Source organism: Chenopodium quinoa, unplaced genomic scaffold (genome assembly GCF_001683475.1).
Source record: "Chenopodium quinoa cultivar QQ74 unplaced genomic scaffold, ASM168347v1, whole genome shotgun sequence".
Lineage (NCBI taxonomy): Eukaryota > Viridiplantae > Streptophyta > Magnoliopsida > Caryophyllales > Amaranthaceae > Chenopodium > Chenopodium quinoa.
The window spans coordinates 210747-352580 of record NW_018744693.1 but is presented as its reverse complement, the minus strand read 5'-3'; the positions used below and the strand labels follow the sequence as shown (position 1 = coordinate 352580).

At 36.2% G+C, this 141834-nt stretch overlaps 13 protein-coding genes and 1 long non-coding RNA gene across 16 annotated transcripts in view; 12 read left to right on the top strand and 2 right to left on the bottom strand.

Moving 5' to 3' along the window:
* The first annotated feature begins 25920 nt into the window (after positions 1–25920).
* LOC110702425 lies at positions 25921–34600 on the top strand. The gene is made up of 8 exons (XM_021880127.1): positions 25921–26503; positions 27342–27404; positions 28870–29553; positions 30182–30316; positions 30831–30908; positions 32058–32117; positions 32223–32309; positions 33923–34600. Exons 1-8 carry the CDS (start codon positions 26105–26107, stop codon positions 34202–34204), a joined length of 1788 nt encoding a protein of 595 aa, XP_021735819.1. The 5' UTR covers positions 25921–26104; the 3' UTR covers positions 34205–34600.
* A 3301-nt stretch (positions 34601–37901) lies between these two features.
* Positions 37902–42899, top strand: LOC110702424. 2 transcript variants are annotated; one of them, XM_021880125.1, is made up of 3 exons: positions 37902–38893; positions 39530–41375; positions 42058–42899. In XM_021880125.1, exons 2-3 carry the CDS (start codon positions 39546–39548, stop codon positions 42385–42387), a joined length of 2160 nt encoding a protein of 719 aa, XP_021735817.1. In that variant the 5' UTR covers positions 37902–38893; positions 39530–39545; the 3' UTR covers positions 42388–42899. The 2 variants fall into 2 exon arrangements, with proteins under 2 accessions (XP_021735817.1, XP_021735818.1); XM_021880126.1 differs by lacking the exon at positions 37902–38893 and adding an exon at positions 38933–39124.
* Positions 42900–43230: 331 nt separating this feature from the next.
* On the bottom strand, positions 43231–49215 carry LOC110702423. 2 transcript variants are annotated; one of them, XM_021880123.1, is made up of 10 exons: positions 48977–49215; positions 48568–48628; positions 46702–47956; positions 46432–46550; positions 46099–46223; positions 45588–45687; positions 45413–45490; positions 45072–45155; positions 44499–44584; positions 43231–43724 (listed from the first exon to the last, which is right to left on the bottom strand). In XM_021880123.1, the coding sequence occupies exons 3-10, from the start codon at positions 47921–47923 to the stop codon at positions 43553–43555; spliced, it is 1986 nt and encodes a 661-aa protein (XP_021735815.1). In that variant the 5' UTR covers positions 47924–47956; positions 48568–48628; positions 48977–49215; the 3' UTR covers positions 43231–43552. The 2 variants fall into 2 exon arrangements, with proteins under 2 accessions (XP_021735815.1, XP_021735816.1); XM_021880124.1 differs by lacking the exon at positions 48568–48628.
* Positions 49216–55550: 6335 nt separating this feature from the next.
* Positions 55551–61989, top strand: LOC110702422. The gene is made up of 9 exons (XM_021880122.1): positions 55551–55579; positions 55782–55832; positions 56681–56794; positions 56902–57016; positions 57523–57555; positions 58416–58541; positions 59490–59596; positions 59669–59737; positions 61413–61989. Exons 5-9 carry the CDS (start codon positions 57524–57526, stop codon positions 61793–61795), a joined length of 717 nt encoding a protein of 238 aa, XP_021735814.1. The 5' UTR covers positions 55551–55579; positions 55782–55832; positions 56681–56794; positions 56902–57016; position 57523; the 3' UTR covers positions 61796–61989.
* Positions 61990–67189: 5200 nt separating this feature from the next.
* On the top strand, positions 67190–68319 carry LOC110702269 (transcription factor ORG2-like). Its single transcript, XM_021879976.1, has 3 exons — positions 67190–67561; positions 67826–68206; positions 68302–68319. Exons 1-3 carry the CDS (start codon positions 67190–67192, stop codon positions 68317–68319), a joined length of 771 nt encoding a protein of 256 aa, XP_021735668.1.
* A 4802-nt stretch (positions 68320–73121) lies between these two features.
* LOC110702421 lies at positions 73122–74318 on the top strand. Its single transcript, XR_002507462.1, has 2 exons — positions 73122–73271; positions 74041–74318. It is a non-coding gene; the product is annotated as an uncharacterized LOC110702421 (long non-coding RNA).
* A 3062-nt stretch (positions 74319–77380) lies between these two features.
* LOC110702419 (kinesin-like protein KIN-14J) lies at positions 77381–91549 on the top strand. Its single transcript, XM_021880121.1, has 22 exons — positions 77381–77770; positions 79754–79953; positions 80064–80206; positions 80343–80438; positions 80821–81064; positions 83237–83292; positions 83386–83469; positions 83583–83660; positions 83741–83833; positions 83950–83979; positions 85252–85593; positions 85690–85771; positions 85865–85960; positions 86053–86232; positions 86378–86484; positions 86584–86762; positions 87702–87866; positions 88639–88892; positions 89003–89166; positions 89832–90331; positions 90693–90790; positions 91145–91549. Exons 2-22 carry the CDS (start codon positions 79842–79844, stop codon positions 91216–91218), a joined length of 3177 nt encoding a protein of 1058 aa, XP_021735813.1. The 5' UTR covers positions 77381–77770; positions 79754–79841; the 3' UTR covers positions 91219–91549.
* Positions 91550–93023: 1474 nt separating this feature from the next.
* On the top strand, positions 93024–94387 carry LOC110702268. Its single transcript, XM_021879975.1, has 3 exons — positions 93024–93127; positions 93172–93463; positions 93572–94387. The coding sequence occupies exons 1-3, from the start codon at positions 93024–93026 to the stop codon at positions 94385–94387; spliced, it is 1212 nt and encodes a 403-aa protein (XP_021735667.1).
* Positions 94388–96683: 2296 nt separating this feature from the next.
* LOC110702267 (cucumisin-like) lies at positions 96684–100486 on the top strand. The gene is made up of 9 exons (XM_021879974.1): positions 96684–96694; positions 96784–96884; positions 97085–97331; positions 97567–98074; positions 98568–98668; positions 98789–99010; positions 99113–99224; positions 99506–99719; positions 99821–100486. Exons 1-9 carry the CDS (start codon positions 96684–96686, stop codon positions 100342–100344), a joined length of 2040 nt encoding a protein of 679 aa, XP_021735666.1. The 3' UTR covers positions 100345–100486.
* A 2176-nt stretch (positions 100487–102662) lies between these two features.
* On the top strand, positions 102663–107371 carry LOC110702418 (cucumisin-like). The gene is made up of 9 exons (XM_021880120.1): positions 102663–102864; positions 103368–103468; positions 103575–103818; positions 104536–105052; positions 105359–105459; positions 105546–105785; positions 105988–106099; positions 106371–106584; positions 106667–107371. The coding sequence occupies exons 1-9, from the start codon at positions 102791–102793 to the stop codon at positions 107188–107190; spliced, it is 2127 nt and encodes a 708-aa protein (XP_021735812.1). The 5' UTR covers positions 102663–102790; the 3' UTR covers positions 107191–107371.
* Positions 107372–109144: 1773 nt separating this feature from the next.
* LOC110702417 (cucumisin-like) lies at positions 109145–114938 on the top strand. The gene is made up of 9 exons (XM_021880119.1): positions 109145–110019; positions 110225–110325; positions 110765–110999; positions 111832–112351; positions 112961–113061; positions 113147–113368; positions 113763–113874; positions 113971–114184; positions 114370–114938. The coding sequence occupies exons 1-9, from the start codon at positions 109946–109948 to the stop codon at positions 114888–114890; spliced, it is 2100 nt and encodes a 699-aa protein (XP_021735811.1). The 5' UTR covers positions 109145–109945; the 3' UTR covers positions 114891–114938.
* Positions 114939–127889: 12951 nt separating this feature from the next.
* LOC110702416 (dihydroxy-acid dehydratase, chloroplastic-like) lies at positions 127890–134925 on the top strand. The gene is made up of 15 exons (XM_021880118.1): positions 127890–128074; positions 128883–129524; positions 130061–130132; positions 131541–131588; positions 131754–131908; positions 131990–132184; positions 132267–132378; positions 132502–132571; positions 132669–132727; positions 133197–133320; positions 133694–133764; positions 133890–133991; positions 134105–134185; positions 134300–134458; positions 134598–134925. The coding sequence occupies exons 2-15, from the start codon at positions 128970–128972 to the stop codon at positions 134646–134648; spliced, it is 1854 nt and encodes a 617-aa protein (XP_021735810.1). The 5' UTR covers positions 127890–128074; positions 128883–128969; the 3' UTR covers positions 134649–134925.
* Positions 134926–136523: 1598 nt separating this feature from the next.
* Positions 136524–137555, bottom strand: LOC110702266. Its single transcript, XM_021879973.1, has 4 exons — positions 137394–137555; positions 137247–137297; positions 137026–137172; positions 136524–136886 (listed from the first exon to the last, which is right to left on the bottom strand). The coding sequence occupies exons 1-4, from the start codon at positions 137553–137555 to the stop codon at positions 136524–136526; spliced, it is 723 nt and encodes a 240-aa protein (XP_021735665.1).
* Positions 137556–140167: 2612 nt separating this feature from the next.
* Positions 140168–141834, top strand: part of LOC110702265 — a 1710-nt gene continuing 43 nt past the window's right edge. Inside the window, exon 1 of the mRNA XM_021879972.1 lies at positions 140168–141834. This exon is cut by the window's right edge and continues 43 nt beyond it. Within this exon, the coding sequence (XP_021735664.1) occupies positions 140168–141834 (1667 nt within the window).

Sequence of the window (141834 nt, the reverse complement as noted above, 5' to 3'; positions counted from 1 at the left end):
ATAAAATTGATATTTTTAAAATCGTACAATATACAATAATTGTCTATTCTTCTTCTCCTTCTTCTTGCTCGTCTTCGTCTTCGTCTTCGTCTTCGCCTTCGCCTTCAAGGTCATCGGCTAGTTGCATAGATTGGGAACTAGCCGAACCCGAACCGGAAGCGGAGGTTCCTTCTTCGTTGTCGTTGTGGTCGTAAGAACGGTCTTGTGAGAGATTTTCCGCATCCAACCAATCTTTGAAACACACGCACATTTCTAGTGTTTCGGGTTTTAGACTTGTTCTTCTATCGTCTAAAACCCTTCCGGATGTGCTGAAAGCTCGTTCGGAGGCGACGGAGGAAACTTGGATAGCAAGAATGTCTCGTGCCATTGCCGCCAAAGTTGGATGCTTCGAGCTTTGTTGTTTCCACCATGCAAGGAGGTCGAGGCTGTTTATCTCATCGTCGTCCATGCCTTTGGTGAACTCGTAACTCAGGTACATCTGCAACTCCGAGACGTCGCTTTGCGTTCTCCTGATTAATGAATCACCTGAAAACCTTGAAATCAAGTTAATAGCTTGTGAAAATAAATGTTTGGCCTTCTTACTTACGTTTTTGGATGGTTGGGAAGGCCCTGAGCGAGGAACGGTGCCATATTTGGCTTCATAGACTCTATATAAAGCAAAAAACTGATCCTTCACATTAGTCTTATAGTTTTCTACATCATCGTCAAGAAACATGCATTGAAAGTAAATGTCAACTAACATAAATGCGTTTTCATACTTTTGCCTAGGATCTAATATGGAAGCAAAAATATAAATCAAAGGAATCTCACTATAATATTTACGCCACTTTTTTTCCATTGCTGGAAGATACTGATCATAATCACTTTGATGGCGATGATCAGCGAAAAGTTGGGCGAGTAAGCATGCATTAGAAAGAAAGTTTTGAGCACAAGGATTGTAAACAGTAAAAAACAATACGTCATGTTATATAATAACTGTAAAAATTGCATATATCTTTCACAGTTATTCCAATCATCATCATACAAAGCATTTTGTGGAAATTTTTGGTTGTAAAATAATGTTAACGGGCCCTTGTACTCAATTGCCTTTGTTAACATGTCATAGGTGGAATTCCACCTAGTTGGGCAATCGGTTCTAATTTTTATTACCCTTATCTTTTGTTGTTTTAGAAAACTCTTCCATTCTTGGTATCTCATGTTAGAGCTATTAATAGACATAATAGCATCTCTGATTTTGCTGTAGTATGGGCCAATTGCCCGAACTCCATCCTGTACACATAAATTAAGTACATGGCAAACACATCTAGTATGAAGAGCTTCACCGTCTAATAGTACATCGGTTAAGTTTTGTTTGATAAGATTAGCTGTGTATGTCATAGAGGTTGCATTATCAAAAGTCATAGACATCATTTTATCTCGAAGGTTGTATTCGTCTATTGCTTGCATTAAATGGTGAGCAATGTTAATGCCGGTGTGTGGGTATTCCAGCATTTTGAAATGTATTATTCTTTTTTGTAACATCCATTGATCATCTACCCAATGGAAAGTCACACATAAATAGTGATATTTATAACCACTATCCCAAGAATCGGCTGTTAAAGATACTCTACAGTTAAGGTTACTCAATTCGGCTTGTAACCGGACTTTGTACTCTAGGAAATTTTTCATTGCGGCGGAACGAACGGTTTTCCTAGAGATTCTTTTATGTTGGGGTTGTAGTGCTTTGTTAATGTAGGTGTTGAATGCGTCACTTTCCGAGAAAAGAAAAGGTTGTTCGGCGTGTACTATCATTTTTCCTAGTTCATCCCTATCCCTCTCATAGTTGTATGTAAAGCCGTATGGATGGAATTGGGAAATTTTGGGCTGGGTTGGATCACTAGCTGGTTTTGCACAAGCTTTCATGTGTCTAGATAAGTGTCCCGTCCCGTTTTTGGTAACTGCCGTGAATACACTATTACATGTTTTACATTTTGCCCATTGTTCACCATCTTTACTTAGGACAAAATAACGCCATACCTCACTCCTTCGGTTTTTCAAAAGTAGCATCTCAGTTTCGGTTAACCATTCATGATGTGTGTGATGGTTAGTAGTGGGACTAGTGGGAGTGGCAGTAGAAGGGGTAGAATCGGAGGGAATTCGGGTACTTTCTTGGCTACCTTGGCTAGAACAATAGTTTTGTTGATCACCGATATAATTAGGTGGAAATTGGTATGGTGGTAGTGGAAATTGGTTTAGTGGTGGTGCTGGAAATCCCGACGTATTATATGGCTCATAGCCGGGGGGAAGTAAATGGGGTCATTGGTTTGACTCGTAATTTGGGGGCTCGTTGTATTTGGTGGTTCCCTAGAACTACTACTACGGATAAGTCGGCCTTTCCCCCTAGACCTAGATGATGGGTTGTTCGATGCCATTAACAATTAATTTTTTAATAAAAAGTGGTTAACTATAATAATAATAATTAATAACAACAATTTTAACAATAAAAATATCAATAATAATAATTAATAACAACAACTATAACAATAACAATAACAACAAAAATAAATAATAACAACAATTGTAACAATAATAATAATTAATAACAACAATTATAACAACAACAATAACAATTAACAACAATAATAATTAAACAAGATTATTCTAATAATAACAATAAAACAATAATAAATTTAAGATTAGTTTAGATCTTACAACCGTGCTTCAACGCTCCACTAATTACGATTACGAACTTTTTAATTTTTTCCGATATTAGGAAAATAATTAGAGAATTTAAGAGAATAATTAGAGAATTTAAGAAAATAAGGATTATTAGAGATTTAGAGAATATAAGAGATAAGAAGAAGAGATTGTGATTTTGTGATTTGGGAATGAAATGGAGGTGAGTATTTATAGAATTTTTGGGGAGCAAATTGGCAAAAAACTAGCCGTTTTTTAGCCTTTTTTTGGCTTATTAAGGAGCTAGAATAAACGGTAATATTACCGTTGGCCCGCAGGCCGTTCCGGGCCGTGCCTGCGGGCCGGCACGACGGGCCAGCACGGCGGGCTATGGCCGTGCTCGTGCCGGGCCGTGCCTGGGAATTCTCAACCCTGTCCGTGGCACGGCCCGTGGCACGGGAGTTGATCTTCGTGCCGTGCCGTGCTTGACTTCGGGCCGTGTCGGGCTGCGCCGAACGGCGGGCCGTGCCGGGCGGCACGCGGGCCAACCCGGCCCGTGCCCAGGTTTAACCTATAGTCTTATGACATGCAATTTAAAGAGTTAATTAAAGAAGAAAAACGATATTTTTAATAAAAATAAATAAAACCACCAATAAAAGGGATAAACTGGGGTTTCATGGTATTAATTTTTTTTTATATTTATTTTATGTTAATCTTCTTTAATCTCTTCCTTAAATTACGCGTTAAAGGGTTACAGATCAAGTACATAGAAATAGAGAAAGTAATTATAAAGCAAAACCCAATTTGATAAAATTAAATTTTGGGCAGTAGTTGCAAACTTGCAATTCTCAACTTGCTAATTTGCGCATCCTAAAGTTTATACTAGTAAAACAAATTAGAGGAAAATATTGAAATTAGGGAATCTTGAATTTAGTACTACTCTATAAAAATAAGTGGGTCTTAGGCTACGAGTTAGCCGTGGAATTAGCTGTGGAATTGTTGTACATAAAGTTGCGCCTACTACTACAAATATTTATTTTTGCTGGACTTATGCCCTTCTCACCCAATTTTGAGTACTACTCCCTCTGTGTATTTTTAATGTGTTACATTTTGACTAGCACATAGTTATAGACAATTTAATTGACTTAAATAAAGTAAAAGATAAGTGGGATAGTTGGAGTATTTAAAAATTGTAAAACAAAGATAGTGGGGTTAATAGTTTATTGAAAAGTAATGAATATGAGAGGAAAGACATAATAAAAAAAAATAGTAGTGAGTTTGGGTGGGGACCATGAGAAGAGAACGATATTATATTTTAATATAGTTTTTTGCCAAAAAAAGAAGTATAACACTTAAAAAACACGACCGGAAATAAAAAGTGTAACACTTAAAAAAAACACAGAGGGAGTACTTTTTTTTGGCCCCTTAGAGCATCCTTATTCATGAACAAAAAAAAATTGTTCATGTTACTTTCACAATATATATATATATATATATATATATATATATATATATATATATATCTCACATACATAAATCAAACAAATAATTTTTAATATTCTCCTCTTAAACAATGAACCAAAAAACAATATTGTTCATGTTACTATTCACTTACCCCACCTTCAATTTATTTTTTCCTAAAAATTAAAATACAATATTTATTATTAAAATAATCAATAAAAGTAAGTTTTGTCGGACAAATAATTTTCACAAATGGTTTGGTTTTCCAAACCATTCACATTTGTTCATGTCACTAGTCATCATTTCATATATATTTTTTTTTACATTATTTTATTTCAATAGTAACACAAATAATTTTATTTGTTCATTGTTAAAGATGCTCTTATCCTTGATGGACCCCCGACCTCCTCAGGCCTTCACGGACTCACTGTCCCCAGTAGTTTAACCCATTACGGAGTAGGTTAATGTAACCAACTATTGTATGCTCTCTTGTCAAAAAATAAAATAATGTTCTATACTCTTTTTGGGGTTTTTACGTGTCTTATTAAAACTTAGCAAATATGTCTATGCAAAACTTTGACCAATAATATTTTTAATCACTAATAAGGCCTTGTTCACTTCACCTTAAAAAAATAATATTAAGTAAAAATAAGTTCAGTTCAGTAAAAATAATTTCAGTTCACTAAAATTCAGTTTTCTTAAAGAATTATTATAATACAAAATCAGTAAAAATAATTTCAATTCAGTAAAATTAATTTAACTTCAGTAAAAATAATTTAAGTTCAGCAAATATAATTTTTCTCAGTAAAAATAATTTCAGTTTAGCAAAAATAAGGTGAAATGAAAGGGGCCTAAGTATAAGTATATACTCCCTCCGTTTTTTTTTTAATTTGCATCACTTCCCTTTTATGGGTGATTTTTTTTTAAATGCATCACTTCTATTTTTGGTAACTTTATACTATATTTTATCATTTCTCTATTTTACTTTAAACCCCACTTAAATTATTTTATCAATTCTCTCTCTTCCATGGTCATCACTTAGATAATAAAAAAATATATCATCTCTCACATACTTTCTCTTTCATTGTCATCATCTTACTTTTACTAATATTAATTTATTCACCCACTCACAATATAAGAACGGAGTATAATTTATTTATTAAGTAGATTCCAACAAGTACTCACATGACTATATTTTTCTTATGTACTCCCTCTGTTTTTTAATACTTGTTTCATTTCTCCATACTCCCTCCGTGTTTTTTTAAGTGTTACAATTTCCATTTCCGGCTGTGTTTTTTTAAGTGTTACGTAACACTTTCTTTTTTGGCAAAAAGTTACATTAAAATTCTATATCACCCTCCTCTCATGGTCCCCACCCAAATCACTATTACTTTTTTTTTATTATATCTTTCCTCTTACATTCATTATTTTTCACTAAACTATTAACCCCGCTATCTTTCTTTTACAATTTTTAATACTCTAACTACCCCACTAACCTCTTATTTTATTTAAGTTAATTAAATTGCCTAAAACTATGTGTCGGTCAAAGTGTAACACTTAAAAAAAACACGGTGGGAGTACACGGAGTTTTAGGGGAAAATGGAGAAAGTAATAAGATATAGAGGTAGTGGAGTAGGCAGAAGATTAAAAAATTGGTAAAAGAAAAAGTGTTGGAGATAATTAAAGGAGAGATAATATAAAATTAATAAAATATGATTTATATTGGGTCCACTAGGTGAGAGAAATGAATTAAATATTGTAAAAACTTTCTAAATAAGGAAATTGAGCAAGTATTTAAAAACGGTTAAAAAAGGAAATTGGAGCAAGTATTTAAAAACGGAGGAAGCAAACAATTCACAGATATTGGTCAATGTGAGTCAAGTGAATCCCTACCTACCTTATAAAAAGTGAGAAAATACTCTTATGAATAGTGCATGGACATTTATATCCTTAAAAATATTATTTTACTTATTTACCCTCATTGAATTCAAAAGCCTTAAAATTGTCTCTTGAATCACCAAAATTGATTAATTGATTGCGTTTATTTCAATGTTTAAAGCATTTTTTAGACTCTCCATTTTTTACATTCTCCATATTTTACAAAGTATATAATTATTACTATGCAAATAGATATAATAAAATACCATGCAAATATTCATAAGGTATGCTAATTATATACTTCAAAATGTGCATTTAGATGTTTACCCTTATTAATATGTACAAGTTTTTGTTTTGCCTCCATTAATGTTAATTGTTTTTTTTAAAAAAAAAATTGGCTTTTATTAATGTTAGTTGTTTATATAAAATAAATTTAGAAAAATATGCGAACAATTTTGCTTCTAATGCAGACATTATTTTTGCCTCTAAAAAAATTTTGTTTACATATATTATGTTATCAATGTAACCAAAAACAAAAAAAGCTTTCCGAACAAGACTAGCTATGGAACGCAACGCGCTCATTAGCCACCCTAGTATTGTAAAGAGTCCTAATGGGTCGCTTACAAAACAAGAAGGGGGTATCAAACAGTTATTGAGTACTGCAGTATGGGGTAACTAATTACCAAACAGGGTTAATATGTATGGAGAAATATCTAGTTTCTAGAATATAATGCTCACTTGGTGCATTATTCATGGGAGATTCATGTTCGGTTGCATATACGTAGATTGTTCAATAGTAGATGTTTCGGGTGAAAACAATGGGACCTTGCCGAAGGTCCGATGAAGTGGAGAAGACTAGATTCGGTCCAAGTAATGTTGGGCCGAAGGTTTCCTGCACAGTAAACACACGTAAACTAGCCTCGGGGGTGTTGCCGAGGAAGGCCCCTCCGATGCTAAAGTCAGTACGGTGTGTAGAAAGAGAACACTATGCAAGAGAATTAGTTGCTTGAGGCTTTGCTTGAATATGAATGTACAAATGTAATATTGATGGCTTTTATACCTCTTCATACATGGAGAAGTTGGGTCTTAGCCCAATTGGCTTGCCTTGAGGACTGATCTTTGACTTTAGCACAATTGGAGAGATGAACCTTGACCTTGGGCTTTTAATTGGATCATTTAATGCCTAAGCCCAATTGGACTAAATTGGACCCAAACAACTTGCCCCCCAGACCCGATTTGGAAGGATGACGGGTCGGGTTTGATTTAATCAGAAAAGGAGGGAAGTGAATGATTTAATTAATCCAAAAATTTGAATTTAAACCGTAATTAATGAGATAACAACGGTTAAGGCGGATGATTGTGGAAGTTGGACGGATAATGGGCAGTTTAATCGCAAGGTCGTGTGTTTAACGGTTACTTAGTGGGGTATTTAAGAGAAATTGAAACGCGGACTCCCCGTATTCCCATTTCTGGAGATATAATCAGAGGCGCGTCATCTCTCCTCACTTATTCACCAACACAAACCCAGAATTCTCGAGAGAACCCAAGAACCCGCATCAAAACTTCGCAAATTCCCCGAGCATTAAGCTTAGAAACTGAGACTTGCCACTACCAATTCGTAAATCGACAACTTTCGCTTCAGATTAAGGTAAATTCCTTTGATTCTAGTTTATTTTTCTTCGAATTCGAACTCCTTCCCTTTTTTTTCGACTTTTTTCTTCGAAATTATCAATGGCAAGAGGAGTTAGGGGTAGAGCCCGTGCTCCAAGAAGAGCAAGGCCAATTCCCGATCCCAGGAACAGGATTGGGACCTGGAATGGACGAAGAGCAGAGTCTGACCCTGCTGAAGGGATCAGGGCGACTCCAATTTCCTCGGCTCCTCCTCAGAGAACGGAGGGGCCGAGCGCTTCTGGGCGGGACGATGAAGTTCCCGCTGTTCTTTGGGATATCCTCCCCGGGTTTTCAGAGTGGGAGGATGCCGAAGTAGCTTCGGCCATGATAAAGAACCGCCCCTACTCATGGTGTGTGGAGAATGCCGAACAATATCGGTTTGCCGAGCAAATTGAGTTGCATTACGGCATCCTTGAAGCTGATGGGTATTGGTGCCGAATGCCCGTGGCATCCGATAGAATCCATCGTCCACCCCCGGGGTATGTGGGGGTGTACACATGACAACTTCAGTATGGGCTAAGGTTCCCTTTGGACGTATTCGTCCGAGACTTGCTGATCCATTACAATATTTCCCTATGTCAGCTAACTCCTACTAGCATCCGAAGGGTGATGACATACTTATGGGTCTGCAAGTTCTTCAAGTATGTGCCGAACCTGCACTGCTTCAAAAAGCTTCATCGGCTAGTGCCAAATATTCAAAGTGGGCACGGAAGTCATGGTTCTGGGTGGTACCAGATTGAGTCTCGGCCCCAGTACCTAACCATGTGGCCGAACGACTCTTCAGACAAGGACTGGAGAGGTCAATGGATTTGGGTTAGGGCACCCACGGACCCGGGCCACCCTTGCGTCTTCAGCGCTCCCCGGTACCTTGCTGAGCCTGATCCCGACATGGGAAGTCTAGGTCGCCCCGCAGATAACGGCCCAGATCCGAACCTTAATCAACAGAACATCTTCGGCAAGCTGCCGAACCGGGGGGGCAGCGGCCGAATGCAGTATATCCCGGAGACTTGGCTCCCCGATACGCATTATGTTTTCCAAGAGAACATGCTAGCAGCTGTCGGCCTCAGCCGAAAGTTTAAGGATGGTAAGCTTCTTCGGCTGGGGCCGAGGCTTTTTAATTATCTCTTTTTCTCCTCTCACTTCGCTTTTTTTATGCTGTGCCAACCTAACTGAACTGACCTTTCCCCTTTTCTTTTTCAGAGCGGGACGAGACCAACGTCGGCATTAACTACGCTCGTCTTGGCGTCAACCGAGAACGAGTTGTAACTGATCGGGCCCCCTCTATCACTGAACCGAGGCATAGGGAAGTTCATCTAGACTCTTCCCGCTTCCAAATTGAGGTTGTTGCTCTGTATCAGAGGCAGAAGCCTTGGTGGAAGAAGAGAGATCCCTGGTTTCAGCTGCTGGACGAAGAAGCTGAAGCTGCCCGTACGGCCGAAGAGGTTGCACGGGTTCTTGAAGCTTGTGAAGGAGGAGAAGGGTCCTCCAGGGCTGCTGAAGAAGAAGTTGTAGCTAGGGCAGCTGCAGAAGACGAGGCTTTGCTGAAGACCTCGGTGAGCTTTCAGACTTAACTTTGTCTTTTTTTTTTTTTTTTACTCACATTCTTCCTCCCCCCTTGTCTTTTACAGTCTGAAGAGAGTAACAGACAAAGAGAAGGGAAAGCCCCTGTTCGTCCCGAAGACCAGATACAAGAAGAGTCTTCAGACTCAGACATGGACGAGCATCCGCTTCAGAAAAGGCGCCGAAGAATGGCCATCATCGGCCCGCATGACTTTCAGCGGAGGCCGATGACCATCGGCGTTGAAATAAGGGAACCCGAGGAAGGCAATGGATCGCCGAGGGTTCCCCGGCCACCACCTCAATCACCTCCAAAGACCCCTCCGCCACCTCCTGAGATGGAGGTGGATCAGAAAACTCCCGAATCTAAGGGAGGGGTCCAAGAAGAAGTTCAGGAGAGTGCTGCTGAGCACAAGAATGAGGATGCCGTGATTCCCAGTGCTGAGGGTTTCACGGCAGACATTGCAAGAGAGGTTGAGGCTTTCGTCCTCACCCCTGAAGAAGAAGAGGTCATAATAATTGACTCTTCTGAGAAGGAGGATGCTGAGCCATCCAAAGTTAAAGAAGCTCCGTCATCATCCTTTCCTTCCTTCCAGACTCTGCAATCTGGAGAAATGGGTTTCTCGGCCCCCCGAATTCCAATCCCAGATCACATCTGGGACCTCATATGGGGTCAGAACCGAGAAGGTGCTGCAGCCTACTTCGACGATTTTGCTGGCACGTCCGAAGTAGATAGGGCAAGAATCTGGTCGCTGAAGGCCACTGCTGGGATGGGCGAATCCAGCAGATCAGTTCCTGACCCAGCCAGGTCTAACCAACTGCTGATGATGCAGGTGATTTTCCTTGCCTTTATTTCCTCTAAAATTCAGCTCTATTTTTATTTTTTTATTTTAACTTGTGCTCCTGTTTTCAGTTTGTGCACAATCAGACTCTCACTGTAGAGCTGATAGATACCCTACAAGATAGGGTAGACGCTGCCGAGCACGACAAAAAGGTAGCCGAAGAGGAGTTAAAGCTTGCTAAGCTGAAGCAAGCAGCAGCTGAAGAGAAGCAGCAGAAGGGTGAAGAATACGAGAAAAAAGCTGCTGAAGCCTTCAAAACCTTCTGCGATGCTATGGAGAAGGAAGTTTTTCCCCCACTGATGGAAGGGGAAAAATTCCTCCAAGAGCACATGGGAGTGGACATCTCCAGATTCAAGGCTACCATTGAGAGCCGAATCCAGGAAGGAGCTGCTGCACAAGCTGAAGTGCAGCAACGGCTAGAAGCTCTTGAAGCCAGCAGAATGGCTGCTGAAGAGATGCTCCAAGCCAGGGATGTCCAACTCTCAGAGGCTGCTACTGCTGCTGAAGCTCAGAGAGCTAAGCTCCAAGAAGCTGAGGATCAACTGATGGCCAAAAAGGAAGAAATGGCGCAGGCTCAGACAGAGGCTTCCCAAGTTCAGCAGGAGCTGAATGAGCTGAAAGGTTCCTCCTCCAAGCTCGCCGATGAGCTGAAGAAATCCAAGGAAGACTTGGTGGAGACCCAGAAGAAGTTGGATGATGCTGAGGCTCTACTCAAAGTCCGTGTCTATACCCAGGAAGAATATGAAATGGGTTTCAGAAACGGGTTCAGAGTGTGCCGAAGAGTCTGCCTTCATGCTGAGCCGAAGCTGGACTGGTCCAAATGTGCTGAATGGGTCCAGAATCCCGAAGACCCTCATATGAAGTATGCAACTCCAGTCGAAGCTGAAATCCTTAAGGCTGAGGAAGCCGAAGAAAAAGCTGAGAGAATGGAGTTGGAGGCTGAACAGAGGGAAAGGGAGGCTCGGCAGAGTGCAAAGCCTGCTTCTTCTGCTGCTGGGGCTGAGACCACCATGGGGCTCAACAATGCTGACCAGTCTGATCCTCGGGCTGAAGCATAGGAACTCGGGCAATCGTCTTCATAATCTTGCGGTTCATCATGCGCTCAACTTTAGACTTGCCGCTTTCTGAATTTTTTTGCCTTGTTTTTTTGCTTCAGCTTGCCTTGTCGTACAAAACAGTTTAATTTTTTTGCTTCTGTACGTATTTCGGCAGCTGTTATTTTCCGCTTGTGGGCGGCTGCCGATACAGTTTATTTGAACTTGTAGCTCAATTTCTGAGCATAAATTATTAATTTGATGTTCTTTTCTTCAGCTGCTTTGTTTTTGAGTGCTTTACTGTTTCTTCAATTCTGCTGAACATAAACTTGCACTGGTAGTGCTTCTTGCCCCCCCAGAAATTGAAGTATGACTTCAGCTGAATAAACAATTTCTTTATTTCTTAAAAATGGGTATCCGAAACACAGGGCCAACTGAAGGCAATGCTTCGGATAATGGCTTTCTAGGATACAAGGCTCAGTTAAGGCAATATCCCAGAATTGTCCATGGACTCATTCCCTTGGAGAACAAATCTTACTGAAGCTTGACTTCAGCTGAAAAACTAGAGTTCTTTAAAAAATGGATATCCGAAACACAGGGCCAACTGAAGGCAATGTTTCGGATAATGGCTTTCTGGGATACAAGGCTCAGTTAAGGCAATATCCCAGAATTGTCCATGGACTCATGTCTTTGGAGAACAAGTCTTACTGAAGTTTGACTTCAACTGAAAGACCAGTGTTCTTTAAAAAGACGAGTTTTGTCAGCAATCTGAAACCCAGTTACCCGAAGGCGAAGGTTTCAGACGAGGCTGAACAAACAATTTCCAACTGTTGTTGTTATCCTTGATTTTCTGTCTATCATTGAAAAATGGATATCCGAAACACAGGGCCAACCGAAGGCAATGTTTCGGATAATGGCTCTCTGGGATACAAGGCTCAGTTAAGGCAATATCCCAGAATTGTCCATGGACTCATGTCTTTGGAGAACAAGTCTTACTGAAGTTTGACTTCAGCTGAAAGACCAGTGTTCTTTAAAAAGACGAGTTTTGTCAGCAATCTGAAACCCAGTTACCCGAAGGCGAAGGTTTCAGACGAGGCTGAATAAAAAACCCTTAAAGAGTAGATAGAACCAAGAAAACTTTGAAAGGATAAAAAGTTGTAAACATTTATATAAATGGCGGCTCCAAGGCCTTTCATTAGTTCAAAATGTACTTACAAAGATTGTTCTACCCCGAAGGGTTTACACATGATATTTTTTCAGTACATCAGCGTTCCAGTGATTTTTCAACTCAGTTCCATCCAACTGCCGAAGTCGGTATGTCCCTGGCTGAAGCTCATCACAGATTTCATAAGGCCCTTCCCATGCAGCTGAGAATTTCCCATGGATTCGGCCTTTCTGAACTGCAGCAGCATTTCGAAGGACAAGGTCTCCAATTTTAAGAGGCCTTGCATGGACCCTTCGGTTATAAAATTTGCTGATTCTCTGCTTATAAGCGGCCATTCTGTCTCGGGCTGAGTCTCTTACTTCGTCGAGGAAATCGAGAGATTCCCTCATCAATCGCTCATTCCCAGCCGAGAAGTGGTGCACTCGTAGGCTCTCAGAGCCAATTTCCACTGGAAGAACGGCTTCGGCACCATACACCAGTTCAAAAGGTGAATAGCCCGTTGCCTCTTTTTCAGTTGTCCAAAGGGACCAAAGGGTTTCAGGGAGCTCCTCCAGCCACTTGGACTTTTGATCTTCCACCCTCTTCTTGAGGGCATTTAGGATCTGTTTATTTGCAGCTTCGGCTTGCCCGTTACTTTGCGGGTGGCATACCGCTGAATATGCCAGTTTGATGCCGAACTGATCTGTATACCGCTTCAGCGGTAAGTTATCAAATTGCCTCCCATGATCGAAGACAAATACTCTTGGGATGCCAAAACGAGTGATGATATTCTGCCAGATAAATTTTCTGACAGTTTGCTCTGTAATGTTCGAGGCTGCTTCGGCCTCGATCCATTTACTGAAGTAGTCAACACCAACTATCAGCCATTTTTTCTGGTACACAGCCTCTGGAAATGGTCCTAGTATATCCAGTCCCCATTGGGCAAACGGGAGTGGATTAAGGATCGGCTGAAGATCCCTTGCTGGCTGGTGGATAACTGGAGCGTATTTTTGACATTTTTCGCATTTCCGGACCAGCTCCTTAGCATCTGCGATCATGGTGGGCCAGTAATATCCAGCCCTCAATGCCTTGTGGGCTAAGGTCCTTCCCCCAATGTGGTTCCCACAGATGCCGAGGTGAATCTCCCGTAGGATATAATCTGCATCTGTTGGTCCCACGCATTTCAGCAATGGGGCTGAGAAGGACTTTTTCAGAAGCTCCCCCCTGAAGACAATGAACCTTGAGCTGGTTATCTTCATCTTGGAGGCCAAAGCTTTATCTTCGGGAGTTTCTCCCCGAAGCTTGAAAGCTAGGATGGGGTCCATCAAACTAGGCTCTGGGTCAGCGCAGCACACTTCAGGTGCTTCGTCGACACTTCTCTCTCGACGCACTTCTACATATACAGATCTGTTCAGCTCGGTAAGAGATGAACTGGCAAGTTTGGAGAGTGCAACGGCTTGAGTATTCTGACCCCTTGGGATCAGCTGAACCTCAAAAGTTTTCAGCTCTGCAATGACTGACTTGGTCTTGGCAAGATAAGCTATCATGGAGGGCTCTTTGGCCTCGTAGCTGCCGCTAATCTGATATGCAACTAGCTGAGAGTCTGTTTTCAGGCAGACATGATCGGCTTCCAGGGAGATGCACAATTCTAGGCCGGCAATTGCTGCCTCATATTCGGCTTCGTTGTTCGAGGCCTTAAAACAAAATTTTAGTGCATACTCAAAGGATTTGCCTTCGGGAGAAGTTATCACTACTCCTGCCCCCGAACCGTTTTCGGTGGAAGATCCATCCGTAAACACGGTCCAGACTTTCTTTTCATTGTCTAGCGCTTCTTGGTATGAGCATTCGGCCAAGAAATCCGCTAGAGCTTGAGCCTTAATGGCAGCCCTCGGACGGTAGCTGATGCTGAATTCGGTGAGCTCAAAAGCCCACTTGGCTAGCCTACCAGATTTTTCAACCTTGCCGAGAACTTTTTCCAACGGCTGATCAGTTAAGACCACTATCTGATGGCAATCAAAATAGGGCCTCAGCTTCCGAGCAGCTACTACTACCGCGAAAGCGACTTTCTCGAGTAGAGGGTAGCGAGTCTCGGCATCCGTCAGTGTATGACTGACAAAGTAGATCGGTTGCTGACTTTTACTTTCTTCCTTCAGCAGTACTGCACTGATGGTGGCTGGGCTAACGGCCACAAACAGGTACAAAGTTTCTCCTTCTGCTGGGCTAGCCAGCGTTGGGAGTTGAGCCAGATGCTCCCGAAGCTGTTTAAAGGCGTCTTTTTGCTCTTCCTCCCAAACGAGCTCTTTTGTTTTCGGGAGTTTCAGGGCTTTGAAGAAAGGTAACCCCTTATCCGAAGCTCTGGAAATGAACCTCGAAAGGGCTGCCATTCTTCCGGTGAGCCGCTGAACATCCCGCTTTGTTTTCGGCTCAGGTAGGTCGAGCGCCGCTTTGACTTTGGAGGGATTGGCATCAATCCCCCTTTTGCTGACTATGAACCCAAGGAATTTCCCTGACTTCACGCCGAAGACACACTTCTTCGAATTCAGCTTCATTTGATGCTTTCTTAAGGTGGCGAAAGTTTCAGCCAGGTCCTTAACATGGTCCTCAGGTTTTTTGCTTTTGACGATCGAATCGTCGACATAGACTTCCATGTTTCTGCCCTTTTGATCGGCAAAAACTTGATCCACCAGCCTTTGATAGGTTGCCCCCGCATTTTTCAATCCGAAGGACATCATTTTGTAATTGTACACCCCAGCGTTCGTGACGAATGCTGTCTTTGCTCGATCGTCGGGGTGCATGAAGATCTGATGATACCCCGAGAATGCGTCCATGAAACTAAGCAAGGCATGGCCACTTGTCGAATCGACTAGCTGATCGATCCTCGGCAAGGGATAGAAATCCTTCGGACAAGCCTTATTTAGGTCCGTGAAGTCAACGCACATCCTCCAGGTACCATTGGCCTTCTGAACCATTACCACATTTGCCAGCCATTCTGGATATTGGCAAGGTTCGATGAAGCCTACCTCCAGCAATTTTTTGACCTCGGCTGCGATGTCTCGGTTCTTATTAGCGGAGTAATTCCACTTCTTTTGCTTAATTGGTCGACACGTTGGGTCAACATTAAGCTTATGGGAGATGAGGTCTGGACTTATCCCGGGCATATCAGTTGCCGAGAAAGCAAACACATCTCTGTTGTCCCGAAGGAGCTGAATAAGTTCACAACGGGTGTTCGGATCAAGGTCCATCCCGATTGTTACACATTTCTCAACGTCTCCTTCGGCCAACTCAACTGTTTCAGTCTGTTGGTCCATGTCCATTGCTGATGGACTGAACTCTTCATAATCTGGCCTGCTGCCTATGTCAGCAGGTGTCCCAGTCTTTTTGTTCTTCGGCTGGCTCTCTGAGTCTTGCTGTTCAGCTGAAGAGCTAGCCTTTTCCCTTTCGGGCCCTTTACCTCTGGGTACAGATCCTTGGGCCAAAGCACTTAGGCCTTTCGGCTTTTTTGTGCTTGGCTCTCTTTCTTTTTCTTTCTCCTCCTCATCCTTGTCGTCATCTGGGCGACTACTGGATGGCTTGAGGTAGTATCACCTTCGGACGTCCCTTTGGTTGCCCTGTATCCTTTCGGGGAAGCCGGCGTCTGAGACGTAAATCATCAGCTGATGATAAGTTGAGACGACCCCTTGGATCTCATGAATTATGGGTCTCCCCAAAATCACGTTGTACACTGAAGGAGCGTCAATGATCAAAAATTCAATCATGACGTTCCTGGCTGCCTCATCGCAGCCGATGGTGATAGGAAGTGTCACCTTCCCATCTGGATAAGTTGAAGCCCCGTTGAACCCGGATACCGGGTAGGGTACCGGCGTAAGGTGCTTGGGCTTCAGCTTGATTTGATTGTAGGCCTTTCGGAACAGAATGTTTGCTCCGCTGCAACCGTCAACAAGGACCTTACTGACGTCGTGGTTGGCCACCGTGGCGATGATCACCAACGGATCCTCGTGAGGGAACGTTATCCCCCGGCAGTCGGCGGCTGTGAACGTCATGTTCGGCACCGGCGACTGGGGAGACTGAATGTCAGCGTTGTTCACCTGGTGAGTCAAAGCCCTAAGGTGTCGCTTGTGCTCCCTCCGAGAGCATATTCCTCCCGAGATAACATTGATCGGAGAGAATTTCCCCTCCGGTTTTTTACTGTTCTTCCGGGGGAAGTCGAGGTCTTGCCGAGAGTCCTTTGCTGACTTCTTGGACTCTTTTTTCTCGCGGTAATCCGCGATGTATTTTTTCAAGTATCCCTTCCGGACCATGTCCTCTATCTGGTCCTTCAGTTGGATACACTCCTCAGTGTTGTGTCCCGGAGACTCGTGGAACTCGCACCACTGTTTTTTATTTTTTCGCTGATACCACTCTGGGAGTGGTCTCGGCTTTCGGTAACTCTGCTCCTCCTTCGTCACGTTGTAAATTTTGGCGCGTGGAAGAGAGAGCGGAGTGTAGGACTCGTATCTGCCTGTATATGAGGCAGATTTTTCCTTCTTTGGGTCGCTGGCCGAAGATTGCTCCGAGGCCTTTGACTTTCCCTTTGCCTTATGGCCTTGGCCTTCAGACAAGGGTACTTGTCTTTGTTTCCCTCCCCCGAATTGAGGTTGGGTTTTCGCTTTGTTCCATTCTTCGGCTCGGATGAACTTATCCGAGGCATTCAGAGCTTCCTCCAAGGTCTGCGGGGTATGCATGACCATGAAGTCTAGGAACTTCCCGGGCTGAAGGCCATTCTGCATTGCAAAAACGGCTAGCCCCTGGTCCAGCTGAGAGACGCTGGATGACTCGTTACTGAAACGGGTCAGATAGTCTCGGAGGCTTTCGGTTTCCCCCTGTTGCAGACTCATGAGTTCTGCAGTAGTCTTCTCTCGGCGGTTTGCCGTGGAAAACTTGCTCCTAAATTTGGAGGACAGATCATCCCACCCTGTTATGGAGCCTTGCTTTACTCCCTTGGAGATCCACGCTTGCGCGACCCCCTTGAGAGTGGTTGGGAAATATTTGCACCAAGTCGCTTCGGATCTAGGGCAAAGATGCATATGAGTCTCATACGAGGCCACGTGGTTCTTCGGATCCGAGGTCCCGTCATATGTGATGTGCGACGGTATTTTAACCGTGGGCACGTGCTCTTCCAGTATCCATTGCTCGAATGGCGAACTGGCGGGTAGCATAACGACCTTGCCCTTGTTCCTGGCCGAAGGGACCGCGCTCCGCCCTCTTAGAGAGGTAGGAGTGGTTTTCGTCCCTGGCTGGGAAGTCTGGGCCTCGGCCGCAGGGAACGATAGGCGACTGCGCACGCTCGGTTCCTTGCCGCCGAGTCGGTCGAGGACGCTTCGGCGAACAGTCTCAGGTTGTTCTTGGTGAGTAGATTCTGGCCGAGAAGCTGAGCTGCTGCTCTTATGCGTTTCTGGTTGGGAGGATGAGGATCCTTTGAAAAATTGAGGGTTCTTTTTCCTCTCTTTTTCATTTTTCCAGGTATCCTCTTCCCACTCTTCCAGTTCCCGGAAGGAAGGAAACTTCCCACCATCATGGAATAGCTTCCTCCGTTGATGCCGGGTATACGGAGGAGTTCGATCACGAGGTGGTGGCATATTTTGTGCCCTCATTGCCTCCATGAGCACTGCCAGCGCTCTTGCCACCTCCTCCGAGCTGGGCCCCGTCAAAGGGGTCCTCGACCGAGTATGGGAATGAGGGCGCACAGTCGATGGTTGGCTTTGGGGCACTGCATGTGTCCTATGATCGGACTCACCCCTACTAGACCGAGAGTGACTCAGTGACAAGCGCACATCAGGGCGCGCTTTAAGGCATATAAATGGGTGATTTTGGATGTATTTAGGTCCGTTTTGGTCGTTTAATGCCTTGTTACACTCGTTTCCTTCATATTACGTGCTTCATGGGTTTCGGTCTGTTTTTGGTGTGTTAACAGGTATAGTTGACCAAGTTATGTCGAGTCCCGAACCATTGGTGCGTAATCAGGCTATTATCGATCCTAGTCCACCAAGCTAAGGCTTTGCTGCGGTTCTCAAGGCCTTGAAAGGCAAGTTAAGTAGCAGGCAAGGCAGAACAGTTCACAAATATGACACCTGTTCACTATTTTGCTCACAACTTTCGGTATACAAATGATAATGGAGTGATTCCAATTGAATTAGAAAGTAGACTTGAAGAGCTTTCCAACGATATATTGCACGCCTCAAACGGAGCTCTGGATAAGAAGTTGTGACTGTTTTAAGAAGACCAAAGTGCCTGCAACCTTCCTGCCTATGCTGCACGGCCGTGCCACTTTTAGCACGACCGTGCCAGGCATTAGCACGGCCGTGCCAAGCCAATTTCCATGCCCGTGCCAGTGCCAGATTCAGCACGGCCATGCCAGGCATTAGCACGGCCGTGCCAGATTCAGCACGGCCGTGCCAGGCATTTGCACGGCCGTGCCATAATTGAAGATATTGCGGATCAGCTACTTCCATGCTTGCACGACCGTGCCACTTCCAGCACGGCCGTGCCGATTCACGAAGGGCAGCCTGCGATTTACTTTCCGATTTAAAACATATATATATATAGCCCGATTGTAAGGGTTAAGATACAGTTTTAGAGATAGTTTTGAGAGCCTTTGTAGAGAGTTATTGAAGAACGTTCTTAGTTTTAGATATTCATTAGTTTTCTTAGAGATTATTCTAGCGTTTTAGTTTTCTTGGATTGATTTGAAGCAAGATTTGTGAAGATTCTTTGTATTATTCATTGACGACGGATATCAAAGTTCTGAACTTTTCCATTGATTCGCATCAATACAATTGGTATTATTCATTCTTGTTTATTAATCAAGCTTTATTATTCCTTAATCAGAATTCATGTTTATATCTATTATGCTTTTGGAATTCATTATTGCTTTGATTATGAATATGTGTGAGTAGTCTCCTAGCTAGGGTTTCGGGATGAAACCCGGCCTAGGTAATCTATGTAATTGAGGATTGATTTTGATAAACGGATTGTGATTAAATTGATTATATGCGATTGCATGTTAATTCATTATAATAGGAGTAGCTAACCTAGAATCTTGAATTTGATTGCATGATATCCTTGATTTGAACAAGAGATTGTGAATTGAGTATTTCATTATTGAATGTGGTTTGATTATGTATCGAGTAATGTTAAGTGCATGAGAAATCCAAGCTTAGTATTGCCCGTTGTCTTCCTATCACATGATATTGATCAGACATATAGTCTTTGCATATCCCGTTTGTCCCTGTGATTCCTTGTTGCGTAGTTACCGATGGTTTGGTGAATTCCCGTTCTCCCTAGTGTCTTAGTTTATTGATTTATTCCATCTTATTAGTAGTATTTTAGAACACCATTTTCCATTGATTTCGAACTAGCTTAGGTTTAAGATTGATTTGCAATTACTCTCGTTCCTCGTGGACCGAACCTTTATTTGCCATTGTAATTGGTTATAGGGTGTTCGTATAAGTATTGTTTGATTGAGAGTTAGATTGTAGCGACCGATTTAACCCTTGTCACTCGGCCTATGATGAGATTCATGAATTACGGGAGAAAGGGAATTCTCCCTGTATGATCCTCCCCCCGAGCTGGCACCCTTGGGAGAGTTCCGGTCCGGCGAGGGAGATGGTGTAGGGGTTTTAGGCTTTTTGCCTGCTCCTTGACGGAGGCCTTTGCTCTTGCGGTTCTTAGCCATTGCTACTAAGATAATTGCAAGATGATCTTGGTTAGAAATTTGGCTTAAAGATTTTTGAAAGTCTTCCCCACCGACGGCGCCAAATTGTTTCGGGTGAAAACAATGGGACCTTGCCGAAGGTCCGATGAAGTGGAGAAGACTAGATTCGGTCCAAGTAATGTTGGGCCGAAGGTTTCCTGCACAGTAAACACACGTAAACTAGCCTCGGGGGTGTTGCCGAGGAAGGCCCCTCCGATGCTAAAGTCAGTACGGTGTGTAGAAAGAGAACACTATGCAAGAGAATTAGTTGCTTGAATATGAATGTACAAATGTAATATTGATGGCTTTTATACCTCTTCATACATGGAGAAGTTGGGCCTTAGCCCAATTGGCTTGCCTTGAGGACTGATCTTTGACTTTAGCACAATTGGAGAGATGAACCTTGACCTTGGGCTTTTAATTGGATCATTTAATGCCTAAGCCCAATTGGACTAAATTGGACCCAAACAGTAGATATTCTAATGAAACAACATAATTTAATTTGCTTTCCTCAAAAGTTAATTGGGACTCTCTTAGTCAACCCTCATCCCCCAGAAGTCTACTAATAGATCAGGACCATCAGGTATGGGCTGGTGTCTTGATCATTATATTCCCTATAATCAACAAATGAAGATGATCAGGGAGGGGCATCCTTTGGGAACTCAATTTCAGCTCTACATGAAACACATGCTTGCTTGTCTTCTCAGTTTACAATGAGCTTTAAGACTATCCTTTACAACAAATCACAATTCTTACTCCTTCACATAATGTACTTAGTAGATTTGTTACAGGTTAAGGATGTACGGCAACTCTTATGGACCTTACAACAAATTGTAGATCTTCGAAAGAGTTTCTATTGACTCATGGTGTAGCATCCACAAAGTTGACTGAAGCAGAGTTCACTGGGCACATCAACTTGTGATAAAATATAATGAATAATTCTCTCTGTATTTCTTATTCAACATAAACGGCCACATACAAGTATATATAGAATAGGAAACTTGGAGGGCAAGACCAAATAACCTAAAAGATATGCACAATATATTCTAAGATATATATCCCCAAATATTCACAATATTATCTTTCCTAATACCCACCCTCAAGTTGGAGAGTACGGATCCCGGACGCCCAACTTGCGCAATAAAAACTGGAATTTAGCTTTTCCCAAAGCTTTTGTAAAAATGTCGGCCAGCTGAACCGTCGTAGGAACATACGAGGGTATTATCGTCCCATCTGTAATCGCATCACGAACAAAGTGACAATCTGACTCAATATGCTTTGTTCGTTCATGAAACACTAGATTCTGCGCAATATAAAACGCAGACTGACTATCACAATAAAGATGCATCCCATTCTCATGTCGAACACCTAAATCACCAAGTAATCGGTTTAACCACTTTAATTCACAAGTCGTTGCATTCATACAACGATATTCGGCTTCCGATGAAGAAAGGGCCACAGTAGACTGGTTCTTGGTTTTCCATGATACTGGAGACAAACCAAGAAGCACAAACCAACCACTCAAGGACCGTCTAGAGAGAGGACAACCTGCCCAATCTGAATCACACCAACCTTCCAACTGTAAAGCCCTATCAGATCTCAATAAAATGCCCTGTCCCGGACTCTTCTTCAAATATCTAACAACTCGCAGAGCTGCTTCCCAATGGTCAATCCTGGGTTTTTGCATAAACTGTGATAAAATGTGTACAGAATATATGCTAAATTGGGTCTCGTAACAGACAAATAAATCAGACGACCTATGAGGCGACGATATTTCTCAATATCATGAAAATACTCCCCCTGAGATAAAGCTAACTTGTGATTTTGTTCCATAGGGAACTCTGCAGGTTTAGCATCAAGCAAACCAGCTTCAGTAATAATATCCAGTGCATACTTCCTCTGACAAATAAAAATTCCATGTTTATTCCGGGCTACCTCTAGCCCCAGAAAATATTTCAACACTCCAAGATCTTTCATCTTGAAACAATCTCCCAGATACGATTTAAAATTGAGCATAGCATTTTTATCATTGCCTGCAACAATTAAATCATCAACGTATACTAACACATTAAGCTGCATTTTACCTTTTGTCAGAGTAAATAAAGAATAATCATAGTATGACTGTTTAAAGCCATAATTTTTCAAAGCTGTAGCGAGCTTTGCAAACCAGCATCGAGGAGCTTATTTAAGCCCGTACAATGATTTCAGCATCCTGCTAACTTTGTCAGAATTGTCTTTCTCAAAACCAGGAGGGATTTTCATATGTACCTCTTCTTCCAAATCACCATGAAGAAAAGCGTTATGAACGTCCATTTGATGAACTTCCCAATTTTTCACCGCCGCTACTGCAAGAAAAGTTCGAACAGTCACCATCTTCGCAACTGGAGCAAATGTCTCATTGTAGTCTAACCCTTCAACCTGATGATTACCGAAGATGACTAATCTTGCTTTTAATCTCTGCAAATTCCCATGCTCATCATATTTTTCTTTGTAAACCCATTTGCTTCCAAGTGCCTTTTTGCCCGGTGGAAGTTTCTCTAGCACCCAAGTGCCTTGCTCTTCTAGAGCCTGGATCTCATCCGCCATTGCTTTCCTCCAACCCTCGTGTTTCATGGCCTCCCTGAAAATTTTGGGTTCATTTCCACCTGTAATAGCAGCAATATATGTTCTATGCTTCACAGAAAACCGGTGAGAATCAATAATATGTGTTATAGGGTAAACAGTACCTGAGGAAAGTAATGTCGTAGGTGAACGCTGAGATGATGTAGATGGACTTTTATTTCTTATTGTGTGTGTCACAAAGTCACGGTGCTTCACATTCGAAAATTTCTGTCTCATGCCTTTACCCAAGGCTTCGGTCTCACTTGAGATGTTACTTTGATCACCCTGCTGCACAACATTCTGCTCACTTAGAGCAGTTTGCTCACTGCCATTCTGCTGCCCAGCATGCTCTTCTGTGCTGCTGCACTCATCTGCCGCACCAGAGCGCACAGAAGAGGGGCTGGCAGGCTCCTACGCAGCCTGGTCGCGACCTGTGGGCTCCTGCTGCAGCCCAGTCGTGGTTCCCCCTGCTGTCCCCGCAACACCATCAGCTCTCACACCTCCCTCGTGCTCCATATCATTTCCCTCACCATTCACATTCTCTGCCACACACCACTCATCATCACTCACACTCCCAACATCACGAGTCAACAAGGCATTCATCAAATCTTTGTTCATACTAGAAGCAATGAACGGGAATTCACTCTCATTAAAAATCACATCCCTTGAAACAAAAATTTCATGGGTCTCTAAGTCATAAATCTTCCACCCCTTTTTCCTGAAAGGATATCCTATAAATACACACTTTCGGCTTCGACTCGCTTATCACCCTTAGTTTTTAGATTGTGCGCATAACACAAACACCCAAACACCCGAATATACTCATATGAAGGTGGTTTGCCAAATAACACATCACAAGGGGTTTTATAATCAAGCAATCGAGAAGGAGTTCTATTAATTAAATGACATGTCGCTTGCACACACTCCCCCCAAAATTTTAAAGGTAAATTTGCTTGAAAACGTAAGGCTCTAGCAACATTCAAAATATGTTGATGTTTTCTCTCAACACGCCCATTTTGTTGAGGCGTGCCCACACATGAGGTCTCAAAATATCCCATTGTCAAAAAAATACTCTTTCAAGGAATTGAATTCCGTACCATTATCACTACGGACCACTTTAATTTCTTGAGAAAATTGACGACGAACAATCGCAACAAAATCAAGAAACATATACTCAACTTCCGTTTTATTTCTTAACAAATAAGTCCACACACCCCTAGAGTAATCATCTACTATAGTAAAAAAATAATGAGCACCACAAGAAGATGGAGTCTTGTAAGGCCCCCATAAATCTAAGTGAACAAGCTCAAAAATTCGACTTGCTTTATTTTGACTCAAAGGGAAACTACTCCTATGCTGTTTTGCCCGAGGACACACATCACATGATTTAAATTTAGTACTACTACGACTCACAAATGGAAGCTGTTGAAGTACTTTACCCGAAGGATGCCCCAATCGTTTATGCCACAACTCTGTGGAATGATCCCCGTCTATCTTCATCGCCTTCACCATAGGAACACCCCGAAAATAATAAAGTCCATCTAGTCGTTCACCTGCTCTAATCACGTTCCTCGTTGTGAGGTCCTGTATAACACAAAGTTTGTTAGTAAATTGCATAATACAATTAGATTCGTCACTCAATTGAGTCACCGAAATTAAATTGCAATTTAATTGGGGTACATAAAGAACATTGTCGATTTTTAAACCCCCTTGCAATATCACCGATCCAATTTTTGATGCGTTAGCATTTTTTCCATCCGGCAATCCCACCGGACAATGGCTCACATTGGTCACATCGGTCAAAAGAGACAAATCACATGTCACATGATTCGAGGCCCCTGTATCTATTATCCAACCCAAATCATTTTTATCATGAAACTTGGATTTAATGGATGTCAAGTAGTCTAACAATTGTTGAACTGGAATCGAAGTCACTCCCGCAAGACCACCCACATCAACGTGTGCGGCCTTCACCAAATTCTGATCACCATCCATCAATGGAATCACAAATAATAGTCACTCACAGGTGCTTTGAGAAGAAAAATAAATTAAATGATGTTTGTGAACTCTCACAATCTCTCAAGGTTATGCGTAATAATGAATATTACGTATAATTGCAATTTCTAGTAAATTATTGTTGGATCAAACCTAAGCTCTTGATACCATGATAAAATATAATGAATAATTCTCTCTGTATTTCTCATTCAACATAAACGACCACATACAAGTATATATAGAATAGGAAACTTGGAGGGCAAGACCAAATAACCTAAAAAATATGCACAATATATTCTAAGATATATATCCCAAATATTCACAATATTATCTTTCCTAATAACTTGCATCTATAGCTTCTTCTAGTCTTACTTTCTTTCCACTTTGTAATTGTTAAAATGTTTTAGCCCATGTAAAAAAAATAAAAAAATAAAAAATAAAATAAAAATAAAAATAAAAATAAACTATGTAGTTCACTAGTTTTTATTCATCACTTTAGAGTATTAAACTTTTAGATGCTTTTGTACTTTGTATTCATCAATATAGAGTATTAAATTTCATAGTCTTTTTAATAGAGGGAGTATGTAAAAGACTATGAAATAGGAAGTATATGACACTAATATCTCAAGTCATAATTACAAAAAAAAATATATACGTAATATATAAAGTTGATATTTTGAAGTATATCTCATGAATTATCGTAACAAATTCTCATGAAAGTATATTTTTTCAACACATAAATGATAAATCACTATGTGCTTAAGTAGGAAGTGTGTGCGAGTATAGTGTAAAGATCGATCATATACTATGTATATGATTAGTCGATTACGCACAATTGCAAAACTTATAATTATACGCGCAATTGTCAATTTAGGTATTCGAATCGGGTTTGGTTTGGGTTAAATCAGGTCTCGAGTCATATTCATGTCAAATTGTCAAATCACGTCAAGTCAATTTAGCCTCTAGTTCGCGTCGAATCAAGTTTGCATTTTGATTGTGTTGGGTCGTTTATCCTTTCGGGTGTAGCCCAAGTTTGGTTCGACTTAATTTTGAATTTTGTTTTATTCCGAGTTTAAGAATGATCAAAAGAGTTTGGTTTGGATAGAATATAAAGCGGGTAAATATAGGTTCAGGTTATGTTTTGGTCACATCAATACACATGTTGTGTCGTGTTATAAATAATTTCAGATTTGGATCGGGTCAAGTGCTAGTTTGGGTTCAAATCATAGTCGAGTTAGCATAAATAAGTTACCAGTTAATATCAGCTCGGGTGCAAGTTTGGGTTAAGGTCATTGAGTATCACGTTAAATCAATCATTGGTTAATATCTTAATATCAGGTTGGGTTCAGGTCAATTTTCGAGTCATTGCTAGTCCGTATCAACCATTATTCGGCCATATGTCTGATTCAGATCATTGTCGATTCAGGTCTTCACAAATTTTGACACCTCTTTTACCCCGCAGTTCCACACATACACCCAAGTACTCAACATATAAAATCAGCATCTCCTTAAAAAAAAACCTCGAATTCAGCCAACAATGGTGACACGAAGATTAACAGAGGTATCAACCAGCGACGACGAAGGAGCTCCCAAGCCCTCCAGCAGCGACGAAGACACCATCCCTTTGCACAAACGCCGCCATCGCCGGAGTCGCACCAGCAGCCGCCGTGCGCCGCCACCACCACCTCCTAAGCGCCGGAAAAAGGTGCAAATTCCCGACGAAGATGAGGATGAAGATGAACTACTTGAAGAAGAAGCCGGGAATTTAGAGAAGGAAGTTGAGGAAGATGATGATGAAGAGGAGGAAGAAGAAGAGGAGGAGGCTGTTCAGGAAGATGCTAAGCCTATTGGTGATGTAATTAGGGTTTCTGGGAAAGGTAGAGGTCAGAAGAAACATTATAAGGAGTTTGAATTTGATGGTAATCGTTTTGAGCTGGTGAGTTTTGATGTTTCTCTATTTTTTTTTATTTTTTTTCGACATTTTGGTGATAATGCTTTGTAATTGATGTTTGATTTTTTTGAATTTTTGGTTTTTATTTTGGTTGTGTTGAGGAATTGGTGTGGAATTGATGAATGTGTGATTTTAATTGTGGGGGGTTTAGGGTTAGGTTTTACTTTAGTTTTTGTGAATTTGTTTGATTGGTAATCATTGAAACTAATTTTGTGCTGTTTCTTGAAAAAATGTTATTAGGTATTAATGAATTTAGCTTAGTTGATTGATTTGTGGCTGTTTTTGGTCGATGATGATGGATAGACCCAATGGTTTGGAAGAACTAGATGGAATAGAGAGCATTATAGGATAAATGAAGTAGTTTGATCATATTGCTGAGTAATGAGATTAGATGTTATCCCCGGCATTTGAACTTGTTGGCTTGACGAAACATCTCTTGAAGTTTAAAGTGGTAATCTTTGCCATTTTTTGCTGCTTAAAATCTTCATATGTCGGTGTTGTTTACATTAGATCTCTCTTGAGAATTGATGAAGGTTTTGGAATTATTATTTATTGTTGTATTCATGGGGAGTGGTTGTTTTTCTTAGTTTAGGGTGTGTTCTATACAATGTATTTTGTCTGAACTTCTTGCCAATACTTAAAGTTATTGGGACATTTTGCCTGAAGTGAACTTATATATTGTCTGAGATGTCAGATTATGTTGAGTGGAACACACCCTTAGTAAAGATTGTGAAGTCTCTTCCTACCTTCTTCACCCTCTTTTCCGTAGAAAAATGTTGAAATCAAATTTTATTTTCATGTATGTTGTTAATCTTGGATGCAGGAAGATCCTGTGCTATTGACTCCAGAGGATAAGAGTCAAAAGCCTTATGTAGCAATCATCAAGGTAATTTTCTATCACTCAATAGATCTATCTAGTCTGATTACTCTGATATGATGCATTACAATATGGGACGACATAATGCCTTAAATTTTCTTTCCTGCCTTCTAGTGTAGAAAACATCTGGTAACCTATATTATTCATGTAATTCATGTCCAGATGTACACAAACCTACATATATCTTATTTGGACTCAAAGAATATACACAAACCTAGGATATATCTTATTCATGTTCAGTATGACAATAGTCCAGCATTATTGAATTATCACACTGTAGTAGAATCTTAGGAAATCCAAGTGTAATAATTTCATTGTTCTGTTCGTGGGAGTCATTCTTTGTAAATGAATTTCCATGCTCTATGAATCCTGAAATATGGTCAAATGTTCAATTTTTACACAGTACATGATTAATAAGTTCTTGCACCTGCAAGCAAATGAATAGGATCAATTTATTTATTTATTTTTAAAAAAAAGAAATGAAAAAAAAAACTTTTTTTTTTACATTTACCTCAGTGCAACTTCATTATTGAATTTTATATTGATACAGCTGATTGTGTGAATGCAATGTATGGCAATTAGATTTAGCATTTGTTCTCTCCCATCATCAGTGATTTTGATATAAAGATGGGACCCTAGGAGAGTTTTTCCATGTATACACCTGTTTGTCTGTATATTAAATTTCGTTACCATTGGCTGATTTTAATTATCCCATCAATAAGAAATTTATGCAGAATTAGCTAGTAGTTTTAGAGAGGATTGGGCTTCTATTACATGATTATTTTTTTTTTTCCTTCATGTATTTAAGCTCCCCTGCCCTTCTATCTTTAGTCCCTGCTTCTTTGATTCTGCCATGGCACATTCATTCTTCATTGACTTTAAGTGATATATTTCGGAAGTGGCGATTGTGATAACAATGGGGAAGCCAATATTTCAAATTTGAGGGGGCTAAATTTTAATGAAGTTAGTCCAAGGATTATGACATACATATATGATTGCACTTGTTTGAAAAAATGTGGAACTACATTATAAGCAACTCTCTCTCTCTCTCTTTTCCTTATGGGTTACAGCATTATGATAATTGAAATATTTTTTCTTTTTAACAACCAAATATAAAACCATTACAAGGAATTTAATTTAAAAGGTAGCAAGCTTTGTAGGGGCTGAACCCCCCCTAGCTCTCTCTGCCCATGTGTGTCAACATTTGAAGTGATTGGATCAAATGATGGGAATAACATGATTTGATTTCTAGTCTCAACCACATTTTTCCCTATCTGATATTTTATGATTAATACCTGGTTCTGAAAGTTTCATCTTTTACCTGTCCTAACCTTAATAAACTCTTGCGTCTGAAACTCTGCAAAAAGAGAATTTAAAAGGAAGATGTGCTGTTGTGACATGTCCTGTTTTGTGTGAAATGCAAAGCTTAACTGCTTGATAGAACTTACCTCTTTAAACCATATATCTGGTGCAGGAAATAACTCAGTCCAAAAATGGGAACATGATGGTCACTGGACAGTGGTTCTACCGTCCTGAAGAAGCTGACCGGAAAGGTGGCGGAAGCTGGTTAGCTCGTGATACAAGAGAGCTTTTTTATAGTTTCCACAGAGATGATGTTCCTGCAGAGTCTGTGATGCACAAGTGTGTAGTCCATTTTGTGCCATTAAATAAGCAGCTGCCCAACCGCAAACTACACCCTGGCTTCATTGTACAGAAGGTGTATGACACTGTGGAAAGGAAGCTATGGAAGCTCACCGATAAAGATTATGAGGACGGAAAACAGGAGGAAATTGATGTCTTGGTGCAGAAAACAATTTCCCGTCTTGGTGAGCTTCCTGACATTGAGATAGAGGAAATTCCTCCAGCTTCGTTGGAAGAGCTTGTAAAAAACAAGCGAGCGCTGAAGAAGCGGCACCTATCTCCAGTAGATGTGTCAAAGGTGGATGAAGGGTCACTTAAATCTCCCAGAGTTGAGACCCCAGGTAGCTGTGTTGCCAATGCATCCAAATATTTCTCCATCTTGGCTGAAGCAAAGGCACTGACAAAGGAGATGCAGCGAGATAAATGGTTGGAAAAGCTTCTCCAAGGAGTTGAGTCTGTATGTTCTTCAACTGACAATTCTAACGTGGATAAGGAATTTCGAGAAGAGAGTACGAAGGTATGTATGCTCTTCGACCGACTACTATTTGAGATTTGTTCACACCCTTAGTTATGGGTGATAACAAGCAGAATTAGAGCTTGAGCTTAGGATTTGTACTTGAGCATTTTGAGCAAAATTTATTCAAGTTTGGTTCGTTTTATAACTCCAATTAGTAATCCCTGACCAAGCAATTAATATTTCAAGCTATAATATCCATATTTCTAATCGTTTTATTGTACATTTGTGCTCTTATATATTCATCAGCACTTTGTTACATCTATATTTTCTCAGAAGTTGTCACTCTATTTTATTTATTTATTTATTTATTTATTTATTTTTCAGAGTATTTTTCTAATTTGTTTTATGTATTTAATCTTGGTTACTCTTACTAGCGTTTGAGCTGATTTTAGCTGGAATCAGCTTGACTTTCCTAGTTTTTGAGCCCTCCTCAAATTCATTTCAATTTTTGACTAGTTTGATTTATATTTATACTTTTTCTTTGTTGCAATCAAATTATTTCACTATATCCCCTAGTATAATAGTCTTTTTACTTTTGATTTTTTCATATATATATATATATATATATATATATATTTTAAGACAAGATAATAGTATTCACAGACTCCTTATATATTTTTAATCACAGGGTATCAATAGCTTTACATGGCCAGATTCTGCTGTTTCAGCCATTGTAGCTTTGGAGAAGGCTTCACATGAGGCATTTATATCTGATTTTAGCAAATACAACCAGAAGATGAGGCAGCTGTCTTTCAATCTCAAGGTCAGTGTCATATTCTTCTCTCTGATGGAAGTGAGACAGGTCTCTGGCTCTGTACACTTGCTAAGATTTGTTTAATACGAAATTAACCTTCCATGACTTTCAAATTTATGTCTGCACATTTTGATGGTTAGGGTAAATCATTGTCTTTGAAGCTGCAGTTGTGGGTTAGATCTGGTTCTTTGTTATGCATATCAAGATCCTGGTTCCACTGTTACGAGTCATTGCTCTTTTATATGGTTACTTTTGGCAAGTATACCTTCCATGGCTTTCAAATTCTTGTCTGCACATATTGATCCCTTAAGTACAATGAGCATTTACTGAATTTGATGATCAGAGTGAACTATTCTTTATGAAGCTGTAAATGTGGTTAGATCTGGTTGCTTCTAGATGAGGCATATCAAAATCCAGATGGTTCCTCTAATGCGAGTCATTTGGTGGGGAAGGGGGGTTAGAGGTGGGGTGTGTATTTCCTCTAAGATAACTGAGATTAACATTATCTTTGTCTAATTTTCAGGGTAAACTAGCCAGGCGACTGTTGAGTGGAGAATTAGAACCTTCGAAAATTTTGAGCATGACACCGACTGAACTGAAGGTATTTATTAATTTATTGGGTTAATTATGTATGCAAATGTTTACTTCAATCTTGCTTCGGATGGATCACGAGTTTGGGTACCCAAAAAATTTTCCTTTTTTTTTTTTTTGTGGATGATTGAAATGTAATATTTTTCTTTGTTTAGCACCTAATAAGTTCCTTTTTTTAGTTGGCAGATCATGCCTTAAGGGCATAACAAGTGTAACATTGTTGCGGCTTACTACTGATGGACATTTTTCTATTTTGTGCCTATTGAGTGTCAAAATCTCTAATACAACAATTTGTCTACTGAAATTTATTTGCATATAATGTTGATGATACATGTTGATGCTTGAAGTTATATACTTCCTCCGTTCTTTTATTATTGCACCATAAGGGGTTGGCACAAATTTTTTGGTAGTGGAAAAAAGGATGAGAGAGAAAGGTAGAAATACCAAGTTGCCCATGTGATTGTATGCACAAAATAAAAGTAAGGGTTGAAAAGCAAGGGTATATTTGGTATTTATAGTGTGAACACATAAATTTCTTTTCTTAAAATGGATATGGTGCAATAAATGTGAAACTTCCTTAAAAGGTAAGTGGTGCAATATTAAAAAAACGGAGGAAGTATCATTATAATGTGCTCTCAATTCTTATTTTCACTAGAAACTAATTGGAGACTGGAATTATGTCCCCCCTGTTCTCTCACATACATTTTCCCATTCAACTGCGCAGTATAATATCACAGATCCTTCCCCACTTGACCAGTCTAGAGCAGATGTAGGAAATGGACCAAGCTGTCAGTTAATGACTTCAAGCATCTCATTGCTTAAGCTGTCTCCAGTGAAGTAGTGCGCTTTATATTACAAAGGAGCATCTTATGAGATGGAGGAAAAAAGATAAATATATTTTACTTTCTGTGACTGCAAGAGAAAAAAAAAATGTATACAATGAGTCTGTTGGTATTTAAGTAGTATCAGACACTCTTGCTGTTGATACAATTCCTATCTGTAACTGTTATTCACTGGTTTATATTCTGATGTGAACACTAGCTTAACTTTTAAAACAGGTCAATGATTTTTTTATATTTTAGATACATGATTGTGGGGTTTATCTCTGAATATATATTTTCTACCAACTTACTGTGTCAACTCTCTCTTTACAATGCAGGAGGGTTTAACTACAGAGGAAATAACTTGTAATCAGCCTGAGGAGGCAGCAAAAATGCAGGTCAATTTCTTTTGTGTTGGCAATGTGTTAATTGGAGTTTAAGCCAAAGCTTTTTCCTTGCCTTATTATAACGTATAAATATTGTTTCCACATTTGAAATTGCAGATGACTGATGCTCTTTGCAAGAGGTGCAACGTGAGGAAAGTTGGTCTTGTAGATATCATACAAGCAGGTCATGGTGATCGCTATCAGGTCAGTTGATTTCTGTGCTATTGATTGATTATTTAAACTTGTCCTAAAATAAAGCCATCAATGCATTTATAAATATTGTGCTTCTTTCTGTCGATTGTACAAGAATATATTTATAATTTGTGATAAAAAGGTTTGGTCCCTTGTTAATTTTTCCCACACTAAGGAAACTATGTCCTCCTTAGTTTTGCGACTCTTTGTCTATCTTTGATGTAATATGGTGCAGTATTCATTACTTCAATAAATATGAAAATCGAATTGTCAATAGCTTGGTACTAGATTCATGATAATCTGACAGGATAAGACACCTTGAGAATGTTCTTGGTGTTTGGTCATTTTCATTATTGTTCTGTAGTATGCAGGATAAATACAATATATGTTAATATTTAGCGAGTATTGTGAGTGATTTGTGACCAAGTCAGTTGCTGTCGTAAGTTTGACTGGATAGAAGTCACAGAACCATCAAATAGGACTCTTATTTTATCCATGAAGCTGAATAATAACTCAGAGACCTAATTCTTGGAAGCAATTGGATGTTTTTATTGATTATTGGGTAAAGAGATAACAAGGATCAAAGTCCTTAAAAATTACCAGAGTAGAAATTACCATGTCATTAAGAATTGAATGGTTGTGAAGAGGACTCCATATTATTTCCTTTCTAGGGGGTGGGTTTGGAGATAGTGGTGGTTCCCTTTTGTGTGTGTGCGTGTGTGATTGTTTTTTTTGGTGTGGGGGGGGGGGGGGGGGGGTTGGGGGGACAGGGGATTTTGTTTCCAGTCAAATAATGTGGATTTTGCTTGTTTAATTAGTAGGCCTCTTTCCTTAATATTTGTGGATCAACAAATATTCGAAAAGTGAGAAGCAATGGTGACCGGAGAAACAATTGAGAGTTTTAAACTTTTAAAGTAAGGAGGACAAGGGAGGTCAGTGAATCTGGGCTGGGGTTGGGAGTTTGTGGGTTTTATTTATTCAGCCGCATAATTGGAATCAGTTATGGCTTATCTCATAGGTTCATACAACTGCCCACTTGATACCAATTGTTCCGCCAGGCAGGGCCTAAGTAATAGTATACTGGATTTGGACCTTTATTATGCTATAAGCCAATATATGGTACCTATTTATGCTAAATTTAATCGCCATACCTGAAACATATCAGAGGCCTGGTTCTATAAGCGTACATGGAGAAAATGTATGATGTATTCAGTTAGGCCAATATTATTACCTCATTCAGACATCTTTAATGGGTCATATGAGCTCATTGTTTAAATGCCTAGTGTTTACATCCTTCTCTAATAATTGACCATTTTCAATCTGACACACATTGATGAAATGATTAAATGTAGTCAAATGGCTGACTTGCCCCTAATGAATGTTTAGTTTTTGTATGAAAAGTTGCTCATAAATAGCGAGGAAGGATAATTTTGCTGCCTTCTTATAATTTTACCTTGCATTAATGGACACTTGTTTGATCATTGTTTGACAAAATGGCTTCTATTTAGAGAAGAGGGTAGCAATTTTTCGTATTTGACCCTTACTATGAATCCTCACGTTCCCTTGATCTGCTAGCAAATTTTGCCTGATTTGATTTACTGTTAACATTCCTGGATGATTTGCAGTTGGAATGTGTTGCTTGTGGTAATATGTGGTACGCTTCGAGAGACGAGGCAGCGATGCTGACAATTGATGGTCCCAGCACTGGTCCCAGTGTTGGTACTGCACCATGGGCTACATCAAAATTCGAAAATGTAGAGAAAAAGAAGATAATTAGTCCTCGTGATGCAGACAAGGCAGATACGGCAAAGAAAAGCATTGAAGGTTCCACTCCAGTTTTGGAGACTCGGAAATCTTTCAACAAGTCCAAGAGTGATGGCATAACATCTCCTAGAAACCCCAAGTAGCTGCTGTACGGCATCGTAGTTTAGCCCTAACCTCAATTGGACAGAATCATTACTGTAAAGCGTTGTATATATACTACTCCGTGTGATTATACACCCAGAAGGCAGTCCACATAGCCATCAGATCCTTAGTTAGCTAGGGAATATAGAAAGATTGCGAGTCAGGTTATCGGCTCTTCTATTGCAAGAGCAATGACCCTCGGATTCACTGATAATACCATTTAATGGTGTAAAGAAGTAGGTTTATCCTCTTTATGTCTCCTATTTGTTTTAGTACTGTGTTTTTTCTAACCAAACTAATGTCAATTATGTTTTCCATGAATACAGCTGATGTAAGCTGGAGGATGAATGTAATGCGAGTCATTATTTTTTCTACTTGCAAACCACCGTATTTCATTATTTAATTTCACCTTAAATAACTAGGTTGAAATCATTATTTATAATAGGGCTCATTCTTATAAATATATGGTCCCATATATGAGGGGTCCGATTATTAGGTTCTACCCTGCCACTGTCAAGTTGTCCGGGGTTGATGGGACTTTAATTGGAAACTTTGTCAAGTCTTAGTTGTGATTAGCCAATTTTTGGCACATAAATTTTAATGTGTTCTATGATTCTATATTGGATACCCTCTGCCTGAAGGTAACCAACTTTAAATACTGTAACTAAATAGTCATATGTTCTCGTTTAGCTATCCAATCAGCCACACGAATTTCTGATGTGTATAGTCTTAACTTTTAAATAACTTTGTATAGAAGATTTTATGCCAATGTTCATCGATAATGCTCGACCTTTTTCAAATACGGATTAGCTCATTTTCTTCATTTATTCTCATTATAATCCATTACCATCTTGGAGGTGGTATTGTGCGGTAAGTGAATTTATGTAAACAAAAACACAAATTTGTAGATGAAGTTCCATTGACCTAGCATGATCAAAAGCTTTTCCAGTAATAATACAAACAAATTCATTACCATTCCCGTAATTTATGACCACTTACCAAACATGTCATATAAAATTGTACAAGGAATTATGTAGATGCATCTTCATCTTGATGGCAGAATGATATTTGCAGCAGTAATTAATTTCCATATCCAAATTAAGAATTTAATCAAACAGTAATTAAACTGAAATGCACACTTTAAATTAAGATGAATTAATCAATCTGATATAGTTTCATAAATTCACATGGATTGATTCTGGCAAGTGTCGGTGAATGATGGAAAAATAAAATGAAGAGCAATTAGTGTAGTGTACATTATTGGTGCAGATTACCAAAGATGCATTGACTATGTAATGAAATAATTAAGTTTATATTGGGTACTAATTTAATTGTCGTATTCCAAAATACCATAACATCTAAAATTATTGTCAGGTCCCTCAGATTGTCCCAATGTTTACAATAACGCATTGTGATTTGGTCCCCCTCGTTTGTGTCCGCTAGATGCACATTCTACCACTTCTTTATTTATACTACTGCTAACGAAAGATGCATGAATATTCTGGATATGTCATGTAAGATTGATGTGTTATTTATACGGGTCAAGTTTCACTAAAGGCACGTTCAAGATTTTAAGAGTATTTGTTATGTTAGTATGAGAAGCTAGGTAATTAGATCCCAATCGGAACATCAGCCTTCTTAACCATCATAATATGTATTGATTGGTGTTACTTTATGTGCATATTTGAATAGAGAAAAAGATAAAACGAATTTAATTACTGGTCTGTTCTGATTTACTGAACTGATTGAATCTGAACTTGAACTGAACTGAAAGTAAGATGAAGAGAACAAGCTCTACTTCAGTTCATGAAGTAACAATTGGCTTGATATTATAGATAATAATTTAAGTGTTGAAAGGTTAGAGCTAATCATTGATGAATTAAGGTCATTTTATTTTTTGATATATATTTCTACCCAAATTATGAGAAATCAAGGTTGGGTTTTACCAATGACCAATCAAACATACCAAGTATGAAACTATGCATTCGAGTTTAGACAGAAAATCTATTATGTCTCAATTATATGAGGGATACCCAGTAAGTTCTCTAGGGGGTATAATTGTCTTTTCAAGTACCAATGGAGGGGTATATGCGTCTTTTTATGTACTAATTGAGGGGTACATGTGTAATTTCCTCACCAAACAGTAAAAGCAAAAAAGCAAACAGTAATTGGACAGCTCACCAAAAAAGTACTGAATAAATGACCTTGCTTTTTCAATATATTTACAAAAATGTCACCAGATTAACAAAAATTCGTTTATCAGACAGATTAACTTGTATTTTCCCTAATTGTATGGTTTTGATCAATTCTTGGTCTATAACTAATACTTTCTCATATTAATCTGAGGAGCCCCTATTGATTTTGATTTTATGTGTTTCAATTTGTTTTCAAAATATTTTCTAAAAAAACTTATCTTGGATTACACCAAACATTGTACAAGTATTTTCAAAATTTAAAAAATATTTGGACCCTAATTGTCAAGTAGCAATCCACCCCAATAACAGGTTAACAACAGAGATAATTGGTTGCTTCTCTCAAAAATATATAGGAGAACATTACATTTAACTATTTAAGAATTCTTGATCAACCTATAAATTCCAGCATTAGTTATTGTCTAATTGAATAGTTAATAATATTCCCAAAATTATACATACTAAATTTAAAGCAAGAAGAAAACAATAATTCTAATAACACTGATTAAAGCAAGCCTATTGGACTAGAAATTAAGAAAGGCATCAAAACTACCCTTTCTCAACTATAATACATGTCATTTTTCTGTGTGTAGTATATGTTGGAGGATTCTTCTATGCTTATTAATACTAATATAGTAATTAAAATAATAATATAGCCTTATGTGGTGGGTAGGGGCTAATATAAAAGGTTAGGCTTCCTTAAAAGTGATTAGCAACATCATAATATTGTATTAATTAGAAGTATAGTATAACAACTAAAGAGATACTTTGTGTGACAACTACATACCCAAATGTAACACCTTAAAAATAAATAAAGAAAATAAAAAGGTAAGGAAATTAACGTTATTTTAAAGCAAAAATTTACAATTCCCTATTCAAATTAGAAGTTTTAAATAATTGGAAATAGTTGGAGAATCAGGTCCAAGCCTAAAAATTAGTATAAGGTGGTCATAATTAATAATTGTCTTAATATTCGCAATAATAATAAGATAATGTCATGTTGCAGTAATTGCCTCTATTTAAATATTCAACCGCATCTCCTCTTTCTTGCTTGGACTGGCTTAAATGTTGTTACCATATGTTGATCTTCAGATCTTGGCTTGTGGTAGATTGTTGAGACTTGTAGTTTGATTGGATTTTCCTTGTTGTGACTTGTGACTCTATGGCTAGTATTTCGGATCTTGCTACTAGGTGTGTTAGAGTTGAGATTGAGATTAAGGTTGAGATCGGGTTGTTCTCCTTTAGTTAGTAGTAACATTTTTCATAAATATCGAGAGTATATTTATCACTGTCACTTCATCAAGTGTACAATTGTTAGTTTTTTAACCAAGCTAAACTTGATCTAGTGGAAAGGAGAGAACCTTTCAACCACGAGGTTATAAATTTAATCCCCACTGATGACAATTTGGGTGTGGGATTTCCTTACCTTCCCCCACTCTCCCAAATTGTCTAGCCTGTTAACCTGGACTGAATTGACTTATGAGGGGTTTACTAAAAGAAGAATTTCGATCATATTCACGAGTTTCTTGAGTTTAGTTATGTTCAATTCACTAAAATTGGATTTAAGTTTAAATAGTACACAAGCCTAATAGACTCGTCATCATCCCTACTTTGCAAGAGAAATTTATAGGGTAAGCATTCATAAACGAGATTTAGTTTGACACTCTTCTTTGACAGTAAAATACATAAAACAGAATTTCTTAACCAAAGCGCCAAAATAATTTTTTGGAGTGCCAAGGTTATTTTCCAAAGATCCTATGAAGAACTACAATTCAACAAGTTGTACTTTGAAAAAGTGTTAAAATCAAAGGGTAAGATCGTCTTTTCCATCATAAATTCACAATCTTACAGCAATAAGACTGTACCCCAGAACCAAAAACAAAATGGCATCTTTGATTCTTGAAAAATGGGATTTGCCCCCAAAATATTTTATAAGAAAAAGAACAGAAATTTAAAGTGAAAAAGATAAGAAATTTCTCAAAAAAAAAAAAAAACACTAAAAATGTCACTACTACTAGTAGCAAGTAGCAAAATGATGAGTTAAATGAGAAGAGCATGGTTTCTTAACTTACTTTAATGGACATCAACTGTACTCACAGCTCCTTACTGTCTCTCTCCCTTTTCCTCTTTCTCTCTCCTCCTGATTACAAGGCATGCTCACTCTCTCTCTTCCTTTCTTTCATTATTTTCTCTCTCTAAAAATACACCCTTTTTCTGGGTAACACTTCATTATTGCTTATCTATATTCTTCTTCTGATTATTTGGAGCTTCATTTTCACTTTTATGGTCAAATAAATTTGATTGGTTCTTTCAAATGGGTTTTATTGCTTGAAGTTGAAGCGCTAATTGAAATTGGAAGAAAATGATTTGAAGTTTGTTGGGTTTGTACATTTCTTTGAGTTTACTACTGTGAGATCTGAAGTGGGGTATACCAAGTTTGTTAGAATCAAATTATAAGCCATTTAAATTTTCTGGCTTGAAATGCAAGTGTAATTAAAGGTAAAAAAATTTTGGTACTAATGTTTGCTTTATTGTAATTAAAGGTTTATTTGCCTCTTACTTGGGTGTTTTGTATATTGCAAGAAAATAAGAACCCTTAAAAATCAAATCTTTTTTGGTTAATTTTTGCCCTTAAATTTGAAGTTTGTGACTGTAAACCCAGATTAGTGTCTGCCATTTTCAGCAAAAATGGGTCTTTTCTTGGTTTCTCAGCAAATGGAGTGTATAATGGTACTTCTATTTTTTGTAGGACATTGATTGTATAATGTATTGTTTTCCTAGTTATGATTGGTTTTATAGGTTAATCATAAAAACCCTTGATTTTTGTAGTCTATTGGATGGAAATAGTTGCCTGATTTGTCATTTTGTGTGTGTATTGAGAGTCATATAGGGTAATGATGTAGACGGGATTTGATTTTAGGTCTCGGGGATGCAAATTAGAGGATCCATAATTACTCATTTTTCATACATTCCTAAGATAGAGATGTCTAGTTTATTTTGTTTCAATATATATGGTTATTTTGTGGCTGAAAACTTTGTTACTTAATGTTGATTGTGGAATGTTTTTTTTTTTTTTTAAATCTTTCGTGTTTACATATATATTGATTGTGTTGTATATTGTATTTTTTCTTGCAGAATTATAGATGCATCAATGGGTGTAAATATGGAATTGGAATTTGATAAATTCTGCAAAGTAGGTCGGAGCCCTAGAACTGTTCTTCCTTCACTTCAGCAACCGAAAAAGGTTGAGCGTAGGAGTAGTAGAAAAGGAAGAACCAGTTCTAGGAATGAAGATTATGATTTAGTAAGCTTAGAAGAGAAAGGGTTTACGGAGATTAAGTTTCGGAATTATCGGAGTGTTTCTTGTAAGAATCTTCCATCAGGGGATGTTGAGTTGGAATGCAATGATTTCCTGAGGCGTGGCTCGGTGTATCAGAGCTCCACAGATAGAAGATTCAAGAGGCCGGAAACTCAAGGTGGGCGAAAAAAGGTTGAATTTTCACTTAATAGTGAGACACCCTTCTCCTTTAGTATACTAGATTCCATATGTGGTTCTGATGAGGAAGCCCAAGCTGAGCCTGAGCAGAAGAGATCATCAGTTGTATCATTGAATTCGGATGCCGTATCTTCTGCTAAGCCTCCTAGACAGCCGTGTTATATGGATTTGAAAGAGCGACAAAGTGATTCGGGTTCATGTGCTGAGAGGGACTCAATGGAAAATATGAAGTTCAGATGTGAACGAGTGAGTAGTCCTTCGAACAATGCTAATGCCCTCAAAGAGAGAGACTCTCTTGCTTTGAACAAGTCTCTTTCTGCCAAGCTTGCAATGCCACATTCCCCAACTCATTCAGAAGGGGATAAAACCAAAGGAAGCCCGAAAACACGTTTTAAAAAGATGTTTGACCCTTTTACAAAGTCTAAGTCTCATCGAACTCCGTCATGTGATGCCAAATCGTCGAGCTTAGCAGATATTGGGAAAACTAAAACACTGCGAAAATCCTTGTTACATGATTTTTCAAGTGCGGTGCCAAACATGGAGCATACTGAAACCCCACCTGTCAAGAAAGAGCCGCAGCAGGTGGCCTCACCATGCTCACCTGCTCATCTCAGAGGTAATCTTAAGATGGAGCAGAAGCATGGAGTCCCGTATTTTGAGTTCTCAATGGAAAACTCCGATGATTTGTATGTGGCAAAAACATGGAAGGCGGAAAATGCACTTAATTGGGTGTATACTTTTCATTCTGTTCAGGGTAAAAAGAGAAGTAGTGCAGGTGGTTGGGGAGTGAAGTACAGCAATAAAGATTCTCCCATGGTTGGACAGATGCAGGTACAGTGTTACTTATGCTCAGAACTAAGAAATGGTGGAGCTTTTAGCAACTCGATGATGACAGAGTTCGTGATGTATGATATTGCTCATGCAAGAAAAAGTGTCACTGCTGAAGAAGAGATCAACAGCTCTGAAAATTCCAAAGTTTTGGGTGTTTCTAGTGAAAGTTCAGTAGAAGGAAATATTGAATTGGATGATTTGTTTGGTGTCTCAAAGCCTAGAGTGCCAACCACGAATGCTGTTGACAATTGCTCTGCAGATTTCTCTACTCCTTACCCATGGGCCCAAGCGGATTTGCGACCAAGCTTTGAAATTGCAGCTGTTGTTGTTCAAAATCCCTTTGAGAAAAGAGAAAGCTTAAAATATAAAAGGGGAGATAAGTATAGTGACCAGGTTACAAAGGACTTGCGTGATGATAGTAGCCCGGTAAAGGTGAATGTAGTGACCCCATTGGGGAACCATGGCTTGCCAAGTAGTGCTGAAAGTAGAGGGCCTTCTTCATTGCTCGATAGATGGAGGGTAGGAGGAGGCTGCGAATGTGGTGGATGGGATATGGCTTGCCCACTTCTTGTCTTTGGTAATCCAAGTACTCAATGCAAGGATCAGCACTCCATTTTAGAGAAGGAGGATCAGCCTTTGAAACTCTATATTCAGGTAATTCTTCTCTTATGCAAGAAATGTAGGATTCTTAAATCAGAACATATTGTGTGACCAATGTTTCACTATATTTCCTGTTTGCAGTTTTAGGCCTTTTGGAAAGTAATAACACCAATTAGTATTTAGATAGAATAGGTGAACCCAAAATTACCAGCATGTATGTTACATCAAAAACTTAGGTCTATTTCTTTGCTTGTGAACTGTAGTTTTAATAGATATTGATTGTAATCTTTATGCTTACATATATTTGCAAAGTGGCAAGCCATCTCACTTAGTAATATTACCATTCCGTGAGTCTGCATATTGCCGTGTTTCTCCATTCCTGTAACTGCTAATAAGAATTTAGTAATACTCGTATAAGGTTGATTAGCACATCCTAGAATTATGTAAATCAGTGTGTCAAGAACATGGTAAAAGTTGCACCTGTGGATCTGCCTCCCAATTTGTCCTTAAATATAATTGGAGCGCCACAATATTAGATTCCAAAAATTGGTGTCTATCTTGAAGTGCTAGAATACAGAATTTTTTCCTTCTCTTTAAAGGAAGCATTTTGGTACCGAAGCAGTGATGATTAATGAGGATTGTGACATACATATCGTCGAATTGCTTCAAGAATTCTTCTTTAACTTCTGTTATTGCCACTTAGAGGTCTGATACATTATTCAAATTTCTTTTATAGGGAGGAAAAGAAAACATGCCAGCTTTGACCATTACAATCACCGAGAAGGGGAAATATGCCGTGGATTTTCATGCACAACTATCAATATTACAGGCTTTTGCTGTCTGTGTTTCAATTATGCATACAACAGAAGCTTCTAGCTTGGTTGAGCAAGAGAAAAGCAAAGAGTTACTGCAGAGTAGCTCTCTGAAGGTCATGGTTGAGGATGAAGTGAAAATCTTGATTGAAGCAGTCACAGAAGAGGAAAAGAAGAAAGTTGCAAAGGCTGCAGAAGAACATCAGCCATCTTTTGTGCTGAATCCACCCTTTTCTCCTATTGCCCGAGTGTAGCTCATTCAGTTTTTTTTTGGTTAACAATGGTACTAAATCTCCACAACTCTTGCATTTCGGAGCCCAATTGAAAATTTTACATCTGATTTCCACAAGAACATCGGAAACATATTACACGTCAGAACCTCCAAAGGTCATCTGAATGCCAAGAGTATACTTGGAGTATCAGTTCGGTAGTAAGACTTTCAGAAAAGAAATATACTGTCCATATTTGGTAGATCATAGAGAGGGCTAAAGATCATCTGATCATTTTAGGCGAAATAGCTAGGTTTCTCCTTTAGTTTTCATTTTCTTTTCTTGTACCCTTATATCATCAAAATTCAATTTTGTACTTGTAATTTATAGGGCGCTAGAGAGAGAGATTAGTTGAATGTTTATGGTTCTAAACATCAGGTCACGATAGATTTTGGAGCCCAAAGAAGAGCTTTTGTATTTTAGCAAAATATATATTGCAAATAATGTAATAAATCTTTATGGAAAAGAATTTTATGCAGGATGGCATTCTGCTTTTAGTCCTTGAATTGTGGCTGATCTCTTCATCTTTCTTTGCTGTCAACTATGAAGACCTTCTCTGCTACAGGTCCATCAGTTACAGGTTTTATTTTTTGTGAGGATCCAAGTAACTTGTTATGGAAATGGAATAAAGCATTTGCAGATTAAAAATTTAGACTGGATAAATTAATTCTAGTCTATAATTTTACCAAAAGGTTGAAAAATAAGAGTTCTTTAAATTAATTACTAAATGGGTGGCCTATCCATCTATGAGTTGTATCATGATTTTCTTTCTAGTTTATAATTTAGGATTGCATCTAGAAAGGCTTATACAATAATTTTGAACTAGCCAATATTGATTTTATTGATTGAGTTTCAAAAATAGGTGAAGCAAAATGCAATCACTTTCTTGAACAAAAATAATACTTGTATGTTGATTCATCTCAAGTATATATATAGGCCGGCGTACAAAATTTCTCTGACAATTATACACTGTACATAATCTATACAAAAGAATAGCTCAGACATATTCTGAATGGGACTTCCTAAGCTCACTCTAGTATAGTAGTTTTAGTATGATCTTGGTGAAGGTGAATATACTTTACATCTTTGAGAAAAAATGAGGCCTTCCACTGCTGAACAGATGAGCAAATGACTATTAAAATTGCAATACTCATACTGACAACAGTGTATTGTCGTTGGCCTCTTTGCTGTCCTGTTTATGCTGTAACATCTCTGATTTATGTTGGCGTAGCTCCGGAGACAAAAAACCTTTCAAAAATTCATATGATGCAAAAAACAGTGCTCCTTGGGACATATACATAGCAAGCCTCGGAATCAAACCCCTGATCACAAAAGGCCCCATCTTTGGATCAGAGAGTTTTCATTAGGTGCAATGTTAACTATTGAACTTCAACTTAACAAAGAAAATAAAATGAAAGCATATAATTTTATGTACTATGTTTGTTTATTGGGAGGGAAGCCATAGAAAAGTAAGATTAGAAAAATAAATGTTCAAATTCCTTTAACCAATTAAAAAAAATTACCACTTGTTTTTCCCTTCTAACAAACTAAGCATAGAAATTTTGTGAAATCATTTGCTTTTCAACAATATTACACATTAAACAAACCAAACATGTAAAACTAGTATTTTCTGCAGTTTTATCTGTATAAAGTTTTCCCCATATTACTCTTCCACACATTTCCATATTAAATTGGTTCTTAAACCAAGGTATAAGTGTGAGTTGGGTGTTTGAAGCAAAAAAAGTAGTTAAACTTTCTATATTATATTTCTTAGGCAGCTCCTTTTGCATTTTTATAGGCAATAATTGAAGCACGTTGCTTTTATTGCTTAATCTTCAAGTCAAAGTTTTGAAATAATATAATAAAGCTACAAAAGCCAAGGGCAAAAAAGACAATGGTTCAGTGTAACATCCAGGGATCACACAATAAGGACTATACAATTATCAATTTTCATGATGGATGATTAATTTGTGAAATAAATTAGCTGTTAATTTTCCACTTTTCAGCATGAACAACAGTTCTGTAATGATCACAAAATCCACCACAAGAAGATAAACAAAACCATGCCAACAAGAAAACTGTTCAGAAAATTATACCTGTAAAGGCCTCTAACACCTTCATGCTCACAAATATCTTGTAGGGTGTTAAAAATGCTATGGTACCTCTGTGTAGATCCAGGCATCTGCTTCAACAAAGCTCTTTGTCACAACCAAAAGTATCATATCCAGTGCGGAAAAAGACAGCGATCAAAACCTCTTCTAGATTAAACATAACACCCTATTGGGTCAGCTCATAATATAGACGAGCCAAAATTTCAGCTCCAATACATCATATGGTTGCTTTTTTTAAAATACTACGTATTTAAGGTCTGTCTCATAATAGCAGTCAAACTATTTTGGGATGTCAAAAGATCAACTGTCAAAATTCTAAGATAAATTTAGCTTATGTTTAGATTTCATAACAAACCCTCACTTTAATGGTGTGGTCGAGAGAGAATAGAAAAGAAGGCAAGTATTATAAAGGGTAGTTTTGTAAAACTATGGCTGATTAGGAGTTGGGACAGTGTCACTATTAATTCTGGAAAGAGGTACTATACATCATGATCTGAATTGAATCATAGACAAGGTAAGCTCAGCTACAAAGAACAAGAATGTAAATTGCTAACAGACCTGAGTTTGTAATCTTGTTTTCACCACATCAAATGGAGTAGAAAACAAAGCAGCAGTAGATCCAGCCAGTCCTCCACATAGCAGCTGTATATGAATTTCAGAAGCAAGGAAAAAGTTGGTAACGAAGTGTTTTGAATGTGAAAATGAGTGGGCATAGTCTCATCTAGTGTAGATTAAACACTTATTCTCTTGCTCAATCAATATTTTCCAATAACACTATTTAAGCACACTATAAAGAATTACCCCAAAAAAAAAAAAAAAACAAAAACAAAAACAAATCTAACATGCAGCAGGCAAGTCTACCACCAAATACAGAAGCAAAAAGTGAGCTTTGAACAAACCGTTTGCAAAGTGCTAGGCAGTTTAGTGGGTGGGTGTGATGACATGAGCATTTGCTTCAGGCTTTCATAAGTGTAGAACTGCAAAGAGAAGCATAAAACCCTGAATAAGATGACTTCTTAGTGTTAATTGAAGTATCAAAATGAAAGAAAATTTGATTAAGGATATAGGTCTCACTTTGATGATTGAGTGTGGTATATTCCTGCAGAGTACAGCACCCCAACCAGCATACAGAGAACGTAGACCCCCTGTGTTGATGATTCTCTGCACTGCATTCCTGGACATGGCCAAAAAGAACATAAGTTTAATCTTCTAACTGATGCTTCTGAGAAGATGAACAAATGAAATAACGACATCTTGGTTAAGGGTTACATAAGCTTTTTCCCCAACCCTTTAAGATGCTACACAAAAGTAAAGAGCATTAATGTTTAAAAGTACCAGTTACGACAAGAGACTAATTAACAAGATAGCAAATCATATTGAGCCATACATAATGAGGTGGGTAAATACAATAAAAGATTCCCAGTAACTGATTTACGGTGGACAATTTTTCAGAGAACAATATTAAGCATCACCAAAGTGCATATTTGGTCAACCATCAAATGTACATTGATTTTAAAAATCTGAAGTCTATGCAGCCAACAAACTACAGCAGGAACATCATAAGGCAGGGAAAGAGGAAGATTACCAGCAGTTCTGATACTTTGAATTGACTTGCATTTGCTGCTTTATACGCTCACTGGGAGTAAACACAACTGATGTAGCTATACTTGCACAAGCACCTGCCGTGCAATGGGCAACAGAGTGATATTCCTGCAAGCATTAAATAATCAGGGTTTACATGAAGAAATTAAAATGAAAATCTTAGAGTAACATAAGCCTGTAAATCATTGAAATGAAATGCAAAAGGCAAACATTCCATCTAGCTCAGCTAAATGTTGAAATACCAACTACAAAACCTAATCAAACAGAGGTTTGATCAGATGAATGAATACATAGTAAAGGCCATGCAAGAAGAGACCTTTGCAAGAGACGGAAGCATGAATTCCTTCACTGATTCATAAGTGAAGGTGTAGATGGCAGAAATAGGTGCAGATGCGGTGATGTTGCTAGTTATTCCTCGATAAAGTCCAGGCAATCCTGAAATATAATTCAGACCCAACATGAAACACAATTATTCATATGTTACCATTAGAATACTGAACCAACATATACTTGTAACAAAGTACCACGGAAAAAAAAAAAAAAAGAAAGAAGGAAAGCAACAGAACCTCATTGAAACACAGCATACCTCTCTCAGAAAGTACTGATCTCCCTATGTAACAAATAGACTTCTGCCCGGGTTGACATGATTGAACGATAGTTTTAACTGTATCTATTGGATGTAAGCATACACTAACAGCTATGCCAGCCAAGGCTCCTGAAACAGCATGCTCTTGTTTAGCCAGCAATGGATGAGGCTTGTTTGTTACAGCTGGACAGCTTTCACTTTGATGATTTTCTTGAATATTGATATTCTCACACTGTCTCATTTCATTTTCCGGCCAGAAATTGCCGTCCACATCGAGCTCATTTGGCTCTTGAGTACAATCTGGAGCTGAAGTGCTCACATGGTAATCCAAATGAAGTCCAAAACTCAAATCCGTAGGCATGTTAGCTGCAAATTGTTCTTTTCGAACCCCATGAAGGAGATTATCTGTACACATAATGACTTCATCGCTCCCACGAGATTCCAAATCCTTTAGGTTGGGCCTATCAACACACATATCAAGATTTTCAGTTCCTGCACTGCTAGAATTCATTCCAGATACAGGAGAACAATGGCGGACAGCACCCTTGGAGGTGAAGGCCTCAACAATCTTCTTGACCTCGCCGTACGCAGACATAAGATGTTTTGGCGAAACTGAGACTTGGCTCATCCATCCATATGTTTTCATTATGTTGTAAAGAGTTCCTACATCTGCAAGATTCTTCTCCTTCAACCTGACTTCAGGCTTGTTGGAACTTTCATCTCCAATTTGCCAAAAGAAGTTCTCAACAAATTGGTCATTACATGGATTACAATGTATTCTCTGAGCTGCTCTGGTAAATTTCAAACTTTGTTGCACAATGCATGAAAAATAGTGGGAAGAGTTTAAGTCCACATCCAGACATCCATTGCCAATGACATTAATAAAGCCAAAGTCATCATTGTCAACCAATAAACGTGAATCATTTTCCTTTTGACAAACAGTGCCTGAGCAGTCAAAGCTTGCTTTTGGTTGATAGCGTGCAAGCGAGCGGCTAGCACAATCCCATACTTGCCCCACTGCTGATATGAGCTCACTTGTGCTCAGAATCTCAGGAGACTGCAATGTCAAATTTTCCCTTGCATGTTTGTTATCAATAGATGAAATCTGTACAGCACTTCCATCAGCAAAATCAGCAATCTCAATATTAGGACCCTTAAGTGGTTTAGTCCCAAATTTTATTGATTGCTGACCGTGAGAGGAGGTTTTGTAATACTTCACCATAATCCCTATCTTACAAGTCACAACAGAAGAACTCTGGCAAGAAAAAAAAAAAAAAAAAAAAGAAGAGTATTATGATTATTGACATAAAATGCATTATCAGGTAATTATATATGCACACATGTAAAAAATATGTTCTCCTACATCTTCTCAATATCAAAGGAATGGAAAAGGGTTCTTAGCACAACCCAAAAAAAAGGTCATATGATTAATATGATACAACATGAGTTTAGGTAAAATTCCACAGAAAGTGCAACATAAACAACGAAATCTCAAGCGGAGAATGATGAGAATACAAACAGATAGGATGACTTTGAAGTATCATGATGGAGTCATATTAACTTGTTGTCATGCTAGAACTTCCTTCCTATCCACTTTCATCGTCAAAAAAGTACATAGAAGCACAACTACGGAATACATGGTATCAAACTACATTTATCCTTGGAAAAGGAATTCTCATACATTCATGGAACTTGTAAGGATACATAACAAAATCATGATTGACTCAAAATCTATTTAAGAACATTCAAAAAACAGTTATTCGAAAAATTATGCTATTTATAATCAATAGGAAGTCCAAGCTTACTAAAGTGTTATACAACAAAGTATATAAACTCAGACAGACATTGTATAACAAGAAGTATTACCTCACAACATACTCCCAACTATCCACATTGCTGCAGCAAACCCATCAAAGAATTAAACTCCCTGATTCAATTTCATACAGCAATATATCATAATACAAACTTCAAGATTTCTCATCAAATTTATAAATTATGTACACTAACTAAAACCCAATTTGATTATATATATTTGCCCATCAACATAACATTTCGTAGATAGAACAAAATCAAATACGGAGTAATCAACAAAGTGTTGAAATAAAATCGTGGGATAACACTTCAAAGTCCAAATTACCAATAAAAATTGTCATAAAAAGTAATTTCTACTGTGTAATTAAATGCTGATGAACTTCAAATGCATCAATGTCAAATGTACAGATTTAAATATAAAAATTAAATTATTTTAGAAAAAGGGTGTTTACAAAAATCAAACCTTGATGAAGTTGACCCATCAACAGTAGAAAACATCTCCATGAAAATCTTAGTGCTTATTCATATGTTTCCTGGAGATTTTTAGCTGGGTTTTTATTAGGGTTTAAATGTAATAACTCGATATATTGAATTGAGTATGAAAAAATTTGAAGTGCTGAGTAACGCACATTTATTATTGGCTGATTAATAATGAAAAATAAATAAAAATTCTTACAAGGATTCTATGGAAGATAGTTGGATAGAGCGCTTTTTACAATTTTTTATTGTTCCATCTACCCCACTTACGTACAGAGAGAAATCAAGTGAGTATTTAAAAGTTTAAAACGGAGGGAGTATCAAATAAGTAAGGGGTGTTTGGTTCACATAATTAAGGTATAAGGTATGAGTTTAAAATGGTTTAAATCCATACCTTATGTTTGTTTTATGATTTTATGAGTTTCAAATTCATACCTCAAACCCTCAAGGGGATTTAGACTTTAGAAACCTTAGAGGGAGGTGGGTTTGGCTCATTCTCATACATTTAGGCCTAAATAAAGAAAAACATTGCATTTTATAATTATACCAAACATATAGTATTAAGAATCAAGTTCTAAACCCATATTACTATGGTTTCATTTCTGATTCCAACCCAATACCAGTTTGCGAACCCCCCCCCCCCCTAAATATATACTCTTAAAAAAATACTCCGTACTGAGTAAAGATATTTGAGAGTATATATTACCTTATATACTCTTATTCTAAGGGGGCGTTTGGTTTGAAAAGTGGAAACAGAGTGGAAAGGAAACAAATAAGAGGGGAGAAAGGAATCATTTAGCTATTACCTTTTCATTTGTTTGGTTTAACCATAGAAAGAGTATTTGTTAAGAAGAAGGTAAGGGTATTTGTTACCCCAAGTTTTTGAGAGGTAACAAATAAGGGGTAATTATTACCCTTAGGTAATGATAATTGTTACCATGCCTTCAAACCAAACACATGGTAACGTTATTGGTTTAATCGAATCCGTTTCCAACTCAAAAAATACACCAAACAAACGCCCCCTTAGTGATTTTATGTAACCCTACAAATTGGAGTATATAATATTACCTTTTTTTAAAAAAAAAAAATTAGGATAATTTGCCAATCACTACCGCAAGTTAATACCACTTTGTAAATTACTACCGCAAATTTAAAAAGTTGTGAATTACTACCGCAAAATTTTTTTAAAATGTTGCGATTACTACCAAACCCTCATTAAACCCAACTATGACGTCATTATATCCCTTTAACCCGTGTTTGACCATGGTTAAGGGCTTTAACCAGCCCCCTAAAAAAGAAAATGGTTTAGGGATATAATGATGTCATGGTTAAGGGCTTTAACCATGAGTTAAAGTGATATAATGACGTCATAGTTGGGTTTATGGGGGTTTGGTAGTAAACGCAACATCTTAAAATTTTTTGCGGTAATAATTCACAACTTTTTTAATTTGCGGTAGTAATTTACAAAGTATTATTAACTTGTTGTAGTAATTGACAAATTTTCCTTAAATTTATTTGTTTTCCTTTGGAGCTTTTCAGTTTTCACACCTTCTCTCTCACTCTCCTCCAACGTACTGTATTTTTCATTGAATAAGCTCTTTCTCCTCCATTGATACAGCTTCTTGAGGTAAGTTTTTTTTCCTTATTTTTAATCAATCAAATATTTATTTCACAATTAGTATTAACCGTAATCTAATTGTATGTTTAGTCAATTTAAGTTTTTTCAATTATTGAATTGTTGCTTACAATTTCTCAAGTTATTATGAAAGATTATAACGAGTGATTACATTGTTAGAATTTTCTATTTGCAATTTACGTTGATAATTGAAAGCTTTAGCAATTTTATATGATTTTCGAGTCTAATTTACATAATTGAGTTCAATTTGGTTGCTAATGTGTTTTTTTTTTTTTTTTTTTTCTCGAGTCTAATTCACATCAAGGAGCACATCATAATTGTACAAGAAAGTAGTGTAATTGCATTCATAAAGGTTGAGAAATAATGAGGCATAAATTTTTGGATTAGCCATTTTAATGAAGATTAGCACACTAATTAGAGTTTAGTAAACTAAGTAGAGTTTAGAGCTGATTTTGCACTCTTTCATATTGAAGGTTTGAGTTGATGTTTCGGAGCGTGCCATACTTGTCACAATATGCCCGTGTAAGGTAACCATTACCTATTACTTTTCAAAGCATGTTACTATGTAAATAAGTGACATACATATTCAGTTATGTGGTATTTGTTATGAAGGTGTTGTTGTGGTTTGTTTGAATTTATCATCTACACATGTTGTCATGCAGATGATGTTAGTAATATTCTTGGTAATTGCAATTAGGATAATTGGATTTGTGAATGGATATTCAAATTTCAAACAATACTAATCTTTGGTAGGTGATGGATGGATCTTGTAATTATGGTTGGTTTTGGTTGAAGTTTTTCAAGAGCTTAATATGGGTGATTTTGATTTCTTAAGTTGTTTCTTGCATGTATCTGTGCTTGATGTTTATTATATATTATGTTATTCAACGGATGCTTGTCACCACTGACTGATATGTGTTATGTGTTTCGTCTGCTGCTTGTTCTTCCTTTGGGGTTCAACCTATGACAATCCAATGGGGACTAATATCACTGGGGAGCAGTGGGCGTAACTTGCTTGCAGAAAAGGTATGGAGATTCTAAGAACTTGATTTCAGTTTTGCATTTGAAAGTATTTTTAATTTTGTATGAAAATATCATTCATTGCTTTGGTCTTGGGATTTATTAGGATGGTTGTTGTAACCTTTAGCAATCAATGTTCCTATTTCCTAATGTGCTACTGTAGTTAGCTTCTGCAGCATTTTGAAAAGGGATTTAGCAGGCTGTGAAACTTGGCTTGGGGTTACTGGATTTGCCACCCGCATTGGCTTTTACTGTTACATTATAGTTTTGTAAAATCAGGGATGTCCTTATAGCATATAGCACTTGAACAGAGCCATTGTCTTGTTTTACACAAGGTTATTACAAAACTTAATGCACCTCAAATAATCTATTTACTTATGGGTGTTGTAGGCTAATAAGTTGGGATTTGCTTTACAAAATAAAATAAGGCCTTGTAAATTGTAAACCTGAAACTCAAATGAAATGTTTTGTGTCCAATCTGTCCATTGCTAAGCTGGGAGATCTAGTTCTTAGTTGCCTACTGGTGGTGGTTACTCTGTCCTTAACATCTTGTGCAGAATTTCTAATAAAGCTAACATTTCTAATAATTTAGCTTTTATTCATCGTGTCTTTGTGGGAGTAATACTCCTCTTTATCACTGAAGTGTTACCCTTGTCATAGATGTAGCTTACCAGCTTAGAACTCGTCAAAAAAAAAAAAAAAAAAAAAAAAAGCTTACCTGCTTAAAATAGGAAAGAAGACTCATCAATCTGACAAAAACTTTATTCTGCTAGCATAACTCTCCAATTGGGAGAGACCAAAGCAGCCGTGAACTAACTTAACTTTGGGTCTTTCTCTTGACATTACAACTATGAATGGCACTATGAAAAGATCTTCCAGCTGGATTACAAGTGCTAGTTAGGGAATATCAGTCTAGTTGGTGAATTAGTTACTTAGTTTTCCCTTCCATAAGACGAGCATATTCCTGCTATAGCATAAAAGTGATGGGTTTAGTGGGTCGGTTCTTAGTCTTCTTACTAATTGCTTTTCTAGAATGGTAACTATCACTAGCCAGGTTATCCGTTAGCTCCCCAGAATAACGATGCACACTTATCATTCTCCCTCACTGATATTAGGAACTTATTTCTCATAGGCAATTGCATTTCAAAATTAAAACCACACGTTCGATTTCCTAGGAATTGCTTAAATTTGTTTGGTTGTTAAGAAGGAATTTGCAAGTCAGGGAGATTTTGAGTTACTGGGGGGGGGGGGGGAGGTTGGTAATTTAATTTCTACGCTTTGTAGGCATTGGAAATTCCCATGAATTTGCAATTCCTATATATATATCACTTTTTATAGTCAACAAAACAAACCCCCCATTTCTAAATTCCCATGAATTTTCAATCCCCCCATTTTTTTCCCAACCAAATCTTTGCATATAAGTGTTTGCAAGCAGATTGTTATTTTAAGTGCATATTTAGGTGTGGTTGATGAATGTCTACTGTCTTGGTGGAAGAGAAATGATTACTAGTTTTTTATATAGATATATTTTATCTAATTTTTTTTTTGTTTCATTTTTTTTTACTAGGAAGTCTTGTTGTTTCGGGCCATGAGGCCTCTCCACTACAAGAATCAGGTCTAATAACGACGGACCTGAAAATCCGTCGGAAAAATCGATATTTCCGACGGATTTAATTTCTGTCGGACAATTCCGACAAATTAAAAAATTCCGTCGGAAATCCGTCAGAAAATAAATCCGTCGGAATAATTGGACATTCCAACGGAATATTACGTCGGAGAAGATAATTTCCGACGGAACAATATTTTCCGACGGAAAAATCCGTCGGAATTTATACTATAAAAAAAAGGAAAAAAAAATTCGGAGTATTTAACCTCTAACCCTAAACAGCTAACCTTCTTTCCGCCCCCCCCCCCCCTTTTTTTCCCTCACTTCTCTTTCCTCTTCTTTCTCTCTCCTTAACCCTCCTCCTTTCCTTCTCTTTCTCTCTCCTCATCCCCTCCGTCCGCCCTTCTCTGACTTCTCTGATTCTCTCGTCTTCTCTTTCCTCTCTTTCTCTCTCATCCCTCCTCCTTTCCTCTCCTCTTTCACCCCCTACCACCAACAACAACAACAACACCAAGCAACAACAACGAAGACGAGAGACAACTAGAACGGCGACGACAACGACAACGGCAACAAGAACGGCGACCACGTAATGCGCATAGATCTAGTTAATTTTTTATGAAATTGTAATGTTAATTTATAAATTTTATTAGATGATTGTATAATTATATATTTCCTTTTATTTTTGTGGTTTAATTAACGTTTTTTTTTAATTTTCTTTATGAAATTCTTGCTAAATATGTAGATCTATTGGTTTTGATTTTTTTGTGTGGTGTTTTTCGATTTTTTTGTCTCAATTTTCGTATTTTTGGGTTGATTTTCGATTATTGGGGTTATTTTCATTTTTTTTGCTAAGTTTTGTGTTTTTTGGGGTTTATTTTTGGTGTGGTGGTGTTTGGGGTTTAATTTTGGGGTTGATTTTCGATTATTGGGGTTATTTTCAGTTTTTTTTTTTTTTTTGCTAAGTTTTGTGTTTTTTGGGGTTTATTTTGGTGTGGTGGTGTTTAAAGGTGGGAGAGGGCTAGGGTGGGTGTCGATGGCGGTGTTTGAAGGTGGATTAGTGGCTGCTGTGGGTGTTTTTGGTGTCGGTGGTGTCGATGGTGGTGTTTAATGGTGGAATCGGGGCTGGTGTTTGAAGGTGGGATCGGGATCTGGTGGTGCGGGGTGGTTGCTGGTGATGTGGGCTGGTGGTGGGGTGCTGGGGGGCGTTTTTTTTTTTTGTTTTTTTAAAATAAGTTTCCGACGGAATTTCCGTCGCAGCAACATACCGACAGAACTCAGTCCGTCGGAAACTTGCGACGGACTTTCTCGGGCCTGGAAATATTTTCCGGCGGACTGAATTCCGTCGGAAATTCCGTCGGAAATTCCGTCGGAAATTCCGTCGGAATAGTGTTTCCGACGGAAATTCCGTCGGAAAAATCCCATTTTCCTACAAAACGTTTTCCGACAACTAGTTCCGACGGAATTCCGTCGGAAACGAGTTTTCCGACTGAAAATACGGTGTTGCTGTTTTCTAGTAGTGCTCTATGAGCCATTAGCTAAATCGGTGAAAGGTAACAAATAGCTTTTGATCACTTTTATTGTGTTCTGTCAATCCTATTTTCTAGATGTCACTATTTTTTTGTTTGTTTACTTTTTTTTATATATTTATTTATTTTTAATATTTGTATAATGGTAGTAGACTGCCCCATTTTACAGTATCGTATCATGTTCTATGGAGACAGACTAGTTTATGTCACAGCGTTGTGCTCAAAATGGGATTCCATTCTTTTTAGTTCCCTTATTACAAAATTAAACAGATATCTGGTTCAGTTCTTAAGGTGTAGGGATAATTCTTCTAACCAATAATATTGGAAGTTTGGCAGAATGCAGCTATGCTTACAAACTTTGACATGCATCTAAGACAGTTCAAATCTCTTGAATTATACTTATAATATATGAAATATCTGTGCTTCATTCTCTTATATTCATATGGATGCATTTTAATGGGAAATTTAAAAAAAAAAAAAAAAAAAAGCCTAAATAATAAATGATGTACAACGTTATCTTGGAATTCGAACTTTTCAACATCTTTGGGCTGGGTCTCTAAGCACCTACACAGGGATGGTACATGGGGTGGTAGCAAGGCTGGGATATATAGCTATTGCTACCAGCTTCCATGTTGATTTCTTGAGCTTAATGTATGGATAATGTTGATTTCTGCAGTCAAGGAAGACAGGGTCTGTGCACTGAACAGACCTTGGTTTAAGAGTCCCTCTCCGGCTTCCCTATACCATTCTTTTACGTCCTCTATGCATTCATCTTTTCGAATCGTGGTTGTTGGAGACATTGTAAGCTCTCTTATATTTTTTATCGCTATCTACGCACAGAATTTCTCTTATTCTCAATTCATATCTTGTAAATTTCTTAGTTGAGGAGTCCTTTTATTCAAGCTTTCTTTGTGTTTTATTTGATGTTTTGTTAAGTGCTGTCCTTTTTCTTCTTTAACACCTTCCTCACACAGTCACACTTACTACTTTTATTCTTATGAAGCATGAGGATTGGGAACTAGAGCATGATTACAAGGCGCTCAAATTTTTGCAGGTAAACACACCGCTTCTATCTGTTCATCAATGTCTTTACCTTTTTACTTTTTTAGATATACAAAGCTCCGCTTCATTTTGGGACTAAGGCTTTGTTGTTGTTGTACAAAGCTCCACTTCATTTTTCTTTCCTTTTTTTTTCTTCTTATTTTCTTGTGGACTTAATTTCAACGTATGTCTTTCTTAGTGGAGGCGGATCCAAACACGTATATATAAAACAAATTCAATGAATCCATATGCTTGCTTTATCTTGACTACATAATTTAGCAGCATTTCAGGCTCATATAATTCATATGAGATATGAAACAGAATGCCATAGATGGGAGGGATGAGATTTTTAAAAAGAGGGAAGAGCTGCAGTGAGAAAATAGCTTTATGTTGGGCAGTGAGCTCAAAGGATGGGACGGGGAAGGCCTGTAGACTGGTAAGAGGTTTTTTTTTTTTTTGAAAATTTAGAAGTGGGCTTTTACAAAAAGGAAGAACATATGTTGGAGTGAAGAAGCTGCAAAGATGCAAAAACTCTCCTTTTTCTAAAATGTTTTCTTTAGGCCCAATTGCACCGTTTATCCTTTATCTTAACTTCATTAGAAATGGATGAATGGAAGTAGGAGCTATGTTGTTTGGATATGTGAGAAGAATTTAATAGGAATGCAAGGTTTGTGTTGGATCCCTGAATTTTGAAACTTTTAATACCTGGAATAAGTCAATTTGGTTTTCAATTTTGGACTCAGCTGGATAAAATCTCCTTTATTATTAAGATTAGGCTCAGTTCTTTTGAAATTTTTATTGCTAAACTGAACTTATTTTCATAAGAGGTGTAAGTCTAACAATTAATTATGTTTACTGCAGCCAGAGCTGGTGCTTTTTACAGGCAAGACTCCGTCCTTGCTATTTATTTTTTGTATCTATAATAACTCTTTAATGTCCTCGAGGTATACTGCCTTCTATCTTGTGTGATGGCTGGTAAGATATGCTGATAAACTTGCATTCTAGCTTTTAATTTGCTCTCAATCTATTTGCCTTTCTGTCCATCCATCTAAAGGGGGTTCCTCCTTCATATTGATTATTAGGTGACTTTGGCAATGAGAATGTTGAACTTGTTAGGAGCACGGAAAAGGTAGACATGCCTAAAGCAGCAATACTTGGAAATCATGATTCCTAGTCTACTTATAAGTTCTCGAAGAAGTAAGTTCAGCTTCCACACTGAGTATTATAACTGTTATTTTTTATGATTAGGCCTCATAGATACACATCGTGTTAGATGAGTAGCAGGAAATCAATAAAATCCCTATTAATTCTGACTTTCATTCTCCATATGTAAATGCTCTCTGTTGATATATATTGTATTGATCAGTTCATCACTAGTTTGTAATAGACTAACTTTAGGAGGTGCAATATGGGAAGTCTATAAGGTTAATACTCTGCCTCACTGAAACCACCAGTAAAAACACTTTCGAAAGTCCCTCCTTGACTCTAATTAGTGACTTGAGGTCACAACTCTCTAATGGATTCACTCCAAAATTCTGCCTACTTTCTCCTTTCTCCCTTCTCTCTTTTTTATACTAAGGTTAAAGATTATTAACCTAATAATACTAGACTTTCCAAATTTCCCCTCCTAAAGTTAGTCTATTATATAGTTGTTATTGCTAGTTCATGTTTTTACTAATTATTGACTTACCTTTACATGCTAGGATGAAAGATGGAGTTCAGCTACAGCTGGAATCGTAAGTACATGAGCCGTTTAAGACTTTTTTTTTTAACAGCATGTTTGAGACTTTATTCCTTCAATAGTTTTATCTTATATTCCTGCCTGAAAATTGAATCCCAACACTCATGACCCTAGAAATAATAGCATGTTTGATCTCTATGTTTCTACAGAAAATTTGTTATTGTAATCGGCCACTTTTGTTAAATCTTCTGTAATGGTGTTTTGGTGCTTCTCTTATCTTCTATTACCAAAAATGATAGGAGAATCATAGAGGATGGAGAAGGCTGTTGTAGTTTCCTTTACTTTGAAATCAAGCATTAAATTGGTGTCTTGTATGTGAGTTTTTCTACTTGTGTTTTGCATTGGGGGAAAAAAAATGTTCCTTTACTGGAAGATCTTCCATTATAATGACTGTCGCCTTAGGGAGGCTCATTCTCCATGATTTACAATGTAAACCTTGTAAAATGAAAGGAAATATTGAAGGAAATAGATGAGTGAAATAAATTTCTGTAAACGAAAATATAGAGTTTGGAAAATTGGATGGTTTTTAAATTTCTTTTTATGATGTATTGTGAAAAAATGCAAAGGTGGAATGAAAGGTTGGGGAAGGAGGAAAAATTGCTGCCAGTGAAGCTTCTGCGCTGAGTTGGTCTAAAGCTTTAACATGTGTTTCGTAACTGTTAATCTGCCCCTTTGCTTCATTGCTTGATCACCTTGATTTTACAGAAAGAGATCTTAGGCTTGTTGAGGCAATGGATATTCTCGTCTATGAAGTATATCAAACACTCATTAAAGCTTAGTGTTGGACCAATTAATTTTTGGAACAATTTGCTTGATAAGATGGAATGATTTCTTTTACCCCTGATCAACATTTAGGTTAGGTGAAGCGCATGTTGAATATGGACACTTGGACTTCCCCAAATTAAAGCTTAGTGTTGTAGGTGGGAGACCATTTTCTCTTGGAGGTGATAAGTTATTCAGGAAAAAGCTTCTAAAAGCAAGGTATAATATGAAAGCAAATTTTTGATTGGTAGTCCTATTTTTTTGATGCATTTCAGATTTCATGTTGGTTGTGGTATTGTTATATTATTATTCATTGTTATGCAGAGTCTCTTGTACTTCTTTAATTTCTTTTTTCTATCTTCTTGCAATTCGTAGTTGTATAAGTTTTCTCAATAAAAATTATCTTTCATGAGCAATTCATTATAGTTAAGAGAGAAAGATACACTATCTGACCCTTTTTGGACAATCTATCACGAATGATTTGTAGAGGTACATTAACTGGCTTTGACATATCCCTTTTGAACTCATTCTATAAGATTCCTGGTTCAGATGAACTTCATTGCACCCTTGGCTTATGGACAAATTTTCAGGGCTATTTGAATGCTTGAGACTTTTCTTATCTGCATAGTGTGATATTGATGTCAGACCATTGGGGGATAGGGGTGTGAAAGTTGCTGTGAATACTTAGACCATTTGGTGACAAAGTGTACCCCATTTTCGTTATGAAGTGTAGTGGAGCATCATCGTGCTTAACATCATTTTGCGTCATGTGAATTTGTAACTCCCTTGTTTTTCTTCTGTTATCTTTTGCTATGTTGAGATTGTTATTTGTTTGGGAAGTTGGTATTTTTGTAGCTTACCATCGTAATAGATAAAATTTAAAGAAAGCAATGTTACATAGCCTCATTCCATTGTTATAGACTTTTTGGACCCTTTAGTTTAGGTATATTGCAGGAATTAAAACTCTGAACTTTTGACACTTAAACATTGTTTTGAGGGAACCAAATCAAATTGATAATATTATTAAGTCTAATCATGACACAAGTGTTGATTCCATATAAAGAGCACTGATATAATTGCATTCGTCGATTTGACTTTTTTTCCGATAAAATTGCTGGAGTTGTTAAGCTTTTATATGTTAGCTTTTGATTAATAATTTGATGTCAGATATGGAGTCCAAAACATGGAAGAAAGTGCACAAAAAATTCATATGGCTGCTATCGGAACTCCAGAAGACCACTCAATTATATTTCTCTCACATAATGGGCCAACAGGTAGCTGAGCTTTAAAACTTTTGCTGGAAATAGTGGTAATTTTGTTGAACTTTTGGATACTTGCTTGTGCAGGTCTTGGTTCAAGTGTGGATGACATGTGTGGCAAAGATTGGGAAGGCGGTGGAGACAATGGGGATCCAGGTAAAACCTAGTGTAAATGTTACTTTCATATGTGCTCATTTTGCATTTTTCTCTATGGGTTGGAGTGTGGAGATGACTAATTAAGGATGATGGAGTTAGTCCTGTAAGTCGGGTTGGGTTGGGTCCTTCGTGTTTTGGTTTTTTAAGGTCCAGTTTCTTTCAGATTGGGATGAAATGCTTAACCTGTTCCAAACTTTTGAGGTTTAAGTAATCTGATAGGTTAACTCACTTTCTTAGTTTGGATAATTTTTCTTTTTAACTACTTTAGTTTCAGGAATGTGTTACTTTGCATTTTCAGTATTTGAGTATCATACTAAGACCGAGCTGTGCAAATAAGTGAATAAACTACTAACAAATCTAAATACTGACTTTTAAAGAAGGGTTAGACAGTCGGCTCAGTATAATACGAGGCAAGTCTATGTTATATGCAAATGTAAAATGTTTACCATGTGAATTTAACTGTAACATTTTTATTCTTCATTTATGAAGGAAAAGTGAAATGGCATGTGTTCATATAATAACATTGAATATGACAATCAGATTCGCAACCTTCAGTAAAATACTAACCAATAGAATAATGAAACGAGCATGACAGCGAACATATGGCCTTAACTGTCCAATGAACAACCAGTCTAATGGGTTTCAAAAACCATAATGTTTATAATTAATAGAATATTACAACAGACATGGCAGTGAACACATGGGGCCCTAACTGTCCAATGAGCAACCAGTTCAATGGGTTTCAAAAACCGTTTTACGTAAATAAATTGAGTAGTTCTATAGAAGTTTTGAAATATAAGAAACTTTTATTTAGTTTGGCTCAACCAGTTCCTGCTAATTTTTACTGGTTCTTGGCCATATTATATTTTTTTGTGTTATTAATAAGGTGATCTGATCGATTGGTCTGGTCTAATCTGACCTTTCACAGCATAATAAAAAGTGAATAAAGTACTTAAAATCAACCAGAAAAAACGTTCTATCTGTTTAACTGGTTGGGTCTTGATTTTAGGCTGGGTTACTTTTGAGCTAACTCTGATCTGTACTCTCTGTCCTTTCCATTTTCCCTTCGTTGCCATATGAATTTGAATACCATTCTCCAACTTTGAAAGATTATTAATCACACCATGTCATTGTCTTAAAATGCATTGATGCTGGCGTTTGGGTGAGTTGTTTGACATCTCACTAAAGTATGAAGGTTTGAATATCTGAAAAGGCAAATTTCTTACATTTCATCCAATTAATTTTTACAATGTGCTAGACCATTCACTACCATAAACGAATTATCTTTTGCATGTAATTATCATCATGAACATTAAGAATATATAGTTAATTACTTGAATATTTGCTTTATGAAGCGATAAATGAAATACTTTCTTGGCAACCTATCTTAATTTTTAGCATTGTAACACTGTACTTTGGCTCTTTGGTTACAACACTTTTATTTCTAACGTTTTAGAATTATTGCAATGAAGTACTTTTTTTTTTTCGTATTTTTGTACCTGGGTGTTCTCTGATCACATGGACTCAGTTTTTATCACTTCCCTGTCACATTGGTCTCTTTAATTTCTGTGTGTTTTGCTATGTCGCAACTAATAAAAACAGAGGAAGTACATAGGCATGGATATTGATGTAGACATGGATATAATGAGCTGAAAAGTTAACATGTATCATTCAGATTTGGAACAAGCGATCTCTCTTTTGAAAGAGACTAGTACTTATTCCATCCCTTTGGTTGTGTTTGGGCACATGCATAAAGAAATGGTTGACAGGGGCTCTCGTAAGATGGTATTCGTTGCTAGTGACAACACCATGTACTTGAACGGCACCATTGTACCAAGGGTGAAACCTCTAGACTTGGGAGGTTCACTTCGTGTATTCACCGTGGTTGATCTAAGGGACGGTAGAATAACAAAGGTGGTAGAAACTTGGGTTTCAGTGGTTGGAGACAATATCTCGTTAAAAGAGGAACATGTATTGTTTTGCTCCAGTGTCAAAGGCAGTGAAAGGTACTCATTTAGAGACCCATCTGCTGGGTTAAGCTTGGTCGAGTCGGTTTGAACTGTGAAATATACAAAGCTTTCTTGTTAGAAAATAACTACATTCTGACATGCACTCTTGAGGCATATCTAATAAGTTGGGTTAAATACACTCCTAGATACAGACATATACTTAGACAACTCAGTTGAGGTTGAGAATTGAGATAATAGAGTTCACTTAAGGATCGACATAAAATTGTTTATGCTTTTCTCTGACTCGTGATTTCTGATGGTAATTTTTTACGTTATTATCTCTATTAAAATACTATAGAAACTGTAATCAGAACGTTTCTTTAATGTTAAAGCCTAATATTATGATTGATTAACATAATACTTTGTTGAAGGTAGTTTTTATCTGGTTACTGTCTTTGATATGCATCGCCGATGAATGATGCAGTATAGTGTTGAGAGTTTGAGACTGATAACATCTCAACAAAGTAGCCTGTTAGGCTGTTACAGAGTGATTCTGGCTGCTTTTGTTATTAGTATTTTCAAGAGGGCGATGTAAATATTTCCGCCATTGTCGCTCGCTTGCTTTTGTACAATAATGTGTTCTGTCGTAGTTTTTTGGTACATGGCATATTATTGATCAGGTCTACAAGTTTGTGGCATCTGAAGATGACAGTATCCTTAACAAAGGCATGATTGAATTTATTTTGGCTATGTTGTTGCTTCATTTGTTTATCTTTTCTTAAGAAGGTATCTATGACTTTATTCAGCAGTCTAATTATAAATTAAAGTTTTGATTTTGACATTGGTTTGAAATATGAAATTGACCCCAAAAAGTGCATATTATATCTGATGACTTTGTGCTTCAGCATTGAAGTTTTCCAAGTGATGCTATGGTTGAAATGTTATACAAGTATTTCTTGTATTTTATTTGTAGGTTTTCTTCATTGTCATTTCATGAATTATAATTTCAATTATTGTGATGCTGCCGTCTATGGTTACAACTTACGATTACGTTATTCCTATTAATTTCATTTTGAAGTCTAAACACTACGAATTTATCCAATGGTTTATATCATAGTTACATACCTCGCCTAAGCATAGTTAAAACATCATAGCTTAGCTCAATATTGCATGCTATAATTTATGTAGATGTAATAGTAACTTGAACATAAATTTCATACTCAACATATAGTTAATGTTCGATCAATTCACCTGATTTTTACTTATCTGTTCTTGTATAATTGTATAAAGAATTAAAGATACTCCCTAATAAGTTACATGTAATAATACGAATCAATAAATTCTATTAGATTGAGGTTTTAACTGGTGCAGAGTGGAGAAGACCATGTGGAAGCACATGTCCTAATCAACCTTTGACACGTTGCTTTCATTCCATTTCATGAACGTTGTTTAAGCTAATTAAATATAAGTTAATTATAATTAGTTAATTTAATTAGTTATTAGTACATTGCAGTATGATGTCATACCAACAATATTTGTACCCTCGTAGGCAGCAGGAAGAATATTGCTGAGATCATATTTATTTTTCTAGTGTAATAATGTTGTGACCTTACAAGTGTGTATTTATGGGTGTAAAAAAGAATTAGGGTATGTTCTTATTGACTGAACTCAACTGAACTGAGTTGAGCTGAACTGAGCTGAGCTGAATTAAACTAAACTAAACTAAAATGAATATTTTATAAGAGAAGGAAATTAGGAGCGGAACTGAACTGAGCTGAGCTGAACTGAACTGAACTAAACTAGACTGAACTGAATTTCAGCGTAAGAGAACAGGCCCTTACTGTAAAACTTACTCGTAATCCTGAAAAGGCCCCCTTAATTAAAAAATGGGTATGTTATATGCAGCCCTAAAAGCTGCATATAAGCATTTAATATACTTCTTTTTTAGTATTAAGTTGGGAATTTATCGGCAATTCACGAGTAAATCGGTGTAATAAATATTTATTTATTGTCAACTATTTTCATTTTTAGCTCCTTATATGCAGCCCTCTTGGGCTGCATATATCTTTATCTTATAAAATAATGCTTAGTAAAATTTGAATGGTTTCAAAAAAAAAAAAATTTAAATGTATCAACGGATAGATACTAAAATACTACTCCCTCTGTTTTCTTTTATTTGCATCACTTTGACCGGCACATTTGTCGAGATGTAACTTTGACCATTAATATTTTTAATGGTTAATTAGTAAAAATTACAACAAAATTATATTATGAAACTAGACATTATGACGAATCTAATGATATATTATATAATAACATTTATTTATTTAATAGAGGTGAAAAAATCAAGTCAATCATGGTATGTGAATAGTGCAAAAATCAAAGTGATGCATTTAAAAAAAAACGGAGGAAGTACTACCTACTACATTGCTAGATAAATCTACCATACAAGCTTATGTTAATTAATTCATTTGTCTTACATTATTTTTACCATTCCTTTTCTTAATGAAAATACTAAATACCGCTATAAAAAATGTCAAATCAAAGAGAAGTCCTTGTCCTTACTAAAATTTTCCCATTTTTTCTCTAACATTAGCCCATCCACCACAACCAAGTCAACTGCCACCAATCACGACACTGGTACGACTCACATCACCCTCCTGTGGTAAACTATATGCTCATAATTTAAATTAATTTGCAAACAAGTCTCTTATATATACTATTGGAGATGCTGAATGTACATATATTTGAACTAAACAATGTACTCCGTTCAAATTTATTTGGCCTCATATTCAATAAGGAGTAAAAAAAAATGTTATCAACTCAAAAATCAAAAATATTCATTCAGTTGTAATTGGGCGGTAGGAGATAGGGATGTGATAGTCATTTCTATTATTAGTCATTTCTATTATTAGGCGGATCGATGTCACCTTATTTGTAATCAACTAATCATGTAATTAATTTATCTATTTAACAATTTGACAGGCCAAGATCAGAGTAAACAATTACGGAATATATGATACATACATACATTAGCTATTTTTATAATTTCACATAACAACAATTTTTTAATTTATTTTTAATTATGCATAACCAACAATTTTTATTATTAGAGTCTCAATAAAGTATATCAAAGAAGGAATATCCCATATACTTGGAACAGTTCCTCCATAGATCCTTCCTCATTAGGGCTGACATACACCTTCGTGTATTATTCCAAACTAAACGTTGTATCTATATTATTGTTTTGGTTGAGAACTAATTAATTAATTAATTGTATCATACTAATTAATGAACTATAAATTTATTTGGGATAGTTGGAGTCTTGAAGACTTGCAATTCAATAACTTCCTATATTTTGACGGGCTAGAAGAATACTTGAATACGTGAAAAAGACATAAGACATTATTCAATCTCTATCTTATATACTTTTATAGTTTGACAACATTATATCGCTTTATTTTTAGGGAAATTCTCAATGGTAATCTTAAGGTTTCTATTTTTCTCAATAGTAAACACTAAAAAAACAAATTATCAATGGTAATCTTTAATTAATAAAACTATTCAGTGGTAACATTAGTTAAACATTTTAAGGAAATTTTAACCAAGGTTAATGCTTTAAAAGAAAATTGCCTAAAATACCCTTATTGAAAAAAAAATACAACACCCACTTCTTCCCCGCCACCCCCTGCCCCAGCCCCACCCCTTATCCCGACCGGCGCCAGCCGCGACCACCTAGATCCCCTCCCCGGCGCAGGGCTGAAACCCCCTTGCCGTTGCAACCCCTAAACCACCCAATCCCCCTTCTTCACTACCGCCATTTTCAAAACCGTCCTTCCACCTCCTCAACCCCACCTGCATTCACTGAAAACCCCAGAAATACTAAGTTAAAACCCCCCATATTCGATTCAACCCCATTTTCAAACAAAAATCGATGAAAATCCCCTAAAATACCTTGAATCGAGCAAAAAACGACTTAAAATTCAAATCAAAAGCTGATGGAATTTCGTCAGTGCATGGTTGATGGAAATTGCTTCAAGATTTTCATTGCAGGTTGTCTAACCCTAAGTCGAGATCGACGAGGTTTTTGGGGATTTGTTGGTGGTGTAGTTTGATTTGGGTGAGTTGGAAATCGAGGGTAGAGGGAATCGGGGGAAGGAGATGGTGGCTAGCTGGGAATCGAGTGAGGAAAGGTCAATCGGGAATGGAGATGGTGGTTGGGCTGGGAATCGAAGGAGGAGCGGGAATCGGGGAAGGAGATGGTGATTGGGCTGGGAATCAAGGGAGGAGAGGGAATCAGGGAAGGAGAGGCTCACTGCGCCGGCGCTAGGAGATGGGAGGGAGGGGGGTCGCTGCCCGTGGCCGCCGCTGGCAGGGGAGGGGGCTGGCAGTGGATTGTGGTTGGGGTGGCAAGGGTTTTTTTAATTTTTTTTATTTAATTAATAGGGTTATATTAGTCATTTTGCCTTAAGCTAACAACGGTAAGGCTAATAATTATGAATTAATGTCATTAATGTTACCAATGACTGAGTTTTACTAATAGAAGATTACCATTGATAATTTGTTTTTTTAGTGTTTTTTTTCATAAAAATAAAAACCTTAAGATTACCATTGAGAATTTCCCTTATTTTTATTGAGTTATTCCCTATTATGCTATTATCGTTGCAAAATAAACTAAGGAAATCAGAAAATGTTAGAGAGCAATTTTCTTTTCTACTCTTATGCGGAGTATAATTATTTTCGTAAGTTTTTTTTTTTTTAAAGATATGAATTTATTACATTAATTGGAGTTATAAAATGATGAAGGAAGGGTAAAAAAAATTAGTTTTAAATGATCAAAATAAATAAAATAGAGAGTGAAGGATGACTCAAGTGGTTAGAGCTTTCCTCCCGTTTTCAGAAAAAAAAAAAAAAAAAAAAAAAAAAGGCTCAAGGAGGTATAGATGAGTACACTAGCTAGAAGATGATTATTTTACATTATAGTGAAATGGCATACACGTGACACGTCATATAACTAGTGCAATATTTACCTTTTTATTTAATAAATCCACGAGCATTGCTCGAGCACAACACACGCATTAGAATCATGCAGAATATTCTGTTTATGACGTGGAATATCTGACGGCCACGTTGTTACTATTTCAAAGGTTTAAACGATTCCTATTTGTTTACCCTTAATATATTTCTATATAGTGGTTTAAAATGATAATTAATCCCTTTTCCGCTTTCTTTTTGTAAAATTATTAATTTATGTACCTTTATGAATTTTTTAAATTTTTTTTAGGAAAATGAATCTATTTTGTCACTTTGTATTCTTTGATGCAAATTAAATAAATTAATACATTATGCATTCACATGCATGTCCCTATAAATAAAAGCTTCTATATAGTCGGTCCAAGTGAAGAAGAGCTCAAAACACCTTATTAGTTTGCCTGTTACTAAGGAACAAAGTTTGAACTTTTAAGGAATCACAAAAAAATATTCTTTAAAATTATTTGAAATAATGTCTTCAATTTGCCCTACTTATTTAGGATGGGATTATCCCATAGATTTAGGTACAATTCAAGGTTTTAATAATGTCGACCTAGATTCTGTATTTCTTCTAAATTTTTCATCTTCTCATCAATCTCAAGATTACCAATATCATGAGCATGATCATGTTAAGCGAAGGGAATCGCCACAAGGTACAAGTTCTATAGATGTTAAGCGAAGCGATTTGCCACAAGATACGAGTTCAACAGATCATTTATTTGATAATAATCCAATATCATTATCCAAGAAACTCAATCATAATGCAAGTGAACGAGTTCGAAGAAAGAAAATCAGTAACTTGTATTCTTCTCTACGTGCTTTACTTCCTTCTTCAGATCATAAGGTACTTATTATATTTGTTATTATTACCTTCGTTTCATATTACTCGTAACAGAGGGATATTATTTATGAGACATAAAATATTCTTGTGTTGCAAGTAATATGAAAATACTTTGTATCAATTAGTCTCTTATGATCTTAATTTTTGGTCCCTAAATTATTATTATTATTTCACAATTTGTATTGATTATTATTATTCATCTCTTTTAATGCCAAATTAAAATAACTAATTACATTTTTGTAATTTATACAATTTTTTCTATTACAGAAAAGACTAAGCATTCCAGGGACAGTTGTACGTGCGGTTGAGTACATACCGGAATTACAAAAAGAAGTGGAGAATTTAATTAGTAGGAAGAACGAGCTTTTATCAAAAGTTTCATTAATCCAAGGAAATGCAAGGGAAATTATTATTCAAGAGGAAAAACCCATGACTAAAAATCGTACGATCAAGGATACATTTTCGTGTTCGATTTCTTTGAATAAAATGGGTGATAAGGAAATGGTGATCCAAATTTCAGCATTGGAGAAAATATCATTATCTGAGGTGCTTGATCTTCTTGAGAAGAAGGGTTATCTTGTTATTGATATTTCTTCTTTTCATTCTTTTGGAGGAACAACTTTTTATAATACGAGTATAAATTTATGGGTAAGTCATCACCTTAGTTTGTTACGTATTTTTTCAATTTTATATATTAGTTTTTTACGTACATTTCTTCATGCTATATTTTTGGTACCTTTTAGTTGATTGTAAAATATTAAACTTTAATTTACACAGTAAGATTTTATCATGTATAAATTAAAGATTATTGGTTAAGTTAATATTTTACAAAGTATCTTTATCTAATTTAATATGCTACGTATAAAAAAACTTTCATTTCAATTCGACTTCGTTTCACATTTTAAACACAAGAACTTCTTGTATAAGCACGCAAGATACCAATTGTTATACATAATAGATCAATGTCGTTTTCAAGATGTTGATAATTACCTAATCTCGATTTTCCTCTATATAACTAACTGTTAATCCTGTTATGATTACATATATACTCCATATATATATTTATTTTGTTTACAAGGTCTAAGATATATACTTCGTATATGTTTATGTAACAGATGGGAGAAAGTCATACCGTAAAGTTCGAAAATTTAAATAAAGTATTGATGTCCTTGCTTATGGAGCAGAAGCCTATGCAAATGCAAGTGCATTGTTAGTGTATGTAGCAAAGGAACGGTCTAAAATGCAATTTTGGTCCTTAAACATTTATTGTACACATTGTCGTCACAATTAAATATATAAATTTTCCGAGTTTTTATACAATCTTATCATATGTTTAATACATATATATACATTTTTTTTTTTTTGAACGGATACATATATATACTTCATATTACTCCATACTTCGTAAACACTAGATAATTAAAATTATTACGCGATATTCTATATTACTTGGTAAGTTTAATAGATACTACCAATATACCTACGTACAATCATTATGTTTTCAAACAAAAATCTGAGATTATATGTAAGTGGTATCTATACTACCAAAATCATTTCCTATAGTTAACCATTAATCAATTCACTTTAAACATATACAACCTTATAATAACTTAATTGTTTAAACGTCAATAATATTTATCATTTATTGTAAATGAAAGTAAAGATAAATTAGTCTTTTATGCATGCGCGCAATACAAGCATGAGCTTTTTTTTCCCAAAAGTTGTTGTATACATCCGAGTGTACGGTGCACTCAAATATTTTTTTTCCTTATTTTCTTATGATTAAATGAGGATGGTTGTTGCTCATTTATATTATAGTTGGTTGCACGGTGCAGCCAGCCGCATATGAAACTTTGTGTAGTTTTTGCCATTATTTAGACATCGTATTTATTTTAGGTGCTATGTTTATTATTATTGTTTGGATCATAATTTATTTTTACAAAAAACCTCCTTGAATTGAATAGTTCTTGATTTTATTTTCTTCTAAGTTTAACACTGAGTCATGAGGGATATTATGGTATTTTTAGGGGGACACCATCACCTCACCCCTTTGCTTATGTAAAATATGTGTTTTATTTAAATTATGGAGTTTTCAATTTGTCATTACTTGAAATGAAAAAAAAAAAACCACACACACACAAAGAAAAAGTTGTCTTACAAAGATACTGAAATTCTTTCTTAGATCCAACCACTAATTTCTAAACTAATTAAATCTTGTTCATTTTCTCAGCTACGTTACTAAAGTTAAAATAGTATACAATCTAGGGAACAATAACAAAAAATATTGCGTGTATTATTATTAAATAATAGAGGTAAAGGAGCATAGTGTTAGATCATGATCTTTTCACTCTATTATGTATATTTTACTTATTACCTATACACAGGGCCGTAGCAAGGGGAGGGCAGCTGGGGCGGCTGCCCTAGGCCCCTTGTTAAAAAGCCCAGTTTCAATACAATATAAGGCCCTAAATAAATATACTTCATACTAAATAATATTACGTATCTTTACATTTAACCAAAAAAAAAAAAAAAAAAAAAAGCAAGAAGTGTGTACTGTACAACATTACAATAGTATTGTAGAATTCCAAAATATCAAATGGCATTTTTGGTAAACATATTTCTTCCCTAATTTTTTGCCCAAATTATTCACTTTCCCAAGTGAATTTGATTAAGAAAAAAAAAAAGTCATTAATTTTAATTGTATCCCCATTTTTGGTAATTTTATTTTTTCGGTTAGTTAAATTCCTTCTCTTTCGTGATTCAATTGAAGATGAAAACTATAATAAACGGTCATTTTACTCTTAAATTTTCAACGGGATTAATCTAATTATATATAATTCTCTTTGCATACCCTACTTTTTTTTTTTTGAACGGTGCATACACGACTTTATTCATCAAGATCTCTTCTTTATACGGAGTATTAAATTATATTTTTCTTTGTATTAAAAAAATCTAATGGATTGGTTGGATACTTGGTTTGAATGGTTCGGATGGTGTAATTACTTCAACAAGAGTTATGGGAATATAATTTCAATGTTTTATGAAATTTGATATTTTTAAAGATTATTGATCATAATAAAATATTTTTGCATACCCAATTTCATATAGTATATGTGAATTAGGGCCCCGATTTATGTTTTTGCCCTAGGCCACCGAAATCTCATAAACGGACACTGCTTTAATCACGTAAGATGCTCCTTTTCCTCTATTAAAGTCATGTATAGATAATAAGTAAAAGTTCATGTAAGATAAAAAGATGTTAGGAATGTGGGCCAAATTACTTGATGTGTATTAAAAAAAAAATGATGCATGTGATGTTTTATAAACACTACCTTGAAAGCAAAATTCATCTTGATTATGGTGTAATCGAATGTGATGTTGTCTTGGCTTACATCAAACCTCCAAGTGGGGAAGATGAGTTTTACTCATAAAAGGAGGATTTTGGATTTTGGATTTTGGAACTTATAGTTTTTTGCTTATAATAATGGGGAAGATGAGTTTTATTCCAAAGAGGAGGAAGATGAGTGATGAAATATTATTAACGACTTTTTTAGAAGAGAAATAAATTTTAACTGAAGAAATATAAAGAGGAGAAAAAGTAGGGAATTGCATTAACGTACAACTGATTTATTCGGGATAATATTAGACTTCAACCAATGTTTAAAGGTGATGCATTGACTAAGGGTCTGTTCTCATTGACTGAACTCAGCTGAACTGAACTGAACTTATTAATTAGTGATTTTTAACTACGGATTAGTGATCTTTGATTATTTAGTATTATACATATGTGTATATACAAATATACATATTAAAATATTTAAGAAAAATATATTATTATTATTATTATTTATTGATTATTATTATTATTATTTATTGATATGATTATTATTATTTATTGATTATTATTATTATTTATTGATTATTATTATTATTTATTGATTATTATTATTATATTATTATTATTATTATTATCATTCTTATTTATTGATCATTATTATTATTATTATTATTATTATTATTATTATTATTATTATTATTATTATTATTATCGTTGTTGTAATAAGAGCTTCAAATTTTGCTTTATATCATTAGCAATATCATTACACATGAACTGAATTTCAACGTATGAGAACAAGCCATAAGTTTAAAAGTTGAAAACATCCCACACCTCCATGGGCTCGGTGACACTAACACATGGTTTAAGATTCTTCAAAATAGACTGTCAGAAAAGAATGGTTATACTTCGTATTAATTAAGGTTTAAGGTTGGAGTTAAGGGGTATTTGTCTCACCAAAGTTGCCGTATTAAATTGGAAAATTTGCTAAAAATAATACAACCTTTAGCCCATTCTTTTTTAATAATACAACCTTTGAATTATTTTGTAATAATACAACTTTTAGGGAGTGTTCATTTTAAACAAGATAAATTCAAATTTTCGGTGGACTTTGAAGTTAGGAAAAAGGATGGATGAGTTTTTGGTGGTGGGGATGAGGATGGATGGAATATCCCCTCCCCTTCTCCTACCTCAAAACTCACCGAAAATCCGATTTTATCTTGTTTAAAATGAACACTCCTAAAAGTTGTATTATTACAAAATAATCAAAAAATTGTATTATTAAAAAAGAATGGGACAAAGGTTGTATTATTTTTAGTAATTTTTACTATTATATTTAGATGGTTAGGACCCTAGTTTCAAATTCAATTCCAATTTTCTTCATTGTCGAGTACTTTGTTTATTTATGACGGGTCAACATGGTCATATGAATATAAATCAAAACGAGTATAATGAAAAGTGTGTAATAAAATGCAATACTCTGTTTTCTCAAAAAAAAAAAAAAAAAAAAAAAACGCAATACTCTGTATATACTCTATTTAATTAAAATTTATAACTAGGAAACAATACTCTATGTACATTTAATTAAAAATCTATAATTAGGAATATAACAATATTACTCGTTAGTTGTAAGTTTGTAACAAGTCTCGGCCCAATGCAGTCCAATATGAATTAACCGGTCCAAGACAGACTACAATGAGTCAATGACCCAGCAGCAATCATGTGTACTTTGTATCATTCAATTGTTGCCATTAGAAAGTACATAGCTTTATTATTATGAGGGTTTAGGGTTAAGGTTAGTGACCAAGTGTTTAGGTTTTAATAATAACAACAACTAGCAGTCAATGGCCAAACTGGCTGCCAAAACCGGTCTAATCATCGCTAAAAAGTAAAAATTAATTTGTTACTGTTAGTGAAAGGTTTGTTAGATGAGAAATTTCAAATTTGTGTAATGATGATGTGACATAGTGACATTACGGGCACATGGACAAACCTCTTATATGGATTTGTTCTACTGTTATTGCCCTTATTGTGAAATTTGTGAGTGTACATATCAACTCAAGTGGCATAGATTGAAGAGTCAACAAAGTTGTGCCCTTAATGGCCTTAATTGCCGTTCTTGTCAATTAGCTCAATAATAAATAAACCAACTACTTTTTGGCAACTTTTCAGCTTTGGTGAGCTTGATATATTAGAAGACTTTGAATTATGACGTATAAACATCTTTTCTGAGCAATACTTTGTATATAAATGTAGCTTTAGAAGTGTACATAGTATACCCACTAATTTTAAACAACTGATACTTAAACACGACCAATTCAAGAAATATGAAGAAATTCTTTGGGCTATTGTTGTTGCTTATCTTTTTATTTGCTTCTGGTAATCGATCACTTCCTCCTCTTTTTTTTTTTCTTTTTTTTTTTTTTTTTTTTGTATGCACTTATACTTGATTCAACTAACTTAAACACGACCAATTTAAGAAATTATGCACTTATATTTAATTCAAGTCATATATTATGTTCGCATTATTTCATTTTAATTATATTAGAAAAAAAGTTTAGATTAGTGTTAGTAAGTTGATTTAAGTATACTACGTTCATAGTAAAGATAAGTTAATTTTATGAGACGGTTAGCTAAATGAGTTTTCATTTATTATTGATAGGCATGAGATGATATGGGAATCAGAAATTTCGAGTGTAAAATGAGTGAGTTGTACTTCTAAAAGTAGAATTTTGTACCTTATGAAATTAGTTGCTGAAATTGAAAGTCTTACAAGAAGTTACTTCCCTCCATCTATTGTCAACTAAACAACACTTACACATTCTATGAACTTTAAAAAAAAAAAAAAATACAAATATCAACCAAACGAGGAAAAAAAATAAATAAAAATCCTATACGGCTATAGTACATCCTGATTATTTTTATTTTGGGTGCAAACGAAGGCAAAGCCCTTTTATTCAAAGCAAAAAGAAATTAAATTGCAAACCGGGGAGTAGTGACTCTTAAAATATCCTCCTGAAAGAAAAAAAAGGAAAAAGAAATTAAATTACAAACCGGGCTATAGTACATCCTATCCCTAGAGATTTGATATTCATTTCAAGTCTTATGTTACGCATGTGTTTCTTAATTTTTTGTGCATAATTGACAGAGATGAATATGGTGGCCGAGGTTGATGGTGCCACATGCGAAAAACCAAGCCAGTTCTTCAAAGGTCCCTGCGGTACTCATGAGGCTTGTAGGCAATCTTGTACTAAAGAGAATTGGCCTGTTGGAGTTTGTGACTTTTTCAAATGTAAATGTCAAAGGCCTTGTTAAGCACTACAGTGTGCTTAACTGCTTATGTACTTATGTACGTGTGCTCCTCGTTGCTTTATATAACAAGCATGACTAAAATCAAAGCAATAATATCCCTAGTTCCCTACTAAACTTTTTGAGTTATACTTTCAATTTTCAATTACTGATGAGTATCCATCAAAAAAAAAAAAAAATAAAGAAAAAGAAAAAACTTACAAATGAGTAAAAAATATCCTCGACCTTGCATATATATATATATATATATATATATATATATATTTTGATTTTTTTTTTTTATAGATGTCTCCATTTAAAAGTTGTTCCTCCATTCACTGTACCACATACCAGTTTTCAGTTTTGATTTGATTTTAATACTATTATACTTCCTCCATCACATATTTTAGTTTTTTGTTATCCTATTTTGGAGAGTCAAAATATTGTTCCTATTTTCATTTTTATATAATATGTAAAGACTATTATACCCTCACGTTTTTAACTTTATTCATGTACTTTCGACATTAACCTTTAATTTTGCACATGCCTTATACTTTTTTCCACACTCTCTCTAACTTTTGTCTATACTTGTACTTTTCACTTTTATTAATGTAGTTCATTCACTTTCTCCTCAGATTTCTTAAAAAACGTGAAAAAAACACAAACAGTAATTATATTATGGGACGGAGGAAGTAGTATTATATCTATAAACAAATGTTACTCCGTATTATGTAAATTTTTATTACATTAGTGATTTATCACAAAATCAGAAATCACAATTTGTGTATAATCTCAAGTTTTTACTAGTATTATTTTTTGTCAAATGAACCAACCAGGAAAGATGATGTGGGTATAAAGGTCACCAAATAAAATGGGCTTGATATTTAAGTTAGGACATCGAGATATCTGGGCCTATATGTATTAGAATATCCAGATCTAAGTATACAACATATTTATCACCCAGCTTCAGCGGCAAGCGACAGAAAACAGACAGAAGTCGGTGGTTTGCTACAATTTCGATGCCGAAGAATTTCAAGAAAGATGATTTCCGGCGAGAAGCCACTAGCAACCGGCGTACGAAATCCGAAATCAACGGGAATAAATCAATTGTTGCTGTTTTGTTTACGTCGTTTGTGGTTTTCTAAATTATCCTTTTTTTTTTTCTTTTTTTATGGTTTTTTCGAAATTCTTATATCCAATCAATAGAAATAAACAAAAATATTACCAATTATTTTCGATCTATCAAGAACCCTTTTTAAATAAAATAAAAATTAACCTCAAGGAACCAGTTTGGAACCTCTGAAATAAATGAAATAAAACGATATTAGCCGTTAATGTCTATGGGTTTTGTAACGATTTTCAGGAGTAATAATGATTCATTTGGCTGTAATTAAAAAAAAAAACCCAAATTTAAAAAATTAAAATTATTTTTTATATAAAAAACAACCCAAACCCTAAACCCTAAACCTAACCCTAACCCTAAACCCTAAACCCTAACCCTAAACCCTAAACCCTAAATCCAAACCCTAAACCCTAACCCTAACCCTAAACCCTAAACCTCCCTAACCCTAACCCTAACCATAAACCCTAAACCCTAACCCTAAACCCTAAATCCAAACCCTAAACCCTAAAACCCAAACCTAAACCCTAAACCCTAACCCTAAACCTTAATTAGAAAATAATTCATCGGAAACACGTTTAATTATTTCCTAGTGTTATTTATGTAACCAATTTGCTAGCAAAGTGTTTACTATGTTGGGCTAGAATCTAATTATTTCCTGGTGTTATTTTTGTAATGTAATTTTTTAACTTTAATATTGTTTCCTATAATTCAAGATTTGACTTTTCTAATATTGTTCTCTCCGAAATTTCAATACATTCGGTCAATATTATATATGTAATTTTTTTTCTAGTCATTTTCATATAACTTTTTTTTTTGTGCACATGAGTGGCTAATATCCATGACGTTGACCTAGCTAATTTTTAATGCATGTGTAATCATATTTAATTAATTTAGTTGTAGTTCGTTTTTATAATCTCAACTAATTAAGATATTATTTCAATAATCAAAAGAGAGAATAAGAACTACAACATTTATTAAACATATATAAAAATGTCAATATTCTATCTCTAATTTAATATATATCTCAAATCATGTACAAACCAACAAAAATGGAGCATGCCTTTTGGGCTATACCGCTATAGCGAGCTTTTCGTGTCAATACAGGCAATGATTTGACGTTATTCATTTGTATTCGTTCAAACGTGCATTTTTTTACATGGGTTGGATCGTGCTAACGATACAGGTCATTTATGATCACTTCTAATGACATACATCTTATAAATAGAAAAAAAAAAACTTTTAGATTTTTACCTACACTAATTAATTTAAAATTGTACTAGAATTTCTTAGCCCTTTAATTAATTTATGTTATTTTTGTACAATGTCTATATATAATAAATTTTCTATTACTCTTATAGGTTGTGTGAATTAAATTTGTGATTATATAAAGTTGATTATGAACTATGTCGCCTATATGACTAATTAAATTTGATTAAGTTATTTGATTTTCTTTTAGAAATTACTTACAAGGAGTGATTGAAGTCGTTGAAGTACAAAGTCTTTTTAATTATTTAAAATGATTATAACCGTACCTTGCACATGCAAATAGTTTTTTTTTTTTTTTTTTTAATAATCCACTCCCCCACATACCTCTTATTGTATTTAGGATAACTAAGTTGCCTAATATTTTGTTCCTGTCAAAATGTGACATTAATTTATTAAAACATATAGGGAGTACTTTTCAATAAAAAATGAATGGTTTGAATTATAAGACTATATACAGATTATCCCTAACACTCATAGATTTTCCGAATTAAATTAAACATATATCGAACCCACCATCGAATTAGTCACGATGAGGTTGCCGTCGGGGAGGTGCCGGGATGCACATGTGATGGGAGTTGGGCAAGGCCACCCACATGGGGTTTATTGTCGTTAATAGAAAGGCCCATCAACTTACTCATAAAATTATTCGAAGTTCAAGATACAGGGAAACAAAGACAAAAAAGATCCAATCTATTTCAATTAGGCGGGAACTTGATTCCAAATATAGAACAGTGGGCCCAATCAAATCAAAACTCCCAAAAATAACCTTTGTTTTTTTCTTTATTTTACGATTTTCCTTAAAATACGTCACAAAATTAAATTTTTTTTTTTTTTTTGAAAGAAATCACAAAATTAAAATTTGAATACTCTTAACAAATTTTGTACGATTACAATAATTAAAAAAAAAAAAAATAGACAAATTCCAAAACCAACCCTTCATCAGCCTTCACCATCTTTGCTACTGCACGAAAAAATACAGGACAACAAAAAGAGGAGAGAGAAAATAAAAGGCTGCCATTTTTTCTCAAAGCAAAATTTAGAGAGAGAAAGGGAGGAGAGAGAAAGTGAGAAGGGTTCATCAATTAGGGGTTTCGTCTCCATTTTCCGATCTCATAAACCCTAGCATTTCCTTCTGTTTTTCTCTCTCTCACCTTCAATTTTTTCAATTTCCTCTTCGGATTTTCTTCCTCTATTTTTTCAGGTATGTTTCGCATTATTGTTTGCTTGTATTTTTAATCTGTAATGCGGTTTATTTTAGGTTTAATTTGTGTTTTTTTAGGCGATTTTGTATGAAGTTTTGGGTGTTTTGACCTTTTTATTTGTATGTTTGTGAATGATTGTTGTAATGGATTATGGTTGAATTGTTGTTTGTGAAGATGGATCTGTGGAGATGGATAATTTAGGTTAATGTGATGAAATTTGCTGAATTTGATACCTCAATTAGTTGATGTTTAAACTTTTACTTGAGAATTTTGCTGGATTTTTTTGATTCTATGGTTTGATTGGATTTTGATGAGAGAAGAGTAAGGATTAGTAGTTATATAGCTGATTTTCTCGAATTCAAGCTTAACTATGGACCAAGATTGTGCTTTTTAGCTTGATCTTGAGCTGGAGAAGAGCTCCAAGTTGTGGAGTTCAAGAATGTGAAAAGGAAATTGAATGAGCATCAAGCTATGGACTGGATCATCTTGATAGAAGTTCCCAAACGCGTAAATTAAAAGTTCATATGGTAGCTCAAATATTGCGAAGGATGAGGCTGACTGATGTAAGGAGTTGATGGTGGTAGGCTGGTAGCAATTAGGCCAACAATAAAAATGATAAGTGGAACTTTGATATGTTTGTTTTGTTGTTTCAGTCAGCTATACTGTTAAGTTGAGAATTCGGATGGCTGTTTTTTGGATAGAAAGTGCTGAGATGTTTAGGATGTTATAGCTCAAGTAAATTAACGGTTGCTTTCCGTGAGATAATTCACTGCACAGATGGAATGTTTTATAATGGTTATATCAGATATGGAGTAATTGTTGAAGTACCAACATGATTGAAAGCCTAATGTGGAATGATTTAGTACGATTCTTTAGCTGTATACCTTCATCTCAAAACCTTATTTATTGTGCAATGTTTGCCTTGTGATTAAATACTTATGCTGCAAGTCAACGGTTATGAGATTGTTGGAAATGTTAGGTTTTCTATTCTTAAGGTAGTTACTTCCATTCTTCCACTAGTTGTGCAATTTTTGGCGAAGGCTATGTCTATTTCGGTATTACCTCTATCGATCTTTTGCAAATGTTAGGTTCCTAAAGTTTGAAGGTTTATTTCCATCTGAGACTCAGAGATTTTGTCAGGCGGCAATTTCCATATTTGTCATTACCTCATTGGAAGTCTTGTATTAAGGTTCAGTTAGTGATGAATGTTATTTATATCTCATCTTCTGGTCAGTGCCTCACTTTTTCGCCTAAGGTTCTTATTGATATATTGTAGGAAATGTGGCAAGTGAAAAGGTCAAATACTGTGGGAGACATATGGGGAAAAAAAAAAGTATGCTCAATGTATTGTTCTCCGTGGCAATTTTTATCGTCCGTGTTATGGACTTATGGCATCTATATCAACCAGTGCTATTTTCTGTGGCACATATTTTTTTAGTGGAAGAATGAGCATTACATTACTCACTTTCATATAAACCTTGCAATACATCTGTCTAGCAATAATTTTATCTGTGCAAACTTTTGTCATACTGTGTCAGTGATCCTAATTTATAGTCTTTGCTACTACTAACTACCTCTTACCTACTTTTACGCTTGTATGTTGGTAAATGGTAATCTTATGATGATGATCTAAGATTCTGAGGTATACAATCCGTAGAATGTCATGCAATTAACAATATTTTCCCCTTCATTATTAAGAATATTAACTATATCCGACTACTGCCCCACTAAATTGAAATAATAATAAACGGGAAGTTGTGGACTGCATCCTTTAGACTAATATAAAAAACAGTTTGATATTAGTTGTGAATATTCAGTATATTGTAATTCTGTGCTGTTAGTTCCAGTATTCAAGGGCAGTCTTTCATTCTGTTTCTAGCCTTTTTATAATGTTCCACTTGTTTTGCACGCATGTGAAAGATTAAATCATGCATTCTTTGTTTTTGTTAAAATGACGGTGTTGCTGTTTGGTCAATTTTCAGGGACCTGCCATGATTTTCTTGTGAGTATTTTGAAATTGCAATTGTCAGTGCTTGTGAGAAAAAAAAGCAATTTTTTAAAGATTTGCTAATGGACCTCCAAACACAAGCGCACTTGGGAGGCAATGGGTTATTGAATTTTAATGGTGAAGCTTGTAATGGAAATGAGGGAAAAACTGATTGTTTCAATAGAACTATCATGGGTACGCTAATACACATTATAATTGTTCTCAATTCTCAACTCTTCTTTCTTTACTCAGCCGTGCTGATGTTTTTTCTGTACTGCGTGCATGTACTCTAATTCTCCACTTAGACGTGATTGAGTGGCTGAATGGGCAGCTCCCTGATTTAAATTTTCCAGCAAACTCTTCACTTGAGGACTTAAGAGTTTGTTTGCAAGATGGAACTGTTTTATGTCACTTGTTGAATAGGCTTAGCCCTGGAGCAGTTGAAATGGTATATGCACAATTTTTTGTTTTTTTTGGGGCGGGTTGTTGTTTCAGAAGCAAACATATCTATTGATTTTTTCTATCTCCATGTCAGTATGTCAATCTTATTTATAAATATTGATAATTGCTTTTTTCTGCTTCAGGATCATAATTTGGAGCCCCAAGCCATGGTCGAAAGGTTTTTGTCAACTTTGGATAAAATGGGCTTGCCTAGATTTGAAGTTTCAGATTTAGAACAGGTACTTTTATGTAAAACCCCATATTATACCTCTTGAATTGTGCAATGCAACTTGGGTTGGTGAAATGAAGAAATGGTCCTCATACAAAATTGGAAATTGGAAGAAAGCATGGTATTACTGTAATTTACTAAATTAATCAACAAGTGCATGTAGTAAAACTCCCAGATTGAGGCCTTGTCCCAGTTGCTCTATTTTTATAATATGCTTTTAGAAAAGTTCTTACAAATTCACACAGGTTCATTTTTGTCATATAACTGGGCAGAAGAGTTCAAACAATTTTCACATACTTTAGCGTGAATAGAGTTGGCTTAGATGTGTCCTCCAGTGCTCAATTTATTCTTTTATTTATAATTTTTTATTGTAAATTCCGGATGACTTGTAGGGTTCAATGACCAAGATCTTGGAGTGGCTTCAGGTGTTTAAGAGTAAGTTTAGCTCTAACATTGATAGGGAAGCTGCTCGCAATCATGTGAGAAAGAAATGGAATGTGCCAGAGATTGAAGATTTGGATACTACTGATAATTCCCAGCTGGATGTTCTCAATTCTACGAAGTTTGGACCAGATAAAAGAAGGAATTCATGGGAATCAAAATTTCAAACTGTCCTTCGCAGTACTACTTTATCAGGTAAGGTCATATTCTTCTATCATAGGAATGACACTAATTTTGGGAAATATTTCATAGTAAATGTCAATTGTTTCTTTGTCATCTACTGACAAACAATGAGCATGATTTTAATGCCCACTGCGTATACTTCAACATGTTATGATGTCCTCAATTACCACTGTCATAATTTCTTTGTTGTGTTTTATAGGCCTTGCTAAAAAGCCTGCAACCCCACTCTTGTATCCTGTAGTGTTTTATTTTATCTCTTGAATTGAACCGGAAAATGGCTAAAGGACATTTACCCATCCCTGTTGATAGTTGTAGCAGTAATGAATTTTGAGTACCAATCTCATGAACCAGGATGCTTGGCCTATGCTATGTCTATGCCGTTTATAGACCTAGGCCTTGTTCTGCTTTCTTTAAATCCACAATAGTTGTGTTAAGTTCATACAAGGACCGTTAAAAAAAAAGTTCATATAAGGATTAAATAGTCTAGATAAGCTAAGATAAGATATGTTTAGGTAAGGGTTAACCAAGTGAAATATATAATTTTAAAAAATCAAATGAATGTAACACACCTAATGTAACAAAACATTGTTCACTGGGCTGTGTTGGTATTATTAATGATAAAGTAACTATAATGGGCGCAAATTTAATATTTTTTGGCTACCTATTTTTTCAAAAATTGATTTTATATGGATTTGTAAGGAGTGAGCTCCCAACAGAAGGTGGCATGTTCCACAATTGCTTGTTGTATATGCAGTTATTCAAAATTTTGTTTTTTTAGTATTTATTTTCTTAATTTTTTTTGTTTAATTAGTTAATAACCAAAGCATTGCTAGATCAATGTTGTGTTTTGTATCGGTATCATTCAAGCTGTGTTTCCCTTACTTAATTCAATCATTTTGTGCACCATCCCATTGTCTTTCTCCTAGCCTCCTAGGTGAAAAGTTATGCATTTTGAGAAATACAACTACTATACTTAGAGTTTCAAATTTTCCAAATTTATAAAATAAAGTATGACTGAAACCACTGTTTGCATTTGGTGGAGTTAGTTCAATGGAGACATATGGATGGTGCTTGGGTGAAGCATGACAGTCTTTGATCTGTCAATTTATTCATGCATTGATGTGACCTATATATACTAGTCTTCAATGCTGTTATTAATTCAAATATACACATATCAAAAACTTTTATAGGGATTTGAAAGAGATTGAGACGGTGATTTTAGATTGACCTGCAATTTAGTGCTTGTCTAATTAACCCAATAAAATAAGGGTTGTTGGAATTCATGGAAAGTATAATTTTTTGTACCTATTTGTTAGATACTAAAAAGAAGAAATGAAGTTTTCCTTGGAATCTTACTCCCTTTATAACATGGGAATGTAGAAATTCATGGGAATTGAAAATTCCTTTATTGTCAACCAAAAATGTCAAAGTTATTTCCTTGGAATTGCATAAGAATAACTTTCCTTAAAGTATAAATTTTAATGGGAATTCGATTCCTAAGCAAACAAAACAAGCTATAAGTGGGTTTTCTCCGGAGCTTGGTTCCCAGTTCCCATGGTAAATACATCATTTAAGCGCTGTCCTTTGTATGCGGTCCTCTTTGATTGCTTTTATGGTTGTCCCAGCAATTTCAGACTTGTACATCTGACTATATATATATGTTTGCATCAAGTTACTTAACAAGCCATTTTGTAAACTACATGTATAGCATAAAGGAGTTTTATTTTACTTGAAGTCTGGAGCTCATTGTTATAAAAGTGGCTCTAGTATTGGGCATTTGGGCTTTGAAATCGTCTATCCCAGAATGAAATCCACGTGTAATCAAAGGCAAAAATAAAATGTTTAGTATCATGTGGAAGTGGAACATTTGGCTGTTGATGGATTCATCGAATCATTGATTGTACTAATGTATGCAGTGTTACACAAAAATGAATGTATTAATGAAATAGAAGTTTAAATTTTGTCTCTATGTTTTGCTCTAATTTGGGTGAGGGAAGTCAGGGAACCTTATGTGCTTGGCTATTGTGGCATCAGATTGAAGTTTTTCCTTATCTATTTAATTTTGACAGTTGTTAGGTCTTGTAATACTTCTTGCTAAATAAGCCTCTGCTAATTTATCTGATACCAAACTAACCTAATTTTTACTACTATTTTCTAATCTGAAAACAATAATTTGTGTTCCAGGAAACCTTGGTCCTGATGTCAAGGTGTCAGAATTGATGAAGTGGAACAGCTTAGATGTAAGTTTCTGCATGTTTATTAAATTTCTGTGAGACTTCACCTTTACAAATCTGGCACTGGTCCTCATTCTCTTTGGCTCTTTACAATTGCAGAAAACTCCTATGCAATTGCTGTTTAGCATGGTGGACAGGGTCTTGGATGAAAGTTTGGATAGAAAGAGTGGGGATGTATCTCATGTAACGTTTTTTTTAATAATCTTTTTTAAATGTAATTTTTTTACTTACTTTTGTTTTGTTTTTTTGTCCCATGTTTAAGTTCTTTTTCATGATAGTTTTGATTATGCGTTCAGCGTGTGGCTTGCCTTTTGAAAAGACTTGTACGAGAGATTGAGCGCCGGGTGTCAAATCAAGCAGATAAAATAAAAAATGTAATGTGCTTGAACTATGCAATTGATGTAATTAGTCTATTTCCTAAAAGCCCGGGCTCTCATATTGCATATTCCTGCAGCAAAACAATCTCTGCAAGGTTCGTGAAGGTAAATATCTATCGAAAGTGAAAGCCCTTGAGACGCTTGCTGTTGGGGCCGCTGAAGAAAGTGAGGTAGTCTTGATTTATGCTTAGAAAGTGAGGTAGTCTTGATTTATGCTTTAGGATTTCATGAGCATGTACTAGGTTTTGATTTTGAATGACTTTTTTTTTCCTTTCTTCATTGTTAGGTTGCTGTAAACCATCTTCGGCAAATTAAGGTGCTCTCTTAATCTTTTAATTAGTGGTTCTTGATGCTTCTTATATGGTACAAAGTACCATTTCTGGATATGCTTTGACTGTATATTTTTATTAGTGCATGTATCTTCTTCCATTTCCAAAGGTCTAATATTACATATTTATATACAAAGTATACATGATGTGAACACCAACTCAAAGTATACATGATGTGAACACCAACTCAAAGTATACATGATGTGAACACCAACTCAGACCTATTCTATCCTATTACACCCTTTTTCCTTGCTTAACGCCCAATCTGTTTTTGAATTTGGAAGGACATCTTATATTCTTCATTTAAAAGCTCCTACTTAGGGATGCCAATGGGGCGAGTTGGGCGGATGTTGGCCTTCCCATCTCTATCCCTGATTCCCCACCTAACCCATCCCCATCCTCATCCTCTTAGCAGGTCCAAATCCATCATCATCCCTATCCCGATGGGTACAAATCTAAAATCAACACCGCCCCATCTAATCCCCGCCTTCTCCACATATTCCCTGCCCCAGACCCACCTAATTTCTTCCTTAGACCCGCCTCCAGAAAATGACAGCACTACATCCTATATAAAATGATGATACTATGCACAATAGTAAACTACGGGAACAAGATCACTTCATATTACACAGTTTTACTGCTGTTGTACTACTCCCTCCGTCCCAATTTATAGTTCCTATTTGTGTTTTTTCACGATATTTTAAAAAAGTGAAAAAGTACATTAAAGTTAGAGAGAGAAAAGTACAATTATAGACAAGAGTTAGAGAGGGAAAGTGGAAAAAAGTACAAGATATGTGCAAAATTCAAGGGTAATTTAGGAAGTATAATGAATAAAGTTAAAAAAATTAGGGTATAATGGTCTTTATATACTATCCAAAAATAGAAAAAAGAAAACAAGAACTATATTGTGGGACGGAGTGAGTATTACGCTATTATTATAATTATTGCTATATTTTACTTAAGTACTTTTTTTTTTTACAAAAGCATAAAATTATATAATTTTTTTTTTCAAATATATGAATGCCGCTCATACGAGTATAGAGCGGGTTTGAAGGATTGTACAACCTACAACAAGTACAATCCACCCTTGCCCCATCACTCATGGCGGGTATGATTTTACTACAATCCTATTGTTGTATTATGGTCGCTATAACACACTTGTATTAGACTTCACATCTTCTGTTTTCTCTATAATGGTAATTGATATACAAACTCATTTAATGTAGTTTATACCAGCTTTTTCTTTCTTTCTATTTTAGACAGAGAAGACCAAATTAGAGGAGAAGAAGAAACATGGCGAGCAGGATGTGGTTAGATTAATGAGAGAAAGGGACGAGCGTGATGCAGAGATAGAAGCTCTCAAAAAAGAGCTAGAGGAGGTTAAAAGGTCAAATGAGAAGCATTGCTCACAATTGGAATCTGAAGCGAAAGATACTAGAGCAAAGTTGCAGGAGAAGATCATGGATCTCGAGTCTCTTCTACAAGTTTCAAATAAAAAAGTAAATGAATTGGAGGAAACATTTGAACACGAGACTCAGAAATTGAAAATTAGAGACCTTCGTTACTCTTGCTTTGTAGATTCCCAATTTGATGTTATGAAGGTATGATATTTGTGGGTTTTGCATTTTGTTACCTGTTTGTATCTTTTTGTTTAAATGAAAGTTCCTGATTAGACATAATATTATTGTTTTGTGTAGGCACTAAGGAAGGAGTTAGATTCTGTAAAGAAAGAACTTTTGATGACGCAAGACTGTTATCCTCTTGAATTTCAAATTCTAGGTAGAGATGTTCTCTGACCGTGGTGATTTTAACTTTTCAAGTCTTTCCTAAGGCTATTTTTTTTGATACATCTTTACTGAAACTATCTTGCAGGCACAAAGCTCAAGGAACTAGTAGATGCTGCTGAAAGTTACCACATGGTTCTTGCAGAAAATCGTAAATTATACAATGAAGTTCAGGATCTAAAAGGTACACTTAAGTAGGCAGATTAGCATTATGCCATTGTTTATCAAGTTTAGCTGTGTGTTTACTAAGTGATTCAATGCATTTGTATTTGGTAGGAAATATCAGAGTGTATTGTCGTATAAGGCCGTTTCTTCCTGGGCAGAATCAGAAACAGACAACAATAGAGTACATTGGTGAGAAAGGAGAGCTTGTTGTTGTTAATCCCCTAAAACCTGGGAAAGACAGCCGGCGGTTGTTTAAGTTCAACAAGGTCTTTGCTCCAGCAGCTAGTCAAGGTTCTTTTCAGTTATTTGCATCTTTATTGTATTCATGGGATTGTACTACATATTTTTTTTATTATTTATTACTGGGTATTTGGAAGTTTCTGTTGCCATACAATATTGTCTATTGATGATTTGTTGACTATGTATTTGTTGGCAGAGGAGGTATTTATTGACACTCAACCACTAATTCGATCTGTTCTTGATGGGTATAATGTATGTATTTTTGCCTATGGTCAAACTGGTTCAGGCAAGACTTATACTATGGTATGGTTGCATCTTCTGTTTTGATGCTTTGCTTACCTAGTTACCTCATTAAAAAATTTCTCCTCGCTAATTTTCTTCTATTTAATCCTCTTTATCTAGACTGGACCTGATATGACATCAAAGAAGGATTGGGGTGTCAATTATCGAGCACTGCATGATCTTTTCCAAATTTCACAGAATAGGAGAAGCTCCATCATGTATGAAATTGGTGTTCAGATGGTTGAGATTTATAATGAGCAAGTCCGAGATTTGCTTACATGCGATGGTTCACAGAAAAGATATCCTTTAATTTTTGCTTATTTATTATAATTTCCTGATTTTTATCCCTCTATATGACTCTGGCAACTGTTCAGGTTCATATTATGAGCTATTAGATGTTATGTTCTGATAGCTTTTTCCCCCCTTCCACCTTTTGTCCTGCAACTTGGTTCAGTTTGCACTAAAGCACTTACATTAGAATGTTATTTATTAAAAAAATATTGGCTTTCCATGCTTTTATCTGTAGTTTCTCTTTATTTATCAACTTATTGTTGTTGGCTTGTTGCCACTTATTTGGCCCCAGAATTATGGATTTTCCAAAAACTCCTGACTAGGCTCGATTAAGACATTTACACATTAGTGAAAATGTGACATAGAAGTACTTAATTTCCTCATTTTGCTGCATGCTTAGAGCAAGTTTAGTCCCAAGTCTTAAGACTTGGGGTGACATCATCATTTTGAGTTTTAAGATTTATACTTAAGACTTTTCCCATTTTTCTTCAGAAATCTCAAGCAAGTCTCAAGTTGAGTCTTGAAATTTCAAGACTCAACTTAAGACTTGAGATTGAGACCCACTTCACCCACTTCACTTTTGTTTTTATTATCCTTTTTTTTTTTTTTTTTACACTTTTCTACATATAATATGTCAAATATTTAAGTCTTAGGGCTAAAGTGATAAATTTGTGTAAGTCTTAGTGAGCCTTAACAAGAATTTGATGACATCATTTTCAATGGGGACCACCAAAAATGATGTCACATCCAAGTCTTAAGACTTGGGGCTAAACTTGCTCTTATGTGAGCACGGAGATTGACTTTATTGTCCCTATAGTATGTTAATTATCTTATGTTTTCAAATAAAAAAATGTTGATTATCATATTTATACTTGTACTTCGTGTTATCAAGATATAATAGTAATTTTTTCTGTGCTACTGGTAATGTTTTTCTTTGACTTGCACACACTTGGGATTTGGAGTTCCAGTCAACCGAATGGCTTGGCCGTCCCAGATGCAAGCATGCACCCTGTTAAGTCTACTAATGATGTGCTTGAGTTGATGAATATTGGCTTTATGAACAGAGCTGTAGGTGCCACAGCATTGAATGAAAGGAGTAGTAGGTCTCATAGGTTGTTTTCTAAAACTTCTTCTATTTATACTTGTGAAACCTATTTGTTGACTGTGCTTGTTTATGTTACACTCTTAACCATTCAATTTGCTTAATATTACACATTTATTTTATCAACTGTGCTTGTTTAAAAAGATGCACTTATTTATGCACCATAAGCTTGCATGATTACTACCCTTTCTTTGTTATTTTTTTTTTTACTTGCCACATTTTTTCTCACGTTGGCCAATGCATATACTTCAACTGTTAATATGTTTATTTGCATTTGTAAAATTTATAGAAATTTAGTTTTAATAAAGTAGATATTGAGACAGATCTAACGAAATCCCATATGACTATTTTTCTTTAAGTATAAAATCACAAAATTTAAGTAATGTGGAGTATGTGAATAGTGTACATTATAGAAATGTTGTAAGTACAAAAGAAGGGAGGAAGTATTTAATAAGCTCCGGTATTGTGGCTATGTTTAGACACCATATATTTCTACTTTTCTGTTTTGTGGAATGATGGCTAGGGAATTTTATGGTACTTTTGTGGCTTGAAAGAAGGATCAAAATGTCAAATATTTGATAAGATTCCTTTGCTGAGTAGAGTTGTTTTCTCTGTTCCATCTCATGCTTTATGAGCCTTTAGGCATATCTCTTGTACACCATAATTGGAATTCTATTTTCTCTATTCATAGGGAAGATTTTATCCTTAATACATGTTTGATACATTTTGTCTTAAAAAAATTGCAATAATACTTGTCTTATAAAACTCAATGTAATGTGCAGCATTCTTACAGTCCATGTCCGTGGCATGGATTTGAAGAGCAATTCTGCCTTGCGTGGTTGTCTTCACTTGGTGGATCTTGCAGGGAGTGAAAGAGTGGATCGCTCTGAAGCAACTGGAGATAGACTAAAGGAGGCTCAACATATCAACAGATCACTCTCTGCTCTTGGAGATGTTATCTTTGCATTAGCTCAGAAGAATTCTCATGTGCCATATAGAAATAGCAAACTCACTCAGGTTCTTCAGAGTTCACTAGGTATTTGGCTAGTACTTAATCCTGTGTTATTTATCTTAACAATTGACTATCCCTTCATGAATTTCTTTCATTGTATCATCATAATGAAGAATCATGTAAATATGATTCAGGTGGACAAGCGAAGACATTAATGTTTGTGCAGCTTAACCCTGACGTGGAGTCTTACTCTGAAACTACCAGCACTCTTAAATTTGCTGAGAGGGTATCTGGGGTGGAGTTGGGTGCGGCACGTAGTAACAAAGAGGGAAGAGATGTTAGGGAACTCATGGACCAGGTTTGTCTCTATAATATATCTTCCTTCTGATTGGTTCTTATATCCTTTAGAAAAGTTTTTCTAGACTAGTTGTGATTTATGCCCATGGAACTATGGAAGTGCCTTTTCTGCAATTTTATAGTCTCATGAGGAATTTGTTCTAAACACAGTTTACTTATCACTATGCATTTATTAGTAGATCAACTTGGAAGCATGTTTCTCCGTAGGAAACAATTGATATTAAGGACAACGGTATATTGATTTATTACCAGTACTTTTTTTGCTTGAGTTGCATTTGTGAGTCATACTATGGTGTTTGGGCTGAAAGATGAATGATATGAGAATGCCCCAGATTTGAATGACTTTTTTTGGCTTTGTAATGTTTAACATTATGAGTCATGAAGGAATCAAAATAATTTTCTCATTTAACTTTGCTCTCTTGAGTAACTTGACTTTAAGAATTTATTGCCTGAACAGTTGGAATTCACTTATTTATGATAAGGGCTTGTCAAAATATGTTTTTCCCTCAGTGTCAGGCCTCTTTAGTGAAAGGATATTGCACTCTATGGCAATCTTCAAAAATACATGCAAGGATTCAATTTTATAAGCTGACAACTGTGAAGCTCTGGATAACCTATCAGATCAAATGAGTTTGTACTATGCTCTAATTTTTAGCTGTTTTGTAGGTTGCATCTCTGAAAGCTACCATTGCAAAGAAAGATGAGGATATTCAGCGCTTTCGTCTTGTTAAGGTTAGTACTAACAGTGAGAAGCGTGGTGTGAACCCTCTAAAGCCTGGGCTTTCTTCTTCTGGGAGACAATCCTTTGGGCCAACTCGATCGTCGCGCAAATTGTCAGGGCAGACTAGCAGACCAACTTCTGATCAAGATTATGGTTCAGAACATAGTGATAGACATTCTGAAGCTGGTTCACAGCATTCGGTTGAAGACCTTAAGAACCAGCGTGAAATCTTGAGGCATCCAGACCTTCCTGCATCTGATGCAGTTCGAAATTTTAATGATGATATCGATCTTTTGGGATTTGGAGATGCGGACTCTGAAGAGAGATTAAGTGATATATCTGATAGTGGCCTTTCAATGGGGACGGAAACTGATGGTTCTATTTGCAGTGTTGTGGAGTACACACTTTTTCCTGAAGCGGCCAAACCAGAGGAAAACCTAGAAAAGTAAGCCTTTTTACATTTATCATTTCTATGTTGCTATAGTAATCAACATGATACTGAGATACTCCATTTCTTATGACCTTGGAGATGATCTATGACCTTGGATATGATCTTGATCTTGTTTACGTGTCTTCGTTTGTCATAGTATTGATTCTGCTTTTAGCAAAAATCCTGTGTTTGCTAAAGCAGATTATTGTGATTATTTGGTTGAACTTTACAGGACAGATGCATAGTGATAACCAGAGTTATGTTTGGTCATATTTTGTTTGATATTAAAAACATACTGACACTTTTTGCATAGGCAATTAGATTATCGAGTATGTTTCATTGTGTCTTTGACCCCTTTTATGTTATATTGTTGCAGGTCAACCATGCCAACCAAACTTCCAAAACCTCCACAAAAACAGCGGTCAGGGTCTTCTCAGTTGTTACTTGGCAAGACTTCCTCTAAAGCTGTATCAAGTATGTCTACTGCTCATTTATATCATCTTTTCAGCTATGATAATTTTTGGATACATATTGTTTCTCCTTTTATTAAAGTTTTAGTTTGTACATTACGCGGACATGTATTTTGATGGGAAGATTTATGTCTTCCTTATTTTTCTGAGGATTTTCATTAGCTTTTTTACTTTTCCTGTTGGGCAAGAGTTTTATTTTGTATTTTTCTAAGGAATCGATAACACTCTTCCAATTTTACAGCTCCAGATTTTTGACATTTTTGCTGCATGTTGCCTCATGCTGTTGGTAATTTTGTCTATGACAATCTAAATGCACTATTTAACACTAATTGCTACCTATTGTTCTGATATATTACAGGTTCTAAGAAACCAGCGCCTACTAGCTCTTCATCAGTGAAGCCTAAAGTCAGGCCTCCTAAACGGTGGGCTTGAAGCTGCAATGCTCTTGCAGCTGTTGTAGGCTGTAGCGTAACTATGTAATATATATCTGTCTATCTTCTTTCAATCTTTCGTCTCTCACCACATAATGTTAGCTTAGGTGATTTATGCACTTGATTTGGCAGATGTAACATATACACGACTATAGCGTAGTCTTCGATTGTCGAGGGGTTTATCTAACTGTCCTTTAAGCATGCTATAAGAAGCAGCTCAATTACTTCATGGACCTGAAACAACTTGGTAATATTTGTAATTATGTACAGGGGGAAAAAAAACAACAAATGTTGAAATGCTTCCTACTTCGAAAATCAGATTTGCCAAATTATCTCTTGTTTTGCTCACTTGATCTGTTAAATCCAGAGCTGGATTATCGAATGTTAATGAGTATTACTGTATTAAATTACTTATAAAATAATTACTGTATTTAACCATAAAGATTAATTTTCTTATAGTGTTAATTTGACCTTATGGCATTTCTTTATGGTTTGGACACATAGTAATTTTTTGGAAATTTTGTTAATTACTACCGTGTATTAATGCCATTTTGAAAATTACTTTTGCGAATTAAAAAACTTGTGATTTATTAAAAACTTTTAAAAAATTTATTTTACTATCAGATTTCGCTTTAAGTCAATTATGATATCACTTTGGACTTTTAACTTATGTTTAACCCCTAGTTAAACAATTAAATATTTTAACCCATGGTTACTACGTAGAAGAAATCATTTGCAAATACGGTAACTATTATTTTATCATTACACAAAACAACTGTGTTCATCTGTATTTGAAGTTTTGAACATGGATTGACGAATTTTTCTAAGTTTGATGCTGTCGTACTATGTATAGTGGATGATTATTTACTACTATTATTACTAGAACTCGTATAGCTATAAGCTATTACGTATAATAATGTTTATAAATAAGATGTCAACGAGTCATAAGCTCGATCATAACACTTGTAGAGTTGTAGCCTTGTAAGTGGGGTACAAATATGCAATTGGGTCTTAAATAAATATCAACTTGTATGTTTAAAAAGGAAATCTTCTGATATTACTTGTTCATTAGCAACGGTCTTTTCTTTTTTTAAAGAACCAACAAGCAATATTTAGTGACTATTTTCTTGTGTCCCTGTTTTTAGTCTTATTTAACTTTTTACGATCACTAAAACACAATTTTATAATCATTTTATTTCTATAATGCGTAAAAAATTATATAAATTTTTTATTAATAAAATATACAATGAGACAACCTAACAAGACTATATTATCTCTTGATTAATAGAAATTTATAATCAAAGTTTTTTGAAATTTGACTCATTTATTTGTAATGGGGCAAAAAAATGAGAAAAGAGGGATCTTTGTTTGATTAATGACAATTTATAATGTAAGTTTTTAAAATTTGACCCATTTATTTGCAATGAAAAAAAAAGAAGGTATTTCGACAAAATAAAAGTATCATCATATTCATAGTTCTGTTTTGCGATATTAATTATGAGCATACACACTACACAAAATTTAATAAATTGTATTTTTCCGATTATAAAATGTCACACGTAATTAGTTTTTTTTTTTTTTTTTTTTTTTTTTTTTTTTTTTTAATAATTAAAAGGAAAATAGTTTAATTAAAGGTACATAATCAAGTAAGAAAAAAATGAGTTTATTTGGTTAACAAAATATAAATATATACCTAAAGATATTGATCAGTGATGAAACCAACCGATGAGAATACATAAATTGATGATAATTCGCTGCTTAGTAAAGTCTTGAAAGCCAAGTATTACCCAAACTCTTCCTTTCTCGATGCCTACTTGGGGTATGGGGGAAGCTACTCGTGGAGGAGCATATGGAGTAGTAAAGCTCTTGTTAAAGAAGGCATTATATGGCGAATTGGGAGTGGGAAGGAGGTTGATTTATGGCGATCTCCTTGGCTTGCTGATTCGGAGGGCAGGTTTATCACAAGCCAAGAAGTGGTGGGTTTATCAACTGTTAGTGATCTGATTGATGAGCATTCGAGAGAGTGGAAGACTGACATTATAGCAGAAAATTTCAATGAGCGTGACCAAAAATGTATCTTGTCAATTCCGATTAACTCTACGGTGACAAAGGATATGTTAACATGGGCGTTCTCTAAGGACGGGTTATACTCAGCAAAAACAGCCTATATGTTGGGAAAAGGTTGCAATCTTAATGATTTCCACCAAGCGTGGGTGGAAACTTGGGGTATGAATGTATCGCCAAAGGTTCGCCATTTTCTATGGAGAGTGTGTACGAACACACTTCCAACAAGAGCCTTGCTGAACCACCGTCATTTGATTGAAGATGTTACTTGTCCTTGGTGTGGTACACAGGAAGAAACAAGTGCTCATGTGCTTTTAGATTGCATCCGAGTTCAGGAGCTGTGGGAGGAGAGTAAATGTGAAGACCTGCTGCTTGACAGACGTGGGAATTGGTGTGATTTGGTTGCTAGATGGAAGAACATTGATGGCAAATTGAAACGGAAAGCTGCCTTTCTAATGTGGATTATATGGGGTGAACGTAATAAAAAGATTTTCGAAGGAACCATCACCCCGAATGATGTCCTTCTTGCGAGATTATTTTGTTTGATTGAGGAGTTTGACTGCCATACAAAGAAGATATACAATATTCGTCAATCGAAGCCAAAAAAGAGCCCTGCTAGGTGGATATCCCTGCCACAAGGAGTTATAAAAATAAACTCTGATGCGAGTTTGGCAGAGGAAGGGTGGGTAGGGATGGGTGTGGTGGCTCGAGACAACAAGGGGGAGGTGCTATTTTCGGCGTGTAGAAGAGTGAAAGCATGGTGGCCAGCTGAAATAGCAGAAGGTAAGGCACTTGTTATGGCTATAAAGCTTGCAAAAAGGCAGGGGTTCAAGGATGTCATTCTCGAATCCGATTGTGAAGTCCTAATAAATAGGCTATCCAAGGCTGCTTTGTTCTTCTCTGACTTTGATGGTGTTCTTGAGGATATCATCTCTTTGAGTAGAGATTTCTCCTCTGTAGGTTGGTTTCATGTAAAGAGGGGAGGAAATTATGTTGCTCATTATTTAGCTAGAATCATACCTTTTGGAACCGAGCAAATGTGGATTAATCATTGTCCCACATCTATTGCTCCCTATGTACTCTCGGACACTATGTCTCTTGATTAATAATCGTCGTCCCTCAAAAAAAAAAAATATTGATGATAAAGGAATTTTAATGGACATTTGAAGCGTGGATGCATATAAGAAGACAACTGGTATCTAGGGGTGTAAATGAGTCGATACGCTTGTAAACTACTCACGAACAAGCTCGGTCAAAGCTTGGTCAAAACTCGTTTGTTAAGCTAACAAACAAGTTTGAACAAAAATCTTAAGCTCGTCAAATAGGTGAACAAAGCTCGAACAACATCATGTACGACTTGGTAGTGTTCATGAACAATTCCTTTAAATCAATTTATAAGTTTTTTCACGCCCAATTAAAATTCGAAAAATTTATATATGTTTTATTCATACATTTATGTAAAAAGTACTAATTATTTGATCATGTAAAAGTATGAAAACTCCTTCATTACCTTTTTCTATAGAAAGAATATAAAAATCTTATATAAAATTAAATAGATGTGTTAAAACTTGAAAGAAACCATTTTTTAATGATAAATTAGGCTCGTTTATTTAATCAAGCCCGATTTAGACCCATTCCCGCTTGAACTTAAACTCGAAATGCAAACGAGTACGTTCGTGAACAAAGCTCGAATAAGCCAAATTCTTAATGAGCCCGGCTCGAACAAGATTTTTAAAAGCTTGTTCAAGATCGAGATAGTTCGAACACGAATAATTCTTATCAAGCTTAGCTCGAACAGACTAAAACTCGGCTCAGCCTTTCATGGGTTTGTTCTCAACCGTGTGAAAATCTCTCCAAAACTTCAACTACTGCTACTACTACTTGCTACTCAGTGGAACATCCTTTGTATGTAACAACTCATCAACAATATAATTGTGTAAAATAATGTTAAGTTCATTATTTGATTTTAAACGGAAATTATTTATCCCCATTTTGTTTAGGGAAACTGATCAGATCACTGACAAAAAAAAGCAAACGATCACATGAATTATATTTTTAATCTTTAGAAGTTATTGACATGATATGTTTGAGATGCTTCAAATTTAATTTAATTCACTTTAACTTTTGCACTTATTTCTCTATTACTAAATTGATATCAGATTAGTAAAATAATGAACAATTAGAAAATTGGAAAGTAATGCCATATTAGATTCTTGATACATTAGGGTTTTTTCATGGGCTAGATTTTTTCAATCTTTGAAAAGGTATGACATTAATTTTGTTACACTTTTTCAAGTTCCAACTTCTAGGCCAGAATTATTAATAAAATACTATTTGTAGGTTGTTAAATATTCAAAAATTGTGAGGAACCTTCTTCCTACTAATAATGGAAACAAATACCACTTTACTAAAAGTTCTTACATAGTTTTTGTTTGATTGAGTTCTTTTCTGAATCAATCAACAATCAAAAGAATGATGATGACAAAAAGTCAAAGGAACCTAGCCTTTGATTATAATTATTATTGTGTACGATAGAGTTGGAATATTTTTATTCTAAAATAATTGCTATATAACAAGCTGCCAAACATTTTTCAAAATGTATGATAGTAAGGAGAACTCCAAAAAATTGTAGGAAATGACTTCCAAATTGTTTTCTTACTATTCATATGTTAATCTCTCTCTAATTTTCTGCTTATTATGGCTTCAAACACCCATTATTCAAGCTGATCATGAACATCAGAGAAAGGTAAGCACCTTCATTCTTATTGTCAAATTAACATGCATGCCAATAACTTCTTCAAATTGATGAATTTTGAAATAATGTTATGTTTATTGTATTTAAATTTGATTTGAATTATATAAATTGTATGATTTTTGCAGATTTATATTATATATATGGGGGATCCGCGTTACTCTAATATCTCTGCTAAGGACTTCTATTTGGACATGTTGAATGGTGTTCTTGAAAGGTTAGTTGTACATGCTTACCATTGAGAAAAGAAAAAAAATCTCATGTTTTTTTAAGCTTATGATCATGTTTTTTTTTTTTTTTTTTTTTTTTTTTTTTTTTTTTCCAATGGTATTTAATCTCATATTTTCGGAATAATATTTCAATCATTTAAAGTACGTATGAAATTATGTTGAAGTCAAACAAGGACTAAGAAAAACAAATTCTAGACTTTGCCATCCTTGTGATGAAGGTTACAACGTGCTTGAGTGGTCCTCATAATTGTCATTCTTAATTAATAGTAATCTATTTGACAATTTAGTTGGATATTGTAATAAATATTAAACTTGTAAATTAAATTATCTCCTTGTATGTACTTCAATTACCTTTAACTAATTGATGCTCATAGGCCGATAGACACACGTTAGAAAATCCCTATATTATTATTATTATACATGATCTTTCGGTTCTTGGTCTTGATTATTTTTCATGCTATATATTTTCATAAAACATAAACTAACTAATAACGTTATGCAATGAAAATTGCATTTGCAGTGTCCCTTCAGAAAAAACTTCAGAATATCTACTTTATACTTACGAGAACTTCCAAGGATGTGTCGCTAAACTTACCGAAGATGAAGCAAAGAAAGCATCTAGTACGTTCGTTGCGCTTACTTTAATATATAGTTTCTCATTTTACTGTTATTATTATTATTATTATTATTATTATTATTATTATTATTATTATTATTATTATTATTATTATTATTATTATTATCAATTGAACTGATTTTATTAATGTGTTCTTTGCCACATTTATTGCATATTTATATTGACATAAAATTAATTATGATAGGGATTAATGGTGTGGTTTCGGTATTTCCCAATCGGAAGAAGAAACTCCATACAACAAGGTCATGGGATTTCATGGGTTTCTCTCAAGATGTTGAGAGAAGTGCGATGGAGAGTGACATTACTATTGGAGTAATCGATACCGGTATTTGGCCGGAATCCGAGAGCTTTCGAGATGAGGGTTTCGGTCCACCACCCTCCAAATGGAAGGGCATATGTCAAACTTCAAACGATAACTTCACTTGCAACAAGTAAGGTTCCTCTACATTATTGGCACCTTTTAAATTTTATATTCCCCTTGAGGCCTTAATAAGTGCCCTAGGGCCGCATTTAGTGTTTTTTTTTTTTAAAAATCTTTTTTCAATGTGGGATAACTTACATGTAGACAACATATAAAGATGTCTTAATATATCTTATAGTTCAATTGTAAATCACAGTTTAAAGGAAAACGTACTTTGATATTAATTGTTGCATTATTGTATGTAGCAAGATAATAGGGGCACGTTACTTTCGAGCGGATGGAGAAATCCCAGAAGATGACATAGCCTCACCAAGAGACACAATGGGGCATGGAACACATTGTGCATCCATAGCTGCAGGAGTGGTGAACAAAGCAAGTTTCCTAGGACTAGGCGAAGGCACTGCTCGAGGCGGTGTACCATCAGCTAGAATAGCTGTGTACAAAGTATGTTGGACAGATGATTGTTGGGAAGCTGATATCCTGGCTGCATTTGATGCGGCAATATCAGATGGAGTGGACGTCATATCGGCTTCACTTGGATTCGATGCATTACCATACTTTGAGGATACAATTGCTATAGGAGCTTTTCATGCTATGAAACATGGGATCTTGACCTCGAGTGCTGCCGGAAATAGTGGTCCAAGACTTAATACACTCAGTAATATTGCACCATGGTTACTCACCGTTGGAGCTAGTACCATAGACCGTAAATTTACCACACAAGTAATACTTGGTAATGGCATGGCTATTGAGGTTAGTAAGTCGGTTTTTATTTTTTATTTTTTTTTAATGGGCGGATTATAATCCTTGAATACCATTTTCAAGAATTTAACCAACTAAGCTAGTTAGTCGTCTACTAGAATGTATTGATTATAATTATGTTAACTTTTTCTATTTGTACTCCTACAAATTGAAAGGGCAAATACTTTTATTTGATTACAGAAAGAGTAACAATATATATAGGTCATATTGAATATCATGAGTTTCAAATCGAAATTGCATATCAAATTGAAACACAAGCTAGATCATATACCTAAATTCTAGATCGTATCAACCAACAGATCCTTAATTGGACTGACCATATCAGATTGTCATATAGTATTATACATATTTCTGGGTATCAACCATCGTCTTAAGCTTTTGGTTGAATTGATCCTTTAATATAGGATTGGTGCCAGCGTGACATAAAGGTTATGGGTTTAAATCTCATCCATTCTCACTTTCAATCTTTCCTTACTTGATGCAGGGAGTTTCTCTAAATACATTTGAAGATGATGATAAGACATTCCCCCTAATTTATGGAGGAGATGCAGCAAACAAATCATATGAAGAGCCATTACTCTCCCGGTAAATGACTACAAAGCATGATATTCAACTCTTAGCATGAACTTGGTTTTGAATATTTAAGAACTAAATATAATTATTATATCAATTAGTAATCACATATATTATGTAACAAAATTGCAGGTATTGCGAATTAGACACATTAAATAAAACATTGGTCAAAGGCAAGATTGTAATATGTGATTGGATAATATCTGGGGAGGAGCCTTTTGTTGCTGGTGCGGCTGGGATGATAATGCAAGATGTCGAACCCCATGATCATGCATCTTCCTTCCCTCTCCCTGCATCTTATCTTCATGTTGATGATGCTGCTCGCGTTCTCTCCTACACCAGAAATTTAACGAGGTATTACTCTTTTAGTCCACGTAAATAACATGTAATGTGTAACATACTATTATACATATACAACACCTTCATCAAGTTAATTTTGGTTGTTTTTTTTACAAGTACACCAATTGGAACAATAAAAAGAAGTGTTCAAGTCGAGGATACATCAGCTCCTTTCGTAGTCTCATTTTCCTCAAGGGGTCCTAATCCAATTTCTCCGGGAATCCTTAAAGTAAGAGTATACAAAGCTTGTTCATACGTACCATCATTGCATTGTACATATTTTATTACTTACCTCCATTTTTTAGTTGACACTTATTTCTTTTTAGAAAGTTTATTTTTAGTTGACATGTTTTCTTTTTGAGTGTGTTTTTTATCCTTTTTTTTTTTTCATGTACCCAACTTCGCAGTAACATTCTCTCATTATCTTTCCTCTCATTAATATGTGTGCCTGAATTGAGCGTGTCGCTAATTGATTTATCTGGTCTGCGTGCCAAAATTTTAATTTCTTAGCCAGATTTGATTGCACCCGGAGAAAGCATCCTAGCAGCATATTCACCGGTTGCACCTCCTTCCGGAGTTATGGGTGATCAAAGGTCCGTGAAATATCTTATAGCGTCGGGGACATCCATGGCTTGTCCTCATGCCACCGCAGTTGCTGCTTATGTTAAGTCTTTCCATCCTACTTGGTCTGAAGCTGCCATCAAATCTGCTCTCATGACTACCGGTACAAATATTTTTAGCCTTTCGTAAAAATGTCTACAAACTGATATCTCACTAATCCTTAAAAAGTTTATAACTAGTAATTTTCAATGTGAAATTTAATAGCCTTACCAATGAGTAGCGCTACAAATGAAGAAGCCGAGTTAGCCTATGGTTCCGGCCAAATCAATCCATTGAAGGCAATAGACCCTGGCCTAGTATACGACGTTGGAGTAAGTGACTACATGAAGTTCTTATGTAGTCACGGCTACAATGAAACTGCAATAAGGTTTATCACTGGTGGAAGTAGTTGCGGTCAGAAGAGATCTACCAATTGGGATCTGAATTACCCTTCAATCGCGCTACCTACAAGCTTAGGCCCCTTTGACACCGTGTTTACGAGGACAGTCACAAACGTTGGTTCACCAAATTCAACATACAAGGCTATAGTAACCGTGCCAAGAGACCAGCCTATTGTGATCAAAGTACAACCATCTGTTTTGTCATTCAAATCTTCGGGCGAAAAATTGTCATTTAAAGTGAGAGTTTACGGGACAATTGGTATGAGAGCTTTGATATCATCTTCTTTGGTGTGGGATGATGGTCAACATCAAGTTCGAAGCCCTATTGTTGTTTTTAATTTGTCTTAGAATTGACAAGTTGAAATTTCTTTTTCATCAAAATATGGGGAATGATGCAAATTATAGCAGACTTGTACTACTTATTATCAGAATAATTCTATTGATGTACACTTGTATATGAGGGTTGAATTTATTTAATTATTTATTTATACTTCGAGTAATTATTTTATTTTATCATGTAATCTATCAAATTCATTAACTATTGAAACCCTAGCTTTTACTTTTCCATACAATTGAGAATATATGAACTATTTATAAAGCTTCTTTTCCGAAAATGGATAGAATTTCCAAGTAGTTCACGACCGTATTGCTTTCAGTTTGATTTACTTACAAATCTAAAGTGCTAGACCGATTGAAAATGGTATGATTGAGAGGATTAACCTCTCAAGCTTAATGGTTGATACATCTCTATTTTTCAATGTAATTATGCAAGGCAACTCACAAGTGCACAACAACGGCTTTTATAGACATTGTTTTGTACTTAAAATCACTATTTATAATAGGGTATGTTCTAATTTACTGAATTGAACTGAACTGATTGGATCGGAGCTGAATTGAACATAATTGAATATTTTATGAGAGAAGAAAATTAAGAATTGAATTGAACTGAAAATAAATGGAAGAGAACAGACCCTTAGTACGGAGTAGTACATATACTGATATACATCATCTCACTTTTAAAAATTTGCAAGACATGATGGAGACGTTATAAGTCAATAGTATTATATTGAAATGTTCATTATTCTTTGAAATATTCTTTTGACACTATTATTCTTGAGCTTTGATGATCACTACTTTTCCAACCTTTAAAGCTTACTTATCAGAAGTTTAGAGTTAGCAACTAGCTAGCAATAATAGTCAACTCAATTTTAATTTGTAGAGTACTTCAATAGTTCAAGTTAATTTGTTTTAGAAATAATCTTTATCAATAATAAGTCCAATCAATCCACTAGGTTTAAAAAATTAATGTCAACTAGTTATATGACGTTTGACCCGACCCATATTTGATTTTATTATAAGGATCTTTGTGGAATGAAATTTGTGAAATTAATAAATTAAAGATAAATACAAGTAAAATTTGAAATCCGATCAAAAAAGCTAGAAATCTAATAGAGGAGTGACCTTGATACATCATATCGTGTATCAGACCTAATATGTTCCACTACTATTTTGTGTTAACACATATATTTGTATTAAAATGTTTACTATCTATTTTACTAGATATATTATGGAATGGCTTTCAGCTATAAAGCGATAATAATAATGAATAGAAAAATATGGAGGTAAGTATAACACTACATATTTTAGTACTTGCATTATTTCCTTTTTTTTTTTTTCATTCAATCCGTTGTTTGCCTTCATTGTTGTAAGAAGTAAGAATGTTCTAAATCTCAATCAATTTTTCATTTTACGACCTCTCCAATAGTAAACAAATTGTTCAATCATTATGCTAAGGATCTATTGGTTTAATATTGGTTTTGTTGGATAATTTACTTTATTTATACTTAGCTAGATTAAGTATATATTTGAACTAATCAATTATAAGCTAAGAAGGAATAAAAATGTTGTTTTCTTCACACAACCTCCACCACCCCCCCCCCCCCAAAAAAAAATAAAAATAAATAAAAATCAAGAGAGAGTTAATTATTCTTTTGAATCCATCAAAGAAAAAAAAAATCAATATATGTGTTACCAATTCCTCCAAAGTGGCATTATAAAAGAAGCTTAGTTCAGTTGTAATTGTTCGTAGCTAATGACATTTGAGAGTATGGCTCCCAAATTATTTTCGTGTGGAATCCTTCTAAGCTTCATCTGTTTATGGCTTCTAGCGCCGCTTAATCAAGCTAATCAAACTCAAAGAGAGGCAAGCATGCATATTTATCAAATTTTTTGTTTTACACATATAGTTATTTTTGCAATTTTTGAAAGAAAATTTGTTGCTTGTTATTCTTTATTGATACTCATTTTTTTTGTTTTCAAATCTAAATATATAATACCTTAATCTTTCTTTCTCTTCTTAATGGTATAGAAATTAGTCCATGCATAGATGGCTTCTCCTTAATATAAACTAAACTACTTGGTCATTGTACCAATATATAGTAACTGAGCATAACAAAAAAGAACAAGGGAATACACCTAACTAAAACATAGTTTGATTATTCTTCCTTGGAACGTACAATTAAGGAATAACTATCAATCATATATAGGCAAGATTTAAAGTACATACGTGGAATTAAATACTACATTTGTTTCATATTATTTGCAACGATTAGACATTTTTTCTCTCTACTTTTATCAAATCGTTGCAAATAATATGAAATGGAGGTAGTATATTATGTTTAAATTATTAGCCCTCGATCAAACTCCTCAAAACCACCTAGCTGTGTGATGCATGCGTTTTATTTCTTTATATTATTTAATAAATTTTGCTTTTGTGTAGGCTTATATTGTATACATGGGTGATCGGATTAATCCAGACGGTTCTGCAAAAAGCCTTCATATTGACATGTTAAGCAACGTTCTTGAGGGGTGAGGACAATTTTCTACTCTACTTATCATATTATATTATATATTATTGCAATGTAGCATTCTATAAAATTTAATAATATTCGAATATAAATGTTGAATTGAAGACTGGCCACATAATATTTACCTATTTTTTATTTTTATTTTCCTTTTGTGCGGCTGGTCACACTGTGTGACCAGTTAACACACACTAAGTAATCCTTTACCTACAACTCTACAAGTAATACTTGACTGAGTAACCTTTGAGCGAGTGAGTAATCCTTGACAGAATAAGTACCCCTAACTGAGTGAGTAACCCCTATATCACTATCAAAGTAATCCTAGGATGATTGGCCATACAGTGTAGCCAGTCACATGCATATAAAAGTTGGTGTTTCTTTTAAATTTTGTTGCAATAACAAAAGTTTCTTAATAAAAATTCCTGTTTTTCTTCAAAATCAACCACTTTATAATTTACATTTTATATGTTGGTGTCATTTTACATATGGACGAAACAACTATGTTAGTGTGCCTTCTCACAAGGTTTCGGAACACCTTCTATATTCATACGAGAATTTCCATGGATGCGTAGCAATACTAACTGAAGATGAAGCAGAGGTTATCGCTGGTACATTACTATGAGCCTTTAATTGTACTACTCCCTTCTAAGAACTTATTTTTTTCCTTATTGTACTAATTGGAACTTACGTACAATAATATATCGATTATGCAAGGCATGGATGGAGTTGTTTCCGTTTTTCGAAACGAAAATGTTTACCATCATACAACAAGGTCTTGGGATTTCATGGGTGTCCTTGAGAATGTTGAGAGAAGCAACATCGAGAGTGATGTTATTGTTGGAGTTATTGATAGTGGAATTTGGCCTGAATCTGAAAGCTTTCAAGATCAAGGTCTTGGTCCACCTCCCACCAAATGGAAGGGCCGATGTCAAACTTCACAAAACTTTACATGTAACAAGTAAGATTTCTCTTTTTATACTAGAGTATGACAAAATTTACATTTTTGTAAATTGATTTGTGAAATAAAAGCTATTCTTTATATAATAAGCAAGTAGTATATATATTTATATAAAATAATACTCCATATACGAAGTAATAATTTATTTTGAATATAGTAGAGCTGGCCTAGCAAGTGAATCTCGATTTTTACCTGCTGGCCTAGCAAGTGACCTAGCAAGATGTCAAGTTGGGCCCGACTTGAATTTTTTTTTTTTTTTTTTTTTTTGTTTTCTAGTGGGCCTTAGACATGTTTTGGCTAACCCTAAAAGCCTACTAGGCTGCATTCCGAATCTTGGCTCCGCCTAGCCAAGTAGGCTAATTTTTATAGCCCTTTGATCACCTCTAGATTATAGGATTGTGGGAGGAACATAGGCTCCGATACAATATCAAATATTAAGGATAAATATAGCCTTTCCTTGACTAGAGAGGCTTGATAGTGTTTACTCCATATAATAGTACTACTCCGTAATATATTGAGAGAGCAAGTTTAGAATTTTAAATCAAGCATAGCTTGGTCTAGTGGTAAGGTTTGCATCTCACAACCCTATTAGAGGCACTTTGAGGTGGGGATTTCAATTTCTTACCCATCCCTCCCGTTCCCTTACGAACCCAAAAAAAAGCTCAAAATTTTGAAACAATTCGATCTTACCATTATTATATACTTTCACTCTTGTAGCAAGATAATTGGTGCTCAATATTTTCGAGCTGATGGAAACTTCAGCAAGGACGAACCATCACCAAGAGACACAGTTGGGCACGGAACACACACTGCCTCCATAGTTGCTGGAAGAGTGGTACAAAGCGCAAGCTTCCTAGGCCTCGGCCAAGGAATTGCTCGAGGGGGTGTACCATCAGCCAGGATCGCTGTTTACAAGTCGTGTTGGTCTCATGGTTGTACATCTGCCGATGTCATGGCAGCATTTGATGCAGCCATATCAGATGGAGTGGACATCATTTCAGTTTCACTTGGAAATCCTGAAATCGAAGCATTACCATACTTCCGCGATTCAATAGCCATAGGATCATTTCATGCAATGAAAAGAGGAATCTTGACTTCTACAGCTAGTGGCAACACTGGTCCTGGTCTTCGAAGTCTGAGCAATTATGCACCATGGTTACTCACTCTCGGAGCTGGTTCTATAGATCGTAAGTTCACCACTAACGTCCAACTTGACAATGGCATGGTCTTTGAGGTGAGTTACATACTATTCTTTACTCCCACTGTTTTTTTTTTTTTTTCCTAATAATTCCAAATTGACTTTATATAGTCAAATCTTATAAAATTTGACCAAAAATTCACATTTAGTTGTGTGATATTGTTAAACCCATCCGTATAGTTTTATAATGTCAAGATTTTATAATTTTTGGTGCAGAGTAAATGAGTAATTTATAATCAAATATATTAATGGTCAAATGTAGTCCATAACATAAGCTTTATTTAGAAAGTTAAAGGCTGTAATGTTCAAACATAAATTTTGTTAAATGTACTCTTGATGCAGGGGATTTCACTAAATACATTTGATCTCGAAAATAAGACTTTCCCCCTAATCTATGGAGGAGATGCCCCAGACACAATATTCTCAAACTCAACACTTTCAAGGTATTATACTTGAATACACAGTCGCTGCATGTATATATTCTTTATTTAATTGAATTGAAATTGAGTAAAATTTCACAAAATTGCAGATATTGTTTACCAGATTCATTAAATAAAACATTGGTGGAAGGCAAGATTGTAGTATGCGACATGCTATTAAGACCTGACCGCGGGTTAGAGGAGGTTTTCGTTGATGGTGCAGCTGGGACAATAATGCACTTTGTTGAACCCAATCTTTATGATACTGCACTTTCTTTCCCTCTCCCTGCATCTTATATTCGCGATGATGATGCCGTTCATCTTATTGCCTACACTAGAAACTTAACAAGGTAGTATTAAGCTTGAACTTTTTTCCCGTCCCACAATATAAATTAAAAGTCACGTTGTCTAGAAATATTTTTATTGTTTTAAACCATGGAGAATTACAACAGGCAATGATGAAACATCTAATTTAAGCTCGTGGGTACCACTCATAAACGTTTACCACCACTTGTTGCCATTATTAATTATTTTCAATTGTCATGTGTGTAGCACCCCATTTGGAACAATACATAAAAGTGTAGAAGTGAAGGATGCATCAGCACCATATGTAGCTTCATTTTCCTCTAGAGGTCCTCATCCACTCTCACCTCATATTCTTAAGGTAAGAGATTATGTACTCGTCTAATGAACTGGCCGATTAATCATCATAAAGAAGAACGAGAATGCCCCATTTTCTCATGGTGATAAACAAATTCGTTTCTCATAGGGGCATTTTAGTGAATAAATTAACTAACTTTTTCAACTTTATTCAATTGTGGAGCCTACAATATTAAAAAAGTTTGATTTATTCACAAAAATGCCCTTCACCATGAGAAACAAGGAATTTCCCCAGAAGAACTAACATACATACTGGGGTTGATTGCTAATTATAGCCAGATCTAATTGCCCCCGGAGTGGACATTCTAGCAGCTTGGTCACCGGTTGCATCTGTATCAAGAGTTGAAGGTGATCCGCGATCTGTGCCTTATACCATAGCTTCTGGGACTTCCATGGCATGCCCACATGCCACTGCTGTTGCTGCTTATGTTAAGTCTTTCCATCCTACTTGGTCCGCTACTGCCATTAGATCCGCTCTCATGACTACTGGTAATATATTTTTTGAAATATATGTTACCATAAATCTAGACTTAGATAAAGTATATCTTCTTACGTTTATCTAATTTGACAGCTCTACCTATGAGCCATGCTAAAAACGGAGAAGCTGAATTATCATATGGTTCAGGCTACATTAACCCCTTGAAGGCTGTAAACCCCGGCCTTGTATACAATGCTGAAGAGGTTGACTACGTGAAATTCTTGTGCAGTCAAGGCCTCGACGACATCAACATGAACCGAGTAACAGGAGATAATAGCAGTTGTCAAGGAAATACTACTAATTGGGATCTTAATTACCCTTCAATCGCGCTCCCTACAAGTGTAGGCTCCTTTAGTTCTATGTTTACTAGGACTGTCACTAATGTTGGATCGCCTAATTCGACGTATAACGCTGTAGTTACTACGCCTCAAGGGCAGGCACTGTCCATCAAAGTGCAACCATCTGTTTTGTCGTTCAATTCTCTTGGACAGAAGATAACATTTACGGTAAGGGTTTCAGGGACAATTGGTATGAGAGCCTTGATATCATCTTCTTTGGTTTGGGATGATGGTCAACATCAAGTTCGAAGCCCTATTGTTGTTTTTAATTTGTCTTAGATAGTTAGATGTTTCATGTTTGGCTTGAAAACTAGATCTATAAATTTGGATAAATGGGTCAAGTTTGTACATTGTTTTGGTTGATTAAGGATTAAATTGTTCACAATTTGTAAATACATTCAGTAAAATATATTGTAGTAACATGTGTTTGTATATATATTTATATATATAGACATATACATTATACATACTAAATTTGTAGTTTTGTATACTTGTATGTCAATTGGATTTAAATGGGTTCTTTTGTGTTGATCATCCACTCCACCTCCAGTGGCTTGCATTGCGGACTTGGTCGCGAAATAGACAAGAGTGTGCTACATGATAATACACAAGATGTGTAAACAATATAAATATAGGTTAGTACTTAGTAGGTAGACTGTAGACTTTAATTACATCCTCCGTTCCACAAATATTGCAACAAAGAATGGAATTTCATATCCAAATCACGTTTTATATATTAAATATCTATAATTATATAAGAGTAAAAATTATAAAAAGTTGATATTATGAAAATATTTTACGAGATGAATCTAACAAGATCTCACTTGGCTATATTTTACTTTACGTGTAAATCATAATATGTGGTCAAACAAGCTTTATAAATAGTGCAAAAGTCTAATTGTTACAATATTACTAAAACGGAGGAAGTATATTTTGATAAATGCCAGCTATTTTCTCTCGTTTCATTTCATTTTTAGCCTCCTTTATTCTAACAAGCAAGATATTCTTGCATTAACAATGTCATCATCCATCTAAAATATTGTAGTTGTACACTTGTTTGGTAAAGAAAACGTACACAACGTTTTGGTGCATGCATTGCAAGTTGTGCTTATATATAACTTTTTTATATGATAAATTACATTATAATATGATCAAGTATTAGAAGTATATATTAGTTTGAATTTATCAACTACAAGAAGAGTTATAAAGTCAAAAAAGTTTGTCACACAAACTTATAATATCATGCAAGAAATCTTAAAATTAATCACTTAAGTGAGACCTATTCTTATTATGAATGAATCGAATTGAAAAATATAGTCGCCTAATTAGTGGTTGGGCCGTTTCTTTTGAATGGTAATATAACTGTTAATAGTAATTTCATTATATATATATAAACACGAATTTGATTAGGAGAGTGATTAAGATCAATAAGCTGATTATGGCTTCCAAATTATTTCCTCAGCCTTGTAATTACCACGTTTATCTTCTCAACCTCATTATCTGTTTATGGCTTCTTTCACCCCTAACTCAAGCTACTCAAGATCAAAGAAAGGCAAGCATCATCTTAATTTCTTACTTTATAGTTTATACCTACAAAATTTTCCTTTTCCTTTTCCTTTTTATAATTTTGTATTGTGATGTGTTGCTGCTAAATTAAATCATATTACTCCGTCAGTCCATCCATTTAGTTTTATTGTTTTGGGTTACATTAACAAACAAACAAACAAACAAAAAAAAAAAAACAAAAAAAAAACCACGGATTAGGGTATAGGCGAGAGAAAAAAAAAAAGTAATTTATTTAAAGGTATATATAAAAGTAGCCTTTGAAAATTAGTGTAAGCAAAAGTTGGGAAATTATTGTTTGTTGTATGTGGAGTAAGTTTGTATGGGATTATAAGCGATAAAAATGGATAAAATAAAGTTTGGCATGAAAGATCGAAGGAGTACGTGAAGCAAAAGTGTAACCAACAATAGTCAATAGCAGCATCAGCAACAATAATAATAATAATAATAAAAAAAAGTGTTACTATGAAACACAAGGATTGTAAAGGAATTCATAACCAAATATATGTTATTTTTTACCTGATCGGTTTCTTTTATCACGTTTGTCATTACATACAAAACTTTAACAATCAATAACTTTAATTCTCCATAAGTAAATATTATAAAAGTTATATATTACGATAGTATTTATTGAGACGAATTTAGAAAAAAAAAAATATTACAAGAATATGTTTTTCCTTATATATTCTTCACAAAAGACGATAAATGAAGAGGTGGTGAATAGTGTAAAAGTCAAGTAAAAAAAATGGAGGAAGTAGGAATTAGGGTCAAGGAGAGGTGGTTTGCTAAGAAAGAAAGATATGGTATTCATACATGCGTGCAAGAAAAATCAACTATATGGCCCTATGGGGGTCTAGGTAGTTACATGATTATTTTATTTTATTTTATTTATTTATTTTATCTATATAATTTTAATGGTGTTGCATAATCTTTTTAAGTGTAACTTGAATCCTACCTGGATTTGATAAACTCTTTGGGAAAAAAAAAATATGAATAAGGCTCATTGTGGTTTATTTTAATTTGGCTGAAATTATATTATCTGATGTATATGTCCAATCAATTTATTTGAATAAAGAATATTTAGTATGAAATTATCTTAACTTATTTGAAATTGTTTAAAGTTAGGCCTTAAAACAACTTATTTTATTTGAACTAAACTTACTCGTATTTCAGTTAACGAGAACGAAAATGCTCTCTTACATATTATCCTGATCGTAATTAGAAGAACTAATGATAATTGATCGGATTTTGATTGGGTGGAGTTTCACCCACATCCATCTCCCATTCAATTCCCTCCACCCAATTTAATTCACCCGTCCATGTAATTTGGGTTTTTGTACATTCATTTAAAATGGATAGATTGGGTTCATAGATATCCATTTATTTTTGACATCCTTAGTAATAGAGCAATAATCCTTCGTTTAACTTACTAATTGTTGTCTATTTAATTATGTAGACTTATATCATATACATGGGTGGTCGGATTAATCCAAACGTTCCGGCAAAAGACCTTCATATTGATATGTTAAGCGGCGTTCTTAATGGGTGAGGACTTTTTTTTTTTTTTTTTTTTTTTTAAATGTTTTCTTCTAAGAATTCAAAAGCATTGAATTTTTTTATCCTACATTTTAGGTGTATGTCATTTAAGTGTGAGTTTAGTTTAGTTGGTAACTAATGATATAAAATGGACATCTATTTTCTTTGTAAATTAAAACTAATGTAATTGAGATTTTTTTTTTTGGTGGTTTAGTGTTCCTCGTCACAAGGTTTCAGAACACCTACTCTATTCTTACGAGAATTTTCATGGATGCGTAGCAAAACTAACTGAAAACGAGGCAAAGGTTATCGCTGGTACGTTACTATGCCCCAGTTCTTTAGTTATACTCCCTCCGTGTTTTTTTAAGTGATACATTTTCCATTTCTGGCCGTGTTTTTTTAAGTGATACATTTTCTTTTTTGACAAAACAATACATTAAAATATTATATCTCTCTCCTTTCATGATCCCCACCCAAAACCACTACTACTATTTTATTATATCTTTCATCTCATACTTATTATTTTTCAATAAACTATTAACCCCACTATTTTTTTTTAACAATTCTTTAATACTCCATTACCCCACTTACCTCTTATTTTATTTAAGTCAATTAAATTGCCTAAAACTATGTGCCGGTCAATATGTATCACTTAAAAAAACACGGAGGGAGTACTCCGTAGTTACATAGAATTTTTTTTTTTTTTCATTGTAACATTTTCGTACAAAAAAAAAAAAAAAAAAAATTGTGGTAGATATGGTAGGAGTTGTTTCGGTATTTCCAAATGAAAAGTATGACCTTCATACAACAAGGTCCTGGGATTTTATGGGTTTCCCTCTTAATGTCGAAAGAAGCAACACCGAGAGCGATGTTATCGTTGGTGTAATTGATTTTGGAATTTGGCCTGAATCTGAAAGCTTTCAAGATGAAGGTCTTGGTCCACCTCCCACCAAATGGAAGGGCCGATGTCACAATATTACTTGTAACAAGTAAGTTCTCTTAGCGCTATGGAAAATATCAAAATATTAACCACATGATACGTCATCTCAAAGTTCTTAATACTTTACATTTTCAAATTTACAAACCTAATGCTTTGACCATAAATATCTCTAATTTAAGAGTGAGGGATAGCTCAAGTGGTTAGAGCTTCCCTCCCGGTTCCAAGAGATCTTGGGATCGATTCTCACCCTCGCCCTTGTGGCTCTCTAAACACCAAAAAAAAAAAATCTCTAATTTTGTACTCCATTACAGAATAGTAATAATACGTAATATTTTAAAAATGACACTAGTTATAGAACTTACGGAGTACAACACATGGTCAACTAAAGTAGATTTGTACACCGTGTATAAAGTCAAAAAATTAAAAACATTCATAAACGAATCTAATATATATTATTTCCTTTGTCCCATAATACACGATACAATTAAACATTGCACATATGTCAATGCACTAGTTGGACTTTATTTTTGTATAACTAAATATTAATGAACATTATTTTTAAAAATATATTATGAAACATTAAATTAAAACCTATCTAACTACTACCTCCGTTTCATATTTTTTGCAACTTTGGAATATTTTATGTCTCACAAATAATATCCTAAATTAAAGTTGTAAAAAACATGAAATGGAGGTAGTATATATTTTGTGATAAAATATATTTTTTTATGAAATCTACTGCATGAATAATGAAAAAAAGTTCAACGACTCATGTATTGTGAGACGGAGGCAGTAGTATCATGGATTTACATAGAAATTAATTAAGTCAAGTTTGTGTTCTCTAACCATCATCTAAATTATAACACCCATAATTATTGCAGCAAAATAATTGGCGCACAATATTTTCGAGCCGATGGAGAATTTAGCAACGGCGACATAGCATCCCCTAGAGATACAAACGGACATGGAACACACACTGCCTCAACAGTTGCTGGAGGAGTTGTAAAAATGGCTAGCTTCCTAGGCCTCGGCCAAGGAACTGCTCGAGGGGGCGTACCATCTGCTAGAATCGCGGTGTACAAATCGTGTTGGTCTGACAGTTGCTTATTTGCTGACATATTAGCAGCATTTGATGCAGCTATATCAGATGGGGTGGACATCATTTCAGTTTCACTTGGAAGTAGTCGAGCCCAAGCACGACCGTACTTCACTGATCCAACAGCCATTGGTGCATTTCATGCAATGAAAAAAGGTATCTTAACTTCTGCCTCTGCTGGAAATAGGGGTCCTGGACTTCAAATTCTTGGAAATTATGCACCTTGGATACTTACGGTTGGAGCTAGTACTATGGATCGTAAGTTTACCACTAAGGTTCAACTTGGTAATGGCATGGTGTTCGAGGTTAGTCTGAAAATAAATTATTAAGTGTAATCAAATTTGATAAGTAGGATAAAATTTGGTTGAATGTACTACTTGATATATTTTTTTGGTTTCCCTACTTAAACTTGTTTAGTGTCGTAATAAAATTTTATTCTGTAAAAGGCCCCGTTCACTTCACCTTATAAAAAAATATTCAATAAAATTAATTTCAATTTAGTAAACTTAATTTATGACCAAAAGATGGCGTTACATCAAGGTTTAAGGCCGTTAGTGAGGTCTACTGAGTATTCACCTGATATGTGGCTACATGTACATGTCATGAGCAGGAAGTTACAATTATGTCCTCCGATAAACAGGTTGAAGTACCCACAAAGCCCCTAGATTAACGTCTTATAGCAATCAAAGAGATTAACATGAATTTGCCCAAAAACAATTACAGTTTAGCAAAAATAATTTCAATTCAGTAAAAATAATTTCAATAATTCAGCAAAAGTAAGTTGAAGTGAACAATACCTAACAAAAAAAACTGAGAGAGTTACTTATTTTTTGATTCATTGTTATTAACAATATATGTTGCTTTTTCCTTTTTTTTTTTTTTTTGACAAGTACAATATATATTGCTTAATACAGGGAACTTCACTAAATACATTTGACACCCAACATAAGACGTTTCCCCTGATTTATGGAGGAGATGCACCAGACACTGAATTATCAAACTCATCAAATTCGAGGTATGATTGAATAAATCTTTAATGTATACGAGTAGTTACGTTATTAAAGATCTGATTGTATTATATTTGTCACACAATATTTCAGGTTTTGTTTACATAATACATTAAATAGTACATTGGTGGAAGGCAAGATTGTTTTATGTGATAGATTTATAAGTGGGGAGGAGCCTTATCTTGCTGGTGCAGCTGGGGTTATAATGCAAGATGTCGAACCCCATGATCTTGCAGCTCCCTTTCCTCTCCCTGCATCTTATCTTCGTGTTGATGATGCTGCTCGCGTTCTCTCCTACACTAGAAATCTAACAAGGTTTTATATTATTTTTTACCATTTTTCCTTTGTAATAATACATGTAATTATTCTTAATCACATCCAACATCTAAGAAAATCTCACAAAATTGACATACAGTATATGATACTCCATAATATATATCATGCCAAATACACTTATAAACCTTCCAAATACAGAGTATTCCCTCCGTCTCACATGATACTTTCATCCAAATTCACTTATAAGCCTTTTTATTACAGAGTACTCCCTCCGTTTCACATTAATCTCTAAAGTTAAAACTGTTCTATGATGGAGGATGATGACTAAACTTAGCTTCTAATTAAAATTCTTAATCTAATTTTATGGTAAATGTACTAAAATACATATGATAGACTAAGATCTTGCATTCTTGCTATTCATGTATGTATGCAGTACTCCATTTGGAACAATACATAAAAGTGTAGAAGTGAAGGATACATCAGCACCATATGTAGCTTCATTTTCCTCCAGAGGTCCTCATCCACTCTCGCCCCATATTCTTAAGGTAAGAGATACTCGAGTATACGTAGTAATTTGATTAACAACAAACAGAACAACTACAATAATTAAGGTGGAAAAACTCACTAGTGAAAATGTTCAGCCCGACTTAGTTGCCCCTGGAGTGAACATCCTAGCAGCCTGGCCACCGATAGCATCTGTTACCGGTGTTGAAGGTGATACGCGATCTGTGCCTTATAACATGTTGTATGGGACTTCCATGGCATGTCCACATGCCACTGCTGTTGCTGCTTATGTTAAGTCTTTCCATCCAACTTGGTCCGCGGCTGCTATAAGATCTGCTCTCATGACTACTGGTATAATAAGTTTCTCTAAACCTTCTTTTAGTATTTCTTAATTAACTTTAGCCAATATATTGTTTTTGTTGAAAACTTAACTTGCTACATAATAATTAATGTATATTGTCACACTACATGACATTTCTTGTACATAGACCAGAAATAATTTATTCCTAAATGTTTTGTTTATACAAATTTGACAGCTTTACCAATGAGTAATACAAATGAAGAAGCTGAATTAGCGTATGGTTCAGGCCATATAAATCCATTAAAGGCTATAGACCCCGGCCTAGTGTACGATGCTGAAGAGGGTGACTATGTGAAGTTTTTGTGCAGTCAAGACCTCAACGACACTCATATTGGATTAATAACCGGTATAAACAGCAGTTGCCACAAAAATCGTGCTAATTGGGATCTTAACTACCCTTCAATCGCGCTCCCTACAAATTTAGGCCCCTTTGACACAATGTATACTAGGACTGTCACTAATGTTGGTTCTCCAAATTCTACTTACAAGGCTGCAGTAACTACGCCGCAAGGGCAGGCATTGTCTATCAAAGTTCGACCATCTGTTTTGTCATTCAACTCGGTTGGACAAAAAATGTCCTTCAATGTGAGGGTTTATGGGACAATTGGTATGAGAGCTTTGATGTCAGCTTCTTTGGTGTGGGATGATGGTCAACATCAAGTTCGAAGCCCTATTGTTGTGTTTAATTTGTCTTAGAAGTTCTTGATGAGCTGCAAATTGGATAAATCGAGTTAGTTTTGTGGTTATGTTGCCTAATTGTCTATAAGTTTATAATACAATGGTGGTATAGAATTTTAACGAGTCTTATTGGGATTTTATCTATATCTAATTAGGCCTTATCTGAGTTAGACTGTGTGCTTATATATAATTGCAACAGTTTGACTTTTATACTATTTACGTGTTTTACTTTGACGATTTATACTTAAGTAAAAATCTAGTCATGTAGGATCTTGTTAGATTTGTCTCAATTTATAAAATTAAAGATATTAACGATTGAAAACATGTGTCGACAAGCATGAAAAGAGAAGTGTTGCAATTATAAAACAAAACAGCGAAAGTAAAAAAATTTACTGGTAGAAAAAATCAATATTTATTTTCATCCACCTGGCTTGTAGTTTTGTGCATGTGGCTTGGTGGTTGATGTGATTAGATATAAAATACTTCCTACTCGGTCAAGGATTTGAAATCTTTGAATACCCTAGATGCACATTTTTTTTATTTTTTTTATTAATCGTCCTAGAAAATCATGACACAATACATTGGGCACAAAGATAAGTCATAAAAACTATACATAAACATATACCCAAAAAAAAAAAAAAAAAAAAAAAAACTATACATAAACATCATCTGATCTATTGAATCGCTTGCCTTAAACAAATTCGTTAGATAAAGTTTTCTAGCACTAGTTTGTGTATGAGCCCCAATTATAAAAGAATAATGTAAAACCAATTTAACTAAACTTTAAATTTGTACGGGATAATGCCGATAGAAAGGTAAATAGGCCGAAAGTTAAAATCTTGCCCATGCCTATTCTGTTGAACTCAATAATCCTTAACGGCTCTCCCCTAGGCCACGTGGAGAGCTGCTCCCGGCCACGTTGGCACCTGCTACGTTTAAAGTCGGTTTTCCACCTAACGTCATAAGGTGGCATCTGCTTGGTTCCTTCCTTATATATACCCAAGTTTATTCTCATATTAAGGTACAATCTTTTCTCTCTCTCTCTACATAATCACTTTCTCTCTCTTCATTTCCTCTTCTCCAGGTCACTAACTTTAGCATCGGAGCGGTTATTCTCAGATAACCCCCCGGGCTAGTTAATCTGTGTTGACTGTGCAGGTACGGAATTGGACGGTAAACCTTTACTGGCCCCGGAACATAACGGCATCAGGATTTACCCGGAACAATTGGCGCTAGAAGGAGGGGATAGTAATAACTTCTATCGTCCAAAAAGACCTCCAGCAGTCATGGAAGGAGACAATGAAACTACGTTGATACCAGAAAGGGAAAACCGAAATTATGATAGCGGCGCCCCAAACACTACTATGCCCGAGATAGTAGTGGAGGATGAGACCCACCTATTGCATAAGGGCGCTATGAGCATACCACAGACGCCGGAAAGGATTCAAGCTACAACTCCTGATCCCTTAGGAGAATTCACCCCGGAAGAGCTGGAGATAACGGCTAGGGTTATGCAGGCAATGTCACGGAAGAGAAAAGAGGCCGAGATAGCGGCCACGAAACCCCGGGATAGGCAGACAAAGTCCGTAGTCATTAACCTTGAAGACCAGTTCCGACAAATTGACCCGCAATGCACCCCACGACCACCACCCTTTGAAACAGTAGTACCGGCCACCGTGAGTAGGGGTGAATCTGAGTCATATCGGCAGGAGGCTAGCAGCGGGCCGTCGAGGCGAGTAATCCGCACTATAGTCCGACCGAGGACGTCACCCTTCACGCAGGAGGTTCTTGACCAGCAAATGGAAAAGATTAAAATGCCCTCATGCACGTATGACGGCAAGGGTGATCCAAAAAGGTACATTGCAGCATTTGAGAGCCATATGTTGTTGTACACCGACACTGACGCGGTATGGTGCAAAGTCTTTCCTACAACACTGATCGGAGCAGCGTCAGACTGGTTTACTAATTTGGAACCTGGATCCATAGATGGCTTTGATACTCTAGTCAAGTTATTCACGGGTCAATACATAAGCAATAGCGCGAGGCAGAGAACTTCAGGAGAGCTTATGTCCGTCAAGCAGAAAAGGGACGAGTCACTGAGGGACTTCGTTCGACGTTTCAATAATGAAGCCAACACCATACCTCGATTACAGCAGGAAATAGCCGTCATGGCCTTGATGAATGGTTTGGCTGACAGCGATTTCAAGAAGTATATGGCACGGAAATCTTTTCCCAATCTCGGCGCAGCTTTTAACAAAGCGCATGACTACATAAAGAGCGAAGAACTTCTGAGAGCAGGAAGTCAAATAGCGTTAGCAGAGCCCTCTCGGAGGAACAATGCTCAATCATTGCCGGAGAGCTACGGGGGGGGGGGGGTCAACAGGCAAAATCAGCAAAAAACAAATAGACCGACTAGAGGTCTAGGACGATACAGTAATTATACTCAGCTGAATACACCCAGAGCAACAATTTATTCTATAAACCAGCACAAGGAGGATTGGAGTCGGCCAGCACCAATGATAACAAAAGGCCGAGATGTGGAAGAAGTACTGCATGTTTCACAAGGACGTCGGTCATTACACAGAAGAATGTATCCAACTCAAGGAGAACATCGAGGATCTTATTAGAAAAGGACATCTGTCCCAATACCGGTCGCAAACAAGTACAAGCCGAAAGGGATATCAACCGGTAAGACAGCCTGGATACCGCAAACCGGAAAATCCATCAGCGCAAGATGACGTCTACCGGCAAGACAACAGTAGGGTTTATCGGCAGGGCTCTGCGCCCCCTGGACGAAAAATCACCATTGAGGTGATTACTGGAGGACCGGTGCACGGAGGATCGGTAAATGGTGCAAAGAAGAGTCTGTCGGAGTATAAGCACATAGTAAATGCTTTAGGAATAGATGAACAACCTCGGCCAAATAATATTCCTTCTGTGTCTTTCTCCGAAGCTGACGCCAAAGGCGTAGTCTTTCCTCACGATGACCCATTAGTGCTGATATTGTCGATAAGCGGGTGTGACGTCAAGCGTGTGCTTATAGATAGAGGTAGCTCAGCGAATATCCTATTCGCAAGGGCATTTGATGCAATGATGATAGGTCGGAAATACCTTACACCGGTGTCATATCCGGTTATTGGCTTTAACGGTTCTACCGTTAGACCTGAGGGTAGCATAGTTTTGCAAACCCGAGTCGGAGAAGGATCAGCGGCCCGGGATGTGATGACCGAGTTCTTAGTTGTCGATGTGCCGTCAGCATACAATGCCATCGTCGGCCGACCGTTAATTCATGACACACAAGCCATTGTCTCCACATATCACCTTACGATGGTATATGTCTCTAATGTCGGCAAGATAGAACGCATTAGAGGAAGTCAGACAATGGGAATGCTATGTAACAACATTAAAATAGCCTGCCCGACAGGCTCCGAGAAATCAAGGTAACCAGAAAAGGGAACGGTCCCCGCCGACCCATGACCTGGCAATGACAAATTTTGATACAAGGCCCATAACTGTCCCTAGACCATTGCCAGGAGGGGAACCTGTTGAAATAGAATTACAACCAGGGGTGCTTAACCGCACAGTAAAAATCGGATCTGATATGGATACCGAGATGCAATGCCACCTAGTGGAACTCCTAAGGGAGAATGCGGATGTTTTTGCTTTCTCAGCCGACGAGATGCCCGGGATTAACCCAGAAATAATGGTACACAAGCTAAACGTGGATAGGCGAGCTAGGCCGGTAAGACAGAAGAAAAGGAACTTCTCTATCGAAAAAATCGAAGCAATACAAGCCGAAGTTAACAAGCTGCTAGCGGCAGGATTTATAAAACCGTGCACGTACCCTGAATGGTTGGCCAATGTCGTTATGGTGAAGAAGCCGTCAGGAAAGTGGAGGATGTGTGTAGATTTTACAGATTTAAATCAAGCTTGCCCAAAGGACTATTATCCCCTACTAAGAATCGATCGCCTGGTTGACTCGACCTTGGGCCATGCGTTACTGAGTTTTTTGGATGCTTTTTCCGGATATCACCAAGTCAGTCTCTACCCGCCGGATCAGAACAAAGCGGCATTCATCACAGATGCCGGAGTTTTTTGTTACAAGGCAATTCCTTTTGGGTTGCGAAATGCTGGAGCAACTTACCAGAAATTGGTGGACAAGGTTTTTGCGAACCAAAAGGGAAGAAATGTCGAAGTGTACGTGGATGACTCAATCGTAAAAAGCCGTTTAGCTACGGAGCATATAGCAGACTTGAGGGAAACCTTTGACACCCTGCGACGATATCGAATGAAGTTAAACCCCGAAAAGTGCGTATTTGGCGTCAGGTCTGGAAAATTCTTAGGGTTCATGGTCAGTGAAAGGGGAATAGATGCAAATCCCGATAAAATTGAAGCTATCCTCAGTCTCCCACAGCCTAAGTGCATTAAGGATATACAAAAGTTAACCGGTCGAATGGCAGCATTGACGAGGTTCATCAGCAAGTCGGCCGATAAAGCATTACCGTTCTTTGTTATCCTCCGTCAAAATAAGACTTTTGTCTGGGGGAAACAGCAAGTTAAGGCGCTGGAGGCCGTTAAAAACCATCTGCGATCACTGCCAACGATCGCTAGACCAGAAACAGGAGAGACGTTACAGCTTTACATCTCGGCTTCCCCGAAGACGGTAGCGGCTGTACTGTTGGTGGAACGACAGAAAACACAGAAGCCTATATACTTTGTTAGCCATGTGCTGAATGCCGCAGAACGAAGATACCCACTGATCGAAAAGACTGCGTATGCAGTGGTCATGGCAGCAAGAAAACTGCGACCCTATTTTGATGCACATACCATCGAAGTTTTGACGAATCAACCACTAGAGAGGTCTCTTCAGAAAATGGAGACTTCGGGTCGTCTGCTGAAATGGGCAGTTGAGCTGTCAGAATATGTGCTGATTTATAAACCCAGAGTGTCAATCAAGGCCCAAGCCTTATCGGAATTCATAGTTGAAACTTCCTACACCGAAGAAGAAGATGCGGTCGGCACATGGAAAGTATCAGTTGATGGTTCGTCGGCCTCAACTGGATCAGGGGCAGGTATCATCATGACGTCTCCACTTGGGGATGTATTTGAATACGCAATAAGGTTCAAGTTCAGGGCCTCTAATAATGAAGCCGAATATGAAGCGGCGCTGTCGGGGGTTCAGCTATGTATAGCAGCAGGGGCAAAGAAAATAGAGGTATTCACAAATTCGCAGTTAGTAGCCAGTAATTTTAGTGGCGAATATGAAGCCCGAGAACCAACAATGATAGCCTACTTGGCTCAGCTACAAAGTATAGTGACGGCCCTAGATCACTTCAAAATCAATCTAATACCCCGTGCTAAAAATACCCAGGCAGATGCATTAGCAAAACTGGCGAGTTCAAGCCTTAACGACTTAGAGCGCACGGTAATGATAGAAACCATGCATAAAAAAAGCATAGATAAAGGAATAATCAAAGAGGTGAATTGTGTAACAAGAAGTCGGGAATGGTATGATGACATTTTAGCTTACAAGTTACAGAACATACTTCCGACGGATAGAAACGGTGCGCACAAGGTCAGAAAAGATTGTGTCTGGTTCGTTATGTTTCAAGGCATGTTATACAAAAGAGGTTTTTCCCTACCTTTACGAAGATGCCTAACGGCATATGAATCTGAGAGGTTAATAGAAGAAATACACGAGGGCGATTGCGGAAATCACTCTGGCGGCCGATCAATGTCGTTAGAAGCAATGAAGAGGGGGTACTACTGGCCGACAATGAATGTAGACGCAATGGCCTATGCCAAAAAATGTGATAAGTGTCAGAAGTATGGCCCGATAATAAATCAACCCCCCAATGATTTAACACCTATCCTCGACCCTGTTCCATTTTCACAATGGGGAATGGATATTGTCGGCCCATTCACCTCGGCTACAGGATGACGTAAGTTTCTGATAGTAGGAATAGACTACTTCACAAAGTGGATAGAATCCGAGCCGTTAGCAAAAATAACGGCAAATGAAGTGAAAAAGTTTATCTGAAAAAACATCTTTACTAGGTTTGGATTGCCAAGGGCAATGGTTTTTTATCACGGTTCGCAGTTCGACTGCGCTCCTGTTAAAAAAATTTTAGCCATATACAAAGTAAAATTTGCCTATGCTGCATTTTGTCATCCTCAGTCTAACGGTCAAGCTGAGGCCGCTAACAAACAAATTTTAAATGCTTTGAAAAAGAAAATAGAGGACGCCAAAGGCTTGTGGGCGGACCTTGTACCTGAAGTGCTTTGGGCAAACAGAACGACGACAAAGGAAACAACTGGAGAATCACCCTATAACCTTGCATTCGGTTCCGAGGCGGTTATCCCAGCAGAAGTGGGACTCCCCACATTTCGAGTCCAGCACTTCTGCGAGGAACAAAATGACCTGCTGTTACGACAGCGGCTAGATTTTTTACCGGAGGTAAGGCTTATGGCCGAGATCAGGTCAGCAGCATACAAAGACCGAATGTGTAAGGCGTACAATAAGCGTGTCAACCATAGGCCGTTAGAAGATGGAGATCTTGTGCTGCGAAGGACAGCGGCAACCGGTAAAGGAAATGCTGACGGCAAACTCACTGCAAATTGGGAAGGGCCATATCAAGTATACGAAACTTTGAGACAAGGTTCTTACCGTATTATGACACTCGAAGGAAGACCATTAAAAAATGTATGGAATGCGGCTGTGCTTAAAAAGTACTTTGTTTAAATGCTTCTACTCTTAGTTGTAATAATTGTAAGTTTTAGTATTTCAACATTATCTACTTTAATATGGTACATCACTGATGTCGGCCATCGAATATGAATATATATATATATATATATATATATATATATATATATATAATATTTTGCGGAACGACATGGAACCACCTGTCTACTTTCGATATGTAAGTGTACGCAGACTAGCTACCTGCAACACTCATTTAAGTAACAGAATGGTTGGATAACTAAAGCACCTTGGGCGAGTTGAACGGATTGTCTGATCCACTTCCGCTACTCGGCCCATTTAAGGTCGCTAATTGTTAAAAGCTCTCACACGGTGGGAGGCTTAGTTAAATTCTCATAAAATTGGAGTCTGATGACGGTACCAATTTCACCCGAGTTACCATGGCATCACGGTTAACTTGGCGAAAGTGGGGAAGTACGGTACATGAGGAATAGTGATAAAAACCATACAGTATGCAGTGCTAAAGGCTTAAAAAGAAGCGAAACAGAACTTGTCAAAAATTATAGTTAATATACAGCAAATACTTGCCGACAGTAAAGAGAACTACAAATCAAAATCAGTAGTTCTCGTCCATAGAAAAAATTGTTCAAAATTATCAAACATCAGAAGAAAAGATAATGTAAAGTTATTACAGAATTAAGATCAAATTGTTTTTTCTGAACAAAAGTAAAGTCAGCAAAAGATAGCCAAAAGCACTTCAGACCCTATGATTTCTCGGCCTCCTTCTCCAAACCACCGTCATGAGGTGGGGTAGTAAAAACCATGTCATCAAATTTCTCATCAGGAAGGCCGCGAGGGTCAGCATTATTTATCGTATCCAGGCTGGGGGGATCGGCAAAGTATGACTCCTCATAGCTGGTAGGGGAGAGATGTCGGTCGGAACCATAAGCATCTTCCACGGCCTGCCATCTATCCTCATCCCACTCATCTGCCTTGCATACGCATCGGTGCGCAGCAACCCAGCCGCCAGTATAGCGGTCAATTAGCTTGTGGCAGTAAAAGTCGGATTTGAGGAATTGATTAACTGCCCGCCGCTTGACAGCAGGCAATTCTAAGCGAGCCAACTCGAGATCATTCTCGGCCTTCTTTCTCAATTCCTCCTCGGCCTGTAACTTCTGCTCAAGATCACTGATACGAGACTTGAGCTGAGCCTGATCTTCCAGCTGCTAGGACAAAGCATCGTAATCGGCAACCTTGCCCTCCATTTGTTGGATTTTGCTCTTATAACCATCCACCTCGGCTTTATGAATCCTCTGCTCCTCATCAGCTTTTTTCAACACCATTTCGGCCTTGTCTGCTTGCCTCTGATAGTGCTTGTACATATGAACGACCTCAACGGCCGAATTGACAGTCTGCGAAACAGTTGAAATATATATATATATATATATATATATATATATATATTATATATATATATATATATATAACAATAATAAAAATAATAGTAAAATTTTAAACAGATATATAAACGGAAACATACTCTGAGTATGCTATTCATCATTTGACTACAGGGAGCAGTAAATCGGGCAGAAGTCCTGCCGGCTGGAGTAGGTAGATCTTTTAGCATCCTCCAGCCTAGACTCCCTCCTGATGACGGATCATCAGTGTACACAGACTTCTCTCTATTGACATTCAGTTGAGGCAACCAAGCCTCACTGGCGTTGCCGACAGGAAAATTCAAAAGCTCGTCAGCAACCTCTTGAGGAACCCTAACATGCGGAACCTCTATAAAATCTGGTACCGACGCAGGCGTGAAGGCATTCAAAGCACCTGTATGGCCGGTAGAGGTGTATGGTACCTCCTGGGAGACAGAAATGATCCTTTCAACTTGAGCTCGAGGGGGCTGTTGAACTGGGCCCTCGCCACCGTGATGGCCCGTCTCGGGTACAATGGTAGCGTCATCATCATCCAAATTAACAAACTCGGCAGCTTCTTTAGTCTGATCTTGCTCTCGGCCGGTAACAGGAGTGGTCTTTTGTTTTTTGGATTGATTACGGTCAGAGGCAGAACTACTTCTCTTCGACCGTACAACGCCCCCGCCCCTTCTAAGAGGGAGAACATCAGCCCTAGCAGATCTCGGCCTAGATAGTGCAGTCATGTATTGCCTGCTCCTCTGCCTCCCTTTTTGGGCTCTGGTAGCGAACTTGGGAAGAGTATCAAGTTTGCCTTTGGGGTTTGGTGGGCACTGCCGTTTGACGCAACCGTCAGGATACAGTCCCAATTTCTCGTTGTCCAACTTATCAGGTCCTAGAAAACGCAATAATTGTATCAGCCGATATACAACTAATAATTGAAAGAAAGATACATATACATAAAGAATAAAATCACAACAATTCAGGATAACGGCTACACCCTAAATAAAATATAAAGAATATATGTATAAAAAAAATAATAATAAATAAAAAAAAAACAACAAACAACAACGACAACAACAAAAAGATAACATATAAAGAGTTGTAGGTAGAAGTAAATGAAATGACTGCTTAAATCATACCATATTCATCAGTATAGCAGAGAACGATATGAGAAAGGGGAGCGTTGCCCAGGATATAATTAGAGTTGGGCAGCCACTCCCTAGGTACAGCTTTAACCTTCTTACCATCATTTACATACAAGCAATCAAAAAACCGAAAAGCTTTTCGCTCAAGTGGGCCTAATTTCCTATCTTTAATACTGTCAAATCTAGTATGAGGCAGATGAAAAGTCCTTCTTACAGAGAAGGTATCAGGAACTTTCACAAAATAAAATTGTCCCTGCCACTTTTTGCAGCTAGTCAGTTTTGGCCACACTGTGACCTTGCCGTTAACAGTGTATAAAGACCACCAGCCTAAAGACTGACTGTCTTTTTTCAACCAGTGGAGTTTGCGGATCAGATTTAAAGTTAGAGGAAAATCCATATATATCATAACCCACACTAATGATATGACATTACGAATTGTTGTCGGCGTCAATTGAGCAACACATACATTCCAAGCTTTAAATATTTTTTCAACAAATGGATGAAGTGGAAAACGAAGACCAAACTCAAAATGCTTGGCATACACAGCAATATGCCCCTCAGGGCAATCAATAACAGTATCACCAGATTTAGGAAGGGTTAAAGCATAATCATCAGGAAGCCGATAGAACCGTCTTCCAACATTGCAGTAGTTCTTCTCGGCAGCGGTCTTTAGCCAAACAGGATCGACTTTGACCTTCACAACCTTAGTTGCGTCAGAAAGCTGCAGCGGTTGTCGGTAAATAGCATCGTCGTCTTCAGAATTGTAACCCTCATCAGCACGCTCTTCAGCAATTACTTGTTCACCGATATTAATATCCTCAAGGATTTCTTCATCAGTGTCCTCACTGCTAAGGCTAAGTTCCTGCTCTTCCTCCTCTTCTTCTTCTACTTCTTCATCGACTTCCTCCTCGTCTTCTTCTCTACTTGACTCAAGACTCCGTTCAACAGACTCAATGTCTTCTTCCCGGATATCGGACTCTTGAGTGTCCGGATCTTCAACTGGATCTTTACCAGGACGTCTAAGGGAGCTCTCGGCTTGGTCAGAACTGATGTTGGGGAACTTAGATCTCGGCATTTCAAGTTTGTTAATGCTTATTTTTCCGAAATTGGTACCGTACTCGTTAATGGCAAACTCTGAACTGCTCTGACTGACAACGCTGATGGATTCAACCCCGATAATATCAACGTCTTATAACAAAAACGTACTAATGCACCGAGAGAACTTCTCAGCCTGCTTTTCTGGCGCTGAGGACAAGTGCATAAATGGGTCAGCCACAATGGCTTTGCCTATAATATAGCCTTCTACAGATTCAGACATAATTATCTATAACACACGCAACACCAAAATAAAAAAAATGAAAAGCAACGAATAAACAACGCTATACACGCACACAAAGCACTCCAACAATGAAAACAAAATACGCAGGACAATAGTTAAGATTCATTACCTCTAAAGAAAGCGCGAGATATCAACTTCTGCAAATTCGAGAGCAATACACTTTGAGGAGAATCAAGAACGAAGATTATACACACTGAAATTGTGCTACTTTGCGATTTTTTGAAATTTTTTGAATTTTTTTGAAAAACCAAAGCGAAGTAAAAAAGAAACCGTTCGTTTTCTTTTTTATTTATATATACATATATGCCCGAAAGCATGCGCCTGTTGATATGACATGGTTACATGACATCTTACGGTTCTAATTTGGACGCGTCACCACTCACCTCTCTATATTCACCACACGTGTCCCACTAAACCTTTGAGAAATTTCCCTCCAATTTCCACTTGTACCATCACTTGTGAGGTGATACGTTTTCAAGTGAATAAATAAAAATTTATACACACTATAGTAATAATATTTTATCATATATGTTATTTACATCCAGCGTTTGGGGGCAAATCGGAGATTTTTTAGTTCTAATCTTTTTTGTTTTCATTAGGTTCAATTGAGCAAAATACTATCGGTATTTCGCTCACTTTGGGGGCAAATCGGAGATTTTTTAGTTCTAATCTTTTTTGTTTCATTAGGTTCAATTGAGCAAAATACTATCGGTATTTCGCTCACTTTGGGGGCAAATTGGAGATTTCTTTAAATTATATGTTTCATCTCGTTTGTTATATACAGAAGTGAGAACATCGGTGTTCCCAATGTCCTCACTTGAGGGGCTAGTTGTACGGGATAATGCCGATAGAAAGGTAAATAGGCCGAAAGTTAAAATCTTGCCCATGCCTATTCTGTTGAACTCAATAATCCTTAACGGCTCTCCCCTAGGCCACGTGGAGAGCTGCTCCCGGCCACGTTGGCACCTGCTACGTTTAAAGTCGGTTTGCCACCTAACGTCATAAGGTGGCACCTGCTTGGTTCCTTCCTTATATATACCCAAGTTTATTCTCATATTAAGGTACAATCTTTTCTCTCTCTCTCTACATAATCACTTTCTCTCTCTTCATTTCCTCTTCTCCAGGTCACTAACTTTAGCATCAGAGCGGTTATTCTCGGATAACCCCCCAGGCTAGTTAATCTGTGTTGACTGTGCAGGTACGGAATTGGACGGTAAACCTTTACTGGCCCCGGAACATAACGACATCAGGATTTACCCGGAACAAAATTAGATCGTTTAGATACGACTCATTTAAGCACTTGGTTCATTAACATAATAAGTGGGCCAGCACGACCAACCCTTACGCAACTAATAATTAACCTATAACATGTAATGCTGTCAAATTTCAAACCGAAACCGTTTAATTTTTCGAAACGAACCGATCCAAATGAGAATCGAACTGATTAAAAACCGTTTTTTTTAACCAAAAACCAATCCGATCCGTATGTGAATGAACCCGAAACCGAACCGACCCGAATAACGTTACACCGTATAAGAACCGAACCCGTTAATGAACCGAACCAGTTCTCAACCGAACTGAAATCAAACCGAACCGAAAAAGAACCGAACTGTTTCTAACCCGAAACCGCTTCAACTCGAAACCGTTTAAACCGGGATAAAAACCGTTTACACCGAACCGTTAACAACCCGCAACCCGTTTGCACCGAACTGTATATAAATCGAACCGCTTGCAAACCGAATTGTTTATGAACCGGATCGCTGATAAACGAATCGGCTACAAAGTGCTTACTATAAAGAGAATATTAAAATCAAGTAAAAAGGTGTTTTAAATGATTTTAATTATGCACACATGTTTACTACCGATTGAGCATTAAAGAACCAGACTAGTTATAAAGTGAACCGAAAAAGAACCTACTAGTTATAAACTAAACCGAGAAAGAACCGAACCAGTTATAAACTAAAACAAAAAAGAACCGAACTAGTTATAAACTGAACCGAAAAAGAACCGAATTGTTTCTAACCCGAAACCGTTCCCAACCCGAAACTGTTTGAACCGGGATAAAAACCGTTTACACCAAACCGTAACCAACCTCAACCCGTCTACACCGAACCGTTTACTACCCAAACTGTTTACAACCCGAACCGAATTAAAACCGTTCAAGAATAAACCGAAACCAAATCGAACCGATAACTATTTAAACCGAACTGAAACCGACCTGCGAAACATTTAAACCGATTCCAAACTGACCCGATTTAATGCCGAACTGATTTCAAACCGAACCGAACCCGAACTGTCAAACCGTTTTGACAGTGCTAATAACATGGCTTGTTTCATTTTTTAAAAGTTAAACTTTGTTAGTCGTGTCCTTATTCGAGTCAAGACTCTAATAATTGGTGTGGAAATAAGCTTGTGAAGAATGTGTCATCCTATGAATGTGAACCAAACTTGTTATACATTCACTTTTTATGGTCCCATTCTCTAAGAAAAAAACAAAATCCCACCAAAAACACACTCACTTTTGATTTATTTAAATTGGCGGTCGGTGCCTCGCATCAACTTCCACTGCATACTGCCCAACACCAGCTTTCCCGATCATCGTCAGTTTTCTCTCCTCCTTCTTCTTTAACTACTTTCTATAATTGTGCAATTTGATTCATATTCATGTTTTCTGTTCTTAATTGTTCATATATATCATGTAATGTACCGAGTTGTGATCTTATTTGGTCAAAAATTGCATCTTTATTATAAGTATTTTGATTTTCATTTATATTATCATTGCCTTTACTTTGTGAATTACATTATTGTTTAAGTGGGTTTTCAGTTTACTGAAGAATGATGAATAGAATTGTTTTAGCTTTTCGAAACTAATTACATGATTATGATAATAACCCTTGATTATAAGGGAGAAATGTGGAGTGGGGCCAAATTTTTAGAGTTAATGATCAAGACATTGCCAGTGAAACTAGATTTTCTCTAACAGAAAATGCTAAATTTTTTTTTCAAGAAATTAGCTTTAGTTAATTTAATTTTCTAATATTAGATGGACTAATGTATTTGTCTTTAATTTTTTAGTAATCTGAAAGTGGCTTTTTATATTGTCCTTTTTAAAAAAAATGTTGTATAGATAGTAAGTCGTGAATCGTGATGTAGACGGGACTTAATCCTAGGTCTTTGGATATCACCCTAAGAACCAATCAACAAAGCTAGTTGACATCTAGTGATTTATCGCGTTGCTGTGGTATCATTAATCCTTAATTATAAGTATGATAGTAGGCTAGTTGATTTCCTTTTACCTTTTATTTAATGGATTGGATTACTTTGATTATCACATCAAAGAAGTTTCAAATTCTTTTGTTACATGATTTTTCCTTGTAATTAATTGTCTTCAGTATGATTTGATCTCAGGATTATAGTTCCAGCATATTCAATCAGCATCATATAGTTTGGAATCACACATTGCTTGTGAATTTGAGAGCTTAAATTTAAGCAACTATGCAAGCTGCTTTAATAACACCAAATGTAAGCTTAAACCTTTCAACACCTAAAGTTTCGAAAGGAGTAGTCATTCATCATTCATATATTCCTGTAAGATATCTTTCTGTAAGAGCATCATCTGCACCTTCAACCCCGTCTACTCAAACATCAACCAATGAGACATCAGAATCATCTCATAAGCTCAACAAGTACAGCTCTCGCATCACTGAACCGAAGTCTCAAGGAGCATCACAAGCTGTTCTTTATGGAATTGGACTTTCTGATGATGATATGCACAAACCCCAGATTGGTATTTCATCAGTTTGGTATGAAGGTAACACTTGTAATATGCATCTATTAAGCTTGGCAGAAGCTGTTAAGGAAGGAGTTAAGGATGCTGGGTTAATTGGGTTTAGGTTCAATACTATTGGTGTTAGTGATGCCATCTCAATGGGTACAAGGGGGATGTGCTACAGTTTGCAATCTCGAGATCTGATTGCCGACAGTATTGAGACTGTTATGTCTGCTCAATGGTATGATGGCAACATTTCAATTCCTGGGTGTGATAAAAATGTGAGCATTTGGCTACTTGTTCATCATCAGCAACTCCTTCTATTTTTTCTCTGATTGTGTTATCATACTTTATTTCTTTTATCTTTGTCGTAAACTCTATTTAGAGACTTAAGTGTATTGATTTGGTTTCATTTCTATGATCTGATTGTGTATAGTTTTGTATATCCAAGCTAGATCAAGGATTGCTAAACTATCCTGTAATTTTTTTTTTTTTTTTTTTTTTTTTTTGATTTTCGGTTGGGTGACAGACTGGCAGTCGGTGAATTTTTGATGTTTGTTTAACAATCTATCTCATGATTATCTGTGAATGTTGACTGCTAACTGTTTTATGGCTCATGTTTAATTTGATTGTCATGCTATCAAGCTAATTATTGTGATGGATTTGAATCTTGAGAACTTTTGTGCTTTTGGTTCTTTCTTATTGAAATTTCAAGGTAGAACTTATGTCTTGAAGTTTGAGATGTTATATTGATTTGCTATACAGTAAGCTGGTACATGATATATATGGGCTGTGACTGATTTTTATATCTATGCAGATGCCAGGTACTATCATGGCTATGGGACGTCTAAATAGGCCTAGTATCATGATATATGGAGGTAGTATCAAGGTTCGCCCTCCCATTTTCTTGATGTCTTACTTAACTCGCTCCTTGTGTTAACCTAATAGAATCATTCTCCAAGTAGCATTTGCAATCTGAAATAGTGTCCTTTTCTTTTAAGAGGCTTTTTGCAACTTTTCTCCTTGTAGGAATAGTTATATGTTTCACTTAAAAAGGGTTCAGCTACTTTACTCCTCTAGTTTTTCTATAGAAGTTCAGCTTTTCTGCTTTAAAGATAACTTGTTTGGAGTTTAGCCCATTTGCTCCAGCAGTTATCAGTCTCTTTCCTTTTTATATCATAGTGTCTTATCTTCCTGCATGAAACTTTATTGTAATTGCTAGTTTTCCTCTCAAGTCTTGCTTCTCATGCACTTCTCTGGACTATTCCATCTTATACATATAAACTCTGCTGAAACTATATACGTAGTAGTACGAGAGTTGTGGGAATTCCAATAGAGCAGCTCATAAATAAAGTAAATGCTGCAGCACTAAAACAGGAAATAATAACAAGACAGCAGACTAACTTGAGTACTCAGGAATCGGGAGATTAATCACAACATAATATGTTATGAACTATTTTTGGATGTGCAATATGGTGCTGTTAGAAGCTCAAGCTCCTTAAACCTCGAGATTTTGGCTGTATAGTAATACGAAGAACAATATTATACGAAGTACAATAAAGCTTTGGTAGGTGCACCAGCATGCCAAGGATCCATAAAACAAGACTTCTGCTGGATCCCTGAGGTACAGGAGGCCAATCTTTCAGAACCTGCTGGCAGAAGCTAAGCCTATATATGGCCGTGCCACTTCTTGCACAGTCATGCCAAGTATCCTGGTGTATATCTTCACCATGCACTCTTCAACTGACCTCCTTAATGCTTTCTAAATAATCTCTACAACCATACAAAAGACATCAAATTTTAAATACGACTCATATGCTGGAAAAAGTATAGTTCTTGTTGTATTGACACTTCAAGATGTTTCTGTTTTAAACATGCAATTGAAATAACATTAGTTGACTTTAAAACTTTGATATATAGTGAGTAGTGGAGACAATAGAATGATTACTTCACTTGCTTGATGCATGGCGATATTATGCACGTTATCTGAATACAGGGCTGTAATGTTTTAAGTCTTGTACTTATGGCAGCAAACTAGATGAGCAAACTTTTTCTGACTCTTTCATTGTAACATAACTCAGGCTATAATTTTAACAGATCAATGCTGTAATTTCAAGGTGGATAAATAAATTTGCATATAAGTGCCATGCAATTATCTATCTTTTACTGACTAATGTCTCTGTTTTAGGAAGATGCTAGAATCAGGAACTAAAGTTTTGCTTTAATGCATCTATATTTCTTCACTGGAAAGATGCTAGAATCAGGAACTGATGGGTGACTTTTATTCTGAGTTGCAGCCTGCTCATTTTCAAGGACATACCTTTGATATTGCAAAAGCTTTAGAGGTACCTTATTTTTCACATTGGTTACTGAGAGTTTCTTATATTTAATTAGTTATCTTATGTGATGCCGATTATGTTAGAACATGACATGTATGAAGATGAACTTTAAGCTCTTGTATTTTTACCTCATGTCCAACCCTTTGCACTTACACTTTTCTGTTACAATAGTGTTATGGGGAGTATGTTAGCGGAGCTATTACTGATGAACAGAGAATGGATATTGTCCGGAATGCCTGTCCTGGAGCAGGGGCTTGTGGTGGAATGTATACAGCAAATACCATGGCATCTGCCATTGAAACTATGGGAATGACTCTTCCATACAGGTATACTATTTCAATAGGGGCTTCTTTGTAGAATAATTATGCGTGGAATTCTGATGTTTCTTTTCGATTTTACTATACTAGCTCTTCAACACCAGCCGTAGATTCTCTGAAGTTGGATGAGTGCCGTCTTGCTGGAAAATATATTCTTGATTTACTCAAAATGAACTTAAGACCACGAGACATAATTACCGAGAATTCTCTGCGTAATGCAATGGTTATGGTCATGGCCCTAGGTGGGTCTACCAATGCTGTCCTGCATCTGATTGCCATTGCTAGGTTAGAGCCTTTGCCACCAAAGTTTTGTACATTCTTAGAGCTGAAAATGCCTAAAAAAAAGGATCAATGTTTTCCTTTGCAGGTCTGTTGGTCTAGACTTGACTCTCAATGACTTTCAAAAGGTTAGCGATAAGATTCCATTGCTTGCAGATCTTAAGCCAAGTGGTAAATATGTCATGGAAGATTTACACAAGGCAAGTTTATTGCTTCTCTCAGTTTATAGTTCTTGCCTTCTTGGTGTTGTAGCTGCTGAGCTTTGTTAGGATTGTCTATGATTTATTTTTATTTTTATTTTTGGCTGGGCCAATATAATGCAGATTGGTGGTACTCCTGCAGTGATTCGCCACCTTCTTGATCTGGGATACTTGGATGGGGATTGCATTACTGGTATGTATATAGGATATCAAGAATAGTGCATGCAATTAAAATGCTATTATGGATCTTTTATTCACTCTTCTATCTGTCACTCTGTCACATTGTCTAGTTACGGGGAAAACACTTGCTGAGAATGCCAAACTCTTCCCTGCCTTGGCTGAAGGTCAGGTATGAAATATAAATATATATATATAAATATATATATATATGTATATATATATATATATATATATATATATATATATATATATATATATATATATATATATATTTCCTCCATTCTTTTTTTATCGCATCACTTACTACTTTAGGAAGTTTACTTATTACTGCATCATTTCCTTTTTAGGATAAAAAATATCTATGTTCACACTGCAAATACCCAACATACCTTTACTTTTTCACACTTACTTTTTATTTTATCTTACATTACATGGACAATTTTGTATTTTTACGTTTCTCTCTCTTACTTTTTCCCACTACCAAATTTTGCCTCCAAAACCCCTATGATGCAATAAAAAAAAAACGGAGGAAGTATATATATATATATATATATAGTGTGCTTTTTCTTGGATGCTAATCAGAATGTCTCTTTTTAAGATTGTGGTTTAACTTTTCGTATATTTGGTGAAATATTCAGCAAATCATACAGTCACAATCAAATCCCATCAAGGAAACAGGACATATCCAGATATTGTATGGTAACCTTGCTCCAGAGGGTTCTGTAGCAAAAATTACTGGAAAAGAAGGATTATATTTCTCTGGTACTGTCTCTTTTTCTTTAATGTTTTTTGGTTGTTGGAAGTAATAACATTTTCAAACCATTTTGTGGGTGGTAAATAAAGTAGTAATGATTCAAATGTACTTATATTAAGAAGTCTCTTGTCAATGTCCATGCCAATGCTTTAAGCACCTCCCAAAATCTCTGTTTCTTCATAAATTTACATTAGACTTTAAAGATGGTATTGATTGGACATGAAACTTAGGGAGCTGCATTACCATTTACATTAGCTTTAGGCTTCCCTTACGAAGTTGCGTATAATTCAATATCATTACCAACTAAACAGGTTTTTTTCCTTTCAAGTTTCAACACTGTTTCTCAAGAAAATCCAGTAAATGATTGTGTAAAATTTTCAGGCCCTGCACTTGTTTTTGAAGGAGAAGAAGTTATGGTTGCTGCCATTTCAGAGGACCCTCAGAGCTTTAAGGTTTCTACGCTACATGATCTTTTAATGCATTAGGAACTAGAAGATTTTGTTATCATGCTTTAAAATGTTTAATTTCCTGTTTTTTCTGCAATTCAATGGCCAATTCTATCAGTTCTATTTTCCAGGGAAAAGTTGTTGTTATTAGGGGAGAAGGACCTAAAGGCGGACCAGGTATGCCTGAAATGTTGACACCAACTAGTGCAATAGTGGGAGCAGGCCTTGGAAAGGTAAAATTATACGAAGTACTATCATCAATATTTAGTGCTTCTTATTTTTCATTCATGTTTACTTTGATTTTCAATATTTTCATTTCGTCTAATTGTCTTTTATACTTTTGCAGGATGTGGCTTTATTGACAGATGGAAGATTTTCAGGAGCTTCACATGGATTTGTTATAGGTCATGTTTGTCCAGAAGCACAGGTATATTTATCTTTTTAATCTTCTGAACCAATCTGTAAGAGTAAGCATGGAAATTATCTGTATGTTCTGATTTCTGAATTTCTGATGAGAACTTCCCTCATTTTGATTTTGCAGGAGGGTGGACCAATCGCTTTCATTCAAAATGGAGATATTATTACAATTGATGTTCTTAAGAGGAGGATGGACGTTCACTTAACAGGAGAGGAGATCAAAGAGCGAAGGGAAAAATGGACTCCACCTCCTTTAAAGGCAAATAAAGGAGTCTTGTACAAGGTACAACTATGTTGAGTTTCTGCAATTAACATTGATGGAAATTAAATGGATTATATATGATCAATCCAATATAAAATTTGGTGCTCCCATATAGTTTCCTTAATATTCGCTTGCTGATATTTATTTTTTTGATCTTTAGTACATCAAGAATGTGCAGTCAGCTTCGAGGGGTTGCATAACTGATGAGTAGCAGACATGAAATCGAGATGTTGAAACTGCATGCATTGAAGATTTTCTGAGAGGTATTGTAAGTTTTCAGGTTTCCTTGTTTGTATGCTGTCAGATGTACAACATATATTGATAATATATGCCCATTTAAAAAAAATTAGATACAAGCAGTTGGCTTCCCTGAATATATAAGTACTCTATGCTCTATATTTAAATATCTCGTTTGTATAGCCTTGTTAGTTTTGTAATTGAGCGACGTTTATGTTACAATGACTACTATATTCATGTGATTATGTCCACAGACTTTGTCTCATAGAAAACAAAATGAGTTTCATGTTTGTCACAAAACTGACAATTCGATGACCCCCACCCCACCCCACCCCCACCCCCACCCCGACCATCACCTTCATACTTCACTAACAATCAGGCTTAGTTGAAAAACGTTTTGAGATATTTTTCATTAATAAAATTGTATGGACCAACCAAGTTTGGTCCATTATTGAACAAGCTTTTGAAAATCCTTCTTCTCAGGTTCTGTAAGTTTCTCCTCTCAACCTACTCTGGTTATAGAAATAAGCGGAGAAATAATGGAATCAATGTAGCTATAGCATGTTGCTCTCTGATGCCATATGATACTGCCTTCCTGTTAGTTGTGTTACATCGTCCATAAAATCTTATTGGACAATGTTACATTGTGTACTGTTAGATATTCCTTGCTACTTTATGATGTAAAGTGGAAAGATCAAAATACTTACAGTCCAGTAAGTGAATAACCGCATAAACTTCAGGTACAAATAAGGATTTCCCTGAAAAGTTCTATTTTAGACAGAGGTAGGAACTTGGAAGTAAAATATAAATGAATCTTCAAAATGTTAGTGGACTGTTATTTTTCAACAAGATCTAGAGAAAGAAGAAAAAAAAGTACTCTTAAAACATAAAGTGTGCTGTTTGTGTTCAAAATTTTCTTTGAATCCCTCTATTCAATTAAAGAGTGATTTATACAATTATACAAGATTTTTCAGGTCAGTCAATTTTTTTGTGATTTACAATTTGTAAGCTTTAATTGAAGATCCTAGGAAAAAATTTCTCTTTTGAATTAAATGTTGCTATATTTCTGTGTAAATTCACTAGTGGTATATTGCTTGAGGCATGTATCAGTTTTTTGGTTTAGGTCAGATATACATGGCTGCATTCATTCATCATTCATGTTTCTTCTGTAAAGAAAAAGAATTTTGATACTACTGTAGTATGTAGCAAGCATTTACCATCAGGCTGGCTACTATACCGTTACAACCATCAACACTGGCAACCTGAACAGAAGCAGCACTAAGCTGTTCGAGTGTAACATCAGAACTCCATATACTTATTTCACCACATACTCATCCATTGTTGGAAAATACTGTTGAATAAAAAGGGAACTGATGAAATTTGAGATTTACATCACCATAGTATGCAGTGTATATTATGTTCTGCATATTCTTTACAAGTAGATTGTTTTGCAGTAACATGCATCTAGAAGTTGCAAAGATGCTATGCAGTTGTACATTGGTTTTGCACGAGATTGAACGGTTACGTTTTATCTGTGATTTTTTTTGTTACTTCATTGCTTAAGTAGTTGTCAATTGCTTACAGCTATTACAGCTTGTTTGTATAGAGGTATTAGCAGAACTTGTCACGAAATATGTATCTGTACTAATATTCTAATACTAGGAACTCAATAGAGTATGAACTAGTATTGGCAAAGTCCATGAAATTTTAAATGAGCCTAGTTGTATCACTAATAAATTGACCAATTGAGATTTATATGACTATGCAGTATACATCGAAAATTCGAAAATACAACAATGTCTATGTCCTTGAGAGTCAATTCATTGAAAGAAAATGAGTTTCATGATAGTTAAGGCACACAATTTCCCGGTCTGCCAACAAACATATGGTTTTCATAGTCACCCCCAACATCTCCACCATATTTAGCCCTGTAACAATTTGGTTTAGTCATAATCTGTTTAAGGTCTGTTCCATTAAGAAAAAACTGTGGACCTATCACTCTCATCTTTGATATAAGGCAAGCTTTTGCATATCCTTCTTCTGGGAAATGACCACTTCCCATTGCTGGAGTAACCGCCGTTGTTGGGCTGTTAACTTCTCCTCCCCAACCAACTCTTGTTGCTCCTTCCGTTAAGGTACTAAACAGCTCCTTTGGAAAATATCCAACACCCTCAGTTCCAAAGGAAAGCCACCAGTTTTTCGTATCTTGGTCCTGTGTTAGTGAAAGCATCTCCAATAGTAAGTTACAAGTTATTGTAGCATTCTTATATGAATTTTTTTAAGCTACAACACTTTTAAGCTAACGACGTAGTAATTTGTAACACATTGTAAATCGATAGAAATACAAATACCTGTTGAATGGTGGTGGGTATAAAATAATGTTGACCCGAATAAATTGATATAGGATCAATTACTTGGCCAAGAGTAATTCTTTGACTAACTTGAACAAATCCTGGACACAATGCATTGTAACACCCTGTAGTCTTCCCAGTATCCTTCTGCACAACATATCATGTTACTTTGTAGTGTACTATGTATAGGGGTTTACAAAAAAAAAGATTGGAATACTTACGGTCCAATAGGCATAAAACCGAGAAGAGTTCTGTTTTAAATCTGAATTTACCTGAAATGTTTATTAAACAATATAATTGTGGTGAGCCGAACTTACAATAAGTTAATGCGAAGTATTTTTTGTTAGAAGGCAAGAAACATGTATTACCATCCAGCCTGCTTGAATGGCGTTACTAAGAGCACCATCATAACTTGCAACAAAAACAGAAGTATCTGAGAGTTGGTTTTCTAAAACTACAGGACTCCACACGTTGATATGACCAGAAACTCCTATGCTGTTGGTTGATGCTACAACAGTTGCAATCTGCATGGAAATTTTTTATCATTTATAAAAACGTATAGTAAATTAACCCCCTTCATTTTCGCTTGAATTATAGATTTAGTACATAAATAAGAAAACATATTTTATCCTATTAAATTTGCAAGAATAATTAACTAACGGGTAACAACATAAGTCTTTTTAGAGCTCTTAAACTCATCTAGCCTTTTTAAATTACGAGTAATTTTTAATCTAACATAAATGACTTATATTGTTACCCGTTAGTAAGAACACATGTCTAAACATGAATGAAGTTAGACTAAAAATAAGAAACCATTTAATCATGCTTATAACATAAATTAATTTTGTCGCCGCAGTCAGATAGAAACCTTTTAATCACACTTACATAGTGTCCGGGTATTGTATCAATGTTAGGGGTAACAAACTTGGAAGATTTGGTGGTTGAAATTGTCGTCCTTAACAAAGATAGGTTTTTTTTCCATTGCAAGGTCCTCTTCTTGGATCCTTTTGATAAGAACAGTTCCTCTAGGACATCTTGTACTTTTTGGTACAAGTTGTGAAGGCGTTAATATTGTATAAGAGCCAATAGTTGATGTAGTTTGCTTGGAGACCTTGAAATTAGGTTTCATCTGCATGTAAATTGAAGACTTTAGTTAATCTTAGGACTAAATTGTCAATCAAAATAAGCAAAGGCATGCATGAAATTCAGCATAAAAAATAAATAAGAAATGGACTGAACAAACCTGAATTGAGTGATTGTGTAGTAATGGATTGTCTAAAGCAAATTGCTTGTTTATCTCTACGCAATCCAGAATGTCACCATGCTTCGTCTGGTTGATGGAAAAAGAAGTACATATCATACATTACATGTATTGTTGCACCCAATCATTCATTTATTTAGCGTGTTGATTTATCTTGTTTTAAATAATTCTCTTCTAATTTTCATTAGACATCAATATATAATTTCTCGACTGTAAATTAAAGAATGTAATGTAGGATTTGAGGTTTACAAACCCGGAAACTCTTAATGGTTGGCTTGTTGATAAGCTCAAGTCGTTTTTTTACCATAGAATTCTCTTCTTGAAATAATAATGTTACTTCTATTGATTGTATCAAATTCATGCAAGATAGTAGAAGAACCAATAAAATCAATTGAATTTTCTCCATGTAGTTTCAAATCAACAACTACAATTCTACAATTCTACAAAATCAATTGAATTAATAGGTCTGTTATTCGTCGGCCTTACAGGATTGAAAATTGGTGTCTGGAGGCAAAAGAGGTTGTGGAGCTGATTTCTGCTACTTGCCTCGTCCATTTTTCGGGCTCACCCCAGTTTGCTTTATCTCGCCGCCTGTCGGTTATTCGGGATAAACTTCGATTCTGGTGCCTTTCTCATAGGGAATCTTGGGGAATTAATTGGAGGAAATTTTGTCATGATATTTCAGCTAATTCAATGTCTATAGATTCCCCCTTAGCTCGGCGTCTTTTTATCAATGCTCGTAATGAGAAAATGGAGGAAGCCCAAAAAGCTTATTTGTACTGGCGTCAACGTGCGAAGGTCAGATGGGATGCGTTGGGAGAATCGGGGTCAAAACTGTTGTTTTCGGTGGTCCAGGCAAGGAAACGTCGAAATTTGATTCATAGTCTTAAGGATGACTCAGGGGTTTGGATTTTGGATAGGGAAGAAGTACGGGCTATGATTCTGAAATTTTATTCTGATCTGTATACCCCTACTGAGGTTCCGGGTGATTTAGGTGAAATACATTGGGATACATTAGATCTTCCAGCCCTTTCTTCCGTTCAACAGGCGGCCTTGTTGTGTCCTTTTTCAGATGTGGAAATTATAAACGCAATGTTCGCTATTGCTGATGATAAGTCCCTGGGGCCGGATGGGTTTTCTTTTGCTTTTTTTAAAACCCATTGGCCTCTGCTAGGGAATCAAGTCATTTCGGCGGTTCAGTATTTTTTTGCGCATGGTTATATGTTGAAGGATTGGAATAGGACCTTCCTGGTGTTACTTCCTAAGGTTTCTCAGCCAGACACTGTGTCCCAATTTCGACCTATTGGATTATGCAATGTGATGTATAAGTGTATTGCCAAATGCATAACGGGTCGTCTACGTCAAATTTTGCCATCTTTGGTGTCATTGTTTCAAAATGCCTTTGTTCCAGGCCGTTTACTGTCGGATAATGCTTTGATGGCTCATGAGGTGCTTTCTTATATGAACTCTTCGAGAGCTCGCAAAACTTTCTATGCAGCTCTTAAATTGGATATGAACAAAGCTTATGATAGAGTGCGCTGGGATTTTCTGCTCCGGGTTCTCCGCGGTTTTGGTTTTCCGCCCTACTGGGTTCATATTATTGAGCAATGTGTTACTACGGTTACTTATCAGGTCTTGGTTAATGGTTCTCTTACTTCTGTCTTGGTTCCGAATTGTGGTCTCAGGCAAGGAGATCCTTTATCTCCGTATCTTTTCGTGCTATGTATGGAAGTCTTATCTGCCATGCTATGCAGAGCGGAGAAACAAGGTTTTGTGTCAGGTATTCGGATAGCTAGGGGAAGTCCTTCCATTTCGCATTAATTTTTTGCGGATGATTCTCTCTTATTCTTTAAGGTTTCGCCGCAAACCTGTGATAATATAATGGGACTTCTTCACCCTTTCTGTGCAGAATCAGGAGAGATGATTAATTTGCATAAGTCATTTGTTAAGTTTAGTCCGAATACTCCCCAAGATTATAATGAGGCCTTAGGTTGTAGTTTACGACTTCGGGTGGCCCCGTCCTTTGGTTCTTATCTGGGACTTCCAATGGATTTAGGGAGAAGTAAGGTGAATGATTTCGGGTTTTTGATTGATAAGGTGGCTGCTCTCTTGGCATCCTTTGCCTCTCTTCGTTTGTCGGCAGCAGCAAAGTTGATTATTATTAACTCGATATTGGTGGCATCCTTTAATCATGTTCTCTCGGTGTTCAAGATTCCGTCGACTATTTGTTCTCATATTGATAATTTGCTTGCTCGGTTTTGGTGGCGGTCTTCGGTGGGTTCCAAAGGCTTGGCTCTGCGTTCGGCATCCTTGCTCCATTTACCGAAGGGCCTAGGTGGTCTTGGGATTCGTAATATAGGGTGCTTTAATTCGGCGCTTTTGGCTCGTCAAGGTGACAGAATGTCTCATAACCCCCAGCTCTTGGTGTCCCGCCTCTTATTTTCCAAGTATCCGACTCGCCGATCTCGCCCGGAGCTTCGGATTCTTCGTTCTTCTTGGGGTTGTCGTAGTCTTCAGGTGGGCTTTTCAACGTTGGCTTCAGGAACTATGTGGAAGGTCGGGATTGGTTCCCAGGTTAGAATTCTGGCTGACACTTGGGTTCCGAATGGCCCTCCTACGCTTAGGGAGGGTGTTTCCGAGTCAAATCTTCCGAATCATGTTTCTTCACTTATTGATCCGCGTTCAAACGCGTGGGATACGGTTAAGGTCCATCGCATGTTTGATGCTGTTATGGCCGTCAGGATTTTAGCTCTTGAAAGGCCTTCTCAGCGAATGGATGATTTTTTTTACTGGAAACATACTAGGGATGGGATCTTTTTAACTAAATCGGCTTATACTTCTTTGGTTTGTGCTACTTCTCATCGTTCGGGGACGGATCTTGTGTTTCCCCAATGGTGGCGCAGGTTTTGGGGTCTTCCACTCCTCCCGAAATGGAAGGTTTTTGGTTGGAAGTTGCTTCGCAATGCTCTTCCAGTGGCCGCTGTTCTTATTCAAAGGGGTATTTCAGTTGATCCTTTGTGTTCGTTTTGCCATGTGGAGGAGGAAACGGTGGGTCACCTTTTTCGTGATTGCGAGGTGGTCAAGCACCTCTTTCTACGTAGTTCATTGGCCTTTAGTTTGCATGATTTGTCAGCACAATCCTTTCAGATTTGGTTGGTCGATGTGATCTCGACTTTTTCTTCTTCTAAGGACTGGAATAGCTTGACATCTTTGTTTGCTTTGTTATGGGTTATTTGGATTTCTATAAACAATTTCCGATTTCGTTGGCAGTCCTTGGTTTCTGAGGATGTTTTGGTCCTGGCTTCTAGTTGGGTTATCAGATGTCAGGAAGCCCAACGGTTTGTTGTAGCCATCAATAGGCCTTTGACTAGGATTCCTTCGGGCCTGTTTGGTTCTACTTTTTTGCTTTCAGGGGATTCTTCAAGGTCTTTGGAGTTCTGTGTCATCTTAGATAGTTCGTGGTCAGTTAGGGATAATACTGCCGGAGTGGGTTGGGTTTTTCGGACTCCCGACTCTTCTCTTTTTCTGGGAGGAGGTGCTCGTGCTAC

Excerpts from the sequence above, each read along its gene's own strand:
- LOC110702425 (XM_021880127.1), top strand. The coding sequence starts at position 26,105 with ATGGTGACACGAAGATTAACAGAGGTATCAACCAGCGACGACGAAGGA. Across the intron at positions 32,118-32,222 it reads AGGAGGCAGCAAAAATGCAG|ATGACTGATGCTCTTTGCAA; the intron begins GTCAATTTCTTT and ends TTGAAATTGCAG. Across the intron at positions 32,310-33,922 it reads GTCATGGTGATCGCTATCAG|TTGGAATGTGTTGCTTGTGG; the intron begins GTCAGTTGATTT and ends GATGATTTGCAG.
- LOC110702424 (XM_021880125.1), top strand. The coding sequence starts at position 39,546 with ATGGGTGTAAATATGGAATTGGAATTTGATAAATTCTGCAAAGTAGGT. Across the intron at positions 41,376-42,057 it reads CTTTGAAACTCTATATTCAG|GGAGGAAAAGAAAACATGCC; the intron begins GTAATTCTTCTC and ends TTTCTTTTATAG.
- LOC110702423 (XM_021880123.1), bottom strand. The coding sequence starts at position 47,923 with ATGGTGAAGTATTACAAAACCTCCTCTCACGGTCAGCAATCAATAAAA. Across the intron at positions 45,491-45,587 it reads TACCACACTCAATCATCAAA|TTCTACACTTATGAAAGCCT; the intron begins GTGAGACCTATA and ends TTCTCTTTGCAG. Across the intron at positions 43,725-44,498 it reads GGTGTTAGAGGCCTTTACAG|GGGTTTGATTCCGAGGCTTG; the intron begins GTATAATTTTCT and ends TTTTGTGATCAG.
- LOC110702422 (XM_021880122.1), top strand. The coding sequence starts at position 57,524 with ATGAAAGATGGAGTTCAGCTACAGCTGGAATC. Across the intron at positions 58,542-59,489 it reads AAAAAGCTTCTAAAAGCAAG|ATATGGAGTCCAAAACATGG; the intron begins GTATAATATGAA and ends ATTTGATGTCAG. Across the intron at positions 59,738-61,412 it reads TGGAGACAATGGGGATCCAG|ATTTGGAACAAGCGATCTCT; the intron begins GTAAAACCTAGT and ends TGTATCATTCAG.
- LOC110702269 (XM_021879976.1), top strand. The coding sequence starts at position 67,190 with ATGTCTTCAATTTGCCCTACTTATTTAGGATGGGATTATCCCATAGAT. Across the intron at positions 67,562-67,825 it reads TTCCTTCTTCAGATCATAAG|AAAAGACTAAGCATTCCAGG; the intron begins GTACTTATTATA and ends TTTCTATTACAG.
- LOC110702419 (XM_021880121.1), top strand. The coding sequence starts at position 79,842 with ATGGACCTCCAAACACAAGCGCACTTGGGAGGCAATGGGTTATTGAAT. Across the intron at positions 80,439-80,820 it reads AAGTTTCAGATTTAGAACAG|GGTTCAATGACCAAGATCTT; the intron begins GTACTTTTATGT and ends GATGACTTGTAG. Across the intron at positions 85,594-85,689 it reads CCCAATTTGATGTTATGAAG|GCACTAAGGAAGGAGTTAGA; the intron begins GTATGATATTTG and ends TGTTTTGTGTAG.
- LOC110702268 (XM_021879975.1), top strand. The coding sequence starts at position 93,024 with ATGCCTACTTGGGGTATGGGGGAAGCTACTCGTGGAGGAGCATATGGA. Across the intron at positions 93,128-93,171 it reads GAATTGGGAGTGGGAAGGAG|GTTTATCACAAGCCAAGAAG; the intron begins GTTGATTTATGG and ends TTCGGAGGGCAG. Across the intron at positions 93,464-93,571 it reads GTATGAATGTATCGCCAAAG|GAAGAAACAAGTGCTCATGT; the intron begins GTTCGCCATTTT and ends TGTGGTACACAG.
- LOC110702267 (XM_021879974.1), top strand. Across the intron at positions 96,885-97,084 it reads TGAAGCAAAGAAAGCATCTA|GGATTAATGGTGTGGTTTCG; the intron begins GTACGTTCGTTG and ends TAATTATGATAG. Across the intron at positions 99,225-99,505 it reads TTTCTCCGGGAATCCTTAAA|CCAGATTTGATTGCACCCGG; the intron begins GTAAGAGTATAC and ends TTAATTTCTTAG.
- LOC110702418 (XM_021880120.1), top strand. The coding sequence starts at position 102,791 with ATGGGTGATCGGATTAATCCAGACGGTTCTGCAAAAAGCCTTCATATT. Across the intron at positions 103,469-103,574 it reads TGAAGCAGAGGTTATCGCTG|GCATGGATGGAGTTGTTTCC; the intron begins GTACATTACTAT and ends CGATTATGCAAG. Across the intron at positions 105,053-105,358 it reads ACAATGGCATGGTCTTTGAG|GGGATTTCACTAAATACATT; the intron begins GTGAGTTACATA and ends CTCTTGATGCAG.
- LOC110702417 (XM_021880119.1), top strand. The coding sequence starts at position 109,946 with ATGGGTGGTCGGATTAATCCAAACGTTCCGGCAAAAGACCTTCATATT. Across the intron at positions 110,020-110,224 it reads TTAAGCGGCGTTCTTAATGG|TGTTCCTCGTCACAAGGTTT; the intron begins GTGAGGACTTTT and ends TTGGTGGTTTAG. Across the intron at positions 113,875-113,970 it reads TCTCGCCCCATATTCTTAAG|CCCGACTTAGTTGCCCCTGG; the intron begins GTAAGAGATACT and ends GAAAATGTTCAG.
- LOC110702416 (XM_021880118.1), top strand. The coding sequence starts at position 128,970 with ATGCAAGCTGCTTTAATAACACCAAATGTAAGCTTAAACCTTTCAACA. Across the intron at positions 132,572-132,668 it reads GGATGGGGATTGCATTACTG|TTACGGGGAAAACACTTGCT; the intron begins GTATGTATATAG and ends CACATTGTCTAG. Across the intron at positions 133,992-134,104 it reads TGGGAGCAGGCCTTGGAAAG|GATGTGGCTTTATTGACAGA; the intron begins GTAAAATTATAC and ends ATACTTTTGCAG.
- LOC110702266 (XM_021879973.1), bottom strand. The coding sequence starts at position 137,555 with ATGCAGATTGCAACTGTTGTAGCATCAACCAACAGCATAGGAGTTTCT. Across the intron at positions 137,298-137,393 it reads CCATTCAAGCAGGCTGGATG|GTAAATTCAGATTTAAAACA; the intron begins GTAATACATGTT and ends TAAACATTTCAG. Across the intron at positions 137,173-137,246 it reads GGTTTTATGCCTATTGGACC|AAGGATACTGGGAAGACTAC; the intron begins GTAAGTATTCCA and ends TATGTTGTGCAG.